The sequence below is a fragment of the Leucopleurus acutus genome (genome assembly GCF_964270905.1).
Source record: "Leucopleurus acutus genome assembly, chromosome: 10".
NCBI lineage: Eukaryota > Metazoa > Chordata > Mammalia > Artiodactyla > Delphinidae > Leucopleurus > Leucopleurus acutus.
Genome location: NC_139153.1, coordinates 95187555 through 95300585, shown reverse-complemented (window position 1 = coordinate 95300585; position 113031 = coordinate 95187555). Strand labels below are relative to the sequence as shown.

General features: G+C 48.9%; 1 protein-coding gene across 1 annotated transcript; it reads right to left on the bottom strand.

The window, feature by feature from the left end:
- Positions 1-15514: 15514 nt before the first annotated feature.
- GFOD1 (Gfo/Idh/MocA-like oxidoreductase domain containing 1) lies at positions 15515-111246 on the bottom strand (the record flags this gene model as incomplete). The annotated part of the gene is made up of 2 exons (XM_082848328.1): positions 110963-111246; positions 15515-16434 (listed from the first exon to the last, which is right to left on the bottom strand). The coding sequence occupies exons 1-2, from the start codon at positions 111213-111215 to the stop codon at positions 15515-15517; spliced, it is 1173 nt and encodes a 390-aa protein (XP_082704454.1). The 5' UTR covers positions 111216-111246.
- Between the last annotated feature and the right edge of the window lie 1785 nt (positions 111247-113031).

Here is a 113031-nt window from a genome sequence, read left to right as displayed (position 1 = left end):
AGTGAGGGGAGCATATAGAAAAGAGAATAAAAGTGGTCACTGGGGCTTCCCTGGTGGCGCAGTTGTTGAGAGTCCGCCTGCCGATGCAGGGGACACGGGTTCGTGCCCCGGTCCGGGAAGATCCCACATGCCGCGGAGCGGCTGGGCCCGTGAGCCATGGCCGCTGAGCCTGCGCGTCCGGAGCCTGTGCTCCGCAACGGGAGAGGCCACAACAGTGAGAGGCCCGCGTACCGCAAAAAAAAAAAAAACAAAAAAAAAGTGGTCACTGACCTTGATCAGAACACTTAGTAAAATGTACGGCTCGCGGATGTCTCTAGAGACTGTCATACAGAGAGAAGTAAGTCAGAAAGAGAAAAACAAATATCGTATATTAATGCATATATGTGGAATCTAGAAAAATGGTACAGATGAGCTGGTTTGCAAAGCAGAAACAGACACAGATGTAGAGAACAAACGTATGGACACCAAGGGGGGGAAAGTGGGGGTGGGGGGTGATGATGATGGGATGAATTGGGAGAGTGGGATTGACATATATACACTAATATGTATAAAATAGATAACTAATAAGAACCTGCTGTATAAAAAATAAATTTAAAAGAAAGCATAGCTATAGGTCTTGGCCAGCTGCACTTGAGTCTCCCAAATTCAAGCCTAGAAAGGGGTTGGGGGTTTGCAGCTGGCTGTCCAAGTCCCCCTTCCTGAACATCTCCTCGGGAAAAGGCAAGTTCTTGGATTATAGAAGTGGAGTAGGATGTAGACAAAGAATGGAAGGTGGATTCATACACGTTGAAGACATCCAGAACAGTGCTGTCCCCAGGGTGACCCGGGCCACGGCTGGGAAGGCGTGACTGTATGTTCTGGCCACGTTCCTGGGTTCCTTTTTTAGTTTTTCTTTTTCCTCTCTGAAGGAATTCCTAGACATTACAGGTTTACTTGGCTAATTACATAGTACTGTTGATACAGTACCACCTGGAAACCATTTACCATCTTCCCTCAGCCTCCTAATTGCATCACTTACTGTTGGGGCCAGGGGTGGGAGGAGAGGAAACAACTTATCTTGTTTTCTGGGAAGAAGAAAGTGAACATACCAGAAAAATTAAGGAAACACTTGACCGATTCATTTTCTCCAATCTGGCCCACTCTAGTTGTTTTTACAGGAGTGTGTATATTGTCATGGGGGGTGGACAAGCTCCATGAAGATTCATCACAGGCGGATTATTGTAAAAATGTTTGCAGAGGCAGAAAAAAAAAGCGGGGGATAGGGGGAGAAGTTGGGAGGAAAGGTGGGCGGCTGAGTAGAAGTGAAAAGAATCAGATGTCCATGAACATGGGGGAACTGGAATGAACATGAAAGTGGGCTGCCCTCCAGATACACTGCTGAGTGCCCACTGGAACATTCTAGGGCAGGGTAAGAATACAAACCATTGTAATGGCTTCCTTTTTGGCATCTGTTTGTCTGAGTACCAACTCCTTTTAGACTCAACTCATTTGTAAACACTACAAAAACACAAAACTGACCAGCTCACAATATTTTCTGCCCATCCTGGAGGGATGGCAATTCTATGCTGAAGACCAGTTCCGACCTTTTCAAAGCTCTTAGAATCTAAGATTAATTTTTTTGTTTGTTTCTTTTTTTTCTGGAAAAGACTTTAAGAGACTATCAACTAGCTCACTGACTTGAAGAAAGGAAGGAATTATTCATCTAGTTTCTGTTTTAGGGATGAGGCAACTAGAGCCCTAGAAAGGCTTTCCTGAAGTCCAGCAGGAAATAAGATAGAGCAGGGTTTAGAAATCCAAGTTTCCCCTTCTGGCAATGCTGTCTTCCCTCCCGTTGTCTCTCTGGCTGATGAGTGATCGTGATGAGCTACAAGCAGTAAATTCCTTCTGTGCTGGGAGGAGGGAGCAGGGAACAAACAGGTGGTCACCTACAAGGCTGCTGAAATCTACAAAGAGAACAGTAGAAGCAGTTCTGGAACCCTGGCTGTCCATTAGAGTCACCTGAAGAGTTATGCTTGGGTCCTCCGGCAGGTGAGTTAAAGCAGAGCCTGGGGCTTATGGGAGGAGCCAGGGTATCTATTTTGCGAAAGCTCCCCAGGTGATTCTAAGATGCAGCCAGGGCTGAGAGCCGCTGTCTAGAACTGTGATTCTTAATGGGGATAGATGGAGGACAGCCTCACCTAGGGCCGTGATACAGTGAGCGTGCCTCACACTGGTCTGGAGGGCTCGCTGGGCGTAGGCCCTGTGTATCCAGGGTCTGGGGTGGGACCTAGGATTTGTGTTTCTAACAAGCTCCCTGCGTGATGCAGCTGAGCCAGGGGACACATTTTGAGAATCGCTGCTCTGCAGGTAACTTTTCAAAGTTCTATGTATGTATATATGTAAAATTCATATATATGTAAAATATATAAAAAGTATATATGTAGGTATGTGTGTATATATATATACACATCTGTCCCTAGCCCAAGAGTCGGCTGTACCCCCTAGAATGGACTTGGGGAGCACGGGAGGGGTAGAGGACAGGTCTGACTAAAAATCCAAGCAAAAATGATCACAGAGCACAGAACTCCCATTGTAGTTGGTACCATCTCTCAGGTGTCCTGCAGGAAAACATTGCTAACGAGGAGCCCAGAGCATAAAAGGCAGAATTGAAGGCTGATTCTATTTCTTTTCTCAGCTGAAAGTCCAGTCTCTTGAAGCTCACCCTAGACTAGAACTAGTTAACTTTTGGGAAACCGTTCTAAAAAGGCTATAAATGGTCTATTATCAGACATCAAGGGAAGCCAGCAACCGGGAGCAAGGGCTTTATCTAAAAAACCCCATCTTGCCAGGAGATTTGGGGCCTTTTGACCTCCGTGGGGCTTGTCCTGGCTCCTTTTCTTCACCTTATAGGGTAATTGCCAGGACCTCAGTCACAGAATGAGGTCTGAGAGCAATCTGATCTCAGAGGAAAGGCAGCAGCGAAATGAAAACACAGTGGATGTGTTTTCACAGTTCCCTGAATATAACAGCCAGGCCTCTGCACTCACTGGTTGCTCCAGCTCGAAGACGAGCCATGCCGGGGCTGGGCAAGGCCCCGATGGCTCAAAGAAATGATGTGTGAGCTGGTAAAAATCTGATCGAGGGGACGTGCAATAGAGTTCGTGAATGGATGGACAGACAGTCCTGGCAATGGCGCGGGCGGGGGAAGGGCAGGCGCTGCACCAGGAGACCTTCCAGAGAAGCAGCCCTTAGCAACTCAGTAAGAAGTCGAAAGCTGAAAAGAAATCTCCAATGAACTTGAACGTTCAGAGCCGTGCCTCACCAAACCAAAGCCTCCTTCCGTGAAGTGTTGGAATGCGGATGTATGCAATGACACGGCAAAACCCTCCAGGGAGGGACAGGACATGGGAAAATCCTTATCTCCAGTACAGTCACGTCACAGGCAGGACCCAACTCATGAGGCTGGGACAAACTCCCAGAGCCAAGCTACTTGAATGTGGCAGGTACGTATGGAGGCTTTTAGAACTGAGTTTAAGTGATTCCTTCACAGGGAGAGACAAGAATTTGGTGTCACGTAACTTTTCCAGGTGACTAAGGTAAGTGTCTGACTCAGTGCCCTGAGTCCGTCTGTAGCCAAGGCAATACATCCCATGGACTTGATGTGACGCGATGGCCCAAGGCTCCGGGAGCATCTGCCTGGGGTGACAGTTCCAGGATGCTGTACTCTGGACGAGCTTCTGTTCTCTCTGATCTGAACTGCTTCAGAGTCCACAGACCAATGGAAGTACATTAAACCCTAGGGATACCCCACACGGTGCTGAATTTCAGGGGATTTAACTTATCTGAACAGGCCACTGGTGAAAAGGCTTTTTCCGAGCCCTTTATCTGGTCAAGGACGTCAAAACGCCAGTGAAAAACAGTCCAAGGAGGCATTAGCATAGACTTTTGGGGTTGTTTGTGACCAGGCTTGAATTGTTTGACGAGCCCTGGCCCAATTTCCACAAAGCTTTCAACACTGAGGATGAAAGACATTCCAGAGCTGAAAAGGATTCTGTCCTCGCCAGAGCTGGGACTGTCAGTGGTGTTGCAGCTGTCTGCTGACTCCTGACAGGCTTAGGAAAGAACCTTTCATCCACTTACATTCTGGTAACACCCACCCGTGGAAAGGAGAGCTTTTGTTTCTGAAAAGAAATATGAAGGAGAGAGCCCTGAATGGCAGCAAAGAGGGAAAAAGGAGTAGGGGTTTCCAAGATGTCAGGCTGGCCGACCTGAAGGGAGGTGGGGGGAGGAGGTAGGGTCCGGGTCTGCAGCTCAATTACTTGGGGAGCTTAACATTTATTTTTAATTGTGGTAAAATATACAAAACATAACATTTACCATCTTAACCATCTTTAAGTGTATGGTTCAGTGGTCCTCAGAAATTCACATGATTATGCAATCATTACCACCATCTATCTCCAGAGCTTAAAAAAATTTCAGTTAGAATTTTTCATGTAGATTTTTTTTGATACAGCCATGAAAAAGAATGAGGTCAGGGCTTCCCTGGTGGCGCAGTGGTTGGGAGTCCGCCTGCCGATGCAGGGGACGCAGGTTCGTGCCCCGGTCCGGGAAGATCCCACATGCCGCTGAGCGGCTGGGCCCGTGAGCCATGGCCGCTGAGCCTGCGCGTCCGGAGCCTGTGCTCCGCAGCGGGAGAGGCCACAGCAGTGCCAGGCCCGCGTACCGCAAAAAAAAAAAAAAGAGGTCAATGTTACATGCTGATGTGGAAAGAGGTTAAAAATACATTATGAAAAAAAGAGCAAGACCCCGCCGTGTGTACAGTGTATATATAATACTTGTGCGGATGCTGGGATACTTTCAGGGAGAGGATACAAATTGTGGATGGCAGTTGCCTCTAGGAAGTGGAAATGAGGGTCTGGGATGGAAGGGATTTGAACTTTCATTGTATAATTACAGTGCGGGCTGTATAATAGATGCCCGTGTTGTTCGCATTTTAAAATTTTCCAACTACCTCTTCTGCCCCCAAATCAATGCAGGTGGTGAGGTGCAGAGCCCCCAGATCTGCTTCTATTAAGGCGGCCCTTTTGGTACTTGTGCTCAGCTTTCTTTGGGAAACGGGGCTTTGGAGTAAGAACTTCCTCCAAAGGAAGACATGGGTTCGGACGCCCAGAAGGGGTCTTTGGATTTCAGAGTATCGCTTTTAAACGAATTGTGTCATTATTTAAATCATATTCAATCACCATGGAAAAAGTTTAGAGTAGAGAGTAAGGACCATGCTAAGGCTATTTCTGCCATACTCGGAGGTTCTCAACTTTTTTGTGCCTTGTATATCTTTGGCAATCTGGTGGAGCCTACGGACCCCTTTTTGGAGTAATGTGTTTAACCCCACGGAATACTGTTTTGAACGTATAAAATAAGACACATATGACTATAAAGTAACAAATTATATTGTTATATGTACCCCCCAAATTTTTAAAATTGTGATAGGGCAATGTATGGGCTTTTAACTGCAGTATTAAATGAAAAGATCTGGTTATAATATAATGATTTCCATAATTTTAGAGCAGTGATGAGTATGAATGATATTTCAAGATATCTGTAAAACCAGTGATAAGATCTGAAGATACATGTGATTCTTACTGGTGATAAAGTCACAGATACTGCTAATCCAACTGTAACTTGATGATACAATTGAAGAAAATGCTAATTTCAGGTAGAGTTAGTGAAAATTAAGATGCACTTTTTTGGTTTTTTCTTTCCATCCAAGTTCAAAGACTCCCTGAATCTATACTCTGGCCCAGCTGAAGGATGAAGGGAGAGTTCAGTGGACAGGGAGAGATTCCGGGTGGGGACTGAGAGCAGGCTGGGAAGGGATGAGATGCAGCCTTAGAAGGGAAAGATGTCTGCCTTTGCTTCCCCAGGCCAGGATGAGGAAGCGGGTCAGATACAACACGTGCTGGGTGATCAGGAAAACAGGTGGAGAGGCTCTCATCACATGACCTCCGCTCGGATGAATGGATAAATGAAAGCAAGAGGATGTTGTGAACAAGGAAGGGAAGAGCCTGGATGTCACAGGCAACCTGACAAGACCCAGGACAGATCCAAGGACTGAGCCAGGGGACTCAAGACAGCAGAAGCCAGGGCTGGATGTAGCTGACAAGCATCCGCTCCTGCTGGGCCGGGCCTGCTCCCTCGGGAGACTTTCTTCAGAAAAGCTCCAGGGCAAAAGGAGAAAACAGGTTGTAGCAATGGCCTGGTGCGCAGGGTCTCTGAAAGCTGAGGAGTGATGAGAGATTCTGTGTGTGCAGAAAAAAAGAAAAAGGCTACCTGGAAGATTCCTGAATGTGTCCAAGAGTCCCTGGAGGGGACTAAGGGACAGGGCAAAGTGGCAGCTGGTGAATCCTTGAAAACTTCAGGTTTGGGGGCGGGGATTGCAAGTAAGAAAAGCAACGAGAAAGGAGGATGGGCTCAGGGTGCACTTGGGGTCTGGCGCTTATTTAACACAGAGGTTGGTATGGAAGTTTTTCTAGCAAATGCCGACAGTTGGATCGCTTTGAACAGCTCCTAGAGTGAGTCAGCCAGACTGTGCCAAGTTCTACAGGAATTCCTCCCTCGTGCCTTCTCATCCGCTCTCCTCCTCTCTCAAGCTGTCCTCAGAGCACAGGTTATCTCGTGTAACATTTGCTTATCTACAGAAACTTCCATATCTCAAATGCATGCCTCTGCCCTTTCTCCACGTTTTCTCCCTTCATCTCTTTTTTCCCCTTGGCATGAATTTCCACTCCTGCTTCTGCTCTGTGTCTCCCCTGCCCTGCCTTTCCCCCAGTTCCCTCTTCTCTTCTTTTCCCCATCTCTTCCCGCTCACTTCTTTCTTAGTGATACATGCGTGTCAGCATCTCACAGCTGTACTGATACGCAGCTGCTGGTCCCAGGCTGACTCTCTCTTCTGCTTCATGGTGGAAACCTGAGTGCCAAGTCAGATGCCTAAGCCCAGCACACTGAAGGGTGACTGATGCTCCAGCCTCCCTGTTAGCCACCACATCCCAGACAGGCAGCCTCAGAAGGCCTAGAAAGACAGCGGGGGCTCTGGCCTTGCCTCCCTCCCTGTAGTTTCACTAGCTATTATGCCTGCTTGGTCTTTGCTTTTTTGTTTCTTTTTTTGCGGTACGCGGGCCTCTCACGTTGTGGCCTCCCCCGCCGCGGAGCACAGGCTCCGGACGCGCAGGCTCAGCGGCCATGGCTCACGGGCGGCATGTGGGATCCTCCCGGACTGGGGCACGAACCCGTGTCCCCTGCATCGGCAGGCGGAATCTCAACCACTGCGCCACCAGGGAAGCCCTGGTCTTTGGTTTTGAGGGGTCTGGAGTGAGTCACCATCCCCAAGACAGCCTCAAGCAGCTTTGGTCTGGCTTCGGCCTGATTTAGACCCCTCAGGGCTCTTTAAAAGGGAGGTAGTGACTTGGATAGGGGGTGTTTCAAGACTAGGGACTCCCTAGGGCCTCGTGTGCTTTGTGGACGTGAACTCCACATCTGTCGCAGCCACTCACAGCCCTCTTAGGGTTCCTCCTCCCCAGGGTGTCCTGCTTCCAAGGCGCCGGTGGCCAATGATGAATGGGTCAGAGACAATGGGACTTCGGTACATGTACACCCCAGATGGTAATTCTGGGATTGCGCCCCATCAATATACAAATCATTCACCAAGAAGGGAATGAATCTGCAATTGCCCAAGAAGTTGCTTCTAAAGTTAGTCTTTCCTTTTCACTTGTGGCTAAAGGGAGAGTTTGGTTTGACCCAAGGTGATCGCAATCTATGTAACGTTAGGAGAGAAAGGTGTTCCCTTCGTTAGGATATTTTTGGAGGAAGTCCAACAGCCAACTTAGATATGACTTCATCTTGTAGAGCTGTGGTTGGAGCACAGCAATGCTGCAAAGGCTGTCCTAGCTCAAGTCATGTCTCAGGAATTTACCCAGCAGATGGAGACTCAGAGATAGGATTCCAAAGGAAGCCTGAACCTGAATGAACAAGGTGAAGAATTTTGAATGTTTTGCATCAGCTTCTTTGTAGAGGTTTTGGCTCAAGTGAGCTGTCGCGCTGTCTAGTTGGTTGTGACACGGCTCAGCTCTGTGAAGTGGCGTCTGTTCCATTTCTGTCCTCTACACTTCCTGGCCAGCCTTCCAGCAGGGGGCACTGCTACTGACAAGTGCATGTAGGGACTGTCAAGGAATATCTAGGCAGAGGGATCTTTTCTTCTCAGGCAAGATTAAGGTAAATGTGTGTTGATAAAATGGGAGCATACAACTTAGAGTGAGGTGAAATTATTATTCTTTCGTTTGTATACAAAACTGCACACTTTGTAGATGCGTATTTCATTCTCATAACAATTGTAGCAGTCATTGTATCCTTCACGTTGTATCACCCAGACTTGTCAAAATAGGTGCTAAAAATGCACAAGATAAAAGGTGAAACTGGAAAATGGTCCTGTGTATCTGTGTGTGTGTGTGTGTGTGTGTGTGTAGGTGTGTGGTGGGGTGGGAGTGGCGAGGGGGTAGATCGGCATAGGAGGAGATATAGATTCTTCTTCGTTTGACCCGTAAACTATTGATACAGTCTGAATGACTTGCAATGTAATTGCAACTGTTCTTTTTAAACAACAGTTCAGAGACTACGAAAGCAATGTGATCATATCCTGTAATTTAGTAGGACAAGGCATAGTCCCCGGTTTACGTAACAAGAAATGAGCCTAAATTGAGAGAAACCAGCATCACGAAAAGATTCCAAATCTGTGAAGGAACAACTGGGTTGAAAATGTACATAAACGCTCAGGAGCGTGGTGTCTTCCACCAGGGGTTGGCTCGCAGGCCACTCGGCTGGAAGAAACTAGAGAAATGGACCTCATCGCAACCATATCTTACATTTGGGCAAGTGGGGCTTTCAGCTCTGACGAAGCACTCTCTCTCACGGCCTTCTCCAGAACCGACCTTAAGGTGTGAGAATGTTACGTGTGCGTTGTCAAAATCCATGTGAATGCAGGGATTTGCTGCAACTTTGTCTGAATGGGCAGGCTGCGTTCTGAATGCACTAACATCACGATCTGCTCATGGAGGAATGAACCATGGGAGCTCAGCTTTTGTATTTTTCTTCCCAATTCTTAACTGTTTTTAAGTGAAGGGAAAGCATGGACCAGAATTACCTGTGTGTTGTCTAAGACAGCAGAGGGTGGAAAGACCAGCCCACACTAGGCACACACGCCCCCCAGATGCACCACCATCATTCCCACCCCCATTCTTAATTCAGATCCCCCAAACTGGCCAGCTACCTAACTCATCAGGTAGAGCAGCCAGGTGTAATAAACAGGGAAACAGCTGCAATTATATCTTCTCTTCAGTCTTTATTTGCTACTTCCATTCCTTTATCCCACCAACACCAACTGGGGAGGACAGCAGGAAGCCACATTTGAAGCGGCACATGCCAGCTGGCGGGGTGATGGTGACCATGGCCCCCTGAGCATTGCAGAGGTAACACGAGGCATCAGCAGCTCCGGGCCTGGAGCACAGACTGTACAGCCCGAGGGCCTGGTAGGGAAGGCCACCTCCCACAGCAGTTTGGCTTTTAAAACACTAAGAACAGGTGCGTTCATTGTCTTTTTTTTTTTTTTGCTTTAATAATAAAAAAAAGAAAACCCAAACCTTCTATAATTTATAAGCTATTTTTTGCTATCTACATTATATATAAAATATAGACTCTGTTTACTTTATAACACACATCTTTTTCCCTTGATAAATAACTCTTTAAAATATCTAGTATACATGCCTTGACTTTTTATATGTTATGTTTGTTTTTATACATATACATACATATATATACTCATGTTTGTAGAACAATAAACACACACTCGACATTGACAACCAAACAAATGCAATTTTTGGTTAAAAACAACAACAACACAATAAAATAACAGTAAAAGCACCAGGCAACCAACAGAAAACCGTAAGTACTAGAAACTTCTCCCTCCCCTGGGCAAGGCACAGGGCAAGAATACTAAATATGGTTGGATGCCTGATGGGGAAGGAGGGGAGCAAAGGAGCAGGCAGGTCGCTTCCTCGGGTTCTGTTTCTTAGCCTGGGACTAGGATCAAATCAGTCATGGAGTTGCTGGGGAGAAACCATGGGGCTCATTCAACAACGTAGCCCTTATGATAGCTGCAGGGGACAGCAGAGCCCTGGGTCAGTCTGGGGGCCCCACTCACACCACCCAGGCAAGCATGATTGCCACGCCAAGCACGGAGCCACTGCATGTGCCAGGGCCTTGTTATTTGTCTACTCACTGCTGGTGTAAACAGACAGGGGCAACAGCTTCAAGAGTATTCAGTAGCGCAACACTTGAGGAGCCTGGCAGAGCCAGACGCTTGGTGCCCCTCTCAAGAGCTCCAGCAAATAGGGACCGTGACATGGGGAAGAAAAGGTCAGTAGGCGACTGCCTTTCATTGCTAACTGGTGTGGAACTCAGGTACACGGTACTTACCGGCTGCACCAGCACACTCTGATGAGACCACCGAGCCTAACACCTCTTAAAGAAGCACAGCAGGTCTACACTCCTCTTGGGAAAAGTTCTGAAGCCCAACTCAGGGCTCTTCCCTCAAACTTGGGGTACCCCCCAACCGCCCGCTTCTCTGCCCAGGATGCGACAGGCTGGGGTGGGCCCATGGGCTGCAGACAAGCACAGCTTTTATTTCATTACGCGTCTCCCTGTCCCCGAAAGGGAATTGAAAGGCAGGGCTCGGAGAGTCGATTTTAAAAAAACAAAACAAAAACCTCCCCAGTGTCGTGACCTCTGTCCTATAAACTTCAGGATTTGGATGGCAGAAGATGGAGGCGGTAGGTGGGGCAGGAATCCTAAGCTAGTCAAGACCTAGATCTGTACGCAGAGGGCAGGGTAGAGCCCAGAAGTAGAGCTGGCCTCAGGAAATCCCAAAGGTGAGCATCTGAATGTATATCCCCCATCCTTGCCAACAGAATACAAATTAGAGATAACTGTTCACATTACAGTCACAATGGGAAATTTTAAACAGCTAGTTTTCTGAGTACATTCAAGACATAATTGAGTTTTTAAAAAATTGATTCAGCTGCAACAGCTCAGGGAATACTGTCAGTTGCAGGTCTGAGTTCTAACTGCAACTCTTGCCCCAACTAGCCCTGCGACCTGAGACACGTCATTTCACCTCTCTGGGCCTCCCTCTCCCCATCTGAGAGCTCTGGAGATGCAGGATGGGACTTAGAGTCAGAAAACTGGGATTTTAGTCCTGGCTCTACCACTAGGAAGCGGTGTGACCTTGGTCACCTCTTGGGGATGTAAAAATAAAGGAACTGAATATATTGGGCTCTGAAGTCCCTCCAGATGCAACTGGCTTTACTTTCTCCCCAGGGTACCCTTATCAAAGCTGAATTCCTCCCCCGCCCCAAACCCACCAGAATAGAAGTGATGCAATCAGAAACCTACTTCGTGACCACAGGTCGTATTCAACAGCTGCAGCTCTAAGACAAGATGAAGAGTTAAGAGAGTCTAAAGGTACAAATGCAACGCACAGCTAAAATCTGAGTCACACACAAATGAACTGTCAGAGCCCCACTCCCTGAGAAAAGACATTTTCCTATGCTATATACTGTGAGAGCAAAACCCAAGGCCATCCATGATAATCGGCTAACGTTCTGAAAATCCCCAACTCCGTGGCTTGCCGCATCGCATACAGTCAGAATCAACTCAGGACGTTGATTTGAAAAGAAGCTGAGTGCTATTTCCATTTTGGAAGAGGAAGAAAGATCGACTCTTTCTATTTGCAGCTCTACAAGGAACCTTCTGGCAGAACATCAAACATGGCATCCTGCTCCACAGGCAGGTGTCGACAGCAGCAGAGGGGCACCCACACACAGGTCACATGGAACTCTAAACGCTGTTGCTCCGCAGACCCCGACAGGGCTCGACAAGAAGCGCTTTCCTGCCCGGGAGGAATAGCAGAGGCTCAAACCTTTCTTCGTGGGAGGCAACGTGGTTTGGAGGAGAAGAAAGGTTTGGATTCAGGTGACCGCACTTCTACGTAATAGTTTTGTGACTCTGGGCAAGTTACTCTTCCTCTCAGCCTCAATTTTCTCATGTGTAAAATGGGACCGACAATACCCAATACTACAGGGCTGTTTTTATGGATTAAGCGAGATAACGTACTTAAAATACCCTGCACACAGTAGATGATCAAGGAATGTGGGAACGCAGAGAGTACTGGCGTGGCTCTCTGAGGATGGAGAAAGGGTCTGGGAGAAGTTCCCCTTGAGCTGGAGTCAGCCAAGCTGCCTTCAGAGTCCTGAGGTATCTGCTGCCTGGTGGGCTAAGGAGCATCTGTGGTCCCCTGCCACTCCTCTCCATCGCGGGGAGAAGTCGTAGGGGAGCTGACAGTGGTCATGAACTCTCTCTCCGGGAGAAAACACAGAGAATCCAACCCTTCCAAATAAGCCCAGAGCATTCCCAAACACTTGTGGTTACCCTGACTGATCCCCCCTCTCAGAATTTGGAATTTGGAACATTCTGCAGAGGACGCCAGTGCCATGAGCCCAAATGTTCAGCATCAGAGGCCCCCTCACAATAACGGGAACAAATCAGGCAAGTGGGGACTAAATGTGATGACCCTAAAATGGAGCCTCCATTACTCTGGGTCCTTGAAACACATTAAACAAGGCAGAGAGGGCTGGGTTACCCCAGAGACTTCATCTGAGCTCAAACCCAGCTGATGGTACCCAGTCCCCTGAGGGGACTACTGGGAGTGCTGGGCTGGGACAAAGTCCTTCCACAGAATGTTGAAAGCTTCAGATTTCAGCTTTATATTGTGACTCCTAATCAAGTCTTTGCAAGTGATAGGCCTGGGGCCCAAGGAGCACTAAAGAACCCATTTACTGTAGATTTTACACTAAGAAAATGAACTGTCTTTTCTTCCACTTGTTCCTGCATCTACCTACTACATGCATTTCAGTAGACAGAATTTAAGAACACTTACTAAAATATTTTTCATGCTTCTTTTTAAGAATGTATATTCTTTCCATATACCCCAGCCTCAAATGAGAATTTCCGTTTTAGACACTAAATATTCATCACGGACCGCAGTGATCTTTGGGGGGAAAGTGGTCCCAAGTATTTTAAGTACAGAAACAAAACTGAAACCCCAGGAACAGCCCTACTTAGATTATAAATGACTTAGAAAAATGACACTCATAGAGTCACTGGTTTCCTTTCTCTACATCTTTGATCACAGCCTTTCGGGGCCAACTAGAAAAAGAAAATATTCTTTCCACTCAGTTTCCACAAAAGCTATTTATCCAGAGGGGAATTTAGGAGAATCTGAACCAAAACAGTCCATGGCATGGCCCTCTGCTCAAATTCTTACTGGGAGACTTCCATTCTACCAAACCTCTAGTTTTGAACTGGTAGCTAGGAAAGCTGGCAGGCTGATTCTGTGAACGGAGCAGGGACCAATCGTACGATGGAGAGTTTTAGCTCACTAACCTTCCCACATTGTGGTAAGGGACCAGGAAGCAGGGTAATTCTTTCTAGGGAGGCGATCCCTACCCCTCCGTGCTAGAAAATACCACATTCCCGTGGTGTTTGGACACGGCCACGCAGGACCCACGGGCAGCCTGGGATTCAGTGTATTGCCCCTGGGAGGAGGAAGGAGGGAGCAACTGATCGCACGGTTCATTTTGGGACTTTGCCCACTCAGAGCCTGGGGTTCACCCTCAGCCCCTTAAATTCCCTCCCAGCTCCAGTGCGGGGCCATCTGAAAAGATGTCTAAATGTCACTTGTGTGCCAAAGACAACGGCTGGATTTCTGTGACTGTGAACAAACGCTGTGTACATTTACAAGTAACAGTTTCCACAGCCAAGCTCGACAAATGTCCTATGTGGGGTTAAGGATTAAGAAAAGATAACAAAAGGATAATTCCCCATTTTCAAAATGTATTTGACCTGGGCTTTCTTTCAAGACTAGGTCTGAATTTTTAAGAGCGATTTTAGTGACAATGGTGGTAGCGAGCATTTATAAATCCGTGTGTGTGTGTGTGTGTGTGTGTGTGTGTGTGTGTGTGTGTGTGTCTGGTTGTTCCCTTCTGGCACTGCCTGCTCCAAGCCTGCAGTTTGCCATCTCCAGTAAAAGCCCTCCCTGTAAGCAGAGGATGACGAGACAAGAGAGACAGGAGACCAAGAGGAAGAAGATGGTTTTTCCTACATTAGCGTTCTTCAGCCTATGGGAACTATACACCTCAGAGGGTTCTCAAACCCCATTTAGAAACGCCGAAAAGTGTGTTGCTTGCTGTCCTTTTGTTTAATACCTATTCAAAATTTTTCTTTTTTTGATGCGTGAAAGCGGAGGTCCAAGCTAAGGAAAAGAGCCTTGACTATTTTTTTTTTTTTTCTTTTAAAGGGGAGAGGATTATATCTGAGTGGACCTGAAGGCTTCCCTTTTAAAATCTACAAAGCTGGGGAGTCTCCTAAGAGCCCTTCCCCAGCTCGCTAGGAGAGATGGGTCCAGGGCTCACTTGCCCTCCTGCTGGGAAATGCCACTGTGACCCTGGGGCGCAAGGCTGCCCCCGGTCCTGGAGGATAGCACAGGAGCCTGTGGTCAGACGCACACCTCCTTCCTGCTGTCTCCTCGGCCCCGTGCAAGGACAACCTCAACGCTCCAGTACCGAATCCCGCCTTCCAGGCCATTCCACTCCACCGGAAATGGGCTTTTAATTGCTGGCAAATCCGAAGGGATATTTTCTTCTCTGCCTCATCTGTCTCAGTGCAAGCTGTGCCCCTGCTCTCTCCTTTTGGCTCAAGGGAACCCGATTCTCTGCTTACTGTTTCTGGCCCTCCCTTACCCTACACCTCAGGCCAGGAAAAGGGCACTGAGCCAGTTAGGAAGACACTCCCTCCCTCGGGCTTCCTGGGAGGAAGACAAATCCATCCAGAAAGCTGTACACTTTGCTACCAAGTACTTTTTCCTTCAGACACTTGAAGTGGCTTCCTGGAATCTTAACTTTCTCTTTAGCCACTGGCACCCCCCCCCCCACCCCCGCACACACACCTGCAGGCTTGCGTGGGCACGTGAAGATGTACCGTCTCCCGCCAGCCGAGCTCGCCCCTGGAAACAGGGCTCAGAGCACGCAGGAGTATTTGGCTTGCCAAGGAGGCCAAGGTGTGGGGGGCGATGCATGAGGGGTGGAGGCCGGCAACCCCTCCCGGCTTCTCACAGTAAAGGGCAGCTGAGGCGGCCGACCGCCTCCGTCTCAGCCGACGCCAGCAGGGACGACCTCAGGGACCGCGGGTCACCGTCCCAACAGTCTCGTTCGGGGCCCCTCACCGGGACAGGGGTTCAGCCTCCCAGATGCCATTTTCTCACCCTGCCTTTCCACTTCCCCACCCCTACACTACTCGAGGCCACCTCTCCCCCAGCCTTTCCCCCTCTCTGGGCCCCAGGCGGGAGCCCTAGGTCGCGCTGGGTCCCCAATCCGGGCTAACAGTACAGGGACATCCGGCTCCGGCGCATGGCCTCGCTGATCAGGTAGGCGGGGCTCAGCTCGGGCTCCTCAGTCATCACCGCGATGTTCTGCCACTCGCCCGTCTGGCTGGACCGCTTGATGGTGTCCACCACGCACAGGGCGTACAGGCAGTCGTCGAAGGTGGCGGCCATGGTGAGCGGTCGCCCGTCCCATGTGCGCCGGTCGTCCTGGTCCTGGAAGGCCTGGCGCACGGCCTGCATCATCTTGATGGTGCCGCGCAGGTAGGGCGAGGGGATGTCGCTGAAGGCCTTCTCGGGCAGCAGGGAGTTGCTGACGGGCGTGGCGTCCTGCACCAGCAGCTCCTGCGCCGGGGCGCTGTTGCGCTGTCCGTACAGGTCGGTGCCCACCGCCAGCAGGCGCCCGGCTGAGCCCACCACGGTCACGTCCTGCTTGAACTCGCCGGGCACGTTGAAGTTGAGGGTGACGGTGCAGCACACGCCGCCCTCCAGCACCATCTGGAAGGTGCAGAAGTCGTCGCTGGTGATCTGGCGGATGCCCTTGATGTGGTCGGTCTGCTTCACGAAGGTCTTGAGCAGCCCGTGGACCTTGACAGCCTTCTGGCCGGTGAGGAAGGTGAGTAGGTCGATGATGTAGGTGCCCACCGAGTGCAGGCCGCCGCCGCCCATCAGGTCGTCGCAGCTCCAGTTGTACTTCTTGCCCAGCAGGCTGCCGCCGTGCACCTGCACCTCGCACACCAGCAGCTCGCCCACGTAGCCCTCCTCGATGAGCTGCTTCATGCGCACGAAGGCCGGCAGGAAGCGCAGCACGTTGCCCATGATGCTCATGAGCTTGGGGTAGTAGTGAGCGGCTGACATCATGCGGAAGGCGTCCAGCGGCGTGGCCGTGCGGTCGCAGATGACGTTCTTGCCGATGCCTGCGGGCGGGAGGACAAACAGCACGTCAGGGCGCTGGCGCCGAGCGAGCGACAGGGGGCGCTGTGGCCCCCAAATCGTAATTTATGGACCGGGAACCAGACCCGACCGGCTACCCTTACTACACTTTTAAAACATCTTATAACACCTTTTACTTATACAAAAATAACATATTCTATACACTTCAGTGTTACTTTAAATATTTATGTCGAATTACTTTAGTATTAAACCATCACATTGATTTAAATATTAAGATTTATTTTCATACATTTAAAGTCTATATTTTAGCAATTTTTAAAATGTTCGCCAATACCAAATGCTTCATTTAATATTTTATTTATATGACTCTATAACATTTTATATACAAATATATTTTACTTGTAAAGTTAAAATATTTAAATACAAAATGTAAGTTCTATTAAGGTGTACAATATGTTCTACATATATTTTATTGAAAGTTATCTTACATGTGAAATGTTTTATATGTTTTATTTTATTTGTAAAATAAAATTTTTATTAAAAATATCACATGTAGAGAAGAGAACAATGTCTTTATCTGGACAGAACCTGAACACGTAAGCTGAAATCACAGCAACGCGAGTCTGATTAAGGATGAGGAAGAATTTCTTAACCATATACTTCAAAAGTCTAAGCTTTTAGCTGTCTCTCCCACAACCAGCAAGCTTGTTTACTGCAAGCTTGTTTATTGCTTGCAATAATGAAACAAGAAAACACCAAGGATTATGTTTTGAGTGTTTTCTTGCTTGTTTATTTTGCATTATGGATTAGAGCTGGCTGTGCTCACAGACGTGTTCGTTTAATGTTTTCCTGTTCCTTACGGGAAGAGCGGATAGTCCTTATATCTGAGGGATGGGCAGTGACTCGACCCTCATCTGTCTCACGGCCTGGGAGGGTGGGGACGTTGGTGCCTTTGGCAATGGAGCTGAGGCCAAATGAGAATTAAGCTTATGTGATGACTCTACCGAGTGCCTAAGTTACAGGTAGGCGGAAGCCCTTTAGGAAACTAAGTGGTTCTGGGTCAGGAGAAAACCAAAGATCCAAGGATAGGAGAGTGACAGGGAATAAGAAAAGGACTTATTCCAAGATAAAGCTAAGAGGGAAGAAAGACAACTCAGCTGAACCTGGAGAAACAGCCAGTTGGAACTCAAAGAAATAATCATTTTTTAAAAAGTATACCGATTTGTTAGCAAGCCAGATTGAAGGATGCCAGATTGGGAAGCTTCAGAGTCAAGGCACATGCCTGCCTATGAGTTCTCTGCTGTCCGGTCCTGTTCTGCACGTAGACCCTCCTATGGAGAGCTGAACACTCCAGCCACAGACAAGGGACATGCCACAAGGGAGATGGGGTGACGAGACTCGCACCCATCCCAGTTGTCCTGACCACAAGCACCTGACTTGACAAAATCCATGAACACCCCCAGCAAGCCCAGCTAAGAGGGTCCCGTGGAAGCCCTACAACTGTAGGAGTCTGTCCAGTGGAGATGCCTGGGCAAGGCCACAGGCACGTGGTGCTCTCATTTTCCCATCGAAGAGCTCGCCGGGCAACAGAAGTGGCCAGAACAGACTGGAGAAAATAAATACAATCGATGGCTGTCAGTTTCCAGGTGCACATCGAATTCCAGCCCCGAGTGAAAGGCCTGGAGCCACGCAACGACCCCACCTCCTGGCCTCCTCCACACTGGCAGAGCTAGGCTGGCTTTCCTGACGACCCTGAATGAACAGTAAGAAGCTTCTTTACCTCTGAGTAACCAGGTGAGGACTGAGGCTCTGGAAGAGGGGTGAGGGAACATTGGTTTGTGTTACCAAAAGTGCCGCGCACCTGTGTGACATCGTGTTCTGATAATATGGTCCTATCGGCATTAGGCTCACGTAACACGGGATAATGCCGGCAGGAGCAGATTTCTATGTAAACAGATGGGTTGGTCACTACAGGTCCAGGTGACAAATGTTGCCAAAATCTGCCTCACACCTGTTGGGTATAGGCTGTGGCCTCTCCTATACCCTATCTCAGGGTCCACAACACCAAGACCCCTGACGGCCATCTTCTGAGTACATGCTATTGTCATATTAATGACACATGAAAAAACAAGTTTATCTTGTTTTTTCTATTCTAAGAACTATCAGATAAAACAGTAAAAGAAAAAATAAATTGAGAAAAATAATTCACTCCCCTCCACATACCCAAAGCAATCATCGCATGGGTAATTCTTTGAAGCTCTGTAGATGAAAAGATACTGGTGAAAGCTATAGACTCCCTTTCCAGAAGAATGCAGGCCTGCCTCCCCCAAGATTCTGAGATACAGGCATCTCTTCCTTTGGGCTATTTAAGTGTGCTGTGGTCCCACACTAGACAGCAGCTTCCTCAAGGATCAAGCCTGGGCCTTCTGCTTTCTTAAGTCTCCTCTATGCCCACGGCACCTAGAGGCACGCGATGTGTGTGCAGGAAGCCAGAGGTCGTTGCCGCCTGACACCACCGCTCTGTCCACAGTCCTCTGCACCGTCCACACTTTACAGATGGGTCTTGGCAACGTCTTAACACACAACATCTTCAAAAGTCAAAAGCGACTTCTAGGAATCGAGCATAAAGAAATCCTCTAAAATGTAAGCACAGCTTCTCGCCCAAAGATGCTGTCACTGCGTGATTTATTAAAGCAAACAGCTAAGAACAATGCAAATGCCCAACAGAAGAATGGGTGAGTAGGCTGTAATACATCCATATAATGGTGTATTGTGCAGCCATTGAAAATGATGTTTATAAAGAGTTTTTAATGGCAAGCAAGATGATTATGAGGTCATGTTAAGTGAAAAGGGCTCTATTCACAGACATGCTATGATCTCAACTCTCTCTTAAAAGGACAAAAGAAAAAAACCTGGAAGGGAATACCTCAAACTGTTTACAGTGGTTAATTGATTAGTAAGACTAATTTTTATTTTCTTCACTACCTTTTTCCATATTTTATGAGTTTTAACTTTTACGGTCAGAAAAACATTTGTTTTTCTTTTTTAGGTCCAAAGGAGACACGAAGACTTAACATGAAGGCAGAAGGGCCCTCCAAAGCCATGGAAGGGCAGGCAGGTTCCAGAGCTCATGGACCTGCCCCAGTTCCTGTGCCCAGGGAGCTGATGAAAGCCCCTCTGACCCTGAACTTGTGGTGCTTCCAAGGCTCAGGTCTTCCTGTTCCGATTCCGCAGGACTTCTTCATGATTCTGGCGAAGGCTACGGACTCTCTCCAGAAGGTCAATTCACACGTACACGTAAAACTTTACCCACATCCCCAGCTTGTGCAGGGCCCCCTGGGGTTCTGAAGAACAGGCAACTCCACTGTAAGTTGTAAGATAACTCCTAGAAGCCCCTATAACGTATTGTTCAAAATAAGATAATGCTTCCCACTTCAAAGGAACCCAAAATGCACAGCTAGCAGACTGCTCACAGATTTATCAAGCAGCTTGTTTTCTCTGTTCTACACAATCTTCCCTCAACGCTACCTCTTGGTAGGGCTTCTGCAAAGCGCTCTCTGGGACCATCCCCCAACCACCAAGATCCTTAGGTTCTCCTGACCCGCTTTTCCCCACCAAAAGCTGCCCTTCCAAAACGCTCAGAACCTGAAACTCCAACGTTCTTAGCAGTTTAACAAGAACCAAGGGCTTAGGCTAAAGAATACCATTCTAATTGTGGACTTTCAGCCGTTGGATACTGTGTGTGTGTGTGTGTGTGTGTGTGTGAGAGTGTCTGTGTCTGTGTGTCTGTGTGTGTGTGTGTGTCTGTGTGTGTGTCTGTGTGTTGCATCAGCGTGGCACAGACCATTCCCCTCACCCCTAAAATGACATGCCATATAAAGGGAGCTTGTGTTGTCTGCGCAGAGGGGTGACACAGCCCACAATCTGGGTGTGTCAGATGCCACTGAATATATGTGGGGATTTTTCCCGAAGAAAGCAGACAGATCCCTGCCTTCCAAATTGCCCCTGTCGGCCTGGGTCTGGTTCTCCAGAAATATCGTAGGTCTTTGGTGTCTTCATGATTTTCATATGTCTTAGCACCATGCCTTTCTCGCCACCTCCAGAGAAAGTGCTGGAATGGGCTCTTCAGAGAAAAGCCCTCTCCATTTTGTGCTGGAAAGGAAATAATAAGTAGGGGCATCCTCCCCAAGCCCATGGCTCTGACACTCCTTTGCTATGAAGATAAGTCGATTCTCCCAAGGAGACAGGAACTGAAGAGCTCAGGGAGAGGCAGAGCCCACCCTCAAAGCAGCCACGGCTGACCCCTAACAGGAAAATTACCACCCTGGTCTCTGCTCTGCAAACCCTAAGAGGACAGCCTATGCCCTGTCACTCCTGGGTGTACAACTTTGCCAAAAGTACAGCAGTGCCATCTGCGCTGCCCGGCATCCACACGTCTCTCAGACACACACACACACACACACACACACACTCCCTTTAGGTTGGGGGCTCATATCATCTTGTGGCAAGATGTGCCTTCCTTCTAAGGCAAGAGATCCAAAACTTTAGCGAAAATCGTGCGGCAGAGAATCAAGCAAAGGGACTTGAAACATACGGACCTGATTTCACTCCAAATGCACAGGCAGTGCGAAATGGACCGGGGGGAAATCCCGAGCGCCCGAGGAAAAGCTGGAGGCTGTGCCGAACCCCAACCATTTCCCGAGCAGCTGGACGGTGTCAGCAAAGCCCACTGGCTCCCACAGGGATGCAGAAGAGCAGCGGGAGCTTTCTTGGTTCTCTGGGCTACGGCGGCCGGTGGTCACCCTGCCGCTCCCTCCGGGGACGCCACCGCCCCACGCTCAGCAGGCTCCACCCAGGGGCCTGTGGCTGCACCAGAAATGGCTGTCTTGGGACCTTGCTGCATTTGTCAAGAGGGTACAACGTGACTCTGGTGGGTGGCAGAGGACGTGTGGAGACTGGTCTGCGTGTCCTGGGGAGTCTTCCTAACCCACCTCCATGCACACCGTCTGCCCGTTTGTGTGAGAACAAAGAACGTAAGTTGGGTCTTTGGGGAGCCTCTGGGCTGGAACGAACTTACTTTATCAAGACAAGAAGCCCTTGTCAGCAAATAAAGTGAGAGCTCTCTGTCCGGAGGATGGTGGGGTTAATGCCTTCTCATCTATGTCACGGAGCTGAAGTGGGGGAGAAAATGAGATCGTGGGAAATTTCTGGAAGGTGAAAGTGTCATGTGCAAGGCAGTATGCCTGTTCTTTGTCAGGAGTTTTTACATGAAATCATTTCAGGAGTTTTACTGCCCTCCTGAGATTCCCTCGTAGGGAGATGGAGAACATGCTTCCTCCAGAGCCTGCTGAGTGTGTGCTCTCTAGGGTCCAAATGTCCACGGCCCTCCGAGGACTCAGTGCCACAGGGAAGGAGTTTCCAACCAACAGACCCCACAGTCGCTTTCAGGCAGCTGTGCCCCTCACGCCCTCCAAGCTCAGGGTCTCCAAGCTGTGGCTGAGGACCCACCCATCTCTCTCTCCAGAGACTGGAGCTTTTAGGAGGGCTGATACTCCAACCCAGGGACCCCAGGAGCAGGGCAAGGGGCTTCCCACTGACACCTCCGGGGAAAGACACATGCTCTCTGCTGTCCCAAAGAGCTGCCGTCCTCTCCTGCCCTTGATCAGGTAGGTGGTACCTGGAAATATGGATGCCACCCAGCCACCCAGAGTCATTCTTTAGCATAATCAGCCTGGAACTTCAAAGCATCCCTCCCTGCCGGCACAATCCCAATTACACACTCCCTCATCTAATCGACAGTGGCGATCTAGGAGGCCGACGCTGCTTTCCCACCAGTTCTTCCCGATCATTCCACTTGTGTTGACAGCCCCTTATCTTCTGAAAGCCCAAACGGATGCTGGTCCCGGAGGCTGGCTTGCGCTGTCCCGGCGGGTTGGCCGAGCTCCACAAGAAGTCCCATCAGATACAGCTTCCTAGTTCCCCACCCCCACCCCATTCACCCAAGGCAGAGAGGGCTTTCCCTGCATTTCAAGCAGGGAACGCATTATCTTCCTTTATAGTCCATTCCCGCGACATTTCTGTGCTAGGCACTGGGACCCAATAAATGAGTAAGAAAGATGAAAAGGAGCCCACAGTTTAGTAGAAGAAACCAACCAGGAAATGAGTGATTATGGGATCTAACAGATATAGGATCTAATAGAAGGATAAACGATGAGAGCACAAAGGAGGGGCTGCCCAACTGACTTGGGCGTGGTAGGGAGCTCTGCTGAAGAGGTGACATTTGGGCAGGGTTCTGAAGCACGTGTAAGAGTTCACCTCTTCATTCAGAAGCTTTGGGTCCCATTTAGAAAATGGTCTAAAACAAGGGTGTTTTTAAAAAAAATCCTTTATTTGAAATGCAATCTGAATGCAAAAAGATTTACACTGTTCAAAAAATAAAATAAAATAAAACAAGGGTGTTTAACCTGGGTCTGAGAAACCACTAAAATTGGACTATTTAAAAAAAAATTGTGTGAAACCTGATGTTCATTTTCTGAGGAAGAAGATCATTAGAGTCTTAAAAGTGTCTCTAATTCAAAGGAAATGAAGCAGAACTACAGTTAAGGGTGAAGAAAAAAAACATTTTAAAGGCCAAGATAGACCTCTGGTTTCAACAGAACTAAGTATCTGAACAGACAGGGCTGTTTGTGATCGTTCCTTCTCTGCTCCCGGAGACATGGGACATGGGGTCAGTTTCACCCCCTCACTGTAACACTCCACTCAGTCCAGCTCGGTCCCTTCCTTCCTTTCTTCCCATCCCACCCCTGTTATCTCCTTCCCCTGCTCCCTGCCCCCCTGGCCCCAACACACACACACGTGTTTTCTTTCAGCTGAGAAAAGCATCAGCAGAAATGACCTGTCTCAACCCTGCTCTCTGCCCTCTGGCCCTTCTTCCATGTAAGGTGGGAGAAGAGCCCCTTTGCAGAGATTAAATCCCTCATCTTCAATCCCCATGACAGTTCCTGACAAACAACTTCGTGACTCACAGCCCTAATCTGATGTGTTCACTATAATCCTGACATAATTTAAAATAGCAATCACCACCGCCCACGGAGCACCAACTCTGTGCCAGAAGAGGCTGCATATTTTACATTCCCTTCCATTTTTGGGTGTGTACACAACCCCGCAAGGCAGGTACTAACCCTGTCCCCATCTCACAGACACGGAAACCGAGCCTCTGAGAGGGGAAGCTATTTGCCCACGGTGCCACAAAACTCAATGACCAGGACAGCTGGGATTTGAACCCAGACACATGCTCCCATTCTGGCCAGCCCCACATGTCAATGCACACGTGTGCAATGCCCACGGCACCACAGGAGGGCTCCCAGGAGGTGGTGTAATAGGCTGGGGTGAGCACCAGAAACCGGGCCAGTGGTGGGAGGTGTGCCCAACGCTCAGCGGAACGACTGCCCGCAGTCCCACAGCAACTTCTAATTTCAAACCTCAGACGGAAACGGGTCAGCGTGACCCATATTCAGCCCCTTTTGTCAAGGATGCCCTCTGTGGGCTCTGAAAGAGGGGGGACAGCCAAACAAAGGAAGTCAGCACGGCTAACATGGACAGGACGTGATCTTGAACTGACTGAGATGTTCAAGTGCTTTTCTGTATACAGCCCGCCCTTAAAGGCCGGCCCCCATCCCACCAACCCTTTTTATGGACTTTCCTCCGCTACTCGGGCCTGTCATCAGAGCCCTCCTTTTGCACAGGAATCCCTGTCGGTAGCTAGATTTTCTCAGATGGTTTCATGTATAGTAGTATCATCTAATCATTGAGCCTGTAACACCCATAACAGGGACGGCACTCCTGAAACACTCTTCATTTGCGGTTTCCTTATCGGTCGATCGCACACATCTCCACCGCTATGGCTCATACAGGTTGAGGTTGAGGATATAATGCTGGGAAGTTTCTAACCAGCTCCTTCCAGCCTAGGCATCCCCAGGAGAGAAGAGAAAAGCTCGCCACGTCTAGCCCCGGGAAACCAAGAGGAGAGGTTTAGAAACAGCAGTGGGTATATGGAAGCCAGCTTCCCAACCTCCGTGCCTAGAGGTGGCCCACACAGAGCCAGGTGTCGAGAGGGGCAGGGAGGTGGTGGGAGGGCGCCTTGGAGGACAGAGGTCTGGGGCTGGCTGCAGTGGCTGCAATGATCGGGATGGGACAGAGGAAAATGGCCAGGACCATCAGTCCCTCTTTGTTGGGCCCCAATGGCCAGATGACGCCTACCGCACCTGAGTTATTCTGGGGAGTGGCCTGCACTGCCACCGCACACCTGGACAAGTCAGAGTCAGAGGCACCACCTGGATCCAGGGAACACAACCAGTCACTCAAGCCTCACTTTCCCCAGAGAAGCCGCCACCTTCTGCAGCAGAGGCGGGCAAAGGGTAGAGTCCTGAACGACTGGGCCACCAGACTCATCAAAAAGAGACCGAGCTGCTTACAAGAAAATGTAAGCGATGGCGCTGGTGAGATGACCAGATTGCACGATGACTCCGTTTCCTACCTACCCCCTAAAGATGGAGCTTACAATGGGGATCGGGGTGGCTACAGAGAAATAAAGGAATCTGTACTTCCTTTTCCTATTTATAGTGGGAATTCTCATCATACATCCCAAAGGGTGGGAGACTCGTGGTAGCTCCCAGAGCCTCCCCGGAGTCCCCGACAAAACCTCAGTCCCTGTCAATGGCACGTTAACACGCTTCAGAGAAGCACTCCCCTCACTGTACACCTAATACGAATGTAAGACAAGACTTAAAACTAGGCAACTTCTCAAAAAAAAAAAAAAGTAGGAAACTCTTTCCATTCAAGAGGGGTTATGCTTTAGTGAAGGGACCACAGGTATATTCACCAAGCAGGTGTTTTGTGGGTTTTTTTAATCACTATATTTCACACAGTCTAGCTTCTTATAAAAAATAGAAAAATGCAGAAGTATTGGGTTTCTTCCTCCAGAGCCTCCCACACAACAAGAATCAGCTGGAGCTGAATAGTGGCCTCTGTTGACCACAGTCCCCACCAATCCCTATTGCTTGACTATATCAGTTTTCTACTGCTACCCTAACAAACTACCACGAATGTGGCAGCTTAACACAACACCCATTATCTTCCACTTTTCTGGATCAGAAATCCAGGCGGGCACAGCTGGATCTCTGCTCAGGGTTTCACAAGGCTCCCGCCGGAAAGAATGTGCTTCCCAGCTCATAAGGTTGTCTGCAGAATTCAGTTCCTTAGGGCTGCAGGCCTGAGGTCCCCTGCTGCTTTCCGTGCTGGCTGTGCAGCCTCTAGAAGCACTTGCATCTCTCGGGAGTGGCACCATCTCCGGGACAGTATCAGCATCATGGGGAAGGCAGTCCTTTCCACGCTTGGAATCTCTCTGACTTGCCCCTTGGCCAGCAGCTAGAGAGAACTCTGTCCTTAAAGGGCTCCTGTGATTAGATTAGGTCCACCCAGATCATCTCCCTTTGGCCACACAACTAATCACAGGAGTGACAGCAGGGGGCGAAGGTCATCTTAAAATGACTCCAGCCCAGTCCCTTCATTTGCCTGTGAGCCCTAGAAAACTCTGCCAAGAGGAAGATTCTCGAGTATTCTCCCAAGTAAAGCGCTTCAGACACGTGTCAACATCCCTTCCAGACCTCCCTTTGCTTCTATGTTCTTGCAGTAGTTTTTACTCCATCAAGCAGGACTCGATGAGGTACTCTAGGCTTTTTAAAACCTATTATTAGTCTCCTCATTACCACGGAGATTGTGTCCTCAATTCGGGGCTCCCTGTAGGCAGTGGTAATAGGAACAGGGCCAGGAAGGTGGCAGACTTGGCCTCTGGGCGCTAGAATGAACACAAGGAAGGGAAGGGGAGCTGAAATTGTTATGAACGCACCAGGTGCCCGGGCTTCCCGTTGGTTCAGTTAAGCATCATACAGGCATCGTTATCCCCATCTGTCCAGAAGAGCGAACGGAGGCCGAGAGAGACCACGATTGCCCAAGATCACAGACATACACAGGTCCAGCTGCCAATTCAGGTCTGTGATCCCAGAGCTCTATGTCTTCCATTTTCCGTGTAGGACGTTGCTACCGGTGGGAGGGTGGGAGGAGCGTTAGCTGACTGAGCCTCAGAGCACCAGGCGGGTTAATAAAAGAAGCCCAAACCCTTTGGGCCCCGCTGGACCCCAGCACTGAGTTGAGAAGTGATCCAGGAAGGTGACGGAGGGAGGGCGGAGGCCGGTTACTGCTTGGAGGGGGAAGAGCTGAAAACCAAGAAGGGCTGGAGCTCCACATGGGAGAACCACAGCCACTGCTGTCCTTGACAGGTCGACGTCGTTGCTCTACGCCTGTGGCAGTGAACTGGCCGGAGCAACTGAAAGATTATCATCAGGAAGGAGAGTGGCCGTGGAAACATGGTGGTGACTGCGTTCCCACATTGAATAAAGGAAGCCCTTAAGGGTCTGGCCTTCTGCATGCAGGCACCTGCTACCTCGGCAGAAGGAACTAGGTAGCAATGCTCTTGCCCCACACTTCACCCCTAAGAAACAGTGAGGCAGCAGGAAAACGACGGCGGGGCCACACTCCTACCCCACCATGATCCTTGGGGGAATAAGTACCTCGGTGTGGCCAGAAAGCAGCCTGATGCTCTAAGCTTCCTCACGTAGAAACAAGGGATCTTGCCCCCATCCAGAAGCAAAGGGAACAGAAGTGCAGCGTTTCTGCCGATGTGACCAGACAACAGTAACGAACCCTTCCCACAGCCAGGAGGCAAACCGGATCCAGGGCTGTGGAATATCAGGTCGGGATAATCATTAACAAACCACTTCCCAGAGCACCTTCACCTACAGCATCTCCGCGTGTTAGAGCAAACCTGTGACGAGGGGAGGGGAGGGTGTGGTGGGAAGGTGGTGATGATTAGAAACAGAGAAGTAACCTAGAATTAACTCGGTGTTTGTGTATGTCTGGGCGGGGGGTGGGGGTGCTGGAGATTCGTAATGTTCAGGGGCTGCCCAGCACCCGCATCTCCCTGCTCCACGTGGGAATTTCCCGTGTGGGCATCTTGGTGGGAAGCAGAGCTTCTTCCCATTATGGAAGTCAAGCCAGGGGTTGCTTTCCCAGCAGCCTTTGCAGTGAAGGCACACCTGGGTTTGGCCAGCCAGGGACACTGCCTGGGCCTGGAACCCGAGGAAGCAGAAAGGCTGGCAGTGGGGATAGTAACATCGGTCTCCAAGGGCTGTGGTGGCAGTGATGCCAAAGAGGGCACCTGCGGCCCAGGGCCAGCATCATCGCAAGCAACAGCGTCCCCGTCCACACTGGCTGGGTTTCTCTGTGTGATCTGGACCGATTCCAGCTGCCAAGCCTTTCTTTGTTCTTCTTGTTTTCCAAGCCTGCTTCCCCAGGCGGCCGAACATTTCTGTGACGAATTAATGTCCTTTCAAAAAATTCCACTCTGCTAAAATTGGCCGGGCCATTTCTGTTGTCGGCAGTTAAAATGCTTCTCTAGTACAACAGGTTTACAAGCTTTCTGGACGCCTTTCTGAAAAGATTGATTTGGGGACAGAGGAACCACTGAAGGCCTATAAATAAAGCAGCCCAAGATGCGGCATGATTTATTGGAAAGGGAAGCGGAGTGGGGGTCGGGGGGGACGTGGATTGAAGTTCTGATTCTGGCATTTGGAACTGTGTGACCCAAGCCATTTGATGTTGAGGGAGCTCAGTTCCCTTATTATAAAATCGGAAGAATAACGGCTTCTTCAAAAGGCTGCCTTGAGGATGAAATGACAACAGGTACTGTCCCGACACATGAAAAGTGCTCATGAATGTCTGCTGAATTCAATAACACATCCAGATGAAAACAGCTCATGTCAGCTCTGAGAGAGACAAAAATTCACAAGAGATCGGGGGCAGGGAGGTGAGCGCATCACAGCAAGGGGTGGGCGTGGTGGTGTGTGGTTCTGGCAGTGGTCGAGGTACCAAGACCTGAAATCGAAATGGGTTCTAAGTCTGGCTTTGCCACTGATACGATGTGCAAAAGCCATCTGTGAAATGGGGCTGATACCTGGCCCCGCCAGCTTGACGGGACTGCTGAGAATACGAAATGAATAGTTTTGAGGAATGTCTGCTGGAAGGAATAAGCCTATTGCAAGAATGAAGTTACTGCTGAGATGCAGTAGCAAAAAAGTCCCCCGAAAGAACAAATCTGCCGCAGCGTGCTCTGCCTGGAATCCCCGGGCTGGATGCTAGATGCACCGGCCGGGGTGCTGAGTCACTTGACATGGGGCACACCCCGGCAGGGACTTCCGTTGGCATCACTGGCTATGCGGGGTGGCCCGGGAGGCGAGGCCGGGCAGGCGGAAGGGCAAAGGCAGCATGAGACATTTGGCTGGGCACCTTATCAGCTGTTCCTGTAAATAACTGAAGCTCAGCTAGTGCCCGAGGCTGCAGACTGGTATCCCTTTTCTGAGAACCACCCCTCACCCTTGGCTGCAGTCTGCACGGATCTGTGCTACCGTCATCACCAGGACGAGGGCCCTGTCCACAGAACTCAGAACCTCAGAAATGGGCAAGACTCGGGGAGGGTGGGGTTGGCAGGGGGACGTTACAAAGCCCCTAACTGAACACAGAGATCCGTCATCCTCCCCGGAACAGAGGCGCAGAAGCCAGCTACATCCTCCCTCCACCAACCTTTTCTCTTAAAGAGACAGTGTTCAGTTTTTCCTCTCTGGACCAGATGACAATCCCCTGCACTGAGCAGATGAAGATTCAGCAAATTTAGCCAACCGTGGCTGAAAGGCCCAGGTGCTGGCTAGGGTGAGTCATAGCGCTTTGGCGCTTTTGTTGCTGTTGTTTGCTTTGGGCAACAATTTGCAAACAATGCAGGTTCTTTGTAAAGGCCAAAACCTAGCTGGCAGGAGCTCCCAGAAAACTGGGCGTACCTGGGTCTGTGTTTGCCTGAGCAATGCTAGCTGAAAGCCTGAAAAGCGAGACAGCTCGTGGGCTGCCTGGTGATGTCGGGGGGGAAGCAGCCCCATTGTGCAGATGAGGAGACGGGCTGAGTCAAGTCTTAATGCTTTCTCTTCCACATAGTACTACTGTGAGGCCCCGAAGGAGGCGGGATACAGGCATACAGGTGATAACGGCTCTTTATACATCCGGAGGAGCTCCTGCACGGAAGGGGCTCTGACTCCCAGAGGAGGGCTCTACGTGGACACAGCGCTGGAATAAGCCTGGCCTGGGGCTCGTGAGCACCCGGCCTCACATCAGACTTGCACAGAACTGTGGGGAGATGTCCAGATATCTTAGACACAGCAGAGCCCTAAAGGTGTGCCAGAAACAGAGGACAAGGACAGAGACCCAGGCTTGGTTTGCTCTGTTCCCCAGTGGGGCGGGGGTCGTTAAGGGCCCTGGAGAGCAGGCAGGTGTGGCTTGTCCCCGTTCCTCCTCCACGACAGCCCTCACCCACCCACCTCTCATTAACCCCTCCTCCTGAGAAAAGCCTGTCGTGCTCAACCGCAGAAAGTCTAAATGTCCACCCCAGGAGGAAGGGTTATGGAAACAACTACCATGTAGTGACTGACGAGTGCACTAGGTACAAAGCACCCGGCAAAGCGCAGCTGCGCTCATCAGATCCTCCCAACACCCTGGAGAGTCACTGTCACCCCCATTTCACGAACCTTGAAGCCAAACCCTCGAGAGTCAATGCCCAAATTCACATCCTAGGAAGTGGTAGAGCCGGGATTCAAACCCACATATTCTGGTTCCCTCCGCGTACCTGTGACTCACCTTGAAAAGTACATCGTGATTCTAAATACAACTTGACAGGCAGTAAAACATGACTGCCGAGGAAGCCAGCTGTAATCATGGATTTTCATGTAATTATTCGCTCATCCCACAAACACTTAGTAAGGGCCTCCCGGGGAAGCAGTGGGAGGGGGGTGCCCAGCCTCTACGTGGTCTTGTACTTTCCACTACTAGTTTCTGTGCTTTAGAACCACAGTTCCCAGCCTGAACGTCTCAGCACCCAAGGCATCCAGGGACCCCATACCGAACTCGCAGGGGCACTGCAGTGTATTTTTCATTTCTGAGGGAAACATAGTGGTACTCGACGTCTATCGGATGCTGCGGGAGATACTCGCTCTAAAAAGTTCACAGTTTCAATACTGATTTGCACTACACTCCTTTCGATAACGTGCCCTCTCTGTGAAGCTCGGTTTTCGGCAGTTGCTGTGACGAAAAGCAAATAAACTAATCGAGGCAGGACGGGAAATGAGGGCGGTGTGTCCTCTCTGATTCTGTGGTTTGAGAAGTTGTGCGATGCCCAATGGGCACACATATCCCAGTGTAACTCATTCTGATCATTTAAGAATGCAATACAAATATTTTTATTCCTTCAATGTATGTGTTATTTTTTCAAGTATCTGTTATGTTGCTGAGACACAGTATATATGTCTATTGGATACTACTTGGATCTTATTATTTGGACTTACTAAATGGAATTGCCAGGTCTTTCTTGTGGCCTAGGAGCACCATGAAAAAATTACTGAGACATTAAGAGCACCATGAATGAAGAATATTTGGGAACCTTTGTTCTAGAACATTCTATGTACTCTCTCCCCTAAGCCACGGTTAGAAGTTCTTTAAAGGCAGGAGCCATCTTACACTTGTCAATACTTTGGTTTCCCCTTGGCATAGTTCTTGGCTTGCTGTAGATACTTTTTAGTACTTGTTCACAATTTACAATGGAAGTCTGAACCTGAAAAAAAAAGTCTGAATCTGGCCTGCAGAAGCCCTTAAAGATCTACAGAGGTCCAGCGAGGTGTGAGTGATACAGGGGCTGCTGATACTGCAAGCTCACAGGTCCCACCAGCTAGGGGGCAGAGACGTGTGGGGCATCTTCCTGGCCTTAGAGAATAAATAAACTTTTCTGAGCTTTCTGATGCAAAGTAACACCATCAACTGCCTCTGAAGGGTTTTAAGGACTCATGGAGATATAACCTTTAGGTATACATCACTTTAAACTGCTGAGATTCTGTTTAATTTAAGCTGAATCTATGATCATGTCAATGATCTAGATTATTTTCTCTAGTCTCGAAAGGCAAACCCACACCTCTGGGAAGACGGGCCCCTCAGCGCAGAGGGGAGGGTCAGCAGCAGAGTTCAAGTCCAGCCCTTGGCTATCTCCCAGCTGGAACTCTCCAGCAGGAGTTGCGGGGCTGCTTCTGTATCTGCTGACCAGGAGAGCACAGAGTAAACTGGTTGCTTAGCAACAGCTGCAGCCACTTCCCTGGTTGGGGTGGGGGGAGAGCAGAGGAGGTATACGTCCACAGGGAGGCTGACGTTCTCATCTCAGGCCTGTGTCAGCATCTCCAGACAGGACTGGCAGGAGAGGACCCACCCAGGCACCTGCTCCCACAGGGCTCTGGTCCCAACCAACGAGAGATGACATCAGCAAGCTAAAAATGCCGATGGAGCTCATGGAATGGTCTTTAAAACTGGCAAGTGATGATGGTGGGAACCTTCTGTAAAAACCAATCGTTCTGCAACAAGGAAGTGTTGCTGTCCTGCTTGGGGCTGGGGAGAGGAAGATAGGGGTCTGGGACCTAGAGAAGATTCCTCTCGTGCATTTCTGCCAGGCTGGGAAAAGAAAGAACAGAATCATTTTTCTTTTCTTTCGGTGCATTAAGTTGAAGCAGTCATCAAGGGGTTTTTGAGTATAACTTATGCTATTAGCTCACTGAAGAGCTGAGTGCCTTTTTTATGCAGGTCAACTTCTGTTGAGGGGGTGGGAGGGTGAGAGAAGAGAGCTAAGTGTTAGTGGAGTAGTGTGGGTGAGGGGCAGGTAAAGCACCGCGCCTGAAACAGAGCCATTCGCCCATTTTTCGGGTGTAAAGCCTAAAGAACGTCCTCTGTGAAAGTTAAAGCACTCATAGAGCAGAATAATAATAACAAATATAACAATAAATAATAATATATAAGAATAAAGTCATGAACTATTCCCCCTCAGTCATGCCTGCTCTGTCTATGCAGCTCACTTCTCCTTTAGATTTCTTTTCATACCTCGTTTCCATCAAACACCAGTTTATAAGACTCTCTGTCCTTATCGGTTGGTTACCTGAGGGTAGTGAGTTTGGACAATTATCCTTATTTTTTCCAACAGCTTTGTGTTTGCGGACCTCTGTTCTCCTTTTATTCCCAGGCCCTAAAGGGTCCCTACATTGATGTCCCAGAGAGCCTCTAGCTCACCCCAATCCCCCTTGTTAAATCCAGGCCAACAAACCTGCACTGTGTTTACGCTGGACACACGCCAATGAATCAGCAGTTCTAGGGCCACGGCCTGGAAAGCTCCGCCCACCCTGAGGAGGAGCCTTGCTCTGCTTGGAGGACACGGGGCTGTCCCCTGCTATCCAGAGCCAGCAGAAGAGTCATTCACCTGGCAGAACCTGCTCTCCAGGGCCGTCATCCACTCCCCCACCAGTGCGTTGGCAGCACAAAGCTCCCCTCTCCAAACACCCTTTATCCTGCTGCTCTGCCTGGTGGTTTGTTTGTTTGGTTTTTCTTTTGCGGTACGCGGGCCTCTCACTGCTGCGGCCTCTCCCGTTGCGGAGCACAGGCTCCGGACGCGCAGGCTCAGCGGCCATGGCTCACGGGCCCAGCCGCTCCGCGGCATGTGGGATCTTCCCGGACCGGGGCACGAACCCTCGTCCCCTGCATCGCCAGGCGGACTCTCAACCACTGCGCCACCAGGGAAGCCCCTGCCTGGTGGTTTTTAACAGGCAGTGTCCCGCTCCACACACACCTCGCTATCAGAGGTTGAGTAATCAGTATCTGTGGGCACGAGGCCGGGGACAGGCGGTGGAGACTTCCCGCGGATCCTGTACCCATGGCCCGGCCCCAACTCTGACCCCGTGCATTCCCTCATCCACAAAGTGAGGGGCTGGGGTGAAGCCCCTCTTCCGAGGAACACTCGCCCCACAGGGTGTTCATCGCCCTGCCGTGCACGAGAAAAGGATTCTAGGGTTAAGAAGTATGGGAAGTGCTTGTTAAAAATGCAAACTAGTTGCAATTGTTTTCCATCCCCAGCCCCAGCCTAGATCTCATTCCTCACTGCCCCAGCAGAGATTCGACTTGCCAATCACCACCCTCGCCCCGTATGCTTCTGTGTGTTCCTGTCTTGATGGTTTTTAAAGCAACGTTAAGCACCCTGTTACACAGGCACACACACAATAAATACAAGTTGCAAGCACCCTCTCCATCAGCAAAAGGTTTCTCTAATATAGTACTTCTTTGAGCCATTAATGATTGCGCGCATCTCCAAGGAATCAACGACGCTGGAACAATCCCCCAGCGATCCAACCTTTCCCCCTTTACAGTAAGCATGTTGGAGAGAAGAGAGACAGCTAGTGTCTGGACGAGATGTTCCACAGGGGGGCTCCAAGGATAACACCCACGATTTATATTCTTTATACCGTGATTTGCTAAGTGAATCACAAATCTGCATTTATTTGGGGGGCACAGAGAGAAGATGGGGGGCCAGAGGGGCTGTGGTGCTAAGTCAGGGCTACCTGTGGTGCTGCAGCTGGCCCTCCACACGGCCTCAAGGGAGGAGAGCACTTTAGTCCTTCTAGAAGCTACAATTCAGGGGTGCGAAAGCACCCAAGGACACATTGCAGAGCACATGCTGCCCAACCTCCATTGCACACACACCTTTAGGCTGAATGAGTTGAAAAGAAAGAGGTTTGGTAAACTGTTTAGAAAAGTTCTCAGCAACTGGACATCTAAACGACTCACTGCAAAATTCAAATAGAGGAGCTTCTGCCAACTGCTGATATGCAATCAGTTTTTTAAAGGTCTATACTGTGTCGATACAGTGGCTTTAAAAAATGTTTAACATCCCTTTACCAATCTATCTTACTATTAGTCTTTTCCAAACAATGATACGCATATCACTCACACACACACACACACACACACACACACACACACACACACGCCCCTCCTGTTTAGAAACTTAATCTTTGCCATCGCCCATCGTATGGCCTTTGAGGCTTCCCATGCCTTGGCCATGATTTATCCCTCTAAAGGGATTCTCTACTTCCCCTCTGCTAAGTCCTCAAGTTCAAACAGGTTCAGCCTCACCGTACACTTTCCCACCCTCAGACCTTTGCCCCCTTCCTCTCCAGTCTCCACTGTGCCAACCCCCCCTCCAAGGTCCAACTTAAGTGCTGTCTCCTCTGAGACATCTTTCCTGAGGACTCCAAGCCTCAGGTATCTCTCCATCTCTAATTTGCTGCCTGCATCAGGTATATCTTTCTGAACCTTCATTATATAACATCTGGGATTCTTAGCCATATTCTCACGTGTAATATTGAAGCTGCCAATCATCTGTGAATTCTACAACTGTAAGCAAGATTCCCCCAAACCTTCTGGGCTTCAGTTTATATAAAATGTGGGTAACAATAGTATCTACCTTAAAAGATCGTTATGAAGATTAAACGAGATAATGCATGTAAGCTACTTCACACAGTGCCTGGCACAGTAAGTGCTTAATAAGTGCTATTATTAACCAACCAGTGAAACCTTTGGAACAACCAGGAACCATCTCTATTTCCTGGTGTCCTCCAATGGCCTAGCACAATGACCATCTTCAATAAATCCTTACTCCTTGAAATTAACCCAAGGGGGAAGGAGGAAAGAATTCAGAGGAAGTAAGTTTGAAAGGATACTTAATTATGGTTTTCAAGGATATAAAGGGTTATTTTTACAGAGGATGATGAACATTAGATTTTCTTTTTGTTTGTCTCCTTGAAGGCAAAAGATGACAATTGGACTTAAATTTTAGTAATCTTGGCTGAATCTTCCTGACGACACCAGTGAAGCTGCAGCAAAGAATACTGATGAAGGTCACATGTAGGGGAGCCAGACCAAGGACTGAGTCTGACCTCAGAGCTCTACCACTTATTTGGACAAGTAACTTTATGCCTGTAAGCCTCAACTTCTTTGTCTGTAAAATGGGGCTAAAAAGAGTACCAGCTTCATTGGAGAGTTGTAAGAATCATCTTAAAAACTTAGCACAGGGTCTGGAACATAGTAAGTGCTCAATAAACAGTAATGATGGTCATGTTATTGTACCAAGGGATGTTGTGGAGTTTCTTTAAAATGGTTATAAACAGTTACTTTTAGTAGATAGCTGGGGAACAGGCTGGCCCATTGCTCACGTCTTGTAGATAAGGAACTTGAGGTTCTGAAATTTGTTAGACCAGAAACAACTCTGGGGTGGGAGGCTGGGGGGGGGGGTGGGAGGCAAAACAACTCTGCTGACCAGGTATGCAGCGTACTTCCATCCTCATTATGAACTGCTTCTTCTGACATGGAAGCAACCTAAATGTCCATCGACAGATGAATGGGTAAAGAAGATGTGCTATATATATTCACAATGGAATACTACTCAAAAAGAATGAAATAATGCCATGTGCAGCAACATGGATGGACCCAGAGATCATCAAACGAAGTCAGACAGAGAAAGACAAATATCGTATGACATCACTTCTATGCGAAATCTAAAAGATGGCACAAATGAACTTATTTACAGAACGGAGACAGGCTCACAGACATAGAGAACAAATTTATGGTTACCAAAGGGGAGGGAGGGGGGCATAAATTAGGAGCTTGGGATTAGCTGGCACAAACTACTATATATAAAACAGGTAAACAACAAGGTCCTACTATATAGGACAAGGAACTGTATTCAATATCTTGTAATAAATTATAATGGAAAAGAATATGAAAAAGGATATATGTATGTATATGTGCATGTGCGTGTGCGTGTGTGTATAACCGAATCACTGTGCTGTACACCTGAAACTAACACAACATTGTAAATCAATTACACTTCAATTAAAAAAAAATTGCTTCAGTGTGTTTTGCCCCTGGGTCCTCTCAGAAAATTGACTCATTTCATATTGGGGAGACAGGGTAAGTAGATGAGGTGGATAGATAGGAGAAATGAAGTCAGGGAGCTTTCCAGGGAAGAAAAGAAGTGACACGGGCTTCCTGTGGCCATACTCCCTGGCTCACCATCTTTGCGGAAAGGCCCCCATGGACCAGTCCCATGCAGCCCTGCAGGAACACAGTGGCGTCAAGGCTCTCCATCCAGGTGGAGCAATGGGGTTTCCCCCAAAACACGTCTCTCGTTTCTCTGGAATCTGGTGACACCAAAACTTACTGAAGCGTTTCTTTATAATAATGCCAACTTGTGCTGCTTGAGTTTCAAAATTTTTTTAAAAATTAATTCAAAACAACTTTTTTGTGTGTGTAGGCATCATTACCTATTCAATTAATTTAGACTCTACAAGAATAGTACATTATTTTCCTTGGACAGTTTCTTAAAGGAATAATGTATAGGTATTTTGCTAGCTAGCTAACTGATAAATAAGTATATAAACTGTTTTTAAAAGATTTACTTTATCATTAAACATGATCTTTTTCATGATTCTATGTAAATTTTGCTTTTCACATAAAAATGAGAAAGCTCTTTATATATGATATGGAAAGTTATACAAAAAGGGCAAGGGGCAGAAAAACGTGCCTGCTATATTACCATCTGTATAGAAGGCAAAGAATAAATGTATATTTGCTTGTATTTACGTAAAATATCTCTGGAAGGGAACACTGATAACCAGTAACACTGGGTGCCTCTGGGTAGGAAATGGGTGGCTCAGAGCAAGAAATGGGAGGGGGGCTTTTCAGCATGTCTGCTTTTGTTCTCTTTGAATTTTAAACCCAGTGAGCGCATTACCAATTTTAAAATGAATAGATAAAATTACAATTTTTGTTTGAAAAGCAAAAAAAAAAAAAAAACCCTTACAATGTCCTTTGGATGGAGGTAGGGGCCTAAGCTCCAGGAGGGAGGGTCATGGGCACATCCAGCAGTGTGACAGCTGGGCCTTGGACAGGGCCCTCTACCAAGAGGCACTGGGTACACGATAACGAGCCTATAAATCACTCGATAAAACGCTCCTATCATGGCTGGTCTCTGACAGGAGAATCTTGTTTTTCCTTTCCTGTAATACAAGAGATTCATGAGTTATCCAGAAATTCAGAGACTGCGGTGTCACGGGCTGGTCGGCTTAGAAGTTGGGCAGAAGCCAGGCCTGGCCCTTAGCTGCTGTGCGAACTCAGATAAGAGCGTTAGCCTCTCAGCAGCAAAAGGCAGGCAGTCATATCCTGAGGAGCAAATAAAGATAACTTAGGTAAAGTGCCCAGCTGCCAGCCCTCACTCATAAATGAGCAATAAAGGATCCAGAAGCTACCGTCACTGGGATAGCCTTCCGGAGCCCCCTGGTCTTTGCTCCCCACTAAAAAGAAACTTCTTGGGCATCAATACCAGCCAGCATCACTCCCACCTGAGTGAGTCCTCAGCCATGAGCAGGGGAAGCTGGGGGCCTTCCCTTGGGAGCGCCCACTCTGGCTTGTGTTATCCCTGGTCTGGGGGGCTGGGACAATTCCAGGCCCAGCTTGGGGTTCATTCATTCCAAAAAGATCTGATCCTGGGACTAAACGCGCCAGTCACTGAGCCTGGGGTGAGAAGGGCAGGCGGAGGGGAACGCAGGAAGGTAATCCTAGGAGGTCACCATTGCCTGCCCTTTTCAAACTTGCAGAAGAGGATTTAGAATTTGGGAGCCTGGGGAACAGCATTTGTATGTTTAGTATGTTTTTCACAACCACAGACATATCTAGGAAACCACCCGATGTGCAAACTAAGCTGGGGAACTGTATCAGTCCCACTTCTAGGTAGTTCACTAGAAATTCTCCAAATAATTATAGGCATCATTTATTGAGCACCTACTCTTTGCAGCCACAGTGCTAGATGCTTTATCTTTGATCTTTCCTGCAAAGTTAGGTTACCGCCTACATTTGACAGATGAGGAAACGAGCCTCAGAGGTAGTATATTTCACCTGCCAGAGGTCACAACTTCACTACAACAACAAGAGGGTCAGAATTTGAACTCTGGTCTGAGTGGCCACCCTCTTTCAAATGCGCCTCTCAGCGTGAGTGCCATGCTGAGTGTCTGCTAGCTGTACCAGCAGCACTGTCCCCTACAGGACAGGTGGCCTTTCCCAAGAGTGGGTGCTAAAGATTCCATGTCCCCTGCGGTGGTAGGTTGAAGGTCAACATCCCAATTCCCAGAATCTGTGAACGTTCTCTTATATGATGGCAAAAGGGACTCGGCAGATATGACGAAGTTAAGGATCTAGAGGTGGGAGATTAGCTTGGATTATCTAGGTGGGCCTGATGTAATCACAGGGTCCTTATCAGAAGGAGGAAAGAGAGCAGAATGGGTGGTAGGGGACGTGTCACAAAAGCAAGAGGTTGGAGTGATGTGAGAACATCATCAACAAGAAACACAGCCAAGGCTGCTTCTAGAAGCCGGAAAACATAAGGAAAAGGATTCTCCCCTGAAGCTTCTAGAAGGAGCGCAGCCCTGCCAGCACCTTGAATTCACATTTCTCACCTCTGAGAATAACTCTGTATTATTTTAAGCCACTAGGACTGTCATCATTTATTACAGCAGCCATAGGAAACTCACACACCAGATGTTTCATGTCAGAGGGAGGGATATTTACCTCCCAGAAGGAGGGAAGAAGTTCTGGAGTGGCAGTGATCACAGGGGTGCAGTGATCCACTGGAAGACCCACACCTTCAGAGCACGGAGAGGCCTGGTGAGGAAAGTGCTCAGGGAAAGACAAGGGCACCCACGACCGTCACTTCGCAAGCTCGCAACAGTGACCGGGGAGACTTCCTCAGGGGAGAATCCAGCAGTGACTGGGGACTGTGGAGCCCCGCGGAAGCTGGCCTCAAAGGGAAAAGGAGTGTCTGGCTTCAGGTCCCTCTGCTCTCCATCGGAGGACAGCCAGCCTGCTGCGAGAAATTCATCTGCACTGCCACTACCTGCTTTCACTTCCTCACTTCCCAGGCCCTCCCTCATCTCGGGGGCAGCCCCAGCCATACCCAGAAGGATGGGAGACAGAACATATCATAAACCCCAGAGGGAGACCACGGGAGAGACCGAGGGCCCCGACAGCACCTGGCAAGGCAAACGTTTGCCTCTATCCGCCAGGTCAGAAGCCAACGCAAAACAGGAGAGCAGGTGGGGAATAGGAAATATACTTGGTCAGACAGCAATTCAGCCCTAGCAGTCGTGAGAAGACGGTGGTGCCCTGCAGTAGGTGTGTCAGGACACACCAGCCCACGTGCATCCCCCTGGAGTGTTTTGACTTGACCATTGGGTGGTGGTTGTGGGGGGGGGGGGTGAATATTTTTTTTTTTAAATACAGGGAATCTTTTTAAAATTTATTTATTTATTTTATTTTTGGCTGCGTTGGGTCTTCGTTGCTGTGCACAGGCTTTCCCTAGTTGTGGTGAGCAGGAGTTACTCTTCTTTGCGGTGCGCGGGCTTCTCATTGCAGTGGCTTCTCTTGTTGCAGAGTATGGGCTCTAGGCGTGTGGTCTTCAGTAGTTGTGGCGCACGGGCTCAGTAGTTGTGGCTCACGGGCTCTAGAGCGCAGGCTCAGTAGTTGTGGCGCACGGGCTTAGTTGCTCCGCGGCATGTGGGATCTTCCCGGACCAGGGCTTGAACCTGCATCCCTTGCGCTGGCAGGCAGATTCCTAACCGCTGCACCACCAGGGAAGTCCCAAGGGGTGAACATTTTTATATTAAGTATATTTTATATTAAAATAAACACAGACACATGTGGAACCAAATACAAATTCTGCATTAATTTTTAGAAGAAGAAATTTCTGACTATAGGCCATGTCCCCAGATACTATGTCTCCTTAAGTCTGTACTCCCTTTTCTTAACAAATAACTCAGAAGAAAGTCTGAGAAGCCGGGTTTAGGGAAAAGTGCAAACACTGGAGCCTTCATAGCTGTGTTTGACTCCTGGGACAGCTAGCCACTAGCTGTATCATGTTAGTTACTGTATTGTGATAAATTATGTGATATAATATTTATTATACATATCATATATAGTATATATAACATATATGATGTTATATAACACCATATACAATATATATAACACGTGTTATATATTATGTATTATATATAATATACAGTATATATATGTTACATACTATTATATATTATATAATGTTATGTGTGTATGTATGTGTATATATATACACATATATACATATACATACATATACACACACACAGCTATCTATCTATCTATGTATATATAAAACTTAGCCCTCCTGTGCTTCTCAATCAATGGCGCCTTCTCTCTTTCCTGCCAGCCAGGGTTCCGGCCAGCCAGGGTTCAGAGCAGCACCCCAGAACAGGAACCATCGAGGGCCATTCAGGGGCTCAGGGTCTTTGCAAAAAGCCTCTCTATTGACAAATATGCTACGGACACCAGTTGACTCTGCTCGTTCTCTTTATTTCTTCTAGCACAAAACACGAGCTAGTTAATAATGATGTTGGGCATTTAAAAGAAAAGGGCTATACAGGCACTTTGGAGAACAGGCAGATTTTTAAGAATGTAAAACACATACCGAGGGCTTCCCTCGTGGCACAGTGGTTAAGAATCCACCTGCCAGTGCACAGTACACGGGTTCAAGCCCTGGTCCGGGAGGATCCCACATGCCGCGGAGCAAATAAGCCCGTGCGCCACAGCTACTGAGGCTGCGTGCCACAACTACTGAGCCTGCGCTCTGCAATGGGAGAAGCTGCCACAATGAGAAGCCCACGCACCGCAACGAAGAGTGGCTCCCGCTCGATGCAACTAGAGAAAGCCCGCCTGCAGCAACGAAGACTCAACGCAGCCAAAAATAATAAATATAAATAAAATAAAATTTTAAAATATATATTTAAACCCCCCCCCACATATATCGACCCTAAAGCCCAGCAACTCCATTCCTAGAAATGTACTGAAGAGAAATAAAAACAAAAATCCCTGAATATGGAGCTTCCCCGGTGGCGCAGTGGTTGAGAATCTGCCTGCCAATGCAGGGGACATGGGTTCGAGCCCTGGTCTGGGAGGATCCCACATGCCGCGGAGCAACCGGGCCCGTGAGCCACAATTACCGAGTCTGCATGTCTGGAGGCTGTGCTCCACAACAAGAGAGGCCGCGATGGTGAAAGGCCCGCGCACCGCAATGAAGTGTGGTTCCCGCTTGCCACAACTAGAGAAAGCCCTCGCACAGAAACAAAGACCCAACACAGCCATAAATAAATAAATAAATAAATAAAAATTTAAAATCATATGGGCTTCTAAGAAGACCTCTGCTTAAAAAAACAAACAAACAAACAAAAAAAACGAACATGAACGTTCATAGCAGTTTTATTTATGAAAGCCCCAAACTGGAAACAACCCAAATGTCCATTAGCAGCTGAAGGGATAAAGGAATTGTGGTACATCCAGAAAATGGAATCTACTCAGCAAGAAAAACAAATGCGCTGCTGAGACGTGCAGCAATGTGGAGAAACCTGAGACACGCTACACTGAGTGCAAGAAGCCAGGTGGAAAAAGGCCCACACTCTATGACTCTATTCCTATGAGATTTGTTCAATAGGCAAAGTAAGCTATCACGACAGAAAGCACAGCAGTGGGTACCGGGCTGAGGCTGGGAGGGTAGAGTATGGACCCCAAGGTAAACTCAGGAAACTTTCCGGAATGATGGAAATATTCTACACCCTGAGGCTGGGGTGGTGTTACACAGGTATATACATTTATTAAAACTCATCAAACTATACACGTAAAACGAGTGCATTTTATTGTATATAAAGTATACCTCCGTGAAGTAAAGAGAGAGAGAAACAGAAAGGGACAGAGAGAGAGAAAGAGAGAGAGAGAGAGAGAGAGAAAGAGAGAGAGAGAGAGAGAGAGAGGTGTCTGACGTCTTTGATGGCATGTTCCCCTTCGAGGAGGCCAATGCATTGTTTCTCTTTCTCCTAAAATCCTCCACAGTAAATCACTAAGAAGCTGAGTTCCACCCTAAAGGGATTATTATCTATGAAACCATGAGAATGCTGATTTTTGTTTTTAAAAGGAGACAGCTCTGGTCTTCTGATATATTGGGGAGAGAGTAAAGATTTGATGGAAGGCGGAAGCTCTAGAATGGACACGGCACAGGCTATTACGCAGAAACGTGCACCATGCTGGGGCCGAGATTTAGCCAGTACTCAACCAATTAGAGGTGGAAAACAATGAAAACGTGTATTTATCAGTTGGTCAATAGCCTCTGCCCTGAGATTTCTGAGCATCTCCCCATCACCCAGGGCGCCTTCCCACCTCCCCAAGGTCCAGCAACTTGAAGGTTGGCAGCTACACAGACAAAACCCTATTCCAGTTGTAAGGTGGCTTCTGGGCTGATGGGCTGGTGTCTGGCCACCCTGGAGGGGAAATGTTTTTAATGCCTCCCCTGCAAGAACAATATGAATTAAGAGTAATCCACAAGCATACAGTGATCAAAAGAGCACACTTTGTCAGAATGAACTGCTGCCAATGGAAAAAACACAAAAGTGGGATTTTTTTTTTAGGCACACGCCATGTAAAAACTCTTAAGGGGTGTTTCCACTTGGAAGCCCAGCTTTGACCCTCATTGCAGACTTGTGTCTCGCTTCCAAATAAACATTTTAAACGATGAGAAGCGGGAAGAATCTTGGAAGAACAGAGACAAAACCACATCTGATGACTGGAGGCCAGGGATGAGAAATGGGAACACAAGGGGCCCTGAGTGAGCAACTCTCCCGCAGGGCTGGGGGAATCCAGCTCTCCACCCTACTAAATAAACTGAGAAGAGTGAGAGCCTTCTTTGTCACTCCTTAGAACAATGAGTCTTTGTTGCTCAAGTAGGGGGCGGTGGGGGGGACAGGAAACAATGGTGTTGTGGCCAGTATCTTCAGCAGAGATTATTTCTCCTCAGCAGGTGCTTGGAGAGTTAACAACTGCATCATACACTGTGTAGACCAATGGACCTACTGCCGGAGGAAGTAATTCTACGTTTCAAATTTTTTTATCTGAAATGAAGCAGGAGGATTCTGATTCCAGTCAATGAGGATTATCTGACTGTAGATGTTAGCTTTGTATGAGGTCAGAGACTCACTGTGCCTGAATTATATAAATTTAAATCCTCAATGCACAAAAAAGAGAACAGAGGAGCCATTAGAAAATGAAGGGGACTTGAAAGATATCATGGCCAGGTTTAAGGGGAGGGCTTGTTTGGATCCTGATTTGAGGAGGCCAACCATGAGAAGACACTCTAGAGACAATCCAAGAGATGTGACTCTGGGTTGTGTAATGAATGAGAGCAAGGAATTCTTGTTAATTGTTATGGGTCCAATAGTGGTCTGGTGGCTAACTGGAAAGAGAGGGAGGGAGGAAGGAAGAAAGAAAGGAAGGGAACTAACACATGCTAACTTAGGTATTTACAACACGTGGAATGTCATATCAGTATTTTGGACGGTATTTAAATATTTAAAGTTTTGCAGAAAAAGGAATAATCTGAAAATTAAATTAGGAAAACAAGTCCGTTAATAACAGCACCAAAAAGGATAAAATATTGGGTTGGCCAGAAAGTCGTTCGGGTTTTTCGTTACTTAGAAATAGATTTAAGAAATGCAAAACTTGTACTCTGAAAACTCAAAAAAATTGCTGAAAGAAATTAGAGAAGACTTACATAATTGGAAAGATATCCTATGTTCATGGATCAGAAGATCTAATATTGTTAAGATGTGATACTACCCAATCTGTTGATCTACACAATTTCTATCAAAACTCCAGCTAACAACCCCCCCTTTTATTTTTTACAAATTGATAAGCTGATCCTAAAATTCGTATGGAAATGCACCCAGAAGAGCAAAAACAATCTTGAAAGAAAACAAAGTTAGAAGACGAACACCTCATGATTTCAAACTTAAGGCTACAGTAATCAGGATGGTGTGGGGCTGGCATGAGGATAGACAAATAGATCAATGAAATATTTCGAGTTGAGAATTCAGAAATAAACCCTCACACTTATGGCTAATTGGTTTTCAACAATGGTGCCAAGACCATTCAATGGGGAAAGAATAGTCTTTTCAACAAGTGATGTCCGAAACTGGATATCCATATGCAAAAGAATGAAGTTGGACCTTCACTTCATGCCATATGCAAAAATTAACTCAAAATGAATCAAAGCCCTAAATGTAAAATCTAAAATTATAAAACTTTTAGAAGAAAACATAGGAGTAAAACTTTGAGACCTTGTGTTAGTAGGTTACGACTGTGGCATCCAAACTCCATGGACTTGAACCTCAGTCTGCCACTTCCTTGTTATGGCCAAGTGGGCGGCTTAATTTTGCTTAGTTTCAGCGAAAATGAAGATACAATCAGCCTCATGAGGCTGTTACAAGAACTATATGAGACAACACTGGCATCTCCCAGAACGTGAACTCAGTCTACGTGAGTTCATTGTTAGCCATGTTCTTAGTAAAAGAACATGTAAGCTACAGAGTGAAGCCTATGTATGGACTTGGGTGCAAGATGTAAAATGCCATTTCCAGATTTAAAAAAGAAATTCCAATGTACAAAGCTTGGTGTGAATTCTCTACAATGGGATGAATTCTCTACCTGGGATCTGTAGTGTAAAAACAGTTTGTTTCAAAGGTCCCAAGAGTAGCATGCTGGAGTCCTCTGGGTCAAATTCCACCTGAAGACATTGCTTATGGAGGAACCAGCATTTACAAGTTTTGAATTTGGATGCCTTTACATGGGCCACCTCCTTCCAGTGACCCACAAGCCCAACCATTCCTTACTGTATAACCTCAGGCATATCTCACTTGTTTACATCCTAGTCTGGTTCCTGAAGATGACTGTTTCTACACCCTATCTCAAATGTTGTGAAATCTTTGTTGGTTAACTTTCTTCTTACAAATGTTTGGAGATCTTTTTTCTTTTTTTTTTCTTAAAAAAGACTTAAAATTTTGGAAGGTTTTAAGGCTCTTTTTAATATTTTCAATAACTTAAAAAATATGGTGCTAAAATATTTTAAAACATAGACCAGCACTGTCCCAACAGAAGTATCACGCAAGCTACAAATGCAAGTCACTTGCATAATTTTAAATTTTCTAATAGTCACATGAAAAAAGTTAAAAAAAAACATATTTTATATGCTTCCTTCAAGCTAAGTGCTTGAAATCCGGTGTGTATTTTACAATTAGAGCACATCTCAATTTGGAACGGCTACATTTCAAGTGGTCAATAGCCACGGTTGGCCAGCAGCTTGCGAACTGGATGGCGCAGATATAGAAAACCAATGACAAACCATGTGCGGTAAGACCTTACAGGAAGAGGTGGGGGTCTACAGGAAAAGAACATTGACATTAGAAACTACTGAAGGGGCAGATTCTGGGGCTTTGGCAGTCACGGTGGTGACAGTGGTCATGTTGAAGTTTGAGACGGAGTGAAACTGAGATCATGTGATTCCAGTGCAGGAGTGGGAGAAGATATTCAGGGCTTCCTTTTCTGCTGTGGGTTCTACTTCCATCCTCCCTACTCCAGGCATATTGGGGGTGGGATAGGACAGGGTTGAAGAAAAAGCACGGGAGAGTAGATGGGGTTGAGAGAGGACCACTCCTAATATTTAAATCTGCTTCAAGCTCAGGCCCCCACTCAGCGGTGGCCCGAAGGGTCCTGGGGAGAAGATTTTCCAGCTACTCCTGACTTCCCCTCCCCAGCTTCTGAGGCAGCTTCTCTAGTTCCAAAGAACAGGCGTTCTGCCTCTGCTCTTCAAGGAATATTATGTTCTCCCAACTGTGATATTTTGGGTCTTTTTGGCAGGAGGTGGGATGGGCAGGGGTGGAAATAACTCACGAATGTTCTCTGAACAAGAAACCAGGAAAGTACAGTCACCTGGCCTCAGGATTTTGCTGGCTCCAGGGACATCACTGTAAACCCACTAACACTAATTGCTTTCACATCTGCTCCCATTTCTAGTGGAAATAAAATGCCTCTCCGGCTAATGGGAGACAGAACGCCCGCGTGCTGTTTGTTGACCTCCTTACGAAAGAGCTCTGGCTCCCACCACTCCTCCCCCGGCCCCCAGCCTGAAACCCTTGAAAGGGCATCTTGCGCAAAGCTGGCAGGAGCCTCACAGGCACAGAAAGGACGCCTGCGTTCCTGCTAGGGCTGCAGAACTCCCTAATCCTAGACTAAACAAATGTGGGGTGTTGGGGGAGGCAGAAAGGAGAGAGAGAGAAAAGGGAAGGAATCCTACTTGCTTTTAATTCATGCTTCCTGGGATATTCTGGATCTCTTTATTTGACATGAAGTACCTAGATCTGAACCTCAACTTCTGAATTCAGACTTCTGACTGCCAAGGACGGGAAAAATACAAGTCCAGCTGAGATTGGGGTTTAAGCAAATGGACTCTCAACCCACTGGGCCTAACACCGTTGCCCTTTAAAATGATTTACGGCAGCTCACTGGGAAGCCATCTTTGACAGTCCTGTTCCAGCTGGGCTGCAGGTGTTTACCCCTGTGGTAGGACTCGTTACACAACATGGTCTGTCTCCCCACTGACCGTTGACAGAACAGCATCTTACACACCCCTCTATCTTCAATGCCAAGCATGGGTCTCGGCAAAGCACAGGTGTAGCTCAGAGCCCTGGCCGTCCCTCCCCTCTCCCCAAAGATTCTAGTAACAGAACCATTCATTTTTAGCTGGACCCACAGTTGCTAAGAATTAAAACTACATTTCCCAGTCTCCCTTGCAGTAAAGTGTGGCCATGTGACTAAGTTCTAGCTAATAGGATATGAGTAGAAGTGATTTTATGTATATAATATATATAATATAAAGTTCCCATGGCGTAATTCTCCATCTCCCTTCTTCCTGTGTGAATACTGACCAGGGTGAGGTCATCTTGGGCCACGTAGTCAAGGACAACACCCTAGGGATGGTGGTGTGATAAGACAGGTTCCTGGAGCCTAGACAGTGTGGAGTGGCAGACTGCTTTTGGAGGGGCTGCTGTGTGAGAACGAAATTTATTTTGGAACTGGGTTACGGTAGCTGAAATTACATGCTTAGGATTTATTTGCTGAAGAAAAGAAAGGACGATACCCCTATAACAGAGAACCCCACTGCGGTAGTTATTTTATGTGACTGGGCCACAGGGCGCCCTGACATTAGGTCAAACTTTATTCTGCAGTATCTGGAAGGGTGTTTCTGGATGAGATTAACATTTGAACTGACAGACTGAGTAAGCAGATTGCCCTCCCTAATGTGGGTGGGCCCCGTGCAATTAACTGAAGACCTCAGTCTGAAGGCTAAGAGGACCTCCTGCTGCCCAACTGTCTGAGCTATCAGTCTTTTCCTGCCTTTGAACTAAAACTGAAACATCAGCTCTTCTTGAGTCTCAAGGCTGTTGGCTTACAGACTAGAACTTACCATTGGCTTCCCTGGTTCTCAGGCCTTTGCACTTGGACTGGAACTACATACACCATTGGCTCTAGTGGGTTTCCAGCTTACCGACTACAGCTTTGGAACTTCTCGGCCTCCATCATTGTATGACTTATTCCCTTATGATAAATCTCTTTCTTTATTCTTGGCAAACATGGGTTCAGCTGAAAGTTAATGGTTCTGTTACTAGAGAAGAGGAGAACTGATTTGGGGGAGGAGAGGGGCAGCCGGGGGTCTGTGCTACATCTATAATTTGCTGAGACCCGTGCTAGGCGCTGGAGGTAAAGTGGTGTATAAGATGCGATCCTGCCAGTGGTCAGTGGGGAGACAGACAAGGCGCTGTCTAATTACACCATACTGTGAGCTACAGAGAGATAGATATATATCTAGACATATATATCTATAGATATATATCTATATATCTATAGATATATATATCTATAGATATATAGATATATATATCTAGATATATATGTCTAGATATATCTCCAATTGGTTCTGTTTCTCCAGAGAGCCCTGAACTAATACACTCACTCTTTGGCTCTCCTTCTGGACAGCCAGCCTCTGGTTCTTCCTACCTCTTACTGATGAAGAATCTTACATCCCTGACTAGATTACATGCTCCTGGGCTACAGAGATTCATCTTTCTCATCACCTTCTTTTGTCTCCACCTCCCTCTATATGCTGCCTACTCTAGGCTGGAACAAAGCAGCACTCCATGAACAGACACTTGAATAAAGGATGATATTAAAAACAAAGCCCTTGGGGACTTCCCTGGTGGCGCAGTGGTTAAAAATCTGCCTGCCAATGCAGGGGATACGGGTTTGAGCCCTGGTCCGGGAAGATCCCACATGCCGCGGAGCAACGAAGCCCGTGAGCCACAACTACTGAACCCACGTGCCACAACTACTGAAGCCTGTGTGCCTAGAGCCCGTGCTCCACAAGAGAAGCCACCGCAATGAGAAGCCCGCGCACCGCAACAAAGAGTAGCCCCCGCTCGCCACACTAGAGAAAGCCAGCGCGCAGCAATGAAGACACAATGCAGCCAAAAATAAACTAATTAATTAAAAAGAAAAAAGAAAACAAAGCCCTTTGTCTTGTCTCTTTGGAGTGCTTTTGAAACACCCTGTTACAACGGCCAAGAAAACTGTCCAAGATGGCCAAGTTCAAATGGCTTATCTTAGCATCAAAACCTTCAAAGCAGAGACTGGGTTTTTGTATAAACATCTTCTGTGTAGCCATGATGTTCTATGTAGTAAAATGAAAGTGGAAAATTGGGGGGAAATTAATTTTGGGGGAAATTACGATCAAATGGGGCTCAGAGAATAAACTGTTGCAACCGAATTTAGTCAGATGGCTTTTCCTGAGTCACTGAATTTCATCAGGAGAGAACTGCAAACACAAACCCTCTGTTTAACGTAGCTGGTGATGAAATAAATAGGGTGACTCCGACTCGACCCCCTCGTCTCCTCACACCCTTCCAACCGACCTTCCCAGATTGCCCAAACAAAGAGCAGAAGGTCAAAGACTTGGGTCAGCTTCCAGAGGATGCAAGCACTTGCCTTTGCTCCCAGGAAAACCGTGATCGGGTGAAGGTATGTGAGAAGCGTGCCCTTCCCTACGTGACACTGCAGAAGGGAGAGTGGCCCGGGGCCTGTCACCGGACTGTTTGTCTCCATGTGGACAATGTTTATGAACTGACACATTCGCTCTCCAGCTCAGGAAATAGCAGCCTGGTCAGAACACAATTGAACCTGACCTTGGGCCCCAGCTGTGGCAGGCAGAGGTTAATTCCCTTTCCTCCTCCGGCAGGACCCAGGGTTGATTGTCTTCTTGTGCCTAATTGCATTTTCTGCACAGTACCGTATGCCCCTTATCTCGGGCAGCAGGCAGCTAGACCAAAGCTTCCCCTGGTTCCTCCCTATGGTTTGAAGTAGAAGTTTGATAAGGGGCACATTTCACTTTAAAAAAAAAAAAACACGCTGTTAATTGTGAGGAGAAAGTACTATTTCTACGGGTACTTTCTTCTCCAGTAAAAATGTACATGTGCCTGTGAGAAGCTCCCCATGTGACCTGGCAGGGAGAAAGCAGGCATGAAAAGGAGCTCAGGTGAACAACTTAGGACCTGAAGAAAAGTAGGCCAGTGGGTTGAAATAAAATCCTGCCACAAGCAAGCAAAAGATTTAATAAGCAGGAGACAGAGTGGCGCTGGCACAGGCCTTGGGCCCCCTACTTTCAGTGTGTTCCTGGCCATCGGTGCGCAATGGCCATCTCGGTTGGGATGATACACTCGTTTATGTAAATGTTCATTTATTTGGGGGTGACTTTATAGCCTTTTGGAGAAATCACACATATCCCTTTGTTTGCTTTTTTACTTAACTCAGAAAACTCTGAAGAGGAAAATGTAACTTCTAAATCCCACCAGCCATCCAGCAACCATCCTTAAGTTAGGTGACCGCGGTCCAGTTATACCTTTATGTACACGTACGGTTAGGAAGACGGGTAGATTTATAGGTAAGAAATAATTTAAAAGGGACTTGACCACATACTATCCTTTCAGTATTTGAACTTGACAGATAAGAAAGAAACTGAAATGAAACAGAATCTGCTGAATTTCTGAAAAGATACAGATTTCAAGCCTGGCAGGATTCCGAAGGTAGGGTGAGCGTCCAAGGCCAACCGAGGTAAATGACGTCAGAAAGGCAGGTAGCACGGGGAAATAAAACCCCAGGCCCTAAGAGATTTGAACTGTTTTCCTTGGCCCTCTGGAGAGATGCGATCCGTTTAGATAGGGTGGCCTGCTCTGGACTCAGTTCTCTGGAAGCCCAGGGCCTGGCTATAACACCACAGCTGGCTCACGCTACATTTGCGTAGATGATCTGACCTCCACGCAAGGGAGCATCTGCCTAGTGCTGGTAAATTCTGACAGTTAACAATGAAGGTGGAAAGGAGGTTGCTAGTCAGGGTATGCTGGCAGGAGAAAAGCAGGGAACAATGTGAAAGGTCAGAATTCGTATCAGGGGACTCCCAGGATAGACCAACGGAGGTCTGACCAGTTTGGATGAAAGATGAAAAAGAGAAGAGAAAGAGTGAGGGAGGAAGGGGGGGGGGTGGGAGAAAAAGACACATCTGGCAACCCTGACGCTGAAGACCAAAACCTTATCTACCCCCAACCCCACCCCTTATGCTCTGTCTGGGCAGCGGAGGGCACATCATTATTCACACAGCGAAGCAGTTTAACCTCACGGAGACAGTGGGAAATGCTTTCAAAGTAACCAGGGCCTCGTACCCAGGTGTATGATAAAGCCTCAAGCTCAGGAAGAGCCAGGGCCCCACAAAAAGCCAAGTTCACGTGTAGCCCTGGCGGCCACTGTCCTTGCCCCCCAGCACTGCCAGAAGGAAGGAGGGGCAACAGAAGGAAGGTTCCAGCCAAGGGGACACCTTAAGTCAGAGATGCCAGCTGTGAAAACAGCGGCTCCAGGCCCTGCAGGAATCAAACCTCTGGCTGTCGGCCAGAGGCCACTACGAGGGGAGGACCCAGAGAGACTCCAGCTGTCCGTTCTTATCCAGTTGCAACGGGCGGCCTGCTCTCCTCAGATGCAGGGACAGAGTGTCACCTGGGAGACATCCTGCCCCCCACACAGAGGTCAGCGGTTGGCCCCCAAGAGGAAGGCCTGTCCTCCCAGCCTGTGACAGGAACCAGGCCTGAGGGTAAAAGAGCGCATTGGCATTTTCTTCTCTCAACGAATTGAGATTAGACGTCTCCTCAGCTGACGCTAGCACAGTGTCCGGTGAGAGACCTGGGCTAGGTCTTTGCTTCCAAGGCTGCGTACAGAGGCTCAGCGCATGGGCTTTGGAACCAGGATGCCCAGTTCTGGCTCTGCTGCTTTCTCAAGTTCTTTGTGCCTCTGTTTCCTCATCTGTAAAATGGGGGGAATATTCATAGCTACCTTAGAGCTCCTGCAGGGATTAGAGGAGTTGGCCCACGCAGAGCTCTGAGCACAGGTCCAGGACACAGGAAGGGCCGTGAGGACCATTACTACCACTGAGCCCTTAGTAAGTGTTAGGGGCTAAATTGTGTCCCTGGAAATTCGTACGTTGAAGTCCTTACCCCCAGTACCTCAGAATGTACTTGGAGAGAGGGTCTTTCAGGAGGTCATTAAGGTAAAGGAAGTCACGAGGGTGGGCCCTGATCCAGTATGACTGGTGTCCTTATAAGAAGGAGAGATTAGGACACAGATGTGTATAGAAGGAAAGGACCACGTGCAGACACAGGGAAAAGGCGGCCGTCTACAAGCCAAGGGAGGGGCCTCAGAAGACACCAACCCTGCCAACACCTTGATCTCAGACTTCTGGCCTCCAGAACGTGAGGACATAAATTTTGTTGTCGAAGCCACCCGGTCTACGGTACTTTGTTAGGGCATCCCCAGCAAACTAAAACACATGCAGGTTGACTTATTTTAGCAGAACTGACATGCAGCCAGTGTGAACCCATGGGGAAGTAGAGCCAGTGTCACATCTGATTGGTGATATCAGTTATAAACTATTTTTAACATCCGCCCCCTCCCCACTTCCTGTTGGTCTTAGCCCAGTGGTGCTCAGCCTTGTGTGAGAGAATCAGCCTTTTGCTACAGAATCAGTGAGAATGGGTCTGCTTCCTACCCCCCTCATCTTGCCTCCCCTTCTGGGCTCACACAGTCCAGGGCCCTGCATCCTCTGAGCATCTCTGCCTCCCTTCTTTGAAGCATGAAAGTTGCAACAGTGAAGGGGTGAAGGGGGCTCCTCTGAGCAAGGCCATCACCAAATCCTCATCTGAGGAGCCCTTGGGCTCAGGAGCGCCTGAGGGATGTGACAGGGTTGCTATGACAACAAGCACGGCACGCACGCTGTTTGCTCAGCACCTTTCACAGTATTCCAGGCAGTCTCAGTGCCATCCACTGTACACGCAAGAAGCCCAGGGAAATCTGAACTGGGAGGGAAGTTGTACCAGAGCACTGAGTACACCCAGGCTGATGGCCCCCCTTGCTCTGTCATCAAGTGAGCCTTGGCCATCACGTCCCCCAGAAGGTCTGCACCTGAGACTATGTGCTGCTGTCACCTGGCATTCTCTTGTAAGGTTGCTGGCCACACGATTTGGTGGAGCCTTTGCCCACAGTGCCCTGACCCTTTCACACTCTCTCGGGCAGCAGGAGAAAGGAGCAGAGGAGAACTTTCAGTCTCACAAATCTGTCTGGGGTTGGGCGGCGTGGGGAGTAGGTCACCACTTGCTAGGGACTGTTTAGCTGTTACTGGTCTCCACTCTCTCCTGCCACCACGGTACGTGAGCCCAGGCAGAGTCGGCAAGGATGATGAGAAGTGACAAGCACGCGTTCCTCATTCAAGGTAATCAAAAGAGGAGGTCTGGTCCACGGAAAACGAATGCAATCTTCTTCTAATCGAAGGTACCCACAGGGGCATTCAGTCCAGAAGGGCAGGGAGCTCCCACATGGCTGGAATTTAGCTCTCTATTCTCCTCATCTAAAGTAAGCCAAGGGTGAGGAAACCTGAAAAGAATGTCTGAGCATTCTTTGGCCGAATTGGGAGTGGGAGGAAGCACCGCTCTGAAGCATGCCTTGCCCCCCCCACCAGGGCCACACCAGCTACCACCGCCTGGCACGTCAAGCAGCCTGTGCTGCCCTCACACTAGCACGTGTGTGAACCAACCCACAGCAAAAGCAAACAAACAATCTAGCAGATCAGCCCCCAAGACTCTGCTGAGCGAACCAGGTTCAATCTCATAGTTCAATCTGGTTCTGTCTCTTGAACAGATAACTGAGAACAGCAATGCCTTCGGGAATTACACAGCACAGAGATGTTCGCTATAAAGAGGCCAACAGAAAATGCATGAGATGGCTAAGCCCCTAAAACCATCACAGAAATCAGGTTCTGGAGTTTACAGGTGATGTTTTCCTCTGCTTTACAGTTGCCAAAGCAAACCACGTGTGTTATACAGAGAAGGGCTTCTTAATACCAGTCCAATGCAAGTTGTATCCACCTGTAGAAGGCTGCCACTTAAGAGGAGGTTACTCTGTCCCCTAGTCAGGCTGTTATTAAACCACTTCTAAGCACCCACTGACATGCCACGTGCTCTGGGGAGACCACGGGAGAAGCACACAGCACGGCCCCTGTCCATTAGCATCTTGCCATCTGGATGGGGAGAAAAGATGTGCATCTTTGGAAATGACTGGAGATGGCAGTGCGGTCACACAGGATGGAGGGCCAGATCGCGTGACACAGGTGTCAGTGCTTAAGAATTTGGAGAGTGCCAGAGTCACCCAGCCCCACTGCACATCCAACCAACTACACAAAACTAGTCAGCCAAGACTGGAGAGGCCGAAGAGCCGAGCTGCGGGTCGGAAATGGGGCAGGTGGTGTATGTGGTGGCTCAGGGCGGGCAGGGCTGTCTCTGGCCGGACACGCTGCCCAGCACAGAGTCAGAGAGAGTGAGTCTGCGGGCAACTTCTGGCGCCACCGCTTGCTACGTGCGTGATCTTGGGCCCCTCACAGGATCCCCCCGGGCCTCCAGAGCTCCCGCTGTAAGTGGAGACTGAAAAACAGCACTCGCATCGCTGTCGTAGAAAGGGCTTCTGCACAGTGCCTGGCACACAGGAAGTGCCCGATAAGTGTCAGCGGTCACTACCACGGGTCTGGACTTCTAAAGGGCTTCCCTCCAGCTAATGGCAGGCGTCAGCACATTCAGTCTAAGGTAAAAGACAGATTCGTTAACAGAAAGCGATTTTAATTTTAAACAAGACAAGGGAGGGAGATTATTTACGAAACAGAAACAGACTCACGGTCATAGAAAACCAAGACAAGAAAATAAGCTATGGTGACCAAAGGGGAAAGGGAGTGGGGGAGGGATAAATGAGGAGCTTGGGATTAACAGATACACAGCACTAGGTATAAAATAAACAACAAGGGTTTACTGTGGAGCACAGGGAACTATATTCAGTCTCTTATAATAACCTACAACAGAAAAGAATTTTAAAAAATGCACACACACATATATATAACTGAATCACTTTGCTGGACACCAGAAACTAAGATAATATTGTAAGTCAACTATACTTCAATGAAAGAAAAAAAAAAAGGGGGGGAGGGAGAGGCCCTAGAGTGCCATGAATATGGTGTTAGTGAGAACAGGCTGTAAGTCAGAGTGAAGGCCACTGTCACCCCAGCTCGTGGTTAGGAGCAGAAGGCTGCCTGCTGTTCCTGCGGGTGACCAGCAGCTGCAGCGTCCGAGCAGGGAACTGAAGCCAACCCTGAAGGCAAGGGGCATCACGACGACGTCCCAGAACACCTAGCGGCAGGGAACGAGCCCAGCTGCCTGCCCCAAGGACTCACTCTTCACTGCCTGGATTCAGGTCCCTCCCCAGTGCTGTCACCCTTCTCGGTGAGAACACACAGCATATTCCTCAGAGGCTAGACCCAGACACCGTCCCTTTCTCATGTCCTCTTAAAAGTCAGTCGCCTCCCCTCTTCCACCTTTTCCAGAACTTGAACATACAAATCTCCTCATGAGATCATTCTAGAACATGCCTGATCACAGGAAGCATGACCTTAGTCTGCCCTGCCCTTCCGCCCACTGAGCCCCTTCGACACTGACATCCCCTCTGAGGGAGGGCATTCTCTCTCCTGAAATGAACGCAGTATGGTTGCGTCACCTCCTCCCCCCTACCCACCTTGTCTCGGCCACCCAAGCTCAGTACACAAAACACAGCTCTCAGAACGTGGATGCTACAGGGCGTGGTGCAGCCCCGAAGGCAGCTACAGATCTGGGATGCCTTCCTACCCTCACGTTTCCTCAAGGTGAGGCATCTGTCCAAGTCCTGGACCAGGGCGGACTGGGGGTGGTGAGGTTCCGGCTTCACCTCTGCAGGGCATCAAGTAACAGACCGGAACCTGTGTGGGTTTGGCTTCAATATCTGGGCAAGTGGACTTATTGGATGGCTCACGAAGATCTGTTTTGGACCGTGGAAAGGGCTAAATGAGATAATGAACACAAGGCACGCAGTTTAGCGTTTGGCACGCGATGGCCACTCGCCTACCCGATCATTAGCGTTATTATCTGTACGTTTATTATGATTAGTGTTCAGTTTTCTATTCATTCACTCAACAAACATTGACCATGCTTTTTTAGCATCAACCATGTGCCAGGCACACATGGTCCCAGCCCTCCTGGAATTTAGAATCTAGTTGGGGAGACAGCCAGTAAACAAGTAAACAGAGAGAGACATCATTTCAGGTCGTGGAAGGGCTCGGAAGCAATCAAATGGAGTTTGTGACAGAGAATAACAAGAGGGAACTTACTGTCGATAGTGTCACCAGGGAAGGCCTCAGTGAAGTGACATTTAAGCTAAAATCTTAAGGATGAGAAAAAGCAGGAGAGGAGAGACCGGGCGCTCTGAGTGGAGGGAAAAGCGCACATGATGGCCCTGGGGTGGGCGGAAGCTTGGCAGGTCCAAAAAATGGCAGAAAGTCAGTATGGCTGGCATGCCATCACAAGGGAAAGTGTCACTGGGTGAGGTGGGAGAGCCGGGCGGGGGCTAGAGCCGTCGGCCTCGAAAGTACATTTGATTTCTATCCTAAGGGACTGGGAGTCTCTGAAAGGTGTTAGCAGATGTATTACACTTTCTTCACTTATTCACGGCAAACATTCATATCTGTCCATTATTGAGTACTCAGTGTGTGCCAGCCTCTGTGATAAGAAATTTACTTGCGTTATCTAAGCAACATAGCAGTGATGGGTACTGGGGTGATGGAGACAGGGACAGAGAAGTGGACAGATTTGAGATGTACATAAGAGCAAAGACAGCAGTTAGGCTTTGCTGGTAGAATGAATGGGGCTCAGGGAAGAAACTAGCTCAGACATGGCCACTGGCTTCTCCAGCTACGGCATCATCATCAATATCATCTCCCAGGCACGATTATCATTTAACCAAAGGACAAGATTAACTCAACTTATTTATAGAGCACCAACTATAAACGTGGCACTTTGAAGGGCAGTGTGTTCCATTAGAAGCACGTGCTAGGTTATCCTGCACTCCAGCGTACTCCAGTACTCCGTGCTTTACTTACTGCCAATGGCTGAGTCTAGAAATAATTTCCAGAACAACCTGACAACTGCTCAGATCAACTGTCCAGTTGATTTAAGTCAGCTCCAAGAGCAAAGCCAGGGGACAAACCTAAAGGCACAAAGTACCAGTGCTGTTACCAACGCAACGGTACCGCGAGTACAGATGGTGTCACTTAGCGTGAAAGGCTGCTTATTGCGTCAAGCAGCCTGTCAGACAAAGACCCGGCACAATGTCAGCTCAAAACAGCAACAAAGCCCTCAGCCCAGGGACAGCTTCTCAAAAAGGCAGCAGTAAAGAATCGCTGGGACACAGGGTTCTTTCAACCACCGCATGAATAACGCCATCAGTAGCCACAGCCTCACTGAAACAATAATCCATGTCTGGACTTGGGAACCTGCTGGGAAATGATTAAGTTGAAAGAGTGTAATCCACCCTCAGTGGGGTGAATCACACACACTCATTTAGTAAGACTGCATTTGGGAAGACGTGGACCACGTTCATCAATGTACAATGTACAATGTACACCACGATATGCAGCAGGTGTACTGAGGAAACGAAAACAAAGTGAGAAGAGAAAGGGACTTTCTAAAGGTGAATGCCCGAGCCTGGGAGGATGGGTTAACTTGTAGGTAAGTAGAGAAAAAGGCATCAATCAGACTTACTTGACCTGGCTTCCACCCCACACCTTGACGAAGGCTGTCATTGTTAGAAGCCAGCCACTCCCCTACTCTAAAGTCTAAACCAAAGCCACTGCAGGGGACAGGCAAGACTATATAAATCATAACAAAATAGGGAATGCGTCTTCCAAAAAATGAAGGCTGGAATTGCAGTAAACAGTCATCTCTTGGGTGGGTAATTGTCCCTCCCTCATTAATTTCTCTTCTGAGATGCAAAAGTCCAACCCAGACGCGCAGTCTGATTGACACACAGCTCATCAAACCAGAGTCCGCTGCAGAACATGCAGCCCGCTGGATGACTGCCCTTGCATGGGAGAAGTTTTATTTTTTTATTCCAGCCTTCAGTTTGTTCATCCTTCCTTTAACAGAACAAGGCAAGTCACGCAGCCCCCGACATCTTGAAAATTATGAATGTGGAGGCCATAAAAAGTGGCACAGAGAAGTCTGCCCTAAATTCAAACCCAGACCACCACGTGGAATTTCTCTCTAGAAGCCCAGAGTATTGGTTTCATCAGTCACTGCTGCTCCTTATTTCTTATTCAGCTCTTCCTTGGAACTGTAAGATGTTAAAGCTGAAAGGCATCTTAGAAACCAAGCTGTCTAGGGCTCACGTTCAAGATTAAGCAACAGGGGACTTCCCCGGTGGCACAGTGGTTAAGAATCTGCCTGCCAGTGCAGGGGACACGGGTTTGCGCCCTGGTCCAGGAAGATCCCACATGCCGCGGAGCAACTAAGCCCGTGCGCCACAACTACTGAGCCTGCTCTCCGGAGCCCGCGAGCCACAACTACCAAGCCCACGTGCTGCAACTACTATAGCCTGTGCACCTAGAGCCCATGGTCCGCAAGCAGAGAAGTCACCACAATGAGAAGCCCACGTACCGCAACGAAGAGTAGCCCCAGCTCACCGCAACGAAGACCCAATGTAGCTAAAAAAATTTAAAAAACAGATTAAGCAACAGACCTAGCAAGGATGCTGCTCCCGGGCACACATCTAGTAGAGCCAGAAGGAAAAGTAAGGTCTCCCGAGCCCTGGTCTAGTGAGCGCCTTCCTGTTATACTGGGAAGTGTTTCTCAGCCCTTCTTACTAAACTTATCAATAAAAGTAATAAACTTATCAAAGCCCTAGAAGGAAGTCCAACAGGTGTCGAAGCTGATGAGACATTCAGGATGCATCCTGGCGATTGTCTGTTCAGTGCTTCCTGGCTGGATTGTATAGTTGCAGAGCTCTGGCAGGTGGTTCCTGGTTTTGTGGGGTTTTTTTCTTAAGTTCCCATCCAGCAGAAGGCTTGGCATGGACGGAAAGAAACAGATGGCTCCGGCTCAAGTGTGGGCTGCCATGTTGGACTTCTACTGCATTTCCTGTTGAAGAAAACTTGGGAAGAAAGATTCGTGCCCATTTGAGAGGAAAGCATCTTTCCAAAAAGAGACGGATGTGATTGAGGCTTGGAGAGCACGATTTCAAAGAGGAACAGACTGTTCTAGAAGTTCCTGCTCTTCCCTGGGGGAGGGAAAGCTTTCAGAGCCCTACTCCAAGGCATGGAGGGAAGGCAAATGATGTCTGACCTCCCTGCACTGTGTGCTCCTGGGGACCGCTCCTCACGCCGTGCTCTGCCACCATCTCCTGCCCCCGGACTGTGGCAGGACCTGCTGTTCCCCTTCCATCCCGCCCCTGTCTTCTGCTAAACCAGAGCCAGAGCCAGAGCCAGCCGTGGGAAGCAGAACCTCAGGTCACATCGTCATCCTGCTACCAGCACTCCGGTGGCTCTGCAGTACATCTAACACAGAATCTGAGTCCTCGCTGTGGCTTCCCGAGCGTCCACGGTGCCTCCCTGCCCTGACTCTCCCCCTGCTCTGCCCTTCATGGTCCCCTGGCCTCCTCCCGTCACAGAACACGTCCAACTCGCTCCAGCCCCTTTGTGCTGGCTTCCCCTCCACCCGGAGCATCCAACCTGTGAATGTCCCCAGATGGTCACCGCTCCCTGAAAATCTCTGCTCAAACCTCAGAGGCCCCTTCTTTGGCCACCTGAGGGGAGCCAGCCCCTCCCGCATCCCTACCTGCCCCATCCCTCTCTGTCCCCTCCCGACTCTGCTCCCGGACGACGCGCTCACCCCAGCTGCGGGGCTGCAATCACTCCTTCGGTGTTTCTCTTCCCCGCACTGGAAGCTCTGAGCACCATGTGGGCAGGACTTGGTCTGTCTGTTTGCTTTCCTGTCTGGGTCGACGGCAGGCACACAGAAGGAACTTAATACATGCTTGTTGGCTTGCATGGAACTGAACCCACGCCTTTAAACTTGGTCTGGATGGAGAAAACACCACTTCCGCTGGAAAACCCAAGGCCAGTTGGACCCTCTGGTTTCTTTGTACACATAGATTTGTTTCTGAGTATATACCCTTCCATCTGTCCATGTAGCCCTGCTTTTGAAGAGTGACAACCAAGCCTCAGGGAGGCCTGGCAGGGAGGCTGAGAGAGCGGCATCAGCTGACGACTTCCCAGAGGGACGGGGCCACCCCGGGCTCAGATCTCAAGCACGGCCCCAACTCTGAGGCATCTCTCAGTGGAAGATCCCATCCCATCTCGTTCTGAGACACAGCTAACTTATGTGTGGAAAGCAGAGGATGTTAAGAGCGGCAGAGAAGAGCAGAGGACAGCCAGAAGCCGCCATAAACCAAGACGACCCCAGAGCCCTCCTGCAAACATCCCAACTCTGTGAGAACAAAGGTGTGTGTTTTCTCTTTCCAATACGATGCCTCTGATTTGCATCACATGGAAACGCAATGAAAGCGCTGCTGTCTTTTTTTCTAAGTCTCTGGAATAAACTTGGTCAGGTGTCTCTCTTAACTTCTGGGGCTTCTATTTATGCAGCTGGCTGATGCCTCTACTTCAACAAAGGACTGATTTTCCAAGTCTAGGGAGAAGTAGGCAGGGGCCGCCCTCCTCTGTGTGGGAGCGTGACGTGGCACTAAAGCTACGCTGCAATGTGTTTTAAGAGTGGTTGTTTTAAATTCCGTGCTCAGTAATTGTGTTTAGAAGAATTCACTCTAAACAGGATGTCACAAATCAGGCAAAAAGTTACTTGCAAAGATATTCATCTCAGCACAATAACAGAAAAAAGCTGGAAACAACCTAAATATCTCAAAATAAGACTGATAATGCATGTAAAATTCTTAGCCCAACAGGGAACTCTGCTCAATATTCTGTAATAACCTAATGGGAAAAGAATTTGAAAAAGAATACATACATGTTTATGTACAACTGAATTACTTTGCTGTACCTGAAACTAACACAACATTGTTAATCAATGATACTCCAATATAAAACAAAAATTTTTTTTAAAAACCATAAAAACAAAACAAAAATTCTTAGCCCAGTGCCTGTCACACAGCGAGTGCTCGGTAAGGAGTAGATATAACATTTTATTGTGAGTAATTAAAGAAAGTGTGGTACACTGTAGAATGGATACTTTTGAAAGCTTTTTTTCCCCTGTTGTATAGTCACATGCCTATAAAAATCTAAGGAAAAGAAAAATTACCCTTCAGCAGGAGACCGTCTATCCACCTGTATTTTCAGAAAAGCCCCATCTATCTTTTCCTACCACCCCAAGCCCTGTATTTGACAACTGCACAAAAGGCTACGCCACCCACAAGCTCTGTTCCTTCTACCTGAACTGCTGCATTATCAGTCTTTTCAGCCTTCCCTCTGAGAGACAGATGGGGGAAAAAAAAAAAAAACACCATTCTGCAATTCAATCAGCATTTTTCGCATCTACCACGTTTTGTGCTTTCACTGAGATGAATGTCACAGGAGGGACTATGTAGGTTATTGGGTCAGAAGCCCTTCCTGTCTAAGGAGGTTCTCCAGTGAGAGTCCAGAAGGTTTGCTGGGCAAGTACGGCCTTTCTCCACAGCTGTCAATCAAACAGACACAGAAACCTGTGATGGATACATCAATGACTGGTTTCTTCCTCTGGGGAGCACCAAGGGGCTCTGAAAATCTGAAATGATAAGCTATACTTCCTTCGAGGAGAAATAGTTCTAAGGAAGGAAGAATGCAACTCAGTAGGCTTTCAGAAAACTAGGGACTGGTGGGGACCCCTCTCCTTCACCTCTCTATATACACAATACAGGAACACACACACTCACACACACAGACCTACTCACCTACATGGCAATCACACACTTGCAAACATACACACAAACACATGTGAATACACAATGCACACATATGCACACATACACACATGCACATGATCTCCCTTTCCTCTAATCATACCCTTCTGCAGTTAAGGCTGCGATTCAGTCCTTAGGTTCTAATGACAACAAAAAGAACAAGAAGTTCACTTTTACGGTTTGTGATGCTGTGAAAACCCCAGGTGGAACCAGAGGCCAGTGGAACTCATACCACCCAGCTAGGTGCTCCGAAGAGTAAAAGAGAGCAGGTGCGGAGAACGCGACGGCTGGAAGGGACATAAGAGACCTCCCCCTGCCGCCCACAGGGGAGGAAGCTGAGGCTTACCAAGTGACGCTTAGTGTCCCCATGCCATGCCCTCCCCAGCTCCAACCCCAGTCGCCACCCAGTAAATCCCCTCCTTCATCCTCCCGCTTCCCCACTTGCTCCGGACTTGGTTTAAATAATGCCTCCATTGGACAGAAGAAGACACTTCCCAAAAAGCAGACGTGCTTCCACATCTACACTGGGACCCTTCCCAAGTAAGTCACTAGCTGTTTCAGGTGGATGTGAACACAGAAAAAGACAGAATAAAGAAATCCACCTTCCTTTTGACTCAGATCATTTCCATCTCAGTAGGAAGCATGTGTTCACCCAGATACCAGCGGGCTGGTTCCTTTGTTTAAACAAAGGCTTTCCTGAAAGCTACAGGGAACCAGAGGCCGAGGCTTCTTAGCAAGAATTTTTCTCTTAGTGAAAGCAGGAGGTGCTCTGGTGGGAACGCCTTACCCTGGTCTGACAATTCTGGACTTTCAGCTAACCGGGTAAATTGTGTGAATGTGTGTGACTAGCGGTTTTACCCAAGGAACTAGTTTACATCCAGCTCGTTTAGCTGCCTATTTCCTCTACATCCAATGCCCTTTTAAATGCAGATCCTCCCAGATGAAGCACATGCGTGGGAACAGATGTGATTCTCACACAGAAGTGGTGTCTGAGGGGCCACAATACCCGTCACAGCTGATCTACTGAAACAGTCTTGAAAACCAACCAAGAGAATGCCTTTGAACGTCTGTTTCACTCCCAAAAGAAAATAATGCAAGGAAACCCCAGACAGCATTACATCTGAGAATAAATCTAGAGCCCAGCATAGTACCTGCCAGACAGAAAGTGACATAAATCTCAGTGTTCGGTTGAGAACCTGTTCCCATCAACACCCGAAATTCACGCACGGTGACAGTGACACTCCTAAGAGGACAGGTTCCTTTATTGAGAACCTGTTCCCATCAACACCCGAAATTCACGCACGGTGACAGTGACACTCCTAAGAGGACAGGTTCCTTTACTGAGAACCTGTTATGTGCAAAGCACTAGTCCAGCTATAAGTGTCCTTGTAAGTGTCGCATGTCTCCCCGACAAGGCAGTCAGACCCACTTTACCATACAGAAGAGGATGCCAATGTTATTCAATAAGTAAGTAGCAGAGCCACTTGGATCCAGGATGCACTCTCTTCCCGCCCCGTTCCACTGCCTCACGTGAAGGACCTTCTGAAAGTATCTCAGGGATGGCTCCTTCCTTGGAGATCCTTTACGACTTACCTCCCACCCAAAGCAGGAATGTCCCCAGCAGACGGTCATTCACCCTTTGCTTAAATAACTACAGTGACAGTGGGCTCAGAGAGTTGCCACTCCGTGGCTGAGTTGTGAACCAACTGTCAAAAGTTCTGTCTCTACACTGGGCTGAAAGCTGCCCTCACATAGCTTGGATCCGTTGGTCCTGAGTGTGCTCAATTCTGTAACAGATTCTGCAAACATCAGGAAGATGATGTTGACAATGATGATGGCATCCATGTTCATCTTAAATCCTCGTTACACAGAGAAGCCAGACGTCAAGGGGTTCCCTTTCAAACCTAACACCCTACCCAGTACATATGGGATATATGTGGATGTGAACAAAAGAGAAAACTTAATACATTATGTCATCTGAATGGTGGAATATCCTAATACCATTAAAATCAGGTTTCAAAGGACACTCCAAGCCATAAGAAAATGCCCACCACATACAGTTAATGAGAACATTATAAAAGTAGCATAATCACAATTCTGTAAAAAACAAACAAAAATAAAACTGTAGGGGCTTCCCTGGTGGCGCAGTGGTTGAGAGTCCGCCTGCTGATGCAGGGGACACGGGTTCGAGTCCTGGTCCGGGAAGATCCCACGTGCCACGGAGCAACTAAGCCCGTGCGCCACAACTACTGAGTCTGCGTGCTGCATCTACTGATGCTCACGCGCCTGGAGCCTGTGCTCCGCAACAAGAGAAGCCACCGCAATGAGAAGCCTGCGCACCACAATGAAGAGTAGCCCCCGCTCGCCGCAACTAGAGAAAGCCTGCGTGCAGCAATGAAGATCCAACACGGCCAAAAAAATACATACATACATACCACTGAACTGTACACTTAAAATGGTTGAGATGGTAACTTTCGTGTTATGTATATCTTACCACAAAAAAATTCTGGGAGAAAAGTTCAAAATGAATGAAAACCATCTGAAGATTGTGAGCTTGTGGGGCTACTCAGAGACAGAAACTAGGGTCACAGTCCTCATTCAGGTCTGAAAGCTTCTGGGTCTCCACTCCATGCATCTTCCTGACCAGTACACGTGGCCTGAGCGCTCCCACCCTGGTCCCTGCCAAGACAAAGCCAACCAGAAGTAGGCTCCATGTGGTTCTTCTGGAAATTAAGCTGAAAAGGACAGCCATGTTCACCACTTCTTCCCAGAAAAGAGGAAAAGGGTCTGAGATGTCCCGCTCACATAGCTGTGGGCACAGGCACCTGTCACCAAGTTTGATGGGCGCCCTCCGATGGGGGAAGCAGGTGAGTCAGGCTGAGGCTGGGTCTCCAGCTCCCTCCCTCCTACCTGCCCCCACTGCGCCTCCTACGTGAGGGTTCTGGGCCGAGAAGGCCACCTACAAGGCAAGCCTCAGGTCCAGGCTGCCTGCTTCTACAAGGCAGAAGACACAAGTAGCAGGAAGCGACAGAAACAGCCAAGGAGGGGGCTCGAGGTCCCACAAACAACCTCAGGTCCGTCCTCCCCCAGCCCCTACTGCATCCTCTGGGTGACAAGGTGGGATGGGAGCTCAAGGTGTGCTCCCGGGTGCCTCACAAATGAAACATGGAGAAAGACCCAGAAGAAATCAAGGCGGGTGGGGGATCTGTTCATTCCAGGAATGCAAGAAAGGCAGAGGTACCTCCATGCAGGATGCAAGGCTCCGGCCAGACACACCCCACCTCCCAGTCACTGGCCTCGGCTGCCCGGGCCAGGAAGCGACACAGTAGGCTGCAGGGCAGAGCTGGTCCCCGCGCGCCAGGCACAGCACTGTCAAAGGGCTGAGTGGCCCCAACACGAAAGGGTGGCTACATTTGGGAGCTGGTTCCTTCACATACCATCAGCCAGGACATTCCGCCAGTTGTTCCTGTTTCAAAAACTGCCCGCCTGCCTACTTGATTCGAAGGAGGAAGATTCCAGAGACTATGAGGGGTGAGTTCCATGGTCCTCGCAGGCAGAGAAGTATGTGTTTCCTGCCGGTCAAGATCTCGGAGTTACTCGGGTACTGCTGATACAAAAAGCTTGGCCAGAAACTTTGGTGCTGCCTGGGGACCCTGGGCATAACTCAGACACTGGGCTTCTTAGAAACAGCTCTCTGCCCAGGAGTTTCTGGAAGAACCAGACCAGGGCACAACACAAGAGTGTGCCGTGAAATTGACTGAGTGGGTTGGTAAAGAGCATCTTTCTTAAAAGAACAGAACAGAAAATAGACTGCTATCCTGTGTAACAAGTTCATTCATTTTATATATTCACGTATTATATGTATGTAATATACATGTCACTATGAATATGCTATTATACCTATATTAGGTATAGACATCCATGTATATATTGGTTGGCAAACTGTATTTTTCAAACGTGACGGCAGTATTTATGATCTCACATATTCCTCTAGAATCTTGTCACTTCCTGATGAAGAGGTAGAATCTATGACCCTCCCCTTAGATTTGGGTTAGTTTTTGTAACTGGCGCAGTGAGAAAAAAAAAAAAAATGCAGTGGAAGTGACGCTATGTGACTTCCAAGGGTCAATTATAAAAGGCGATATGGCTTCCAGAAGACTCACGCTCTCTCTGGATGCTCACTTTTGGAATTCAGCCACCATGCTGTGAGGAAGCCCAAGCCGCACACTGGTGTTTGCGCCAACAGCCCAGCTGAGATCCCACTGAAGAGCCATGTCAGTTACCAGACAAACGAGTAAATGAGCCTTCAGCTGACCTAGCCTCTCTCCATCTTTAGAGCCACCCAGATGATCGACGTAGAGCAGAGATGAGCTTCCCTACCAACCCTGCCCCAATTACAGATTCAAGAGCTAAATACATGACTGCTATGGTTTCAAGCTGCTAGATTTTGGGGTGACTCATTAGGCAGCCACAGAGAAGCAGAATCATTGAGTTGCAATATAAAATGTAGCTCCTGCATCTATCTCACACCAAAAAAGTTTGGGAAACACTGAACTAGACCATCACTCACTTTATATTCATTCATTCACTTATCTACTCTACAAATATTTACGGAGCCTGGTACGATGCTGGACATATTACATGCTATTCATTCAGTCTTCCCAGCAACCCTGGGACAGCCCACCTCATTATCATTCCTATTGAACAGAGAGAGAACAAGTGAGGCCCCTGACCCCAGACAACAGGTGAATTCTCAATCCTGCTCAGAGCAACAGGAAGGCAAGGGGAGACGAGGAAGAAGAGCCGACCTTTCCATGGGGAGATGCAACAGAGAAGGCTGCTTCCTGGAGAAGCTCTGTCATGAAAGGCAAGCTTTCAAGAACTCATACAACTTATGAGAGTTTAGAGTTGGCTTGAAAAATCATCCAACCCAAACCCTCCTTCTACAGATGAGAAATCAGATTCCAGAAAACACAAATTTACGGAGCTAATACACAGCCAAGTTGGGACCAAAATCCCAATAACCCCAGTCAGCAGCCTGGTCCTCCTTCCAGCCCACCACACTCCAACAGCCCTGTCTGGGATTCAGTAACAGACCAAAATAAGTTTATTCTGAAAGGAATGGGAACCACAGCACGGGATGGTGGCCTTCAAGAACAAGCAGAGGGAAGGGATTTGCCGAGCTGTTATCTGCACTGTCATCCGTATTCCCAATGCTCCTATACAGGGCTCCCAGGGAGACTTGCAAATGGTGAGCAATAGAGAGGACACCAGTAATGAGAGGAAATGAAAGGAGCTCTTGGAGCCCACGTGCTGCAGGATTGGTGGGGAGCAGGTGGGGAAGGAGTGGTCCTTCTGCCCATCAGCCTTGCAGCCTCCAGCACAACCTCCAGACGGCGGAAACCAGGTCCACTTGCCAGTCTCAGGAGTGCGCGCCCCCACCTCCACCTTCCAGGATCGCTACCAAACGCCACCCTCCCACCTTCTCCTGCCTCTCCAGCAGGACCCCTCCCTCCCTAAGGAGTCTCAATATCCAACTTTTTCAAACCCTTACTCTGGTCATTGTGCTAAAACCTTGTATATGCTTTACCTGTTTAATATTCACAACCCAACTTATATACTTAAGGAAGCTGAAGCATGGAGAAAGAGGTTAAGACATTCGCCTAAGGTCAAACCGCTAAGTGATGGAGTTGGGACTGAACTGGGGCCGTTGGGTTTTGCATTGCTTGTTTTGCATCACTGTGTGAAAAACTACTCCACAAAGGAAAGTGAGCTGGAGGAGGGAACTGACACCTTCAGTTCCCAGGGGTGGTGACGGTGGTGACAATGGTGGGAGGACCAAACTCTGTGGTGAGGCTATTTGGTCATGGTTTCCAATCTTCACCACTCTAGCCAAGGAAGAGGAAACCGAGGCTCAGAAACTTGAAGCAGTTTCTCCAAGTTCCCTTAGCCAGACCTCCTTTTCTTTCCACATTTCTGCTCACATCCTCCTATGACTCAAGAAGAGCACGGTCCGACCCCACCTTCAGCAGCTGCACTTTCACGTTGCTTGTTCAGACTTTCATGTCCTCTGTGCTCTTTCTTTAATGTCACATATCCTAACCTCATCTCCTGCCTTCTCGTGGGCTGCAGACCTCTAAACCACATGGCGAATGGACCTGCCCAGCCTCAACTCCAGACTTCCTGAATCCCAGTCCTACGCAGAAAGAGCCCTCCCCCTCCTTCCAGGCAATTCCCACCCACACCAATAGGGCCACATGCCTTTTAACCACAAAGCTTGGTGGTACTTTTCTGGTGGTACCAGAAGACCCTGCAGTCACTCTTTTCTCCATACGACCCTACTCTAAGTAGCCATATGCAAACTGCATCTTAAGAATAAAGCATATCATTAATAATGGGGAACATCCCCAAGCAATAACCCAGCATCTCAATACAAACTTGAATGACCATTTATATTTCGTTCCGAGGTTGCCACCAAGTATGGAACATCGCCAGCTAAGACCCTCTAATTAAACTCCTTTCCCCCGGGTCCGCCTCCCTTTTGCCTGCCTTCAAAACCCAGAGCTTGCCAGAAACAGGTGATCATTCAGAATCTGTGCTTCCAATAGCAGATTTCATGGAAAGAGCAGCTCTCTCCACACTCAGTATTCACAATCACCAAGACAAAAGTTGTTTCCCCCAGTAGCATCCTCTCTCTGCTCTCTTAATGTAGCTCAGGGAAGACAGGTCCTCACCCCTCAATGACTCAGCCCCAGCCAAGCCCCCCTGCACACCCGATGGCTTCAGAACCCACCCTGAGCAGCCAGTGTCAAAACAGCAAGCTACAGGTGCAACCACAACGATCAGTCCAAAAACAGAAGACAGCCAGCGCCACACACGGGTAACCAGGTTTCATCCTGGTTGAATGCTGTCCAAAAGAAATAAGAATCTTGGGAAGAAAACAGATGAGGGAGACAAGGCAGAACTCCTATTTCCATGTCCACAATGACACTTCTGCCAAAAGGAAACTCAGGGAAGGCAGGGTCATAAAGTGTCCCCATCCAGTCCTTTTACCTTCTGTCAGTTTGGGCTGCTACTACAAGAAATCATACACTGGGTAGCTTAGATGACAAACATTTATTTTCTCACAGTTCTAGAGGCTGAAAGTCTGAGATTAGGGTGCCAGCATGGTCGGGTTCCTGGTGAGGCCCCTCCTCCTGGTTTGCAGATGGCTGCCTTCTCCCTACATCCTCACATAGGGGAGAGAGATCATCCCTCTCCTGTCTCTTCTTTGAAGGGCACTAATCCCATCATGGGGCCCCACCCTAATGGCCTATCTCAACCTGATTACCTCCCAAAGGGCCCACCTCCAAATACCATCACAATGGCAGTTAGGGCTTCAACATAAGAATTCTGGTGGGGCACAACAGGCTGTCCATAGCGCCTTCCTCTTATCAGGACACCCTCCTACATGGTCCCCCTTGTGCATCCACTCCTGTCAAAGGCCTGTGCATGATGGGACCGAGCCACCATGGTTGTTTCGGGAGTGGGCAGCACAGAGGATTTGCAGGCTGTGCCTCCTAGGCATCTCCCTCATCCCACCCTCTAACCATTTATCCCACCAAACCTGGGTCCTCATAATGAGAGAGGCAGAAAGCTTCAATGAACAAAGCAGCCATGTGCCCCCAAACCCACTTCCTCTCAGGATCTCTGGTCATAAAACACTCCCTGTACCACAGCACTGGTCAGATGGACAAGTTAACTAGAAACATTTAACACTTACTCACCTGGCCCGAGTCCACGTAATCAACATGTGGCTAAGCCATGGTCCACTTAACTAGTCAACCTCCCCAGCGGGGACAAACAAAACTGTCCCCAGACACTGCCAAATGTTCCCTGGGGACGAAATCTCCCCCAGTCGGAGACCTGGGCTGACCTGCTGGAGGGCCTCCACGGGGGAAAGCCCACAGGGGAGTTTTCATACCGTGCCTACACTTCTCTCTCCCCCAGCTCCACCGCGCATCACCTTCTCTCTCTCTTCAGTGTGTTTCCACCGCCTTCACCCAGGTGCCTGTGGCTTCCTTCTCACCCTCCCTTGAGGGTCAGCAGAGAACAGATGCCTCCCTTAGAGTCGTACGGGTCCCTCCAGTCCACAGAGCATCACCTGCTCTGGTTCCTAAAGCTGCTTGTCTGTGAACCATTCACTCAACAAGCATCCCTGGAGACTTCTTGTATGGCCACTCCAGGCCTTGAACGCCAAGAGGAAGCATGTGCAGCCCTGAGAAGTACCACGTCCTGGGAAAGCATGGAAGTCACAGGCAGCCGGCCTCACAGAATCGCGCAGGGCAAGTGCAGGGCACCATGGAAACACAGGAGTCAAATGCCCAACTCAGCTTGGGGGAGAAAAGGGAGGAGTCAGCATCCCCCAGAGAGGCGATGTTCAAGTCAAACCTTAAAAGACCAGTGGGAATCAGCTAGGCAGGTGGAGCGCGACGGGATTCCTTAAGACAAGGCGGAGGGAAGTGCAGTGGGTTCTCGGAAGAGCAAGCTGGAGGCTAGTGCACATCAGAAGCACCAGATGCAAACAAACAACACAAAGCGTGGCCGGAAATCCAGAGGCCTGGAGAATTTGCCGCACGTTCACCAGCATCTGATTCACTTCAACAGGCCCCTTGTAACAGCAAAAGGTCTCTGTATAAACGCATACATCCTAAGGGAGGGGCACATGTCTCCAACCAAACACCCCCCAGGGCAACCTCAGAGCTGCCCCTTTCTAGGGCTTTCTCTCTGGGGCACCTCCAAGCACATGCTGTGCTACACTCATGACCACCCTCCCCGTTCATCTAAGGGGCTGGGGGCCTGCAGCCTTGGGCTACAATCTCTATTTACCTACCTGGGAGGACAGTGCTGGTAAAGAAAACCAAGGACTAAACTTGAACGTAGAGGAACAGATGGCCCTTGGAGAATGTAATCTTGATCTTGATTTGTAAAATGATGGCTGTGCTAAGGGTGCTATAAATCTTCTCGTTGCATCATGAGAAAGTTACCTTTGCACATGCTGTTCCCTCTGCCTGGAATGCCGGTCGCCCCCCTCCCCCCATCCTCACTTCTTGAGTTATTAGCAAGTACAAAAGAAGTTCCTTAAAGTAACTTTCTAGGGTGTTTCTAGTTATTCAATATTATAATGCTGCAATAAATAATTATACTAATATAGCTAAATAAATCCCCAGAAGTGGAATTGTAGGGGTGAAGGGTGGGCATGTTTTGAACTTTGATTACCATTGCTGAATTGCTGGGCACATCACCATTCCGTGGCTTTATTTTCTCCATCTGTAAATCAGGAAAATATTAATGGGCTATCAACTCAAAGGGTATGAGTTGAGCTTTCACCTCCATCCAAAGTGGAATCCTGTAGATGCAGTACTGACCTCCCAGTGCCGGATACCCCTGCACCTCCCCACCCCTGTCCCACGTTGCGCCTGTTCCATTAAAGCCCAGGATAAAGAAACTGCGCACACAGTGTTCACATAAGAAGGGGCAGAAAAGAAAGTTCATTTCAACACGAAGGTGAGGCAGCGAAAATGTTGAGGAACTAGGATGCAATAACCTTCTTCCCAAGGAAAACCGCTTGCAATCACACATGGACTTTTACTGTATCTTGTAACCATCCGAGACCAGTTCACAAGCCTCTGAGAAAATTCAGTGCCACCTGTGAATATAAAATTACATCTTCTGGGGCTTCCCTGGTGGTGCAGCGGTTGAGAGTCCACCTCCCAATGCAAGGGACACGGGTTCATGCTCCGGTCTGGGAGGATCCCACATGCCGCGGAGCAGCTGGGCCCGTGAGCCATGCCTGCTGAGCCTGCAGGTCCGGAGCCTGTGCTCCGCAACGGGAGAGGCCACAACAGTGAGAGGCCCGCGTACCGCAAAAAACAAAAAAAAAAAAAAAAATTACATCTTTTCAAAAATGAATAGGACATAATACATTTAAATGTAAAAACAGGTATGACTTGTTGCAATGAGTAATATATTAATTATAATATATTAGAACAAAATATATGAAATATATATTTATTATATATATTAATAGATTTGCCTACACTACTGAGCATTTATTATGGACCTGACATATATAATTCATATAGTTTCTAATCTGTATCGCCAGCCGTCCTGCGATATGGGCACCACGGTCACCCTTTTACAGATGAAACCGAGTCTCAGTGGCCCAGTTCTGACCTAGGATCCTTACCCAGCCTTCCTGAGGCCTGAAGCCCACGCTCTCCACGCTCCTCATGGCCTCACTGACGTGTTGTCCACTCTTATTTCACTTGAGGAGGGAGCCCTCGGCTCTGCAGCAACCCACACACACCCCAGTACCACGCAGGTGCCAGTTAAACCCCCTGAACCAGTGAATCTGTGTCAGAGCCAGTACTAAGGTGAAGGCAGGAGCTGGTCATGTTCTGAGAGCAGAATTAACCCAGACATGATGTATTAATTTTATAATTAATATTTACGGAGGTGATAAAGACACACATTAATATTCCATAAGTAGATGGAATTTCTACTTAAGTAGAAATAAGTACTTATTCCATAAGTAGATGGAATTTTTACTTAAGTAGAAATAAGTACATCACATAAGTAGATGTGATTTTCTATCAGTGAGTGAGAACGACATCACAGAAACAGAGGGTGATTTGGATTCTTGACTTCTAGAGACATCCATCCCTGCAGTCCCAGTACTTGGGAATTAACTGTTCCAGATATGCCAGGCAGAAGCTTTGAGATACGGGACCCAAACTTCTCTCACATTTGGCTTTCTGGAGACCGCCGCTGGTCAAGCACATCGCAGGATTGGGTTTTTTTTTTTTTTTTTTTTTTTTTTTTGCGGTACGCGGGTCTCTCACTGTTGTGGCCTCTCCCGTTGTGGAGCACAGGCTCCGGACGCGCAGGCTCAGCGGCCATGGCTCACGGGCCCAGCCGCTCCGCGGCATGTGGGATCTTCCCGAACCGGGGCACGAACCCGTGTCCCCTGCATCGGCAGGCAGACTCTCAACCACTGCGCCACCAGGGAAGCCCCAGGATTGGTTTTTAAGCAGCCGTCGCAATGCCGAGGCAGAGGAGAGCAGAGCATAAACCACTGAGAATAAAAGAAGAACGTGTGTTTCTGTGATTTCCAATGGATTCGGTGTGCCTGCAGGTCTGAGAAAGTGAGACCACAGCAGCACAGCCACCCTGTGCAGACCTAACCCGGAGGGGCTCCGACGCTCAACAGTCCTCTGCTGCCGGCGCCAGCTTAGAGCACGCCTGTCTGTCTGTCTCAAATAAGTGCAAGACCTGTCATCCGAGCCTTCCTTTGTGGATGTGAGAAGTGTCACATCTGCATTTCAAGAGTTCTCTTTGCAAGGAGAACAGCTGAGCTAGTGATGTAGGCTGTCCTTTACTGAGCTCTGACTACGTCCAGGGCGCTGGGCTCAGCACCTGGCTTGCGTGTGTTCTCTCCTTTTATCTTCCCAGGAACCATATATGTTAGATAACGTTATCCCCACTTCACAGGCAAGGAAACACAGCTATTGAGCTGGTAAACTTCTCCATGGTCTTACTTGAGCCGTGGTTCTCAACCCAGTTATCCATGATGGGGGGAGAGGGCGAATACTTTAAAAAATACCGCGCCTGTTCTCCACTCCCAGAGATGCCTATACACCTGCTCTAGGATGCAGCCTGGGTATCCAAAGTTTTAAGAGCTCCCTGGGCGATTCTAACGTGCAGTCAAGATTGAGAACCACAGCACCAGGGCGAGTAGGCAGAGGAGGCAGGATACGAACCCAAGTCTCTCCAATTCCAGAGCCTGCAATCCTAACTGCTTACCTAGACGACACTCCATGGTGAAATGAAGACCATTAGGTGCTAGCAATCAGTAATAATTGTTACAGGAAATCCAAACAAGACCAACTCCACTATTCCAGGCTGTCCAGGTCTTCCATGCCGTTTCAGGTCTTTCAACTGCAGGGTTAGCACGAGTTCTCTGTGAACCGTGCCCACCTCCTGGACTGTATTTCAATCAGTCTTCGACGTCTGCTCTCAGAGTTCCCTCTGGGCAGCTCTCCTCTTTTCTAGAAAACCAAGAGCTCAGACTTCCTCCCAACCCCGGACTGGTTTGGTCTTCTGGCAGCAATTTTACCAACATATGTTTTCAAAAGTCAAAACCAGATTTGTTTCCTATTAAATCAGAGAACAGCCTTCTATGTAAATAGTCCTTGGGTTATTACCCAAACAGCCCTGGTTCGTTTTAAGAAATAAAGAGCCCTTTAAATACTTTAACATAAGTGCTTATGTTGTTATCCTCCAAAAAAGCTGCAGCTTTGTCGAAATGGCCCGGGTGTATGTCTGCCCTACTCTTGAAACACTCTCTCCTCTTTTCTCCTCTCCACTGTACCTCCCCACGTGACAGATGGGAACCACTGCAAACCTTTGGGTTTTCACATGGACAGGAATAAAAAGAATACGGCTTGGCCCAGTGCACTGACTACTGCATCAGCTAATGAGAAAGTAATCAGACCATCAAGAAGAAGTCATTCCACGATCCACGACAGCCAATGTTGATATCATTACATGATAAGCATTTAGCATTAAGTCCTCCTCCCAGAGCCCTCCCTACAGAGGCGAGGGCCGCGATGTGCGCACAGTGGCGCCCGCAACATCAGAGAGCAACACGTTTGATGTCAGCTCCCAGGACAGAGAGGTAAGCAGGCATGTGTCTGTAGCCCAGACCAATACTGCCCGTCCCTGGGTTCACATGTTGTGTCCTGTTCACCGAGAACCGGCCAAGTCCATGGTGTCACAGAATCTACTGGGCTGTGAAGCCAGGAGGCTTATCTCACGACCATTGTGGTTTTCAACCAGCTGTGACCTCAGGCAAGAGACCTAAGACCTAAAGACTCCCGGGGCCCTCATTTCCTCAGGTACCGAGACCCCCGCCAGCTCTGCGGGTCCATGGGCGCCAGCGCAGGCATCTGCTCTCCCCCTGTGTCCGCTCACAGGCGTGCTGCCACCGCACCCCTACGTGTTTTGATCTCCCTTGTTTCTGAACTGGTGGGACTTTTGGTGAAAAGCTTCCTGGAAAATGACAAATCTGAGATCATTGCCAACGACAGGTCTCTTTCAAATGAAATGCGGCCCTCATCACGGACACATCCCGCAGAAACACACTTACCCAAAGGCAAAGGGGCAAATACTTGAATTTAGAGTTCTCTTCAATTTCACACTTTGTGCAAACTTATCTTTCAATCTTCTCAGCTCCACTATAAAAATCACTCTGATTATTGAGTGAACCCCCCTAAAAGGTAACTAAATTAATAATACAAGTAACAGTCCTCCTAGAACAGCACGTTTATCACCGGTAATGGGGTGACATCCTGTCTTACGCACACAGCGAGGGCTCTAAACAGGCAAAGAAGCAGTTCAGCCTCTGGCGGAGGGTGAAGTGGAGGAAGATAGGGAGGGGAGTAGAGTTCTGGTAAAGGCGACGGCTGGCAGCCATCCAAGCCTGAGGACGCTTCATAGCTCCTGTCTCTATAAAGGGCCAGATTCCCTGATGTTCATGGAGCACCACTTCTTATATTCATATGTGAATCCTGAGGAGCTAATACACATTTCAATGATATCCAAGACCGCCTGATCATAATCTCCTATTTGACCACAGTCATCCAAAAGCAGCAGCTCCAAACCCACCTTTCCTATCCGATTAACTGTAGAATTCAAATGATTTAGGAAAACAAACTCGCCTGACATTTTTCAGAGGCAAAGACAAGCAGATCTTGTCCTTCGGCAATGGCTGGATTCTATCCTCTCAAAACCACAGTCTGAAGCGGAGAGAAGATTCCTCAGCCCACAGAACAAGCAGGAATGACAGGTGGGTCTGGCATCTCTGTTCCTCCTAACAAGCTTGCTTTCAAAAGAAAGCTTTCTCCCTTATTCCTTTGAAATCAAGAGATGTACTCAATACGAGACATCCTACTGCCGCAGCTCAGAGGATGCACCAACATAATAAAGTGCACATCTCACCTTTAAGAGGCCAGTAGCCTTACGCCACGTGTGGCACAGCCCGTCCTGCTGGATTGCACGGTGCACACGTCCAACCTGTGGCCATCCTAAGCCTCTCGGGCTGGACACCACAGTGAGGTCTGGTCTCTTAATACAGCATCACGCCAAGGACCCAGCCAAGTATGGCAGCCTTGATTAAAAGAAATGCACAGGGTGGCAGAGGGAAGGTTGGAGAACGTCTGTTCAATTGCTGGCAGACCAAAAAAGACTAGCAGAGGGAGAGGGGACCACAAGCCATCATGCTGGAGTTTGAACCTCCCACTTTGCCCACTTTGCTACCAAGCACAGCCCCATTCCTAGCATAATGATGAGGCCAAGAACGGAGAGTTAACGAAGCCACAGCTCTGGGGACTGTGACACAACAGGGGACAGGCTTTATAAGTATCCATATCATTAAACAGGATTTATGTCAAATCATCTTGAAAACCTCCAAACACAGATCTATTCACCTATGACTCCCCAAACTGCATCCCAAAATCCAGCACTCCCAGGCCACCCCAGGAGGAGGAGGCTAAGGCATCCAACTAGAGGCTGTATTTGTTAGGACTCTGAGGACCACTGGTTGGGTGATTAGTTACATCACCTGGTAGCCTTGATCTCTAAATTGGGGGCAACACTGTGGGGAGGACCATCCTTCTGGAAAAACCACTCAAAAGGAAGAGTCTGGGTGCGCAGCCCCGGGAGAGGAGGAAGATGAAGCTGGGAGAGTGTGAATGACAGGCGACGGTCAAACCAGGCCTGTTGTGGCCCCTTGTTAATCCCAGAGTGACGTTCTCAAGCAGTGTCAGCAGACACGCCCCTGAGATTGGCTGTGACTCACACGTGCAGGCTGCATCCACTGCCCCAAACACAGCTATCCAGGTGGCGGCCGGTTACAGCAAGCCTTGCGAGGACTGGGGGTCCTAAGAAAGAGGAAGAGGCCAACACGATCCCACTAACCGGCCTGCTGATGGTGAAAAGGGCTTTCAGAGGCTGGAGATACACATTTGAGCTCTTCCTCTTTTGACCAGCCCTTATCCTCACCAGACCCCTACCTCCTAGGGGCCCAAAGCAGAGGCGGCATCCCAAATTCTGGGTCCATCCACACTGGGTGTCAAAGTTTTTTGGCAAAAATTTGCTAATCAGGAAGGGAGTGTTTAAGGGATGTTTCTGGAACCTCTATGCCTTCCTGGATGTTAAAGTAAATAAACCACTCTTTCACCATCACTGCAAAGAGCAAAGATTCAGGTTGGAGGGTGTACGCGTTTGCTAGGGTTGCACCACTAAGTACTCCAGACTGGGGTGACTCAAATGACAGAAATGTACTGTCTCACGGTTCTGGAGGCTGGAAGTCAGAGACCGAGATATTAACGAAGCTGGTTCCTTCCGAGGGCCGTGACGGAGGATCTGTCCCCTGCCTCTCCCTGGGCTTCTGGGGGTTTGTGGGCAACTGCTGGCCTTCCTCGGCTTGTAGATATATCCCCCCAATCTCTGCCTTTATCTCACATGATGCTCTCCCTGTGTACGTGTTTCCAAAGTTCCTCTTTTTATAAGGACACCAGTCATACTAGATTAGGGGCCACGGAATGACCTCATTTTAACTGGGTGACCCTATTTCCAAATAAGGTCACATTCTGAAGTACTGGGGGTCTTATGGGACACCAGCTTTTAAAACTGCTCTGCAAAAAGAGAATCCTTCCGCAGGTATATAGTTATCCCCAAACTCATTGAGTTGTATACATTAAATATTATAGATTTTTACACGTCAGTCATAAGTCAATAAAATGCTTTAAAAAATAAAATATATTTAATATATGTGGATATATATATATGTGTATGTGTGTGTGTGTGTGTGTGTGTGTATATATATATATATAAAAGAGAAAGGATGAATCCTCTGGTCCAGTATGCTTGAGAAATGCTCCAACCCTATCCTAAAGATTCATTATTACAAGACACATTTAGGAAGTGTCTCCTCCATGTCAGGTACTGACTATGGCTCTGAGACTCCAAAAATACATAAGAGCTGAGGAATCAGGTTTGGGGGGTGATGGAGAGTGGATGGGAGGGCACTGTGATAAGTGCTATGACAGAGCCCAGAGGAGAGAAACTTACCTGAGCCTTGGAGGAGAAGGGGAAGGTGTAAGAGAAGGCCTACCAGAGGGGAAATCCAGCTGGGTTTTTTTTTTTTTTTTTTTTTGCGGTACGCAGGCCTCTCACTCTTGTGGCCTCTCCCGTTGAGGAGCACAGGCTCCGGACGCGCAGGCTCAGCGGCCATGGCTCACGGGCCCAGCCGCTCCGCGGCATGTGGGATCTTCCCAGACCGGGGCACGAACCCGTGTCCCCTGCATCGGCAGGCGGACTCTCAACCACTGCGCCACCAGGGAAGCCCCCAGCTGGGTTTTGAAGAGTGCATAGGGGTTTGCCAGTCAAAGTCATCAGGAAAAAGGCATTCTGGTCAAGAAAGCAAATAACAGTAATAAGCCAGCACACATTCGAGGCAACATCGCAAGCCGAGTACTCCTAGATGATAAAGGACAAGGCGAGTGAGGTGGGGGTGAAGAGGAAGAGGTAAAGCGGGCTAAAGGGGGCTTGAGGATTACCCTGAGGGTGACAGAAGCCACTGGAAGTACTTACGCATGGGAGTGATGGAACCAGAACAGACAAGGGGTGAATGAGTGAGAATAAAGACGGGGCTGCCCGTCAGGAGGGCGTCTGTCTATTTCACTGATCCAGGCAAAAGACGACAGTAACACTGGAGTCAGAAAATCATCATTTTGCAGCCGTCATAACACAGACTGGATGAGGTCCACACCATTGATGGATGCGGGATCCTGGGAGAAATGTTGATGGTAGGCCAAATGGTCTTCAAGAATCTCCCCCAGATCACTGCTCAGTTGCAGTGGAAAAAAGTAGTCACACACAGAAGAGAAATCGGGCATGTCTTTACCAGGTGGTCAAAACTAACACCGCCAATGCTGGACAGATGGGCATCACGCGTCTCCAGACGTGATCCTGCTGAGAATGTGTAACCTGAATTTACCCATCGGGAGACCCAGATAAACCTCAAATGAGGGACATTCTATTTTAAAAAAACAACAAAAAAGAAGAAACCGTACTCTTCTAAAATATCATATCATAAAAGAAAGGCCTGACCATGTTCCAGACATTGACATTGGCTAAAGAGACGTGACCACCCAATACAGTGCCTGACCCTAGACTGGACTCTGTTTAGAGGAGGAAATGCCATAGAAGACATTATCAGGCCAGCTGGCAGAACTGGAATATGGAAGGTAGATTAAAGCATTGTATCAATAATTAAAGTCACTGAAGTTGATAAATGTATTGATAAATGTATTCTGATTACATAAGAGAACACCCCAGTTCTTAGGAAATACACACTGAAATGTTTAGGAAGTTAAGGGCCATGATGTATGCAACTTATCCTCAAATGGTTAAAAAGAAGATGAGAGGGGTGGGTGTTAAGCAAGAGAACACAAAAGGGATGTTAACAGTCGGTGAATCTGGGTGAAGGGTCGATGCTCTTCTTTGCACTATTATTCTTACAACCCTTCTGTAAGCTTGAAATTAATTCCAAATAAAAACTCGGGGGAAAAGATGATGCTGAGGGCCTGAGCTGGGGCGGCTCTGGCAGCAATGAGGAGAGGAGGGGGTACAATCTGGGGTGATGGGTAGGCGGGCACGAGGGAGAGGGACAGCTAGAATGACTTCCAAGTCTCCGGTGTGTGAGCCTGGGGGGCCTCGTGGTGCCCTGAACAGAGCCAGGGAAGGGATTAGAGCCAGCTGGCCTGGCAGGAAAAAGGAGATGGTTCTGAATAAATGTCTGGCTTTAACAATTCCTTCGAAAACCTCTTTCTTAATAACATCTCTAGTTGGCCACACCTGACTCTGGCTACAAGCCATCCTATGTAAGGGAATGTGCTCATGTACACAGGTATTTTCCATTAATTTATACTTTTGCTTTGCAAGTGCCCATCAATCATTCCTCCCAGGTAATGGTAGGAGCTGCAGGGCTGCCCCCTTACCCAGCCCAAAGGGAAGCCCTGGAAGGGAGAGCAGCCTGGTCTCCCCGGTGCCCATCCCCAGCCCTGTCAGGCACGTGGCACAGCGTGTTCTCTGCTCAAAGGAGATGCTCAATAAAAGCACTGGCAACAGTTTCTTTTTTTGTCATTTTAGCCCCAAGGGAGAGGGTGTTCTTATTGGTCTTCCACCAAACAGGGATCATGTGAACAATTCTGAAAAGAAAATGAAAGTTTCCAAATGCCATAGCAACGCCCAGCCTTCCTCACCAAAGCCAAGAGGAGCAGAAGATCTGCCTCCTCCTCGCATGTCATTTGCAGTAGCTTTTTGCATGATTCAATGCCTTGAATCCGCTCTTCTAAGGATAAGGAGAAACGTGCTTACGCCACATGCGGGTAAAGTCAGTGTCTCACCCCACTGAACTGCCAGGGGATCTACAGACTCTAAGTACTGCTTCTGACAGCCATGCTTCTAGCCACCACGCTCCAGTGGGCGGAGGCCTGGAGCACCTCCTGAGATGCTCTGTTCCTACAGCTGCTGACTTCCAACGCTGCCTCTAGAGACCAGGCCAAAAGCATCTCTGAAGCAGGGGCTTATTTTAAATGCTGGAATATGAGATGTGGTCAAGTGATCTTCTGCCCTTAGAGGGCCAAATACTCAACCACCCAGGCTACCTGCAAGCAGAAAAGAGAGCTGCTCAGAGAATAAAATCTGTGACTTGGGTTCTCACGGTCCATGAAAGATATGACAGCCAAACACAAGAGTTCATACTCTCCTCCATCTGCTTACAGACTCACAGTTCTTGCCATTAAGAGTGCAAGACTTGACTTCCCTGGAACAGAACTCTATTCTAAACAGAATGCTTTCCGAAAGCGTTCAGGAAAAGCGATGTGGTTTCCATTCAAAGTTCACATAAACAGTCTAAATATGCTAAGGTTAAGACCTTGCATTTCCTCTCCAATGACCTTTCCCCCATCCAGGAATCTTCCCTAACATATCAGACTAACTGGCTTTCCTGACTTGGCTCTAGAGAATCTATAACCTCATTTGATGAAGAATCTTGCTGCCAGAGTTGCCCTGATAAGCCGGCATGCCAGCCAAATCCTGTTTCAGAGAATTCCCTCCTTATCCTGGAATGTCTGGCTGAGCCGAGAGGTCCTGGCTGACTTTTTACACCTGGGCCACGCATGATCCGGCCTCTCAATGGACAGTGCAACATCTGGGCTCTCCGTGTGGCTGGAGGCGACCTTAGTGCTTAAGGAGGCAATATTTACAGATTTTAACGAAGTGAAGCTCCTCTCAGAGCAGGTAGAGGAACCCAGAACCGGTGTGCCGTGAGTTAGCACTGGGGGGCTACACTGCAGTGTCGTGCTTTTCTCTACTTGTTTTCAGTCATTTTAAAGTCCATGAGTATAGGGGTCCCCAAGGCCGCCCCCAGGCTTGGAAAGAGGTGAATTGGTAGGAAGATTCCCAGAACTCAGCATATAGTTATACCCACATCTACAGTGAACAAATACGGAGCAAAACCCGCAACAGGAAACGGCACATGGGGTGAAGTCTGGGGGAACCAGGCACAAGTTTCCAAGAGTCCTCTCCCCGTGGAGTTTCACGGGATGCGCTTAACTCCTCCAGCAGCGAACGGTGACCACAGGCAGGGACACCCATCAGAGACTCAGTGTCCAGACTCAGGTTTTATTGGAGGCTGGCCACAGAGGCACCCTCTGCCTGGCACGTGCCAACATTCCAGACTCCCAGAAGGCAAGCTGGTGTTCAGTATAAACCATACTGTTTGCACAAACAGGCACAATGTGCCACGATTATTCCTTAGGGAATTTTTTTTTTTTTTTTTTTTTTTTTTTGCGGTACGCGGGCCTTTCACTGCTGTGGCCTCTCCCGTTGCGGAGCACAGGCTCCGGACGCGCAGGCTCAGCGGCCATGGCTCACGGGCCCAGCCGCTCCGCGGCATGTGGGATCTCCCTGGACCGGGGCACGAACCCGTGTCCCCTGCATCGGCAGGCAGACTCTCAACCACTGCGCCACCAGGGGAGCCCAAGGGAAAGTTTTATACCGGCGTAGGGAACTGTTTACCAGTCAAGCTCCCAGACACCGGCCAAGGGTCAGCCTTGCGAGCCGGCCTTTCTAAGCGGAGCAGACTGAGGCCTGCGTAGTGAGTAAACTGAGACTCAGGCCGAGGTATGTGAATCCCAGACCACAGCTGCCCAGGCTGCTCCTTGTTAAGGCTCCTCCCAGCCTTGGCGTTAGCAGGGCTCTCACCTGAGGGCCCGCCCGCCTCCGCGCGCATACCTTCCTCTCCATCAGCTGTGATGTCCGTTCTTTGCGCAGCCTTGGCAACTCCAGAGTCCCTGATAGACAATCACAGAATTTCTCAGAACAAGAAGGGCCCTGGAAGAACATTGGTTCATTCCCCTCAGGATACAGATGAGGAAAGACACCCTTAGGGAGCGTAAGTGACTTGCCCAGAATAAGTCTGCATTTGAAAACCTTTCTTCTCCTGCCAGACTCTCCCGGCCTCTGACACTGAGCCGGCCCTGATCCATGGCCCTCAGCCATGACCCATGGGCCTACATGGGTAGGTGAGAAACAGATGGGCAATGTGGAGGCCTGAGCCCAGGGAGCGGCCTGGCTGTGTGACCAGGCCTGGTGAGGTCTGGGAGGGGTGCCTAGCAGTTCAGTCCTGGTGAACAAGAGGCCACAGAGCACGCAGCTCAAGCCCAGTGTATCCACATCAACACGGGGCCCGCCGGCAGGTGTCTTGAGACTTCATCAGCAAAGCCCTCCAAGCAGCGGCGGTGTGACAGCTCCAGAGGCCGCTCAGTTTGAAGCCAGGAGCTTGGGGGTCAAGGGTGGCCAAGGCCAAGCAGCCCCCCCTGGCCCCAAGCAAACGGGCAGTACTGTCATCCCAGAGCAGCAGAAATGCGAATCAGCAACAGGACAGACGGCATCAGACCCGAGCAGTGAGGACCAAGGTCGGGGGATGGTCCCCCAAAGTCGCTGGTAAGAATCCCAGATCAAATCCACCTGGAAGGAGGGCGCCTACGTGCTGTGTTTTCTTAAACAGACCCCACCTCCCCCATACTTTACTCTCACACATGGAAGGGAAGCAGGCACATGGGGATGTGAGTAGGACTGAAGAGACTAGCTCTGCCTGGCTACTGCCTTAAATGGACGAGGAATAAAGGCAGGTTTGGGTGGTGGGCGCTGCTTTCTAATGTGCGGATCGGGAAACAGGAAAAGTCAACAGTACAGAAAGCAGCTCTGATGGGAAACAAGAAAGCTCCCTGGTTCCTAGGCCCCTGGTTGGGCCCCTCCCCCAGGCTGGGCCACAGCTCCGTCTGGGGCTCCGGGAGACACCGTGTACCCGAATCACACCTCACCCAGCCTGGCCCCTGGAGGCCTGCTCCCGGAGCTGCTTCTGGGACCTGCAAGCAACACAGGCTTAAGGAATCTGGGCAGCAACAGCTGACCCAAGCTTGCAGAGTTCACTATGATAAAGAAAGGCTGTGGGAATGTTCCAGATGAAAGGAGTCTAGAGATGGGGGCCGGGGACGGCAGGGCCCATCGGGTCAGACGTTAGCCCTCAGCGCTTCCCCAGTCCTGATTCTCCCGCTCAGAATCACGCGGGACCCAGCTCAGGGCCCTGGAGCCGGGCCGTGCGGCTCTCAAGGCCGACTCCATCCCTTCGAAGCTTGAGACCTGACCACAAGGTTTAACCGCAGCGCTCCTTGTCCGTAACACGTCTAGTCGTACAGGCCCACCAGCCCTTTTCCAAAATCCCTGGTCCCAGATTCCAGGTTTTAAAAAGGTAATATGGTGCATCTGCTGGACGTTACATATCACCCCCACGCTTTCCTGTAGAGAAACGTGTGACTGTTCACGTGATGTGGGAAAATAATTAAACAACAAATTGCCTCACAGCAGTTCAGCTCAGGAACTGTAATCGAATGAGTTTGCACCAAAGCAAGGACAAAATTCAATTTTCAGAGTTGAGGTTTTTGGTTTTGTTCTTTTTCCCCCAGAATTGAGGATCGGGGACCGTAGCCCTGTATCCACTTCATCAGGTCCCTGTACGGATTACACGGGTTAATCCGGGTGCAGCTGCATGCAGGACGTCCGTTGCTGCCTGAATGCCTTGCTTTATGTCTCTCTCACTGGCTGCAAGTTCCTGAAAACCCAGAGACAGCAGCCTAGTCTTTTTATTTTTAAATCCACCTTAGCACAGAACAAAGTATTCTGTGCATAGCAAGGCTTGAATAAATGTTTGTTAAGTGAATAAACCTAGTTTCAAAGACGCATTTTTTTCAGTATTCAAAGCACAATGGATCCTAGCAAATTCCCTGGAGGGGACAATTACTTCGTCATCGGAAGATGAATCTAGAAATTCAGGGGCTAACATCCGTAACTCTTTCAATTCACTCTTTTGAAAGCATCTTCAGTAACACAAAAGGCTCATAACTTTAAACAAGCAAGTGAATAGTAGAGGTAATAGCAGAAGCAACTTACATAAGTGAGAGCTAAACGTGCCATGTGTTGTTTAAAGAACCTTATGTGTATTAACTTATTTGATCCGTCAACCACCTTTTTCTAATTTGCCCAATTTACTGTATGGAAATAAGGCACCAACTTGCCCAAAGACACACTGCTACTTAGTGGCAGCTTTCAATCCCAGGCCATCAGACCCCATAACTCACACTCCCGTGGCCTCTCGTGTAAGGTGAGCACAAAACCCCTTTTGCCCCTCTTATGGGTTGAACTGTGCCCCCCTCCCCCCGCAAAAGACGCTGAAGTCCCAACCCCCTGTACCTGTGAAGGTGACTTTATTGAAAGGAGGTCTTCCCAGACCATCAGGTTAAAATGGGGTAATTGAATGGGCCCTAGTCCAACATGACTGGTGTCCTGGTAAAAAGGGGAACATTTAGACACAGAGACACACATGCAGGGAGCACACCATTGAACGTGGGATGCTCTATGAGCCGAGGAATGACAAGGATGGCCAGCGACCCCCCAGAAGCTGGGGGAGAGGCCTGGAATGGATTCTCCCTCCGGGGCCCCAGAAGGAACCAGCCCTGCCGACACCTTAATCTCAGCCTTCCCGCCTCCAGGACTGTGAGAAAATTAATTTCTGTTGTTTAAGCCGCCCAGCTGGTGGTACCTTGTTAGGGCAGGCTCAGGAAACTAACAGAAGCCCATCAAGCTAATAAGAGGAGGAGGCTGGAGCCAGCAAGGCTGACGTCTCCTTCTCGGGGACAGTCCTGCAGTAACAAAGTGACTGACACGGTGGCGCACGCTTGTGGGACTGGAGAGCGAGAGATGCTGGGTGCTAGCGGGCTTTCTTGCTCCCTGATACATCCCCTAATCCTACTTCCTGGCCTTTCAGTGGCTACATCTTTTCAAACCAACCAAACAGAAACCAAAAGAAGACATTTCCATGCTACCCACTGGCTCCCTGGAATGAGTAATAGCGCACGCGCCCCCTTCCAGGAGCACACATGCTGTCACACCCACATCACACCCGCAAAGCAGCACTTCCCTCTCTGCTGTGCAAGGCCACTGCTGAGCTCTCCACCTCCCACCGACCACAGCCTGCGGTGATTCAGAGGTGACAGCTGACAGCCGGGGACGGATGCCAATGCCTCGCAGGCCCAATGGGGGCTGCAGGGAGACAGAGGTGGCCCCCGACAGAGGACACCAGAGCAGTGCTGGGGAAGAGCGAGAGGGGTACCTCAGCCCTCAGGACCTGGCTTCATCCTCTGGCTGTCACTCACAGTAAACCTCCTATCGGCTGCCCCGATATGAAAAACCTCAAGTAGATTATAAATGCACTTGGGTGAGATTTTATACCATCTGATACTGTGGCTCCCACTAGAGTTTACGGTTTAGTCACGTGAGGCCCCCTGATCTGAATCTCTGTTCACGTGTGCCTGTCACACGGGGGTTCTGCACACACACATCCCCCCCGCCTTCCCCCCAGGCCCCTGCCAGCATCCTAGCCGAAGCACGCGCCTCCTCAGGCATTCTGGAAGCTTGGCAGTGAGCGGGTACACCCCGAGAGGTGCCCGGGGGGTCAGGTTTCTGACCTCATCTGGACTGAGTTTTACGCTGAGGGTTAGTTCTTTCAGAAGTTCCTATCGTTAAATCACCTTGGTAATTCCAGACGCCCATCAGGGTTTTGTTTCCTGAGCAGGAAGCCAGGCCCAGCTCACAGAAGCTGTGGGGAATCGTCCCAGGCAGGGAGGCAGCCGTGTGTGGGAAAGCAACCTTGTCTCTGGTCTGAATTTGGTTGTAGAAACGCCCGAGATGCAAACACGTGTTATTTCTAAAGGGAAAACCCTCAGGACACCGCACCACAGGTTGACAGGGAAATTTCTGAAATTGCAGGCAAAGGGCTATCCTCAAGCCCAAACAGAAGCAAACCGGAGGCCCTGCTGACTGCCCATCAGCAGTGCCCTGCCCGGGCCGCCTCGCCTCCTGTTTGAACCAAGGAAGCCCGTGCAGAAGAGAAACGTCTCGGCCACATTCAGCACAGATACCGACACAAAGAGCCACATTAGATCAGGAAGAACACAGAAGGTCAAAGTGCCCCATAGCCTTCCTGCGCACCTTTGTCTGTACACCCTCCCGCTGGAACCTGCTCTAATGGCGAAGGGATTACCCCATCACCCTCACCTGATCCCCCAGTTGTTCGTGGTGTAACGTCTGCCTCATCGGCCCTCTGCGGACGTCACTGCCAACCAGACTCCACGCGAGCCCCATAGGACCGTTCTTCTAGCTTGACTACTGCTTACTCCTAAAGCAGGGCCAGGCGAGACCTGGGCAGAGCAGGACTGAAGGCTGGTGACCCCCGTGGCTCAGCCCGGGGAGGCCCTCATGCCACAACAGACAGGGGTGTCAGCGGTGGCCCAAAGTGCAGCCTCCCTGCCTCGCAGCAAGATCCCAAAGGGTCAAGAGGAAGCGAGGCTTCTCGTAGGATGTTGTAGCTTTTAAAACACTGTAATGAATAGCGCCATGACGGAGGAGGCTTATTCCACTTTCTCTTGCCCATTTAAATACACGTTAACTTTTGAACTACATACTGCAGCCACCTCTCATCCTTTCTAGAATAAGCAAGACTCGAAATAAATATGTAGAAAGAGCGCAATGGCTCTCTTGCTGCCCGTGATCAATCCTGAACAGAATGTGAGGTCCCGTGCCTGCACCCCTCCCCTACCCCCACCCCCCACACACGCCAGGCATATGGTAGCCTCCTGGGAATAAAAGCTTTCATATTCAATCACCGGGACACTACTGAATAGAATGAAAAGTTTCCATGGATTTTTCAAGTAAGGACAAGAGACCTCAAAGAGACTTGACTGTCCCAGCAGAAGGTGCTGAGCTCTGCCCCTCCCCCTACCCTGGGGGACCCGAGCCAAGGAGTTTGGGGAGCGCCGTGCAGGGTACTCGGCCTGCTGACACATGGGGGAACCTTCCCGCTCCTCCCTGTTCCCACGACTAATAGGTGACTTTAGTGACCCACATGGCAAAGTCAAAGATGGGTCTTTCCAACATAACCACGAGGCAGAGGGGCAACACTGCCTACAGCACACAGCTGTGCAGACAAAAGACACAGCTGCCCGGATGGAAAGTGGGAAGGACCAAGGGGGGCTTAACCTCCCACAACATGCCCCCTCCCATGGATCCTGAGTCAGACTTCCCAGAAGCAAGTGGGCACCCGCTAGGGATGTGAGAGGTGACCTGGAAGTCCCGTAATCTTCCCGAGCCTAAAATGGAGAACGGTTTCTAGAAAGTTCTACCGCATGTAAAACTACGCCCAACAGGTAGCAGGTGCTCAGTCAGTGTTTGGAGATGATGATTAAGAACCTGCCACCAGCAAAGAGCCAACCAAGGAACTCGGCCCTCCCTGCCACCAGTCCCCATTACAGCAGAGTAGGGGCCAAGGGTCTCCATTTTTAACAAGCCCCTCATCCACCCCCAACCCAGGATCCTCAGAAACACTTTGAGAAACTGATGCAGAAAAAAAAAAAGTCACATGCCCGGGGAATGACAGAGCTGGGACTAGAGCCTGTGTCTGGATAACATTACACTTGATACTTCTCCTATGCCAGGAACATTATTGATTATTGATGGAGAGCAGGTATTTCCCACTAAGTGTTAGCAACCATCTGTAACAAATGCCTGCAGCTGGATGTGATTCAGAGTAAGCAAGACAACCTCAACATAGTTCTGAACTGGACGGTATAACTTATGTTCTTCGGAAGCGGCCGCTGGCCTGTTCTCGCGAGAAACATGGACACAGAGCTTTCGCTGGCTCCGTCCTCAGTGCTCTTACATCATTCGCTTGGGCTCCTTCCATGACGACCTTCAGTGGAAAGCAAGAAGTATTTTCTATCCAGGCAACAGCAGAGGTTCCAGACACGATTCCTGGAGGTCACACTGGGGGTCAGTGGTTCAAAGGGATGATTTCACTGCTTCCCAGCAGCCTATCCCCTCCTACAAGCCGAGGGACTGTGAGTTCTTTGGGGGCAGGGACCCCAACTCACTCTGTTTCCAACAGATTCGAAATAAACCATTTGCTGAGTCGTTGCTGAGCCCAACTTGAGTAATTCCAGTGGGTCTCCCCCAAGGCCACAGATGGCTGGTATTGGATGGAGAGAAAAAGGGAATTCCATCACTCCTCTGGCCGGCCCCAGAATCTGCCTTAGGTTTCTGTTTCCTGCCTCTGGGTGGTGGTCACCAGCGACGCCCATGTCTACGGGTTCCAGGGATGTCAAAGGTACACAGTGAGTCACAAATACCTGAGGCACAGCGGGTCACCTTGAACTTGTCATGCCTGAAGTTGAGAGACAGCTCAGCAGAGCAACCTAAGAGGCCAAATGGCAGCTTCAAATGTCGACTCTGACAGTTTCTCTTTTGTTCTGGTTTCTTCTGTTCTGTTGTTGTATAACGTCTATTTTTGATCTCCCAGCTTGATTCTTTGTTAGCAGGGTCTCCATCTCATCACGTTCTGGGTCTCCTCTGCAGCCACTGGCCGAGTGTCTTGTACATGGTGGCCCCCCCCCCCCCACCCAGCCCATCAATGCTGCTCCCGTGGCAAAGATGTCACAAGGAAAGAAAAGTACAGGCCAATATCACTGATGAACATAGATGCAAACTCCACCTCGTGTTTTTCCATCCACTGTCAGCTCACACCTTGCACCCTCCAGAGCAGGGCGGTGCCACTCAGCCCTGGCATTGCCATTCCTCCTTCAGCTGCTTCCTGTCAGCTGGATCTGCTAGGGGTGTGCTGCTGCTTTCCCCTTTGTCTGGTATGCACGAGGTACACTCTCTCCTTTACCAGGAGCTCCCTCCCTCCGCCTTCAGAGAGAAAGAAGGCTCCTGGCTCCATCGCTCCACCTCGCCCCAGACTCAGCTCTTCCCAGAAAACACACGAGCCAGCCTCAGTCTCCACCAAGAAAGCCAACGAGTGGAGGACTGGCATCCCCAGCTCCGGAGTGATGTTCACCAAGGACGCCATCGTGTGCCTCACGCACCATCTGCATGTACCATGCATGGTGCAGTGAGTCATCAGTGTTCTAGGGCACAGCAGGCCACCTTCAGCCTGTCAGGCCTGAAGCTTAAAGCCCCAGCAGCAGATCTGGGTTCTGCGTCTGCCAATTCCTAGCTGTGTAACATTGGGCAAGTTACTTAACCTCTCTGTTTCTCCATCTATAAATGAAGACCACCACTTCCTCAGAATGTGGTGGTAAGAATTAAGTGAGATGCCTGGCACATGACAAATATTGTACTTTTAACAAAAAGGGATGCATTTATGTGTAGTGGCATTTGATACAGCTCACCTTCACTGCTATCACTGCACCCTTTTAATGCTCCTCTCATTACCTATCCACAGAGAAAACAACAAGCAAACAAGATGACTGCTCCTAGCAGCCTGCACCATGTAATTCCAATCAGGGGCCGGTTCTCTTGATCCCAGTTTCTGAATGTCACGAGTTAGGGCTCTTCCGAGAACTTCTGTCCCTCTTTTGACCCTCCCATCGGAGCCGAAATGAACTGGCAGAACATCTCAGCTCAAATCCGGGCTCAACACAGAGCAACAGGCTTGAGCTGCTCGCTCAGTTCACCTTCAGTCTGGTCAGCTGTGGGGGGACCTGCCTGGGAGAAGAAACCGCTTTCTGCCGAGTAAAATGAGCTGACTCAGGTGCCCTGCAGAGTCCCACCTCAGTCAAGGCTGACTCTTCATTACCGGAACTTTCTGGAGAGTGAGGAAGACATCACTCCTCCCCCCACCCTTTCCCAGATCCCTTCATCTTTTCTAGCAGTGCCCTGAGGTCAGTGAAGTAAAGGGTCTTTTCCAATCCCAACTGCTTGAATTTAAACAAATTCTGTCCACCAAACCTCAACTGTAATCACTAGCTTTGCAAACCACATACAACAAAAAAGAACACAGCCTGAGGGTTAACCTCTGCACCCCAATTCCCACAGTCCTCTTGCTTTGGGCCGTTACACCTGTCCGGGGAGAGGTTTCCTCCACTCGAGAAGAAAGCCAAGAAAGCAACCAGTGGAAGAAAAGCACCTCGTGTTCAGGTAGCAAATGCCACCCGGAGCCCAGCAAGTCGGTGAAGATGGGTTGCTAAGATTTCATTAAGCAAAAAGCATCTCTCTTTTCAAACTGCCAAGTCACACAGGTGAGCAATTAAGCAACTGAAAGGGAAGAAGGGAAAGGTTTCCTAAGGACCATTTAAAAATGCAAAGCACGTTATCTGTAACACTGTGCAGGGCACTTAATTAACTACGTGCCCCAAGTAAGCATCTAGCCTGGCTTTCCTGACCACCAAGACTCCAGAGAGGTGGAGCTGGCCAGCCTTTGGGTGTGGATGTCCCAGGGGTGTGGGTGAAGGTGGGCGCTCACTGCCATAGAGCTAGTTAGAAGCAGGGGCAGGGCAGTCCCCCAGATCTGGGCTGTCCACCACTGGAGCCACCAGCCACCGGCGGAGACTTTTTCAATTTATTAAAATGGAATAACTTGTAAAATTCAGTTCCTCATTTGCACCGGCTGCATCTCACGTACACAATAGCCACATGGGGCCAGTGGCTTCCGCATTGGACAGCGCAGGACTGAATGTTTCTGTCAGCACAGAAAGTTCTACTGGACAGCACCCCTTCCAATCACGAGACTCCCCAAGTTCTTTCCAGTCCACCGGGGTTTGGGTCTCACGTTCACCGCAGGTATGCATCCTTCGAGCACTGTGAAACTGGGTCAGTGGGACAGACCAGCTTTTCTTCTTAATGCAACAGCAGAGGATAGAAAATATCATGTCAGTATCATGTGCTGATGACATAAGGGGAAGTGTCAGGTGATAAAACATTTTCAATTTGATTCCATTTCATTTACATACACACACGCGCGCATGTATGCTCTGCATATCAATATATTTATAGTTTTCTATCTACTGGGCCACTATGTAAAATATATTTCTTCCTGTGGTCAGGGTCAGAAAAAGTTAGACCCTCTGCACCAGAGCGTGCTCCTTGTCCGTAGGTATTTGGGTGCTTTTATCCCCACTCCCCTTCCCCTTTTTCTGGATGACTCAAATCACGAGAGAGTGAGGTCGAGTGCCTGCTGCAGAGCGACACACATGAGTTTTCCTCCAGACCTGATTTACCCTGTGTGCTCTTACCCTGTTAATCCATTGCCCCTGGGCACCGAGCCAAGAAGCTGGAAGGCCCAGGCCCTTGTCTGGGCTCCAGGGCCCACACACGGGCAGGGGCAGAGGGCAGGGCGGGCAGACAGACCCACAGCGAAGCCGATGCCGATTCTGTGGCTTGTGAAGTCCGGCTCTGCGACATTTACAGCCGAACAAAGAACTGTCAGATCGTCAACAGCGAAGCTTAAGAAATGCCCAGAAACCATTCTAGCTCCATTAGGCCACACATTCCTCCCACTCCGGCTGTAGTGCTATTGTTCACAGAGGCCAAAAGAAACTAGAATACCCTCTCCCTCGTTGAGGTGGTTAATTTTATGCATCAACTTGGCTAGGAAATGATACCCAGATATTTGAGCAAACATTACTCTAGATGTTTCCGTGAAAGTGTTTTTTAGATGAGATTAACATTTAAATCAGCAGACTCTAAGTGCATTATTCTCCATAATGTGGGTGGGCCTCATCTAATCAGTTGAAGACCCTTACTAGAAAAAGACTGATTTCCCCTTAAGAAGAGGGAATTTTGCCAGCAGACTGCCTTCAGACTTGAAGTGCAAAACCCGCTCTTCTCTGGGTCTCCAGCCTGCTGTCCTGCCCTGCTGGTTTCAGACTTGCCAGTGTCTACAACTGCATAAACCAATTTCTTAAATCTTTCTCTCTCCTTCATTCATATACATACACACACACACACACACACACACACACACACACACACATACATATATACACACATACAGTTGACCCTTGATCAATACAGGTTAGAATTGCATGGGTGCCCTTACAGGCAGATTTTTTTCAATAGTAAATACTACAGTCCTACACAATCCACGGTTGGTTGAATTCATGCACGCTGCAGATACAGAGGGACTGTGGAGATGGGCGGCCGACTATGTGTTACATGCAGATTTTCAACTCTGCCGAGAGTTGGCACCCCTAACCCTCACGTTGTTCAAGGGGCAACCGCATACAAACACACGAACACACATCCTGTTGGTCTGCTTCTCTGGAGAAAGAGAAGTTTCCCGAACTAATACACACTCAATATTCTGCCCCAAAGAAAAAACCCTCCTCATTGTTCAAGGCATTCTCTCAAATGCCACCTCCTCTGTGCAGCAACCCCTGATTTCCTCTGCCAACATAACTGCTGCTTCTTCTGGGCTCATTTCTGTAGTATACTCCTTGTGCACATTTTTGCAAACATAATTCTTAACTAGCCTTGTACCAACGTTAAGATTTAGAATCTAAATCCTGTTATTCAAAGCTTGGTCCATGAACCAGTGGCATCAGCAACCCCTGGAAACTTGTCAGAAACGCAGAATCCCCATCCCAGACCTAGGGAACCAGAATCTGCCATTTTAACAAGATGCTCAGGTGGTTTATATCACATTAAAGTTTGAGAAGCCCTGTTTTAAACAAAGCTTCGTAACTTTGAGGAGCTTTTAAAAATACCAATTGCTACCATCAGAGGCTCTGATGTAATTGGTCTGGGACGCAGGCTGGGTACCCAGGATGCTGAAAACCTTCCCAGGGGTTCCTACTGTGTAGCCAAGCTTGAGAACCATCATATAAAAGAAACCCCTCATTTTATAAGAGGAATTGAGACCGGAAAAGTCAAGAGACGGTCAGGCTGCAAAGTGAGTTACCATCAGGAACCGGCCCCCCGCAAGGTTTCCTGTCTCCCTAAAAACGTAAAGGAAAGAGAAAAAGATCCATGTGCACTGTCAGCAAATTTAAAACGAAACCTGGATCATACGACGCCCATCGGACGCAAGTCACTGTCATGACACCAAGCAACTCCTCCGTAAAGAGGCACCAACAGGATCCTCTATGAACACAAAGAACCACTCGGTTTAGGCTGGATCTCAGGAACCCTTCCCATTTTTAATGACTGTCAAACATTGAAACCAAGTGTAAAATTAATGCTGGGAAAGGTGGAGTCACCCTGCTCTAGGATGACCCAAAAATGTCCTATGTAGACACAGATCCTTTCTCTATTGGCGCCTTTATCTTCCCCCGGCCCCTGATTCTTTGCTTATGTAATTCCTGTGCAAGGTACAAGATGATATTATTGCACTGCTTAGTGTTCCCATACGGCACGGATTTTTCATCTGAGTTGGGAGATGACAGGAAGAAAAGCTGGGAGGAGTAAACAGAGTGATTTTCCTTTCAAACCCTCTCTGCGCTTATCTTTACGCCGACCAGGTGAAGCCCACTAATTCCTCTGCCAGGGTTATGATCAGTAACACCAGGTTTTCCACCCAGTCTATTCCCATCATGTGCTCTACCTTTTAGGAAGGGTGACTGAGGTGCAGAGGGAGCCCGTCTTGGGCGGACACCAGCGTGAAAAGTGGCTGCACCCAGACGACGGCTCATGAATGACAGGGTGACATTCTCTATAACCACCTCCTATAAACTGTCCCCAGAACAAGTTCTGACCTGGAGTTGCTTGGAGGGAATATGCCTTTGATCTGCTGCTGACAGTGCAGTAGTTCTTCTTGGGCAAAACTACATCTTCCCTTAGTGCTGTGGATGACGATCTGCTGCACGAAGCACCTGCAGACAAAGCTAACCCAACCTCCTGCGCTGATACACTTGTGCCCAGAAATCACACCAAACCCACTGAATTACTAGCTTGGCAGCCGGTAGGAGCAGCTACCTCTACAGCAGTGATAATATGCTCTCAGCAGTGATAATAAAGGAAAAAAAAGAAACCCACACCATCAAGGGCACAATGCGCACGGGCGGGTGTGCATGAGCACACACACGCGCACGTACACGCACACACACACACACACACACACACAGAGGTGCGCACACAACTTAGGCTAACAGCCTTCCCACCAAGCCACACCAGTCGGGCCACTTTGCCCCCAGAACACATCTCCCTTGCAGATAAAGGGAAACTTTATCTTCCTGGTATAAAGGAGAGCTGTGTGTATTTGTGTAACAGATTAAAAAACAACAGGTCAGAGTAATCAACCATGACAGCGGTAGTAATGAAACAGCACTTAAAAATATTGACCAAACCAAATCACTTTGCCCAATCAGTGCCATGCTTTTAAAGCGAGTTGTTGGAATAGATCTACCAGGTGGGAACTCTTATACACTTGACTCCGGCGCCTGCATTTTACAGTGAAGGTAATGAAACGTCTAGAGAGGTGAGGTCACTCACCCAAGGTCACAGCTAATTAGTTGTGCTGTCGGGATAAGAATGGTCTGTCCAGGCCCCCAGGCCAACACCCTCTGGCTGCACCACATCCCCACCAAAGCCCAGGAAGGAGTTCCCGAAGACGGTGAAGCGATGCGTTTCCCAGGACAATGTTCTGAAGCTGCTCACCGGCTACCCCAGCACAGGTCTGGCTAAAGCGAAAACTTCCTGCAGAGAAAAGGGTGAGTGAAAACTGGAAATACTTCCACTGCACCATCCCTATATTTCTTTGGAGGGCTGAAGCCAATAAGAGCTTCACTTCCCATCCCGGGGCAAAGTCAGGAGGCAGCAGAAAAGGATGGGGCTGCCCCAGCTCCTTCCAGCAGCGTTTGGCCTTTGTCTGCACAAGGTTAGAATTACAAATAAATCACCCTAGAACCAAGAGCCTATGGCTTCTCCCCAGATTCATTCACTCCCAATTATCAACAACAGCAGAGCTTCTATACCTTCATACATCCACTTCCACTTCCTGGAAGACTGCCTTTCCCCTTCAGCGGAGGCTGGACTAATTTTTACACATCACAAACGTCTGCACGTGCCTGGAGACAGCCGTCCCAGATTCAAAGGGTCTCAGAATATAAGAACTGGAGGGTCATTCCAACCAAACATTTTTCCCCATGTTACTGTCTCTTTCTGTTGAAAAAAAAAAAAAAGAAAGAAATCAATGTATTTTTTCCATTAAGACCATATTTTTAAAAACTGAAAATCCAGAGAAGAAATAAAAATCCATATTCCCACAGCCCCATGATAACCAGCGTTAGAATTCTGGCTGGTTGCCTACCAGGCTTTAATCTTCTGGGCCTGTGTGTTCTAAACAAGGCTATCACCATCATATACAAATACTTCTGTATCCTTCTTCTTTACCTACCATTATATCATAAAAATTCCCCACACTGCTACAGTCTTCCTCTACATAATTCCAATGGCTACTTAGCATTTAATCAACTATATTTACCATATTTACCTAACTGCTTCCCTACTGTGGAACATTTATGTTTGTTTCTAGTGTTTCATAACGTAAACAAGACTTCACTGAACACTATTGTGTGTGCGCGTTTTTTCATCGTTATTATTCGAGGTTATTTCCTCGGGAGAGCTTCTCAGAAGTCAACCTCCCATTTTTTTCATTGTTGGAGAAACACAGGCCCCGAGTGACTAAATGTCTGTTAAGGTAAAAAGAACAGCCTCTAGGGACCCGGGTTCCGTCCTGACTCAGCTGTCAACGATTAGCTGTGTGAACACCAACGAGCCAGTCAACTCCTCTGAGACTCAGTTTCCCTTGGGTGTTAGGGGATAGGTCCCTCCAAGACATGTCACGGTGTCTCTGTCCACCATTCCACACAGCCTCCCCTGAGACACCAAATCACCGGCCCGTCTCCCTTCTATCTGTCTGCTTTTCACACCAGCTGCTCAGAAGGACTTGGTCGAAGCCCATCGTGAGACCAGACTCATTTATGCAGACGGGGCCATGCAGGCCAAGCCTACGACTTGCAAACTGCGGCAGCCACACTGGCTGTTTCTCCCCCGGCCCCGGTCCTTGGCGCGCTTGCTGAATCCAGGTCAGCTGTGGAATTCAACAGCCCTCCCTTCATACCTGAGTGAGCTGACCAGAGGGCAGTGTGACAACAATAAACACACCCAGGCCCGTGCTTGGGGACTTCCCAGAATTCAGCCATGCAGGGGAGGGAGCTGGCCTGAGTCTCCTATCAGGGTTCTCCAGGACACTAAAGAGGCCGCTGTGCCTGCGACCGTTAGTCACATCCCCCATGGGTCCCTGCAGGTGAAAACATGGCCCTCGGCCCAGAACACACGGAACCCAGGGAGGACTACCTCGCTCCTGTTTCCACCTCGTCCACACAAGAGTTTGCCATTTATTTTTGGCCTCTTTCAACAATGAGTTATAATCAGTAGAGAAGGGGAGACAACGAGACAACATTTTCTCAATCTCTCAACATCCTGTTTGACACATGCAGTTCCCCAGCTACTGTCCCCACAGTGATGGAATAGATGACGTGAGCTCCAATTTAGTCACCATTTCCCCCTTTTCATGCCACGTCTGCGAAAGCCCTATGGACTCTGCATATGGCGCACGGACTTTGCAGCATATCGTGCCGGAAAAAACGCAAGCTTCCGAGTCAGGCAGTCCTACGCCGAGTTCTGATTCCACTTCTCCTTAGCTGGGTGAACCTGACAAAATACCCTGTTTCACAGAATCTAAGCCACCAGTGCCAAGACCTATGATGATTTTACTTCCTACCAAGAAAGAAAAGCCACCGCCAATGAAACTACGACCTGACATCGATGACAAGTCAGGTCCCTATTTTAGATGTTGAAGTGTGAAAAAAAATGTGTCTTAGAATCAATGATTGTGACATTTAACCTCTCTCCAATTCAACTTCTCACTTGTCAGATGGAGACGCTAAATGCCCACCGTGAAGCTTGGTTGTGAGGTGGGAGTGAGGTGACACTTGTGCCTGACTCTGGACCTGGTATGAAGTACTCAATAAAGTGTTAGTTCCTCATCTCATTCCAAAAGGGATGGGTAGGTTCTAGATAGATGATAAGCTCTTTTCAGAATAGTTATCATATCTTATATGTCTTTGACCTCTTCTCACCCCCAATGACCAAGAACAATGCCACACACATTGTAGGCACTTAATAAATGGATTGTGAATACAAGTATTGAACTAGTTTGAAAACTGATAAACGCCCCTGTTGGAGGGTGTGACCCCTGCAATCCCACTGGCTCCCCCAGCACCTGGAGGTGATGAGCACACCTGGCAGTGTCATCCTGGGTCACAGGGGCCGGAAAGGAGAAAAGCAAATGCCAGGTGCTTGGGTGCACATCCCCCGTGGAACCCCCCATGGGCAGGCTGTGGACGGCGGCCCACTGCACTGGGGTCAGCACCCGTGGCTACGTCTCAGGTCCACAGACAAACGCGGCACTGTGGTACCCGCAGGCCTCGCAGGGAAAGCCGGGCTGCCTCAGTGCCCTCGATATGAACGGCTGTGCATTTTAAGTCAGACAGGCTATGTCTGCAGGGGCTCTAAACCTGTCCCCAGGACTCCCTGAGAGCAACACTGTGCCATGTAAACAAATGTCCCATGTGGGTGGTGCTGGAAGGAACAAAAGTTCAAACAAGCAGAATCGTGTGGCATTGGGTTTTTTCCCCAAAATGTTTACACCTGCTGCTTTTTTCTCCTCTGGTGCCCCAGCTCTATTGGAAAAGGAGGAGAGACAGAGCAGGGAAAAACAATCTCATTTTCCACCACCCACTTTCGATTATTCATAGTCTTGTAGGAGATGAGAGCGCTGCCAGTGACAAATTTAAATGACAAGTCTTCTAAAATCCTGACGTTGCGTGTGCGCTCACACCCTCGCAAAGGCACTCACCGCTCCCTCCAAGCTCCAATTAGCTGGAATTTCACAGACCCGATTCCCTAAGGAACACTCACACAGATGGGTATTGCTTTCACAAAGTTAGTGGGACTTGAAGGGGAAAAAAAGCAATAATAATTACCAAAATAGTAATTACCTATTCGCTGAGGCTTCACGCTTGAGTGCCTGTATAGCCTCTCCCCTCGCGGGAACGGAGGACGGAGGGGGCGGCGGCGAGAGGAGGAATTGAGTGAGAACGTTCATTTCGCCCAGAGCTGCAGAGTGTTGGCCATGGAGAGGAGAGGGAGGCAGTATGCTCCCCCATGCCCAGGCCCCAGAACCGGCAGGAAGTGTTCTCTTGGGTTCTCTCGGGATTAAGGGGCCTGAATCTAGTCCCTTCCCCCACTATCCCCAGGTGCAGACTCTAAGTCCTTTGGGCTCTACATCGGCCAAAAGCACGGAAAACCTCAGGGGGTTGCTGAGAGGCTAAGGAAGCGTCTCTAGCGAGAGAAGCTGCATTCCTGGCCTGGCATCACTCAGCCTCATCTGTGCCACCTGCTACCCAAAGCCCCTGGGAGGACCCCAAGGTGGGACATAGTGTCATTTATCTGGTTGTGCACTCCCGACAGTGAAAGGGGATTTTAGGAGGCTTTCCACAGCACTTCTCCTTCTTATTAATAAGTCCTTACTAATAAATAGGGAAAGTGGTACCTACACGTCATTAAACATCCACTAATTACTTATGAGACTTCAATAACCCACACTATGGACTCCCCAACATCCCAATCCTGGAAAAAAAAAGGAAACACACCCAAAAGTTTGGATTTCTCAAAAATCCCTGTTTACATCAAGCATCAATGGCTGCTTTGTTCACAGCCGAATCCCCAGCCTAGGGATGAGGGCTGTCCAACAAAAGTTTCTACAATGATGGAAATGTTCTATGCTGCGGCGTCCAATATGGTAGCCTCCAGCTAGCCACATGTGGTTTTCGAGCGCTTGAAATGTGGCTAGGGCAACTGAGGACCCGGATTCTTTATTTTATTTAGTTTTAATTTATGTAAATTCACAGAGCCATGTAGGGTGAGTCACTACTGTATTGCAAAGCATAGATCCAGAGAGTGCCTGGTATACAGCTGGTGCTCAATGAAGATTTGTTCAAGGGAAGAATGAATGGACAGTGGCTCACCGTAATGTCCCGATTAAGCAGGATGCCCATGTTTTTTGAGCACTCACTTTAAACAAATCCCTGTTTATGTCTACAACCTTCTGAGTTAGGTATGTTTATTATCTCTGTTTTACACATAGAGAAGCAGAGGCTCAGAAGAGTTAAGTGGAGAACTGCCAGCCACGTAGAACGTGGCAAGGGAGGACTCAACGCCAGGCCATACGCAGGATGGGGCAGCCTCTTAAAACTAGTCAACTTTTCCCCTGATGACAGAAGCGTCTGGATACCTCACTTTACTTTCTACAGATGACACCAAATTCAACATTTTTTTTGGAAACCTGGAAAAGGAAAGAACTTTTCCTTATGAAATACAGCAATGGATATGCAGAGTGTCAAGGGTGGGGATCTTCTGAGAGCTTAGCCAGCGCGCTCACCTAGCAAGGCCCTGTTAACTGACTCTGGGTCTCAAGCCAAGAACTAACTATACATGCCATCACTGGGGCCGTTCCCTAAAACCATCGCCCACGCGGCAGACTCCTCTGCCGTGGCTTCCTGGTCATCATCTCCACAAGTTCTCACCTCCTAATGCTGCCAAGCACGTCCACCTCTCATGCACTGAGTGTCCTTCTCCAAGGAGAGTCCTTCATCTCTTCTCACACGGTGACTCACAGCCCCAGCCCGCCTTGCCCCTTGGACCACAAGGGCCTCGACCGTGTAACAGAAAGACACCCACCATCCGACACAGCACAAAACCAGAAACCGAGCACGACCTATAGTGGTCGACTACAGGAAACATAATTTTTCCTGAGTGCTGCTACAGAGCCAGGTGGTTCCCTGAAGAGGATTTTACATCACAGAGGCTTCTACAACTCCCTTTCAGTTATTTAAATCCGACCCGCTGGTCCCATATGAGCCCCACCTCCTCCAAAGGTTCTTCCCAAACCCTTCAGCCCTCAGGAATTCCTCTGTCCTCAGCTCTGAGGCAACATCCATTATCTGCAAGGCCACCTCCTCAGGGACCCAGGCTGCCTGAGGGGATGGGCGCTGGGGACCAGCGTGGCCTTTTCTCACAGGCGCTGTGCATTTTAGCTCTAACCTCAAACTCCTCCCTCATCAAAACAAAAGCTCATCAATGAACCTGGGCCAGCCCTTCTAGAGAACAACATGGCAATACTTCACCCCCTATCAGAGGAAGCCCCTTCCAAGTCTCACTCTGTTGCATCTCCCATTCCATCCACACAGAACTTTTTTTTTTTTTTTTTTTTTTTTGCTGTACGCGGGCCTCTCACTGCTGTGCCCTCTCCCGCTGCGGAGCACAGGCTCCGGACGCGCAGGCTCAGCGGCCATGGCTCACGGGCCCAGCCGCTCCGCGGCATGTGGGATCTTCCCGGACCGGGGCACGAACCCGTATCCCCTGCATCGGCAGGTGGACTCTCAACCACTGTGCCCCCAGGGAAGCCCCACACAGCACTTTTTATGAAGAGAATTCTGTTCAAACATTTTCTCTACTTTTCCTCTTTGTTGTAGCACCCTTTACAGACTGGCACTGTCAGGCTGCCCGGGTAGCCAACCCTTAATCCAATACTGATATTTTGGGGTTACTCAACTGCCTTAAGCAAACACTTCCTGCCATTGCAGTATAACGATTCATACTGTACTTAATCATATGTTTTGTTGCACTGCTGTGTGCTTGTGTACGCTTATCTTCTCTCAAGAACAAAGGCCATATCTTTAAAGGCTATTAAAGAAAAATAAATGAAAAAAAAAAGAGAGAGAAACACTCTCCAGACACTGGACAAAATAAGTAACTGTAACTGAAAGGTCCTAGAGCATTTCTGAAAATCTTCAAATTGGGAATGTCCCTCAAAGGGTGTTCTGTATCTCATCAGGGCCCAGGGCAATGCGGGAGCGATAGTGTCAGCATCCGTTCACATGATTGTCTCGCTCTTTTAAATAGTGAACCATTCCAATGAGTATTTGGCAAAGCTAATTTCACTTGGGATGGAGAATTAGTTCAGCTGTATCTAGTTCCAAAATCAAAAATAGAGAGAAGTCTTTCAAAGCCCCCAGAAACCTACCCCTAACTTAACAACATAACAAAATCGTAAAACCATTGCTACTAACTCAATAACAAGATGACAAACAACCCCATTTAAAAATGGTCAAGAGATTTGAATAGACATTTCACCAAGGAAGATATATGACTGGCTAATAAGCACATGAAAAGGTGCCCGACATTATTAGTCATTAGGAAATGCAAATCAAAATCATAATGAGATACCCCTATGCACTATCTATAATGGCTATAAGCAGGAAGACTGACAGGATCAAGTGTGGGTGATGATGTAGAGAAATTAGAATTCCCTACCTAGCAAGTAGGAATACAAAGTGGGACAGCTGCTTTGGGCAGTTTCTTAAAAAATTAGACATACCATATAACCCATCAATTTCACTCCTAGATATCTGTTCAAAAGAAATGAAAACATGGGTCTACCAAAGACCTGTATGCAAATGTTCACAGCAGCATTATTCACAATAGCTAAAAACTGGAAACAATACAAATACCCATTGAATGGTGAATGGTTAAACAAAATGTGTTCTATCCATACAATGGAATATCACTTGGCAATAAAAAAAGAATAAACTCCTGATACATGCAACAACACAGGCTAACATCGGAAACATGCTAGGTGAAAGAAGCCAGACTTAAAAGACTACATATTGTATGACTCCATTTATACAAAATTGCTAGGAAAGGCAAAATGTTAGAAACAGAAAGCAGGTCAGTGCTTGCCTGGGGCTACGAGTGAGCGCAGGAATTGTCCAAAAACAAGCATGAGGAAACTTTTGGAGATGTTGGAAGTATTCTAAACCTTTTTGTGATGATAGTTTCACGATCATATACGTTTACTGAAAATCATGAGATCACTTACAATGGGTGACTTTAAGACATATAAATCATATCTCAGTGAAGCTGGGGTTTTCATTTGTTTGTTTTTCTAAAAAGCAATGCTAAAGCTGCAACTTAATCTGGGGCTTCAAAACTCCAGTTTCAGTTTATGGATATTACGCTAACGACAAGAGCACCTCAATAGCCTAAGGGCTATTATCGTTGGAAATTGGAAATTTAAAAAACAGTTCATATCATTTTAATGTAAAGTCATTTTTCCACGTTTTTTTCATACTCATTAACAATTCTCAAGGAAAGTCTAAACCCCAAGGCATCCCAGACTTGCCCAAACCTGACAAACTCTCCCAAAGCCCTGTTGACAGGTGTAGAACCATCAGGGCGAGGGGTCAGCGTGGCTCTCAGTGGTGCGTGTGGCCAAGTCTCTTCCCAACATTCCCTTTGGCTTGAGTCTGAAATAAAAAGAACCCCCCACCCCCAAGGTCTTCTGGCTTAGAGAACTATGTTCAGTGAGTGCTCTCCTAGGGGCCCACACCCATCAGCTGAGCTCCCCAGAGCTGCTTCTCCACCAACAAGTCTCTCCAAGCCCACGTCTGTGTGACACGTCTGCTGGGTGTCTCATGGCCCAGCTCGACCGGCCAGGTGGCATTGATCCAGCCACAATCTGTACTCATCAGGATTCCCCAGAGAAACAGAACCAATAGGATATGTATACATGGGGGGGCGGGTTGCTTTTAAGGAATTGGCTCATGCCATGATGGGGCTCATGCCATGATGGGGCTCATGCCATGATGGGGACTGGCACTTTGCAGGACAGGCCAGCAGGCTGGAGACCCGGGAAGAGCTGATGTCGCAGTTCCCAGCAGGAAAGCAGCCTGAAAGCAGAAATCCTTCTTCCTCTGGGACCTCAGTCTTTCCTGGCTCCTTAGAGGTCCTAAGCTAATACTTGAACTCAAAGGGTCTCTGTCTCCTGGTGGTCCTCTGCTGGCACATGCCACACGGGAGGTGGCACTCAATAAGGCTTGCAAACCTACAGACGACCATTAAACTCCATGGAGTGGGTCACGTTTACCTGCTCTCCCATCACCGACTTTCAACATATGCACACCCTACATTTACTAATCCTAACAAGGTTGGCATCATCTCATCATGACATATATTCTTCTCTCTGCTGTTTTACTGCGGTCATTAGAAGACCAGCAAAATGCCAAATGTGTGTTTCACAAAGTAGGTAAAGAACCTACGTAATTAAGAAATGTCTACATCTGTAGAGTCTTCACCCAAGTCTATGTTCTCATAATCAGCACCTTTGTGGAGCGTGGCCCAGCTCAGAATGACCACTCAATCCCTCCACCTCCACTGCCCTCCAGGAGGGTGGTCCCCCACATTGCGAGCTAATCTCCAGAAAGACTGAGCCGGGAGATAGCATCAGGCACAAGCAGGGACACCTGGGGTGGGGAGCAAGGCGAGGACTGCACTTTTCAGGTGGCTGAACCGGTAATATTTCTGTTTGGGAGCTACATGTGGACAGTGTTCTGCCCATCACACGAGCCCAGGAAGCAGAGGAGGCTGCTCGAAAGACGGATGGGTGATGAAGGCGACACATGGAGAGAAGGAGTGCACAAAATGGTAAAATTCCAGGAGTTCATGGTTTCCAGGAACCTACTGAGACCCAGCTACATCCCTGCCCCGAGTTCCATGAGACAGCCCTGCATCCTTCCCACGGTGACGATAAAGCTTCCCAGGAGGATGGTGAGTTCCTGGTAACACCATCGGCACTTTCTAGATCACGTATCTGTGAAGCAAGGACTAGATTTTCAGCCAAGACAGCACCTGAAGCTTGGCTTGTGCATATTTCCTTTTTAAAATAAAAAAACGTTTAACTGTATTTTCTGAGTCTAGCAGAAAGGAATCGTCTCATGAGAAAAATGAGGGAAAATAAATCTTCAGAAGCACCGTTTGGAATAGGCTAAATCCCTGACCACAGTGGGAAGAAAGAGAACTAACGTTTATTGAGTCTATGCAGACAGCTAAGGGGGGGCCGTGGACTAGGTCTTTATCTACCCCCCTCATTTTAATTGTCATATCAACTCTATATGATAGTATCTTTAGCTCCATTTTATTGATGAAAAAAATGAGGCTCAGGAAGGACATTACCTCTCCCAAAGCCACACAGTGCCACACTGCCAAGTTTTCCCAGTTAGTTTTGTGTATCACCACATCTTAAATCATGATGCTCTTTGCTGGACCATGATTTCCGTGAATCAAAATATAGAACGAATTGCCTGTATATTACGTTCTCAGCGAAACCCTAAAAACATGCTATTTACTCTCACTTTTGTTGTTGTTCTTTCCCAGTTTCAGGTATCAAAATGTCCAACTTCTTCATTTGGCTTCTCCCTGCTCCAATATAAACTTCTGCAGAACTGTACATTTGCAAAGCCAGATACCATCAACAAAATAATCACTCACCCAAGCCTAATTTCAATTAGATAAAATGAGGCTGGTGATGCTTGACTTTTCCTAACAGTAAATAGAGTCATTTCTGTTATTTACATAATGCCCCAGAGCTTCCTCAACTCTAAAGCAAATCAGTAGACCGAAATCATTTCTCTCCACGTTCAGGGGCGGAAACTTGGAGAAAAATGCAATCACATTTACTACAGTCTTCAGACAGGCATAGATAGAGAACAGACTTGAAGGAAGAACAGGAAATGCAGGGTTTGCTGGAGTTTCAGATGGCGACTGTCAAGTCCAAATACACAATTTCATTATCTGCAGCCCTATCTCTGCTAGTGTGGCAACCATGACCAGTGCGGCCCCGTTTCCTTCCCGCTCTCTCAGGCCTGTCCCAGCAGCCCTTCTCAACCTTGAGCAATTTGCTGACACTGTGAAGTAGGGCAGAAAAGGACATAGCGCTCCCAGTCTGCGGCTAATGATGCCAAACAAGTTGGGGCAAGACCAGTGTGCAGCAAGGTCAGGGCTCAATGAAACTCTGCAGCCTTATTCACTATCCCCAAAGCGCCATCCATCCCCCAGAGAGACTTTCCCCAGGGAGCCTGCACTACTATCTCCAAAAACCAGGGCAGGGACCATGAAAACAGACGTCGCCACATGACACACAAAGGCAACAGGTGTTTTAACACAGCTCCCCTGCCAGGTGAACGACTCAAGGCCGTGGATGTCTTCTTTTCCCAAAGGCAGAGAGCCATCACGCCTCTGTGTCTGGCTGTGGCAGCATCCAAACCACCTGGGAGCTGGATGGAAATTCTGAATCTCAGGTCCCATCCTGGAATCTGCATTTTGACAAGATCCCCAGGTAATGCAACCGCAAATTAAAGTTTGAGAGGTACTGTGCTATTGCATGCAGGACAAAAACGTTCTGTATTGATCGACACATCCTCTTGATAAGCCAAACATTCGTTCATTCGATGAAAAGCATTCGTTTGGCGTTCAAGAAATATTTACAGTGTGCCTATGAGGTGACTCAGTGCCTGGCACTGTCTAGGGGAGATAAGGCAACTGGGTGAGCCAAGCAGACAAAGGCTCTACCCCCTCAGAGAACTTACATTCTAACTGGGGAGACAAATAACAAAGAGAAGAACAAGCAAACAAATGAAAGAGATTACCGCCAACTGTGATAAAGAGTTCACGTAGTCATTCTACGAGCACACTGGCGTGTGCAAAATGACATCTGCTCTCGATTATTCATTACAAGTTGCAAAAGGTTGGAAACAGGAGAAAATACTGGCAAATGAATCAACGGACAAAGGATTCATCTCCAAAATATATAAACAGCTCATGCAGCTCAATATTAAAAAAAACAAACAACCAAGTCAAAAAATGGGCAGAAGACCTAAACAGACATTTCTCCAAAGAAGACATACAGATGGCCAAGAGGCACAGGAAAAGCTGCTCAACATCACTAATTATTAGAGAAATGCAAATCAAAACTACAATGAGGTATCACCTCACACCAGTTAGAATGGGCATCATCAGAAAATCTACAAACAACAAATGCTGGAGAGGGTGTGGAGAAAAGGGGACCCTCTTGCACTGTTGGTGGGAATGCAAATTGATACAGCCACTATGGAGAACAGTATGGAGGTTCCTTAAAAAACTAAAAATAGAATTACCTTATGACCCAGCAATCCCACTACTGGGCATATACCCAGAGAAAACCATAATTCAAAAAGACACATGCATTCCAATGTTCATTGCAGCACTATTTACAATAGCCATGTCATGGAAGCACCTAAATGCCCATCGACAGACGAATGGATAAAGAAGATGTGGTACATATATACGATGGAATATTACTCAGCCATAAAAAGGAACAAAATCGGGTCATTTGTAGAGACGTGGATGGACCTAGAGGCTGTCGTACAGAGTGAAGTGAGTCAGAAAGAGAGAAACAAATACCGTATATTAACACATATATGTGGACTCTAGAAAAATGGTACAGATGAACTGGTTTGCAAGGCAGAAAGAGAGACACGGATGTAGAGAACAAATGTATGGACACCAAGTGGGGAAAGTGGGAGGGGACGTGGTGGGATGAACTGGGAGATTAGGATTGACATATACACACTAATATGTATAAAATAGATAATAAGAGCCTGCTGTATAAAAAAATAAAATAAAACGAAAACAAAAGTTTGGAAACAACCTAAATGTTGAATAATAGGGAACTGCTTAAGTAAACTTTGGTTTATCCCATACAGTGAAATACTACGCAGCCAAAAACAGGAGCGAGGATACTTTTACCTTCTGAGTTTTAAATACACGTCTATGTGTATATATACACAAATTTTCAAGATCATATTGTTGCATGGTAAAAGCAAAGTATATAACAGTGAGTATAAGATGTTACTAATTGTGTGAAAAATATTTTTCAAATTCTCGACACACATATTCACCAGTCCATACTTAGAAAAGTCATCAAAAGGAGACAACAAAACTTATAACCGTGATTGCCTCCAGTTGAAGGATGGGGCTGGGGAACACCTCCTCTTCACTGTGTACTATTTCAAGTGTGTTAGAGCACTTGAAACTTGTACCACGTGAATCTATAACCTATTTATAATAACTAAGTAAAAGCTACTTTTTAAGCAAATGCATTAAAGTAAGCGCAGGAAAAGGTGGAAGCACACAGTGCTGAGACTACAGAAGGGTATGGGTGGGGGGCGGGATGGAGGAAGGGTAAGGATTCCGGGAGGAGATACCACTGGGGCTGAGGCTGGATGAACAGGCATCCACCACACACACGAGGCAGAAGGGTATTCCTGACAGAGGCAGGGACACATGAAGGAACAAGGGCCTTTCCAGGAAACACCTGCAGTTTGGTTTAGCTGAAGCGCGTGGGGTTCCAGAACCACCAGCAGGACATGAGGCTGGGCAGGCTCGTCAGAGGCCTTGCCTGTCATGCCGAGAAGCTGGGGCTTTTCCTAGAAGTGATGAAATGGGGGAGCAGTAATGGGATCAGGTCTGCAGTTCTTCAAAGTAATTCTGGCAGCAGAGTGGAAGGTGGACAGAGGCAAGGGTGGCGAGGGGCAGACTGAAGCCTAATTCAGATGCAGTCAGGGCCTAGCTCCTTCTACGGAGGAAGCAATGATGCAGAAGAGGGAACAGATACAAGAGGGACGAGGGGTTGGCATCAACCAGATTTGGGAACTGATTCCATGAGTGGGGTAGACACACAACAAAGGATCCCTCCAACCATCTCACCTGGGCTGCCACTCTCTGACAGAAGTAAGTGCAAAAGGAGCAAGTTTAGGGGATGGGAGAGAAGCAATGACTTCGGGGGACACATGTCCTTGAGCAACTCAACTCCAGCCTCATCTGTAAGATGGGGCAAACAGCTACCTTCGAGGATTACTTTAGTCAAGAAATGAAACATTTCATATAGAGCACTTACCACGCTGCACACAGTAGGTACATAAGAAGAGGCAGCCTGGATGCTGCAGAGATTATACGTTGCAGAAACGTCTCTCCAACAGAGAAATGCCTAGTTCGCTTAGGAAGGGACTTCAAGGCAATTTTTAGAAATCAAAGGAGGATGTTGTGATTCAACTGACTGCAAGTTTTATGCCTCCATACTGGTCGCAGCCCCTCGCCTCGACAGGCCCATGACCAGTAATGGATCCAGGGCCGCAGATCTCTCACCACTGCCGGGCAAGCAACTCAAAGGAGGACAGGACGACAAGGCCAGGACTAGTCAAGGTTGGCTTGTTTCAACATTAGGCAACCACTGATATCTACAAACCTCCAACGGCCAGACCGGCCCAATAACTGTTCGGGGGTTTTTCACTTCCTGTGTCGTATGTGTTGAACCTCTAACTGTGACAGCACACAGCACACCAAGATGACCGCCCCACCGGGTACTCGCAGGTACAATGGGAAGAAGAGCCACGTCTGGGGATTTTCCACTGAAGATGAAGCCCTGGGACAAGCCTACGGTCCAACCACATGTAAACCCAAAGCCTCCGCGTTTCCTACAAGCAGAGACTACCTGAGAATCAGATAGTCTGATCACCTGTGAAATCAGGAATTAAAAGAAAAGTAAAAAGCCCAAGACTTAGCACGAAAATATAAACAAACCCCTATTCCTCAGTCATGATGATTAAACCAAGGCTATTTCTTACGCCTGACACTTGGTTTTGAAAAGGTAACCCACCTCAGTCTTGTCAAAGAAAAAAAAATAATCATAGGGGTTTTTGAAAATAAGAACAGAAGAAGTATCCAGTAGTGTATAATTTGTGCCACTTCCTAAAGCCAGAGCCCCCAAATGCTTTCATGGCTAAAGTACCAGAGATGGTCAGAAAACAGGAACATCCCTGCTTCCCAAATTGTCACCCTCCAGAAGACATGCTCTAGGGCTGCTCTGCGGGTCTGACCTGGAGGGCTGTGCTGGGGTGGGGATGGGAGGGGGAGGGCGGTGAGGGGGGGGATGTGACAACAAGGTCTTTCTGATGTGATAGGTCGTAAGCCCTCTAGCAGAGACGGGGCTCTAGACGGACCCATCTTACATGAATTGCCCTCCTAGATTTATGCTATAAGATGGTGATCATTTACTGAATATGTACAGATCCACTGTGAGCACAGACGTAAGCTACCCAACGTATATATTCGATCAAACAGAAAAGAAATATTGGCCAGAACCTAATGACATTCCATTCAAGGCCAAAGAAAACAGGCAACAAAGGTCAGAAGCTTAATAAAATTAACATGAAAACGGACAGCCTTGGACGGTCTCCTTAGGAATCTTCAGATGTCCCATCCGAGTCAACAACAGAATGGAATGGCCTGATGAAAGTGGTTTTCTAGGGAGAAAGAGTTCTACATTCTGGTCATAATTCTCGGAAGATAGAATTAAAATATATGTACATGTCACCTACCCTAAATCCATGCCTGTTTTTAAAAATAAAACATTCTTTCCAAGATTGCATAAATTACCCTTGGTTTCTGTTCCTTCCCAGTTCTTGCCTTCTAACTCTTTTGCCTTCTAAGCTTTGTCTCTTTCCTGGCCAACAAAAAATTCCAACTTTCAAGGGTGGGCAATAACATTTTCTCGGGACCTAAGGAGCGAGCAGCCTTCCTGGTTCGTGTGAGGACTGCTGATGGACAAAAAAACATGCACTTCTTCCTCTGGGCACGGCAGGGACTCTGATACTCTGCCCTGAGATGGTCCAGTCGGCCTGGGTTAGGTGGGGGAACCCGACGGTGAAGGCTGGTAAGCTCACCCCCAACCTGCCTGTCACCAGGCCTAGGAACTACTCCTGCGGGGAATTAAGGTGGGACTATTGCATGCTTCCACGTGAAACTGGCAGCATGGGGCCTTTCCCCACACAAAGCATCCGTGCCTCTGGAACTACTGCGCTCATCCCCTAAAATTCTAAGATCCTACTCCAAATCTGCGCGGAAGACAATTCTCGAGCTGCCGCACTCGAAAGTTAACTCCCTCTGCTTTTATCAAATTAGTCTTTACTAACCTATGACCACCACCACCCGCCACGAAGACGTCCTAATAGATCCCCCGCCCCCATCCAACCACTCTCACCATCCTTGCTTTCAGCGAAGAGGAAATAATTCCAGCTAACTGTCACATCTCTATAATCTCCCACTAAACTAACTCCCAGCAGGAAGAAAGAAACTATCCTAGCAGGGCGCCACAGCTGCTGACTGTCAGGCAGTCGATCGCCCCCAGGAAAACCCGAGACACGTGTGGGCCCTTTATTCCGGCGTTCCAGGGCGCGCACTCGGCTCTCGCAGGCGCGCACGCACGCACGCACACACTCGGGCACTGCACACTCAGCCGGCGACTTAGTTTTGTCTCCCTCAGAGCAGCCCGTCCCCAACCTTAAGAATTTCCTCAGCCTGGTCGACTTCCCCGGAACACACGCGCCTCCTGCAGCCTGGGCGCCACGCGCGTGTGAAAGCGCGCCCGGGTGGCGCCAGAAGGGAGAAGGGAAGCGTAGGTGTGGGGAAGGCCAGGGATAAGGAAGGAGAAAGCTCCGAGTGGGATGTGGGATCTCAGGTGCCCGGGTCGGCGTAGATGCCATGTAAGCTTCCGGGATGAAGAGAGGGCAAGAGGAAAAAAGAAGCAGGGGATGAAAGGAGCGAGGCTGGGGATGGGGTGGCGGAGGGGGAGGGGTCGCTCACCCAAGGTCTTGACTGCGATCTGCCTGGTGAGGGGCGGCGGCAGGTTGATGCACACCAAGTCCACGTCCTGATGCAGCAGCACCTCGTCAATGCGGCTGGTGTAGAAGGGGACGCTCATCTCCTTGGCCAGCTCCTCCGCTTCCTCCTGCGTGCGGCCCCAGAGCGCCTTCACCGCGAAGCCCTCGTCTTTCAGCAGCGGGATGATGACACGGGCCGTGAGGCTGGTGCCGAACACGCCCACCCCGGGAAGCATGGCTGCTCCGGCCCGCCTGGTTCTGCTTTCAGCTCGGATCTCCGGTCGAACACGCGCACGCACAGCCCTCTAGCCAGTCCCGCAGCCGGCTCGCCGCGGTGCGCCAGCCGCCGTGCACCGGGCCAGGCGCCCGGGTGCCCAGAGCGCACCGAGCCGCAGGCGGAGCAGGCTCGGCCGCCTCAGTACGGTGACTGCTGCAGTGTCCACCACGCGGGGCTCCAGTCCTTCCCGGAGGCAGCGGTAGGGACCCCCCGAGGCGCGCCTGCGGCCCCGAAGCCCCGCGGAGCCCGGGCTCAGGCGGCGTCCCCGCCACAGCGCGGGCCGGCTGCGTGCGCCCCGCCGAGGTCGCTCCATGGCCGGCTCATCCCCGCGCCCGTGCCGCCGCAGCCGGGACCGGCTCTCCCCCGCGTCGTTTCCGCAGCCTGCGAGTCGCACGCAGGAGCCTCGACACACTGCCACAGACCGGACCGGCCGGGCTGCGGGGGTCCCCTTCCTCCCCGCCCGCTGCTCCGAATGAAATGCACTGGCGACCAGCAGGAGGCCGGCTAAGCTGGAGGCTCGGAGGGCGCCGGGCGTGGATATGGAGCTGCAGCGCGGCGGCGGCGGCCACGACCTGGGGCCAGCCTTCTCATTCTGCTGCCATGTTCGCTCGCCGCGCGGCTCGGGCGGCCTCGGCCCGGGGGCAGGCTAGGGCTCCGGGATCCCGCGGGAGGGCGGAGTTGGCGAGTTTGGCCGTCAGCGGCCGGGGGTTCCTGCCCCGCCCCCGCCGCAGCGCCGCGCGCCATTGGCCGCCGCGCACCGCCCCCGCCCCCGCCGCCGCGGGCTCGGGGTGCGCGCTGCGCCCGGGCCCAGAACACGCCCGGCTCCTTCCCCGCCCCACCTAGCTCGCCTCCTGCCCTTCACGTCTTCCCTTTCTTCGCCGTCCACCACCTCCTTCTTCCCCTCGCCTCATTCCAAGCCCCGCCCCAAACAAGCCAATACATCTATCGAGTCAGGGCGCGCCCTAATAGGCTAGTCATCTGTGCCTTGCAAGAGAGTAGCGGGCGCCCGGGCCCAGAGAAGGCCGGGGCACGCGGCCAGGTGTGAGCAGCGGGTAATTACCACCTCCGCTCCGAGAGCGTTTCCTCCGTGCCGGGCATCACGCTAAAGAAGCTTTCCTTGCATTCTCCCTTATTCCTCGCATTCTCCCTTATTCCTCGCACCAACCTTAAGGTTATAGGAAACCCATATAACCGATGATGTAACTGAGTCCTGGGAAGGTTCAGGGACTTGCGCATGGTCGCGTAACAGGTAAGCAACAGGCCTGGGATCGGAATCCAGGCTCCAGAGTTTGGGTGGCGAGCGGGGGAGTTCTCCCCTCTCCTTCTAAGAGAGCCTCCAATCGTGCGCCACCCTCTCCGGCCGCGCACGCACCGTCCAGCCGCCTTCACACCAGACGGTGTTGTCTTGCTAAGCTCTCCTTCCCCGGGAGGTCGGCACGCGCCTAGACTTTGCTGTGCTGGGCGGCCCCAGTGGCGTAGGGGTCACCGAAGCGGCTGCGGCACGTGTGTGTCACGTCTGGGTTTGGAGACGGAGGGGTCGCTGGGCCAGAAGCCAAGCCAGCCTCTGGCCTCGGGCTTTGGTTCCTTCGCTGCCCCTTTCCGCGGCCTCCACTCTCCTGTTCCCCCACCTCAACCCTCTGCTCCCTTCCTCAGCCCTGGCGGAAGAGCTGCCGGGCCAGGCCGAGGCTCGCCCAGCGCCCCTGGAGCGGTGGGAACTCTGTGCACGTCTGGGTTCCTGCCATATCATCGGCACCTCTCATCCTGCCTGCCTGGCT